General features: G+C 39.6%; 1 protein-coding gene across 1 annotated transcript; it reads right to left on the reverse strand.

The window, feature by feature from the left end:
- Positions 1-24,118: 24,118 nt before the first annotated feature.
- Positions 24,119-86,482, reverse strand: DNAI3 (dynein axonemal intermediate chain 3; the record flags this gene model as incomplete). The annotated part of the gene is made up of 22 exons (XM_080802107.1): positions 24,119-24,259; positions 27,044-27,166; positions 28,380-28,471; positions 29,984-30,188; positions 32,211-32,341; positions 38,165-38,228; positions 43,303-43,433; positions 51,437-51,524; positions 53,108-53,252; positions 58,814-58,887; positions 61,354-61,482; positions 62,357-62,443; positions 64,910-64,999; positions 67,100-67,224; positions 67,741-67,931; positions 73,300-73,416; positions 76,796-76,995; positions 78,071-78,220; positions 80,195-80,299; positions 80,858-81,039; positions 85,953-85,991; positions 86,401-86,482. 22 exons carry the CDS (start codon positions 86,480-86,482, stop codon positions 24,119-24,121), a joined length of 2,691 nt encoding a protein of 896 aa, XP_080658233.1.
- Positions 86,483-104,758: the final 18,276 nt, after the last annotated feature.

Below are 104,758 nucleotides of genomic sequence, written 5' to 3' on the forward strand. Positions count from 1 at the left end.
GAGATCATTCCCTGCATATTTTCAGACCACAATGCTCTGAAGCTCGAACTCAATCACAAGAGGAAATTTGGAAAGAACGCAAATACATGGAGACTAAACAGCATCCTTCTAAAAAATGAATGGGTCAACCAGGAAATTAAAGAAGAATTGAAAAAATTCATGGAAACAAATGATAATGAAAACACAACAGTTCAAAATCTGTGGGACACAACAAAGGCAGTCCTGAGAGGAAAATATATAGCAGTGCAAGCCTTTCTCAAGAAACAAGAAAGGTCTCAAATACACAACCTAACCCTACACCTAAAGGAGCTGGAGAGAGAACAACAAAGAAAGCCTAAACCCAGCAGGAGAAGAGAAATCATAAAGATCAGAGCAGAAATCAATGAAATCGAAACTAAAAAAACAATAGAACAAATCAACAAAACTAGGAGCTGGTTCTTTGAAAGAATTAATAAGATTGATAAGCCCCTGGCCAGACTTATCAAAAAGAAAAGAGAAAGGACGCAAATAAATAAAATCATGAATGAAAGAGGAGAGATCACAACCAACACCAAAGAAATACAAACAATTATAAGAACATACTACGAGCAACTCTATGGCAACAAATTTGACAACCTGGAAGAAATGGATACATTTCTAGAGATGTATAAACTACCACAACTGAACCAGGAAGAAATAGATAACCTGAACAGACCCATAACCAGTAAGGAGATTGAAACAGTCATCAAAAATCTCCAAACAAACAAAAGTCCAGGACCAGACGGCTTCCCAGGGGAATTCTACCAAACATTTAAAGAAGAATTAATTCCTATTCTCCTGAAACTGTTCCAAAAAATAGAAATGGAAGGAAAACTTCCAAACTCATTCTATGAGGCCAGCATCACCTTGATCCCAAAACCAGACAAGGATCCCACCAAAAAAGAGAATTACAGACCAATATCCTTGATGAACACAGATGCGAAAATTCTCACCAAAATACTGGCCAATAGGATCCAACAGTACATTAAAAGGATTATTCACCACGACCAAGTGGGATTTATTCCAGGGCTGCAAGGTTGGTTCAACATCCGCAAATCCATCAATGTGATACAATACATTAATAAAAGAAAGAGTAAGAACCATATGATACTCTCAATAGATGCTGAAAAAGCATTTGACAAAGTGCAGCATCCCTTCCTGATTAAAACTCTTCAAAGTGTAGGGATAGAAGGCACATACCTCAATATTATCAAAGCCATCTATGAAAAACCCACCGCAAATATCATTCTCAATGGAGAAAAACTGAAAGCTTTTCCGCTAAGGTCAGGAACACGGCAGGGATGTCCGTTATCACCACTGCTGTTCAACATAGTACTAGAAGTCCTAGCCTCAGCAATCAGACAACAAAAAGAAATTAAAGGCATCCAAATCGGCAAAGAAGAAGTCAAACTATCACTCTTTGCAGATGATATGATACTATATGTGGAAAACCCAAAAGGCTCCACTCCAAAACTGCTAGAACTTATACAGGAATTCAGTAAAGTGTCAGGATATAAAGTCAATGCACAGAAATCAGTCGCATTTCTTTACACTAACAACAAGACAGAAGAAAGAGAAATTGAGGAGTCAGTCCCATTTACAATCGTACCCAAAAGCATAAGATACCTAGGAATAAATCTAACCAAAGAGGCAAAGAATCTATACTCAGAAAACTATAAAGTACTCATGAAAGAAATTGAGGAAGACACAAAGAAATGGAAAAATATTCCATGCTCATGGATTGGAAGAACAAATATTGTGAAAATGTCTATTTTACCTAAAGCAATCTACACATTTAATGCAATCCCTATCAAAATCCCATCCATTTTTTTTAAAGAAATAGAACAAATAATCCTAAAATTTATATGGAACCAGAAAAGACCTCGAATAGCCAAAGGAATATTGAAAAAGAAAGCCAAAGTCGGTGGTATCACAATTCCAGACTTCAAGCTCTATTACAAAGCTGTCATCATCAAGACAGTATGGTACTGGCACAAAAACAGACATATAGACCAATGGAACAGAATAGAGAGCCCAGAAATAGACCCTCAACTCTATGGTCAACTAATCTTCGACAAAGCAGGAAAGAATATCCAATGGAAAAAAGACAGCCTCTTCAACAAATGGTGCTGGGAAAATTGGACAGCCACATGCAGAAAAATGAAATTGGACTATTTCCTTAAACCACACACGAAAATAGACTCAAAGTGGATGAAGGACCTCAATGTGCGAAAGGAATCTATCAAAATCCTTGAGGACAATGCAGGCAGCAACCTCTTTGACCTCCACCGCAGCAACTTCTTCCTAGGAACATCGCCAAAGGCAACAGAAGCAAGGGCAAAAATGAACTATTGGGATTTCATCAAGATCAAAAGCTTTTGCACAGCAAAGGAAACAGTTAACAAAACCAAAAGACAACTGACAGAATGGGAGAAGATATTTGCAAACGACATATCAGATAAAGGGCTCGTATCCAAAATCTATAAAGAGCTTATCAAACTCAATACCCAAAGAACAAATAATCCAGTCAAGAAATGGGCAGAGGACATGAACAGACATTTCTGCAAGGAAGACATCCAGATGGCCAACAGACACATGAAAAAATGCTCCACATCACTCGGCATCAGGGAAATACAAATCAAAACCACAATGAGATACCACCTCACACCAGTCAGAATGGCTAAAATTAACAAGTCAAGAAATGACAGATGCTGGCGAGGATGCGGAGAGAGGGGAACCCTCCTACACTGTTGGTGGGAATGCAAGCTGGTGCAACCACTCTGGAAAACAGTGTGGAGGTTCCTCAAAAAACTGAAAATAGAGCTACCCTACGACCCAGCAATTGCACTCCTGGGTATATATCCTAAAGATACAAACGTGGTGCTCCGAAGGGGCACGTGCACCCGAATGTTTATAGCAGCAATGTCCACAATAGCCAAACTGTGGAAAGCGCCTAGATGTCCATCAACAGATGAATGGATAAAGAAGATGTGGTATATATACACAATGGAATACTATGCAGCCATCAAAAGACATGAAATCTTGCCATTTGCGACGACGTGGATGGAACTAGAGGGTATCATGCTTAGCGAAATAAGTCAATCGGAGAAATATAACTATCATATGATCTCTTTGATATGAGGAAGTGGAGATGCAAGGTGGGGGGGTTTGGGGGGAGGTAGGAAAAGAAAAAATGAAAAGATGGGATTGGGAGGGAGACAAACCATAAAAGACTCAATCTCAAGAAACAGACTGAGGGTTGCGGGGGGGAAGGGGGACGGGAGAGGGTGGTGGGGAAATGGACATTGGGGAGGGTATGTGCTATGATGAGTGCTGTGAAATGTGTAAACCAGACGATTCACAGACCTGTACCCCTGGGGATAAAAATACATTATATGTTTATTAAAATAAAAAAATTAAAAAAAAAAAAAAAAAAGAAAATTGGGACACATAGATGATACCAGGCTGTTCTCCTTTTTTTTTTTTTTTTAAAGATTTTATTTATTTATTGGTCAGAGAGAGAGCACAGACAGACAGAGTGGCAGGCAGAGGCAGAGGGAGAAGCAGGCTCCCCGCCGAGCAGAGAGCCGGATGTGGGACTCGATCCCAGGACGCTGGAATCATGACCTGAGCCGAAGGCAGTCGCTTAACCAACTGAGGCACCCAGGCATCCCAGGCTGTTCTCTTTTTAAGGGACAAAAGGACCGTCTCCAAACTTGCCTGAATCTGCCTTGAGCTGACAATGAAGAAAGAAGGCAGACTGAGGAAGGGTCTGTCTGCAGCCAGAGATTGTGTCCTGAGAGGGGCGCATGCCTCACGAGCCCTGTGTTGCCAACCTGCCCTGAAGACTCCACACGGGCAGGAACAGGGGTGAAGCCCAATCTTTGCAGCCTGAGGTTTGGGGACCTCTCAGAGCAATGACTCTGACTCTATTTTCTTTTTCATTTTGTTTCCTCTTGCAGTTTTAACCCTCTCCTACCAACCTATCTTCCTCCAGGCTCTATCTATGTTAACATAGGTGTGGTAGGAGACTAAGAGCACACCTATCTTTCCCTCCTGAAATTAGAACCAAGACGTGGGAGCCAGACATATGGCCATCGAAATACCAGATTTGCTACTGATGAAGGTAAGCCGGAGAAAAGGGCTACGGTCTTTGGCCAAGTAGACTTCTTCCTACATTCCCTGTGATCTGATCATTCCCACCCAGTCACTGGCACATTTAGTTAAAAACAAGCCTCTCCTGGCAGGACTATAGCCTGTCAGCCCTACAAAAAAGAAAAAAAAAAATGCCTGTTACAGACACGCTGGCTCTGTAGGTGAGAACACAGAAGCCTCCCAGGCAAGCAAGCTCAATTCACCAGTCAGATGAGTCAGTCTTTGTGACTTGAAGAACAGTTAAGTGAGGGAGTCAGAGAGAAGCTGGAAATGACCTTCCCATACTCCTTCCTCCTGAGAAGTCAAGTTCCCTCACTTTTATGGAAACATGAGAAGTACAGGATGTTATCCCTTAACAATGACCTCCTTATTGCTTCCTCCTATAGTGACCAAGTGTCATAGGATGAACTTTGGGACCCTTTGTCAAATGGAGCAGGAAATGGAAGTGTGTATTGGCAGCCAGAATCAACATGCAAAGATTTCCCAGGTAATTGCTAGGCGATGGCTGCCATTGGGCATCCTGTTAACCAGCAAAGTGGCCAAAATTGGGCATATTCTTGCCTCTCTTGATAAAATATTTCCTCCTCTAGCCCCTGTAGCCATGTGCCAGTTCTGGTGCCTTGAGCCTTGGATACCCCAACAAATCTCGCCTTTCCCCACTGTGCCCAGCAGCAGAATCTGCCTCCAAGTCTGTCTGTAAGTAAACCTTACCTTCCATTCAGTTCTGTAGTCTTAACCCAGAAGCATGCAGTCTCATCATCTGAGGAAAACACTAGGGTGTTAATGATGGTAGGGTTTATTTATATTTTATTTTAAAATAGCAGTTTATTAAACCTCTCATAAAGAATATGTATAAGAAAATAACAGAGGAACTCCTCTGGTTTCTCTCTGTTCTTTCTGTTAACTCTCTGCTCCCTGGCTGGTGCTGCTACTGGTACATGTCACATTTGCTTCTGAAAGCCTGCCAGCTTTTGTATTAGCCATCTCAACTTCCCACATCTGCTTATATCTTTACACCCACAGGATCACTTAAGCCATTATCAGCTATATCCTCAGTACATTTACACAAGGCCTGAGTCACAATGGGATGGGACCTCTAGCAAGTCACATAGTGGAAATTTTAGGAAAGTCGGAATTGCATATGTAAATTGACATAAGTATACATACAAAGGCCAAAACAACCTTGAAAAAAAAAAAAAAGAATGACTATGGAGGCCCCAGACTGTCTGATTTTAAGATGATTTTTAAAGTGACAGTGATGACAGTATGGTATTAGTATCAGAATAGACAAATCTATGGAACATAATAGAATTCAGAAATAGGCCCTACATATATGGACAACTGACTTTATGTTTATATTTTATATTTATATAATTTAGTTTATATAAATATAATTTTATATATAATTTATATATATAATATTTTTATAAAATTTAAAAAATTTATTATTGAAGTATAATTGGAATGCCATGTTATATTAGTTGCAGGTGTACAACATATTGGTTCAACAATTCTTTTTCTTTTTTCTTTTTTTTTTTTTAAGATTTTATCTATTTGTCAGAGAGAGAGAACACAAGCAGGGGAAACAGGGGGAGTGACAGGCTGAGGAAGAAGCAGGCTCCTTGCCAAGCAAGCCTCCTGAATCAGGACTCAGTCCCAGGACTTGGGGATCATGACCTGAGCCAAAGTCAGCTGCTTAACCGACTGAGCCACCCAGGTTACCCAATTCAACAATTCTATACATTACTCAGTACTCACCACAGTAAGTCACCATCTGTCACCAGTGTTATTACAATATTATATACTATATTTCCTATGCTGTACTTTACATCTCCCTGATTTATTTATTTTATAACTGGAAGTTTGTACCTCTCAATCCCTGTCATCAATTGTGCCCATTCCCGGGCCCACCCACCTCACCTCTGGCAACCACCAATTTGTTCCCTGTTTGAATCATTTATTTCTTAGTTTGTGTTGATTTTTTAGATTCCACATATAAGTGAAATCATATGATATTTGTCTATCTTTGATGCACAACTGATTTTTGACAACAGCAATCCAGTGGAGAAAGGATAGTCTTTTCAATAAGTAGTGATGGAATAATTGGATATTTATATGCAAATCCCCTCCCCCTGAAACCAAAAGAATATTTTGATCCTTGGGGCGCTTGGGTGGCTCAGTTGGTTAAGCGACTGCCTTCGGCTCAGGTCATGAACCTGGAATCCTGGGATCAAGTCCCACGTCAGGCTCCCAGCTCCATGGGGAGTCTGCTTCTCCCTCTGACCTTCCCTCTCATGCTCTCTCACTCTGTCTCTCTCTGTGTCTCTCTCTCTCTCTCAAATAAATAAATAAATAAATAAAATCTTTTTTAAAAAAAAAGAATATTTTGACCCATACCTTCTATCATATGTAAAAATCAACTTGAAATGGACGATAGGTCTAAAGGTAAGGCCTAAAAGTATACATCTTCTAGAAGAAAACCATGGTTATGCAAAGACTTCTTAGATAAGTCAACAAAAACATCTATAAAAAAAACTGGTTAATTGAGCATCAACAAAATTAAAATTTTCTGCCCTTTGAAAGCCACTGTTAAGAGAATGAGAAGATAAACCACAGACTGAAAGTAAATATTTGCATGTATCTGGTAAAAGACTTGTATCCAGAATATATAAGGAACTCTAAAATCTCAATAATTAAAAAAAAAACCTCCAAGAATAATGAGCAAAATATATAAATAAACTCTTCATGAAAGAAGACTTGCGGAAATAAAGTAAATATGTGAAAACAAGCTTGGTGTCATTAGTCATCAGGAAAATGCTAATGAAAACTACAATGAGATACCACTACACGCTAATTAGAATGGCTAAATTTTGAAAGACTGATCATACTAGCAAGAATATGGAGGAACTAGAACTTTCATACACTGGGGGTGGGAATGTAAAATATCACAACTTCTTTGGAAACGGTTGGCACTGTCTTAAAAAGTTGAACATATACACACATATGAGTCAGACATTCTACTCCTAGGTATTTATTCCAAGAGAAATGAAAACATATTTCCATAAAACAACTTAGACAGAAATGATCACGGAAGAGTAATTTGTAATAATCCCAAGCTGGAAACCATTAACCCAAATGTTTATCAAACAAATCATCGTATATCCATGGGATGACAGATTACTTAGCAATAAAAAATAATGAAATATTAATACACACAAGAAAAATGGATCTCAAAAGTGAAAGAATAAGACAAAAACAAGTACATACCATATGATTCCATTTATATAAAATTCTATAAAAGGTAAATGAATCTATAGTAATAGAGAGTTCTTAGTGAACTAATGTATATTTGGGTGATGGTTACATAGTTACATGGGTATATTCATGATTAAAAATTAAGTTAGCTGCACACTTACAATTTGTACATGTCATTGTTTATAAATAATAGTACAGTAAAAAGGATAATAATAAAGAAATGCATGTTTCCTGTAGCAATTCCAACAATGCAGAAGAGTATGTAGTTGAAAGTCCATTCTTCTATGCTCCTCTTGTCTTTTCCTTATCTCCTACTTAAATACAATCCCACTCACAGGAGGTTTCCATTATTCAGAGTTTGATATTTACGAGAGATCTTTTTCAAATTTTAAGATACGTAGCGCTAATTTTCTTCTGTTTTGTGCTGTAATTATTTGAGTACATAGCTGATTGTCTTACTGGATTATATGTATTAGGAGCAGAAATTTATAGTATGTCTCTTTATAATTCTTAAACAAAGTAGGGATAGAAATAAATAAATATGCTATTTTGAGGCAATTACTGTAGTCATGAACACATTACAGATAACTCACATTCACTGTGTTTCAGATACTGCACCAGGAATCTTCTATGTTCTATTTCATTTAATCCTCATGAGAACCAAATAAGGTGGTTTTCCCAATTATCTACTACTACATAACAAACCATACCAAAACTTAATGGCTTAAAATAAGGACAGAATTTACTTTGCTCGCATGCTCACAAACCTGAGTTTAGGCAGGTCTCGGCAGGGAGAGCTCATCCTGGCTTCAATCAGCAACAGCTGGAGTAGCTCGAGAGTCAGGCCTGGACTTACCTGCAGGCTTGTTCCTTGCACACATATGGCATTGATGCCCATCACTGACTGAAATCTTACTTGGGCTTTCAACCAGAATAGCTCCATGTGCCCTCTCTGTGTAGCCTGGTCTTCCTCACAACATGGTGGCTGTGTTCCCAGGGTGAGTTCTCAGTGAGAGCGCCAGGTGGGACCCGTATCTGCATCACTCTTTCTGACATGGCTTCAGTGTCATTTCTGCTGCATTCTGTGCTTTGAGGCAACCCCAAAGTCACACTGCATTTCAAGGAGAGGGGAAATTGAGTCTACCTCTTGATGGGGGTGTGACAATGGTTTTTGAAGAGCATGTGGGATGGGAAATACTGCTGTGGCCGCTTCTGAAAATTTATTTAGCCACAGCAGAAACATGTCATGATTAAATTACGAAAACTTGTAAGTGACTGAGTATTCAGAATTGTCTGTGACTCCAGAGCTCTGATTACGATCCAGATAGTTATCTTACTTTGTGACTTTGGAAACTGTTAATATTACATTGTCAATTCCTGTTATAGTCTCTAAAAAAAAAAATTCTTTTTTTTTTTTTAAAGATTTTGCTTATTTATTTGAAAGAGAGAGAGAGAGCGAGCACGCACGAGCAGAGTGGGAGGGGTGGAGGGAGAAGCAGATTCCCCACTGAGCAGGGAGCCCAACTCGGGGTTTGACAGGGCAGTTGGGGGCTCAACATGGGTCTCCAGGTCAGGCTTTATTCCAGGCCCCTGAGATCATGACCTGAGCAGAAGGCAGATGCTTAACTGGTTGAGCCATCAGGCGCCCCTCTGAAACAAATTCTTGTGAGCACTCTTCATTTCCCAAAGGAGGACTACATAGGAATCGTTTCTTAAATGTATGTAGATACTGTGGTAGTGCATTAGATATTAATTCATTTTAGGGCATTTTAAGAATTCTTGGTAGCTTTTTACCTATGAAAAGGGAATAGCATTTTCCAGGAAGCAGAGGTGAGAGTACAAGATGTGTGGAGAACAGCATGGACTGCAGCGTCTGAAGGGGAAGCAGGGAAGCCAAAGCTGGAAAAAATGGGCTCAAAAAGCAAGCAGGGGGGCATCTGGGTGGCTCAGTGGGTTAAAGCCTCTGCCTTCGGCTCTGGTCATGATCCCAGGGTCCTGGGATCGAGCCCTGCATCGTGCTTTCTGCTCGGCAGGGAGCCTTCTTCCTCCTCTCTCTCTCTCTCTCTGCCTGCCTCTCTGCCTACTTGTGATCTCTGTCTGTCAAATAAAAAAAAAAAAAAAAAAAAAAAGCAAGTAGAACTGTGTCAGAAGCAGGTGAAGAACTTAGACCGTACCCTGAGGACAACAAGGACCACTGAGAGGTCTTAAGGAAGGAAGTGATATGGGGTTCAGATCTGATTTTTAAATGACCACTTTGGCTTCAGTGTTGAGCATTTAAAAGCACAGGATTTGGAGTGATATGTCAATCCCAATCTACCCACTTACTGAATAAACTAGGATTTGCTTAGAATATACTGTACTATTTTCACCCTGAAGATAGAGGTATTTTCTAATATAAGAAAGCTGTTTTTTCTTTTGATATCTGCAGCTATGGTTTTTTAAGCATTTCTAGTGTCTTATTGAATGTGCACAGATTTAAGTCCAATTCCTGATTTCCAACTAACAGATGTGCACATGTGTTTCAGTGAGACTGATTATTTTCTAATCCACCCGAATTCATCAGGATGGACAAGGCTATGCAGTGGTGACAAATAAACCCTGATGTATCCATGGTTTAACACAATAAAGGTTTATTTCCTGCCTGTCTGAAAGTCTGAAACAGGTTGAGAAACTTTATTTTATAAACATGTCATCTGAAACACATAGCAGTTGGAGGATATTACAAGGTGAGTTAAAGCCAGGTCCGGAAGTGGCTTCTTTCATTTCTACCCACATCCTCTTGGCCAGAATTCAGTTACAGGCTCTAATCTAGCTGCCAAGGAGGCTGGAAAATGTAGGGGTGCACATAGGTATTTGATAAGAATTGGTGGTTTCTGTCATCTCCCTCCCTGCCCAGATTTTCTGATATTCTCAATCAGTTGAAGTTAAGATCCTCATAATGAACTGAAGCAAAATCTTTTTTATTTCAAATTCTGCCTGTAGTGTATTATTTCTGAGGACTAGGTCTCTTGGACGAACAGCCCCATTACCAGGACGACCCCTACTTAGATTTTGTATATTTGGGAGTTCATTATGGTTTTTTTGTTAGATTTAGATCCATTCAGTCTGGAAACTTCATTGAAAGTGAAAAGTCATTTTCAATTTTAATTGTTAATTTAGCTTGTTTACTAAGGTCAAAATAAAGCAGAAACACTTGCCATATTTTAGATTTGATTTAGTGTTGTTTCCTTTTTTAAAGAAAAAATTTTAAAGAGGATTATTCTTCTTAAAAAATACAGATTCAGGTTAGAAGAACTATCTTTAATGACAAGGAAGAATGTGAAATCCAATATTTTACATCTTCTTTCCTTCTCCTCTTTAAGAAAAAAGAACAAAACCAGCCCAGAATATTACCTGTACAGGTGACTTAGAGAAATCTTATTTTCTGTCCTTTGAAGTTTGGAACACTGGCGTGACTGCAGGGAAACACAACCCAATTTATTTACCATACTCACTGCATCTATTTTACTGTTATATTTGTGAATAAGAGAACATTTGGAAGCAATTACACTTAACTCCTTTTTAACTATCATTTCCCCAATAAACTGTTGAGGTTGGATTTTTTGGTGTTTGGGATTCTACTCTAATAGTGTGTAGTTGTTTTTATATGGCCTGTGACCCTCAAATAGCTCATCAGCCACGGAAGGAGTGGACTCATCACACACGGTTGAATTTGCCCTTCACTGAGATATTTAATTTCCGCCCCGGGAGCCTTGCTCAGTTACATGGTATCTGACCTGGCGATGGCATCCTAGCAACTGGGTGGAAGATCTAACCCAAGCAATGCTTGGGGGTAGAGGGCACAGGGAAATGTTAATCATTGACAGTGGTGGATTAGTGAAGCTGTGGAAGTGTACCCAGGCCACCGACCACCATCTCCTGGAGTCCATTGCCTTTTCATCTAAAGTGCATCCAGATGATATGGTTATCCGAGGACCTGAAAATAGGCTCATTTAATTATGCAACATTTCTAGGTGGGTCAAAAAGCAACTTATAAAGTGGAATGATAATTAAATTTAACTTTAATAAATCAAGTATTATTAGAATGAGTAATTTTCTAGGTAGCCATAACATTTTAAGTTCTGCAAAAAATAAAGCTACTGTTTAAATTTTAAATACTAAGTCCAACATACCGGGTCTCACATTAAAATGATCAAGGCTAATATTAAAGTATGTGTGCAGAGCCACTGCTCAAGTCATATTTGAGAGAGAGAGACATTCGCATTATTGTTAATAATAACAAAAATGTTAAGATCAGATATTATTACATAGGGCAAAGAGGAAACACTATGTTTTCTCTGGGGCATGTGGAGGGGGCAGAGTATCTGAGGCTAAGCAAGAAGGCAACACTTACTAAACACCCACTAAGTGCCAGGTATTTTACATGCATTACCTTTGGGGGAGGTAGGTTTAATTATCATCCCCAATTTACAGATGGTGTAAATAAGACCTACGAGACAGCCCCCCTTGCCTGGGGGATGAAGCTGGGATTCAGAATCGGGTCTGCCTGGATCCCAAAGCCCTCTTTCTTTCTTTCTTTCTTTTTTTTTTTTTTAATTAAATTTTTTATTTATTTTCAGCGTAACAGTATTCATTGTTTTTTCACCACACCCAGTGCTCCATGCAATCTGTGCCCTCCCTAATACCCACCACCTGGTTCCCCCAACCTCCCGCCCCCCCTGCCCCTTCAAAACCCTCAGGTTGTTTTTCAGAGTCTATAGTCTCTCATGGTTCACCTCCCCTTCCAATTTCCCTCAACTCCCTTCTCCTCTCCATCTACCCTTGTCCTCTATATTATTTGTTATGCTCCACAAATAAGTGAAACCATATGATACTTGACTCTCTCTGTTTGACTTATTTCACTCAGCATAATCTCTTCCAGTCCTGTCCATGTTGCTACAAAAGATGGGTATAGGTCCTTTCTGATGGAGGCATAATACTCCATAGTGTATATGGACCACATCTTCCTTATCCGTTCATCTGTTGAAGGGCATCTTGGCTCTTTCCACAGTCTGCGACCGTGGCCATTGCTGCTATAAACATTGGGGTACAGATGGCCCTTCTTTTCACTACATCTGTATCTTTGGGGTAAATACCCAGTAGTGCAATTGCAGGGTCATAGGGAAGCTCTATTTTTAATTTCCTGAGGAATCTCCACACTGTTCTCCAAAGTGGCTGCACCAGTTTGCATTCCCACCAACAGTGTAAGAGGGTTCCCCTTTCTCCACATCCTCTTCAAAGCCCTCTTTCTTTCCACTACCGGCACGCCAGATCAAAAGACTGAAGGGCAGGAAAAGAAGCCTGAATTGACCCAACAGGGCAGTTGGGAAGGAATGGGCAGTGGCAGAAAGGGCTGAAACAATGGGAACCGAAGGAGGCACACCAGTTAACTACATTTTCATTCATGCCCAGTATTTCCCCCATCTTCCATTATAGGAAGTTAGCTTCTCAGCTGGGAGCCTCCCAGTGTGAGTTGAAGAGCCTCAGAGAGAACTCATCCCAGAGAAGGGGAAAGCAGTGTGGTGCATTTGCCTGAGCTCCAAAGCCTTGGAGTCCAAGAAAGGTGAGCATTCTGAGTGATCTGAATCATTCCACCCCAATCTTTTTCCTTCCCTCTCTCCTTCCACATGCAGCAGACTTGCACTGAGGTCTAAAGGCCCTCCCCGGCTTCTTCTGCTCCCTCTCCCAATAAATCTCTGGTACATCTGGTCTTGCTTTGGCGTTAGCTTCATGCAGAACCTAAGCTGACACAAAGGCATTGTCCCAGCACCTTCTGCCATGTTACAGGCCATTAGGTAGCTCTAGCATATTGAGAGAAGAGAGCCTTGAGGGCCTGATGGTTGTAGGCTTGCTTTTAAATATACGTGAGTCAATCTTCATCCCAGGAGCTATAAGACATACCTGGGGGTGCTATGCAGAAGGATGAGATACCAGATAAGCAGGTGGGGCAAGATCCCATGACACTTGGGCTGTGGCTATTTATGTAATCCCACTGGTGGCCATAGACTGGTGAGATGATGAGGAAAACTAAGATTATAAATACATGACACAAATATCACACTGAAATGACAGTAACTGCTATCATAAGCCAGATGAACCCCATGCTTAGTTTCTAAAGCAAGATTATTATAATTGTGTTTGTAGATTAGGTAACATGGAAGCAAAATTTACTGCTTGCCAAATGCCAGGCACTATACTAAGCTCTTTATTTGATAATCAAAATTCATTACTCTCTTCTTCTATGTTAATAGAACCCTGCTTTTGTTTGACACCACAATGTGCCAGCCCCAGGTAAGGGCTTCTGTCATGCAATCATGACATTGCAGTTCTTCATGGTCCCAGCTTCTTCTGCACTAAGAGGTGTCCACACAACACAGTTCTGTCCAGGAGACCTAAGCAGAAGTCTGTCGAGGTGGGAATGGAAGACTGAGCTAGAAAATGCTTCTCCTGGAAGACTGAATACAGGGCAAATCCCTCACCCTCTTCAGGTCTTTGCTTAAATGTTGCCTTCTCAGTAACACATACCCTGAACACCCTGTTTAAAATTAGAGCCAGGCACAGTATGTAGGCACTCAAAATATTTTTTTCCCCTTTGGGAGAATGCATGAAAAAAAATAGGGAAAATTACTGGACAGAGTGCAGAACAGAAAGCACAAATGTCCTGGGACAGGAATATGCCTGGTATGTTTGGTGAATTGGAGGAGGCCAGCAGGACTGTGGTGGCATGATGTAGGGGAGGAGAGAGGGATGAAACCAGGGTGACAACAACAGCCTGATCAGATGAGGGCTTGTATGTCCCAAGAGAGTCTTTGGTTCATACTCTAAGTGAGGTTGGAAGCCAAGGAGGAGCTCTGAGAAGGACAGCTTCTGCCTTCCATTTAAAAGCATTGTCAGGGGGAGCCTGGGTGGCTCAGTTGGTTGAGCATGGAACTTTGGGTTTTGGCTTAGGTCATGATCTTAGGGTTGTGAGATTGAGCCCTCTGTCAGGCTCTGTGCTAAGCATGGAGTCTGCTTGAGATTCTTCCTCTCCCTCTGCTCTCCCTCCCCAATATTTAAAAAAAAAAATTAAAGTACTATCTGGCTGCTGCTGAGAGAGAGACTGAAGGGGGCCAAGTGGAAGAGAGGGGAACAGTTAGGAGGCTACTGCAAAAATCCAAGCTGGTGATGGCAATAGCTTGGACCAAGGCGGTAGCAGTGAGGGAGGAGAGAAGACCAGGTTCTGGATGTATTTTGAAGCTGCGGTTAACATGATTTGCTCATAGAGAGGGTATAGATTGTGAAAGAAAGAGAAAAATGATGGATGACATCAAGGCTTTTGCTTGAGCAAAAAGCAAGGTGATTGGGAGGAATGCAGTGAGAATGGGTTTTGGAGGGAAATCTAAGCATTCAATTTTGGATATGTTTAAATTTGAGATGCCTACTATATAGCCATGTGGAGATATTAAGCAGTCAAATGGATGTACAGCTCTCGATTTTGTGGGAGGAGTTCATGCCAGGGATATATGTAGTATTTAAAACTATGAGACTGGATGTATTTGTATAAGACATAAATATAGGGAGAGAGAGGAAGGAAGGAAGGGAGGGTGGAAGGAAGGAAGGATGGAAAATTACTTCCAGTGCGAGGCTGAGTCCTGGGACAATTCAATAACAATGGTACTAATATGTGTGGGGTGCTGCTGCCTTATACACAGGTGCTCATTTACCCCTTGTAAAACTTTGCAAGGTAAATACTCTCACCTGACAGGATAGTAGGGGAATCTGTTTCACAGGAAAATTCATCTGTACAAAGCCACAGAGGCTACTATCTAAGTGCTAATATCTACCTGACTTGAGGTAAATAACTTTGAGTTTAATGTCCTCCAGCAACTTAACTTATAAACCTTGGTGTCATCCTGTGCCTTGCATTCCCCGTCCAACCAGCCTTTCATGTTCATTTTCACATTAAGCTTCAGTAGAGCATGTGTTAATCTCTTAACATGAACCACTAGTACTGCCTCCTAATAGGATTTCCTGTCTCCATCCCTTATCTTCCTAAAGTTAAAGCTGATTGTGTCACCTTCCTGCTTAGCCCTTCTATTAATTCCCCATTATCTGTAACCTCTAATCCAGCTTCTTTAGATGGGTTTCCCAGAGCCTTCACAATCTGGCTCCAAGCTACTTTTCAAGTCTCATCTCCTACTACTCTCCCCACAACCCCAACTCCCATGCCAGTCACTTTTCCTGTGACATTGAACCTCTGGTTGAGACACCCCAAGCTCTTGGGCAACTGCTTCACATGCTCTTTCCTTCCTGTGTCCATGTTGGTTAACCCCACAGTACAACATTGACTAGAAGACATGTTGGGGGTCACTGTGTTGTTCCACATCTCAGAAGAAACCTTTCAATTTTTCACCATTATGTACGATGTTATTATAGGATTGTTTCAAATACTCCATGTCACAGGAAGGAAGTCCCTTCTTTTTGTAATTGCTAAAAATTTATTGTTGTTTTATCATGAACAGATGTCAAGTTTCTTAAGTTATTTATTTATTTATTTAAATTAACATATAATGTACTATTTTCCCCAGGGCACGGGTCTGTGAATCGTCAGGCTTATACACTTCACAGCACTCACCATAGCACATACGCTCCCCAATGTCCATAACCCAACCACCCTCTCCATACTGCCCTCCCCCCAGCAACCCTCAGTTTGTTCTGTGAGATTAAGAGTCTCTTACAGTTTGTCTCCCTCCCATCCCATCTTGTTTAATTTTTTCCTTCCCTACCCTACAAACCCCACACTTTGCCTCTCAAATTTCTCAGATCAGGAGATCATATGATAATTGTCTTTCTCTGATTGACTTATTTCGCTCAGCATAATACCCTCTAGTTCCATCCATATTGTTGCAAATGGCAAGATTTCATTTCTTTTGATGGCTGCATAGTATTCCTTTGTATATATATACCACCTCTTCTTTATCCATTCATCTGTTGATGGGCATCTAGGTTCTTTCCATAGTTTGGCTATTGTGGACATTGCTGCTGTAAACATTTGGGTGCACGTGTCCCTTTGGATCACTACATTTGTATCTTCAGGGCAAATACCCAGGAGTGTGATTGCTGGGTCATAGGGTGGCTATATTTTCAACTTTTTGAGGAATCTCCATGCTGTTTTCCAGAGTGGCTGCCCAGCTTGCATTCCTACCAACAGTGTAGGAGGGTTATCCTTTCTCTGCATCCTTGCCAGATTCTGTCATTCCGTGACTTGTGAATTTTAGCCATTCTGACTGGTGTGAGGTGGTATCTCATTGTGTGTGTTTTTTTTTAAGACTTTATCTATTTATTTAACAGAGAGATAGATTACAAGTAGGCAGAGAGACATACAGAGAGAGAGGAGGAAGCAGGCTCCCCGCTGTGCAGAGAGCCCGATGTGGGGCTCGATCCCAGGACCCCGAGACCACAACCTGAGCCGAAGGCAGAGGCTTTAACCCACTGAGCCACCCAGGCTTTGTATTTCCCTGAAGCTGAGTGATGTGGAGCACTTTTTCATGTGTTTGTTGTCCATCTGGATGTCTTCTTTGCAGAAATGTCTGTTCCTGTCCTTTGCCCATTTCTTGATTGGATTATTTGTTCTTTGGGTGTTGAGTTTGGTAAGTTCTTTATAGATTTTGGATACTAGCCCTTTATCTGATATGTTGTTTGCAAATATCTTCTCCCATTCTGTCAGTTGTCTTTTGGTTTTGTGGACTGTTTCCTTTGCTGTGCAAAAGCTTTTGATCTTGATGAAGTCCCAGTAGTTCATTTTTGCCCTTGCTTCCCTTACCTTTGGTGATGTTTCTAGGAAGAAGTTGCTGCAGCTGAGGTTGAAGAGGTTGCTGCCTGTGTTCTCCTCAAGGATTTTGATGGATTCCTGTGTCACATTGAGGTCTTTCATCCATTTTGAGTCTATTTTTGTGTGTGGTGTAAGGAAATGGTCCAGTTTCATTTTTCTGCATGTGATTGTCCAATTTTCCCAACACCATTTGTTGAAGAGACTGTCTTCTTTCCATTGGACATTCTTTCCTGCTTTGTCAAAGATTAGTTGACCATAGAGTTGAAGATCTATTTCTGGGCTCTCTATTCTGTTCCATTGATCTATATGTCTGTTTTTGTGCCAGTACTATACTGTCTTGATGCTGGCAGCTTCGTAATAGAGCTTGAAGTCTGGAATTGTGATGCCACCAACTTTGGCTTTCTTTTTCAACATTCCTCTGGCTATTCGAAGTCTTTTCTGGTTCCATATAAATTTTAGGATTATTTGTTCCATTTCTTTGAAAAAAATTGATGGTATTTTGATAGGGATTGCATTAAATGTGTAGATTGCTTTAGGTAGCATAGACATTTTCACAATATTTGTTCTTCCAATACATAAGCATGGAACATTTTTTCATTTCTTTGTGTCTTCCTCAATTTCTTTCATGAGTACTTTATGGTTTTCTGAGTACAAATTCTTTGCCTCTTTGGTTAGGTTTATTCCTAGGTATCTTATGGTTTTGGGTGCAATTATAAATGGGATCAAGTCCTTAAGTTCTCTTTCTTCTGTCTTGTTGGTATATAGAAATGCAACTGATTTCTGTGCATTGATTTTTATATCCTGACATTTTACTGAATTCCTGTACAAGTTCTAGCAGATTTGGAGTGGAGTCTTTTGGGTTTTCCACATAAAGTATCATATCATCTGCAAAGAGTGATAGCTTGGCTTCTTCTTTGCCGATTTGGATTCCTTTAATTTCTTTTTGTTGTCTGATTGCTGAGGCTAGGACTTCTAGTACTATGTTGAATAGCAGTGATGATAATGACATCCCTGCTGTGTTCCTGACCTTAGCAGAAAAGCTCTAAGTTTTTCTCCACTGAGAATGATATTAGCTGTGGGTTTTTCATAGATGGCTTTGATGATATTGAGGTATGTATCCTCTATCCCTACACTTTGAAGAGTTTTGATAAGGGATGCTGTACTTTGTCAAATGGTTTTTCAGCATCTATTGAGAGTATCATATGGTTCTTGTTTTTTCTTTTATCAATGTATTGTATCACTTTGACTGATTTGTGGCTGTTGAACCAACCTTACAGCCCTGGAATAAATCCCACTTGGTCGTGGTGAATAATCCTTTTAATGTACTGTTGGATCCTACTGGCTAGTATTTTGGTGAGAATTTTCGCATCTGTGTTCATGAAGGTTATTGGTCTGTAATTCTCTTTTTTGATGGGGTCTTTGTCTGGTTTTGGGATCAAGGTAATGATGGCTTCGTAAAATGAGTTTGGAAGTTTTCCTTGCATTTCTATTTTTTTGGAACAGTTTCAGAAGAAAAGGTGTTAATTCTTCTTTGAATGTTTGGTAGAATTCCCCTAGGAAGCCGCCTGGCCCTGGGCTCTTGTTTGTTGGGAAACTTTTTTTTTTTTTTTTTAAGATTTTATTTATTCATTTGACAGTCAGAAATCACAAGTAGGCAGAGAAGCAGGCAGAGAGAGAGAGAGGAGGAAGCAGGCTCCCTGCTGAGCAGAGAGCCCAACATGGGGCTTGATCCCAAGACCCCGGGATCATGACCTGAGCCGAAGGCAGAGGCTTCAACCCGCTGAGCCACCCAGGCGCCTCTGTTGGGAAACTTTTGATGACTGCTTCAATCTCCTTACTGGTGATGGGTCTGTTCAGGTTTTCTATTTCTTCCTGGTTCAGTTTTGGTAGTTTATACATCTCTAGGAATGCATCCATTTCTTCCAGATTGACAAATTTGCTGGTGTATAGTTGCTCATAATATGTTCTTATAATTGTTTGTATTTCTTTGGTGTTGATTGTGATCTCTCCTCTCTCATTCATGTTTTTATTTATTTGGGTCCTTTCTCTTTTCTTTTTGATAAGTCTGGCCAGGGGTTTATCAATCTTATTAATTCTTTCAAAGAACTAGCTCCTAGCTCCTAGTTTTGTTGATTTGTTTTATTGTATTTTTTGGTTTCTATTTCATTGATTTCTGCTCTGATCTTTATTATTTCTCTTCTCCTGCTTGGTTTAGGCTTTCTTTGCTGTTCTTTCTCCAGCTCCTTTAGGTGTAGGGTTAGGTTGTGTACTTGAGATCTTTCTTGTTTCTTGAGAAAGGCTTGTATTGCTATATAACTTTCCTCTCAGGACTACCTTTGCTGTGTCCCACAGATTTTGAGCCGTTGTGTTTTCATTATCATTCATTTCCATGAATTTTTTCAATTCTTCTTTAATTTCCTTGTTGATCCATTCATTCTTTTTTTTTTTTTAAAGATTTTATTTATTTATTTGACAGACAGAGGTCACAAGTATTCAGAGAGGCAGGCAGAGAGAGGAGAGAGCAGGCTCTCCGCTCAGCAGAGAGCCCGACGTGGGGCTCGATCCCAGCACCCTGGGATCATGACCCCAGCTGAAGGCAGAGGCCCTAACCCACTGAGCCACCCAGGCACCCCCCATTCATTCTTTAGTAGAATGCTCTTTAGCCTCCACGTATTTGAGTTTTTTCCAACTTTCCTCTTGTGATTGAGAGCATTGTGGTCTGAATATATGCAGGGAATGATCCCAATCTTTCGGTACTGGTTGAGACCTGATTTGTGACCCAGGATGTGATCTATTCTGGAGAATGTTCCATGTGCACTTGAGAAGAATGTGTATTCTGTTGCTTTGGGATGAAATGTTCTGAATATATCTGTGATGTCCATCTGGTCCAGTGTGTCATTTAAGGCTTTTATGTCCTTGTTGATCTTTCGATTAGATGATCTGTCCATTTCAGTGAGGGGGGTGTTAAATCCCCTACTATTATTGTATTATTGTCAATATGCTTCTTTGATATTGTTATTAATTGGTTTATATAGTTGGATGCTCCCATGTTAGGGGCATAGATATTTAAAATTGTTAGATCTTCTTGTTGGACAGACCCTTTGAGTATGATATAATGTCCTTCCTCATCTCTTATTATAGTCTTTGGCTTAAAATCTAATTGATCTGATAGAAGAATTGCCACCCCAGCTTTCTTCTGATGTCCATTAGCATGGTAAATTGTTTTCCACCCCCTCACTTTAAATCTGGAGGTTGCTTTGGGCCTAAAATGAGTTTCTTGTAGATAGCATATTGATGGGTTTTGTTTTTTTATCCATTCTGATACCCTGTGTCTTTTGATTGGGGCATTTAGCCCATTTACATTCAGGGTAACTATTGAGAGATATGAATTTAGTGCCATTGTATTACCTGTATGGTGACTGTTACTGTATATTGTCTCTGTTCCTTTCTGGTCTACTATTTGTAGGCTCTCTCTTTGCTTAGTGGACCCCTTTCAATATTTCCTGTAGAGCTGGTTTGTGTTTACAAATTCTTTTAGTTTTTGTTTGTCCTGGAAGCTTTTTATCTCTCCTATTTTCAATGATAGCCTAGCTGGATATAGTATTCTTGGCTGCATGTTTTTCTTGTTTAGTGCTCTGAATATATCATGCCAGTTCTTTCTGGCCTGCCAGGTCTCTGTGGATAAGTCTGCTGCCAATCTAATATTTTACTGTTGTATGTTACAGACTTATTGTCCTGAGCAGCTTTCAGGATTTTCTCTTTGTCACTAAGACTTGTAAGTTTTACTATTAGATGACAGGGTATGGACCTATTTTTATTGATTTTGAGGGGTGTTCTCTGTGCCTCCTGGATTTTGATGCTTGTTTCCTTTGCCTATTAGGGAAATTCTCTACTATAGCTCCAATATACCTTATTCCCTCTCTCTTTCTTCTTCCTCTGGAATCCCAATTATTCTAATATTGTTTCATCTTATGGTATCACTTATCTCTTGAATTCTCCCCTCATGGTCCAGTAGTTGTTTGTCTCTCTTTACTCAGCTTCTTTATTCTCCATCATTTGGTCCTCTATATCACTCTATATCTCTTCTGCTTCATTTATCCTAGCAGTAAGAGACTTCATTTTTTATTATACCTCATTGGTAGCTTTTTTGATTTTAGCTTGGTTAGATTTTAGTTCTTTCATTTCTCCAGAAAGGGCTTTTATTTCTCCAAACAGCGTTTCTCTAACATCTTCCATGCCTTTTTTGAGCCCAACTAGCACCTTGAGAATCATCATTCTGAACTCTAGATCTGACGTATTACCAATGTCCATATTGAATAGGCCCCTAGCCTTCGGTACTGCCTCTTGTTCTTTTTTTTGTGGTGAGTTTTTCCACCTTGTCATTTTATCCAGATAAGAATATATGAATGAGAGAATAAAATACTAAAAGGGTGGTGAAGATCCCAGAAATTTGGGTGTATTTTGGTCTCTTAGAAGAAACTACGTCCCAAAATTTTAAAGAAAGAAAAACATATATTTTTACAAAAATCAGGGTAAACATGATGAAGGGACAGAATATGATTGTAAAGATGAAAATTTAAAAAAACAATCTAGAAAAAGAATTGATAAGATAAGTTGGTTGGAAAAAGAAAGAAAAAGAAAGTGGAGAGTATTTGCTCAGGCTGGATACTAGAACAAAGCCCTGTGCTAGATTTAGGGTATATTTTGATCTATTAGAAGAAATTGTATCCCAAAATTTTTTAGAAGAAAAAGCCATATATATATATATATATATATATATATATATATATACACACACAAAAAAAGTTAGATACAATGAAGGGTAAAATATGACTATAATAATGGTTTAAAAAGATTTGGTTTTTTAGAAATGTATTGTTAAGATAAACTAGTTAAAAAACGTTAAAAGAAGAAGAGGAAGAGTTAAAAAATTAGAATAAGAAAAAATATAATTAAAAAAATATAATTAACTTTGCAAGACTAAAGAATCATAGAGAAAAAGCCATTAATTCCATGCTTTGCTTTCCCCTCCTCTGTAATTCTCTGTTCTTCTTGATCAGTGAGCTTGGTCTTGGCTGGATATTCTTGCTGATCTTCTGGGGGAGGGGCCTGTTGTAGTGATTCTCAAATGTCTTTGCCCGTTGCGGAATTGTGCTGCCCTTGCCAGGGGCTGGGCAAAGTAATCACCTTGGGTTCGCTCTTGGGAGCTTTTGTTCCCTGAATGCTTTCCGTAGAGCTCTGGAGGACAGGAATGAAAATGGCAGCCTCCTAATCTCTGGCCCAGAGGAGCCGAGAGCTCCAGGCCCCACTCCTCAGTGAGCCCTTGGAGAAAAGCGGTCAATCATGCTTGTCTCCCTGGTCTCTGGCCACGCTCTGAGCTCACCCAGCCTGTGACCGAGCATTTCTTCTCTGGCACACAGCCCTGCTTGGAGTCTCCAAACCCAGCAAGTTCCTGCCACTCTGCTTTCCCAGCGGAGGAAGGTGGGTCTCCCCAGAGTTACCACTTGTGGGGTCCCTGCTCCAAAGGCAGTGGTCTAACTGTGCCTTGGATCATGGTTTAAGGTAACCCTGAGCTGAGAGCTCACTCCTTGGCTCTGTCTCTGTAGTTGGCTTCCCCACTCTAATACCTGTGAGCTCTGCTACATTCAGACACCCCCAATCTTTCAGTGACCCCACAGGACCTGAGGCCACACTCTCCTTGCGAGGGCCCCACCCCTGCTTAGCCTCTAGAGCTTAGCCTCTGGAGCAGGCTTCTAAAAGTTTGGATTTTGTGCTCCACTGCTCCAGCATTTGCCAGGAGCCGGCCCCTCCCACCGTGGTCTATCTTCCTGTTGCTTTGGATTCACTTCTTCACATGTCCTACCTTTCAGAAAGTGGTCAATTTTCTCTTTCTAGAATTGCTGCTCTTCTTCTCTTTGGACCCCTCTTGGGTTTGTAGGTGTTCAGAATGGTTTGATAACTGTCTAGTTGAACTCCTGTGACCTGATGTCATCTCAGTCTCCTACTCCTCCCCAGATGTCAAATTTATCCCTTTTTTTTTGGCATCCATTTGGTATCATAAATTCTCTCCTTTTTTTTTTTTTTTAAAGATTTTTTATTTATTTATTTGACAGAGAGAGATCACAAGTAGGCAGAGAGGCAGGCAGAGAGAGTGAGAGGGAAGTAGGCTCCCTGCTGAGCAGAGAGCCTGATGCGGGACTCGATCCCAGGACCCTGAGATCATGACCTGAGCCGAAGGCAGCAGCCTAACCCACTGAGCCACCCAGGCGCCCCATAAATTTTCTCCTTTAATCAGTCATTATTTTCTACAGTTACATTAACCTTGTATTCTCTGGGTAAATCCAAAATGATCTTTAGGTATTCTTTCTTTATACATATATTCTTGGATTCAATTTTCTACTACTGTATTTAGCACATAGCCCTACAATCTGTGCAGGGTCCTATGGAGAGGGGCGGGAAGCACTGTTTGGAGGGACAACCAAAAGCAACATGATAATTGGGAACAAAGTTTGATTTCCACTTCTTTCTGGGAATAGAGGCTCTAAATGCTCCAAATAGATGTCAAGAACTGGGGGTAAAGGGATTACTATAGGAAAATGAAATTTTATTATTAGTAAACTTCATATTCAGTAGAAAGTTCAGTACATATCCAATCCAAAAATCAAAACAGATCTTATTGTTATAAATCAAGTTTTAATAGCAGTGAAATAAATATTTATAAGTAAACTATTTAATGTTTAGTTTGCTAGTTCTTACATAAAAATCCTCACATAAAAAATAATGAATAAAAAGAAAAGAAAGTCCTAAAAAGACCCCAAAACACCCCTGCAGAAAGATTTTCTACAAGTCCAAGAATGACATTGTCTCTCTCACTTTGATGAAGCCAAGGTTGGTGAGGATGTTCTTTTCCAGTTCTAAGTAACTCTCATAGTCCATTTTCAATTCGGCCTCCAACTGTTCCTTTGACTTCTGATACGTTTTCTGGGGAGAAAAGCCAAATCATCCCAATAATGCATTGATAGTTAGAAATACCAAAGAAAAGAAGGGGCTGTTGTTGAGCAGTTGGCCTAGCCACTGCCCTCTGGGAGCATTTTGCAGGACGGCAGAGGGCAGGAGGGCATCTCTGGCTCTGGGAAGGAGAGGGGTGGCTGGCTCTGAAGGGGAGTGGCAGAGATAGAATGGAAAAGTGTGTGCAGATCTCTGTGGCTTGGGAAGCCTCCTGCCGGAGGAGAAGAGGCCAGATGTCCGTCCTGGCCAGCAACCCTTCTCTAGCAGGGGTCCCTTGAAGGTCTCCTCATGGAGTCTGGTTTTGCAGAATTGGGAGGAAAGAAAGGAAGGAAGAAAGAAAGAAGGAATCCCTTCTTATACCTCTTTTAGACATCCTTTTTCCCCCATGGTTCTTGTCTCCTTGTGTAGCCTGGAGTGTGGATAATTGACTAGAGTTTACAGAATTCCTTTGAATTCCTCCCTCTACTAAGTCCTATTTAGATGGGCTTACAGATCACACAGAAACTGCTACTTTTTCTAGCTTTGGGTTGCCAGCTGAAATTCTAGTTAGAAAAACTCCCATTTCGTGTGCTGTTAGAGCTGTAATCACTATTATTTTTCAGGAAGTGAACTGTATCCAGACTTGATATTTGCAAAGAGGTAAGTGTATAGTTTCCTTCTGATGTGGGGTTGACGCATACAGCCTCATCCCTGGCAATTCCAGGACACTTGTGAAGACCAGCCTTGCTGGATGGCTGTGTGATCTTCCCCTGCCTTCTGTAATCATAATAGTAGATGCTTCCTACCATTTTCTATGTGCCGCTTACTGACTAAGTGCTGGAAATGTTTTAACTCACTTAATCTCCGCTACAGTCCTCTGAGGTTGTTACAGTTTTTCCCATTTTCCCTTTTATCAGCAGTAGCTCATTGGAAGGTATTTCTCACTGATATTAGTTGTTTTTCCTTGGTGACGCTTTCCATGTTCTAAATGTGACAAAGGAGCCATTTTAAATCCATTCACTTATCCCCAATCTAGTTCCAGAGAAAATGTAAGAAGTGGTAGCTCTAGTGTAAAGAGGGTACCATGTCGGGGCACCGGGGTGGCTCAGTTGGTTAAGCATCTGCCGTTGGCCCAGTTCATGATCCTGGGGTTCTGGGATTGAGTCCCATGGTGGACTCCCTGCTCAGCAGGTTGTCTGCTTCTCCTTATGCCCCTTCCCCTGCCTGTGCTCTCTCTCACAAATAAAAAAATTAAAAATCTTAAAAAAAATAAAGAGGGTAATATGTCAAGTGAAATGAGGCTACAGGAAGAAGTTGGAGATGTTCTGGAAACTCAAGTACGTGATACAATTTCAAGATATGATTATTATATTATTCAGGTGTTTTAAAAGTATTTCATATGCAAATTATTTTTGGATATTCCACAAGTCTACTGGCTTCCAACTGATATGGATGATTAGGAAGTGTCGTTGTGGTATTTAAACAGTCACAGTAATCACGGGTAATTGCAGATATATAGAGGAAGTGTGTCAGGTTATCTCCCACCACAGAATTTCAACCAGTGTTTGTGAGTGTACAAAAGAACAGACCAAGGCCAGTTTTTTGTAGCAGGGAAAATGATGAAAAGTTAATTGATTGGTATTCTTTGTACCTTGTCACCATTAAACAATGCTTTTGAAGTGAGGCCTTCTGCTTTTATTACACTAATATGTGTCTATCAATAAGTGATAATGTTAACAGTAAGAATTCCATGTGCTCATGCTCTCACATGAATAACTGTGTTGGAGGAAGTTATATATTTGCCTATAAGGAATCTATAAGTGGGACCAGTGGTGAAATTGCTGGTGACTAAAGGCCTAGGTAGGGAATGCTCAAGAGAGAAGTAGAAACATGGACTGAGGGGACCTCTGCTGAGAGAGAGAGAACAACTGAATTCACAGAATAGCGAAAGGCCCCAATTCCAAAGGGCAAGGGAGGGCCCACAGGGTTCATATCAAGCAGAGGCTGGGAGACAAGAAGGTGAGGGCCTTCAGAACTTTAGGTTCCCTCTGGTAGAAAGGTGTGTCCTCTACCAAATTCTCTATCTCAAAAAAATTTTTTTATAGTTCCCTAATATTATACTATAGTAAAGTTCCTATCCATCTGTCTGCACACTGGTTCCCACCCATTTTAAAGACAAGAACTGAAGCTCAGCAGGGACATGAGCCCTGCTCCAGATCTCGTAGTTAGGAGTGGTTGGTGGAGTTGAACTTTGAGCCCATGTGTCCTGACTCTCTATTCCACTCTTTTTGCACTACCTGCTTTTCTTTAAAAACAATTTTTTTAAAAGCAATTTCTGCAACTACTGTGGAGTTCAAACTCACTTCTCCAAGATCAGGAGTCAGAATCTCTCTGGACTGAGCCATCCAAGTGCCCCTTGTACTACCTGTTTTAAGTTATTATTCACCAGATGCTAAAATTCTGTGCAGTGGAAGATTCCAAGTTTTGAATTGTTGTATCTATGAATGATATTCAGATGCCTTTGTATCTAAAGGACTTTGAAGTTATGGAAAACTTCAGAAAGTTAAGTTGGATAGAATCTACTACATGTCCAATTGATAAGTTGTCACTCATGGTAATCTAGGAAATGAGAGATATGCCCTCTTGGTTGTCATGAGAACAAGAGAAGAATGTGAAAAGCCATAATTTTCCCGTGCAAACTATGGAGTAAGCCAAATATACATATTTCCACTGGGGTTAGAAGAAGGCAACAGCTTTTGTTTCTGAAATTTCACTTACAACTTTTTTCTTCTCAAGTTCCAGCTCCATTTCCTTCTTTTCTTGCTCACGGATTTTCTTGCGTTGCTCTACATATTCCAGATGCTTAACTTCTCTTTCGAAGTAGTGGTTCATGCTTGATACCTGTTAAAATCCCAGGCCTGTGAGAGGGGTGCCCATGTAGAAGCCCCATATTCTTCACAAGGCTCTGGAAGAATTCCTGCTGTTTGTAATTCACTAGCTGGCTTATCTGCTTTGGGGTACCACTTGCAGGCCCACTACCAGGGGAGCTAGGCTCAACGTGGGGGCTACTGTACTAAGGTGCAGGCCCTGCAAACTGGAGGATTCCTTGAAGGGAGTGGGGTTGGAAGGAGAGAGCAGCAAAAAAAAAAAATTATAATTTTATAAAAGAAATACTCAGGGATGGCTTTTCCCGTTTTCCTGCTTCTCACTTTTTTTTTTAATTTCTTTTCAGTGTAACAGTATGCATTGTTTTTGCACCACACCCAGTGCTCCATGCAATACATGCCCTCCCCAATACCCACCACCTGGTTCCCCCAGCCTCCCACCCTTGCTGCTGACTTCTAAGCCTGAGGAAAGTATCATATCATCAACCAGACTTGGAAAACCCAGACGAGAAGATCAGTGTAAACCCTAGAGGGACAGGAAGGGGAGCTGAGCTCCCTGGAGGACTTTGTGTGTGCACAGAAGAACAGAAGCAGCGAAGTCAGCAGAGACCTTGGGCAAAGCGGTCAGGGGATGGAAACCTTTCTGCTTGCCATAAGTAGGCTAACATTGGGACTTGTGGTGGATTGAAATCTATATATTTAATGTCGGTTGTGTATATATTTACATATTTCTATTCACTGATTTTCTTTTTATCACCTTATTATTAACATTACCTGAAACCTGTAGGTGGTGCCCATGGAAAGGCAGAATATTGCCCACCCCCCGCCCCGGCCATCTGCCTACAGTCCACCAAGTTGGGGGAAGATGGGGTGGAGGTGGGCAATGGAGAGATGTATCAAAATGTCATCTGGGCTTCTGGGAAGGGCATCACTGAGTCACGGAGTCCCGTGCTTTGGTTACAATCTGAAAATAACATCTTATGAATCCCTAAATCCATTCTCTTCTGACTCTGGGCTTCATTTACTCGCTCGCTGTCTCTCTCAGCACATTTGTTTTTCTGTGGTTTCAAGTTACTTCACTCATAAAACAGAAATACATTCCTTATTTGGGATTGTAGGATTCTTTTGTTTTCTTACAGAGCAAAAATGCTGTCATTTCTGAACGCACTTTTAAAACACGCCTCAGCAATTTCTGGTCACATAAATTCTCAGAGCCAAAAGGTACTGACCTCATTGGTGGAAGGGTGACTTAATGTCCAAGGAATTTCCAATATATGCAGTGTTCCATAATAATCACCTATGGCTATAAATTGCTGCTTAGCTGAAAGATCCAAAAAATGGGGGGGGGGGTGGAAACAGAAAGTCACCCTGGAGGTTAAACATGAAATGTGGCTTTTCTTCTTCTCCCAAAAGACCTGCTGTGGTTATGATAATCTTGGCATCTTCATCAGACATTCATGACTGATGACAATATTAGCTAATATATAAAAATCATTTTTTTCCAGTTGCTGAAATGAAAGCTGAAACCCTGAGCCTTGTCAGCCACCCTGCCCAGCTCAAATCTTGTCTTCTTGGTGCACACATAAGGAGTGTGGCTCCTAGCTGAGGTTGACCATCTGTGTGGCTGGGCTGCTGGGTAGATTGGAGAAGAATGGGGGGATAGCACAGGGAAAGATTTTCAAAGAAAAATCATGAAGCCAGTTTTCACCAAAGACTCAATAAGGGCTGAAGGATACCGTCATCCAGATGAATTTCACAGACACATCCAGAACCAGGTTTCTTATTATAAAAACAGATCGTTTCTTTTGATCATTGAAAATGGATATAAAACACAAATGTGTTTAAGAATTTTCATTTTCTAGCTTATCATATGTTTTTTTTCTTTTTCTCATTTTCAGAAGGCTTAGTTTAAATTGTTAAATCTAAATTAAATTGTTAAACCTAGACTCATAATCCCTGTATACAAAAGCAATGTTTCATAGCAAAGATGGAAAAACTCACATTTGGTGACCCATAAGTTTAAGTGATAGCCAGACTGACACTCTAGAAATTCTGAAGACTGAATTTCTAAACATAATGTTTCTGAGACAAAAGGATAGAAAGACAATTTTATGCCTGCATGCCTTTGGAAACAACAGCAAACTTCTTTTAAAAGAGGCAAATATCCTGGGTTTACATAGGAAGTAGTACTTGGGTAAAACAGAAAAATTGGGATGAAGGATATAAATTACTTTTCCAAGGACTACATCCTTGAATTTCTGCTTGTTTTGTTTTATGTTGTTTTTTCCTCATAATTTGTTCAAAAGTTAAAAGTTTCAATTGATAAATGACTCCAGAGAGTAATTTGATCTCATGAAAAGAATTGCTTGACACTGTCCAGGGAAAAACCACAAAAATGATAAAATATTGAAAATTTGTGACATAATGAAAAATTAAAGATACAAGAATTACTCTATTTGGGAAAGAAGCAGCAAAAGGTACCAAAGATTTGGGGATCACCCTCTCTGACTTGGAGAAGATAAGAAGGGTGCTTTTCATTGTGTAGTTTGTTCAAAATCAGCCTCTTCTTGTCATACTAATTATGCCTCAGAAATAATTGTCGATAAAGAAAATGAGAGAAACTCAAGTTGTACCCAAAGTTTGCATGCAAGAAGGAAGGGAAGAGAAAGGATGGGATAGGATGGGCAAAACTTGAGGAAAAAAATATTGGAGACTTTTCTTCAAAATTTCTTAAAAAAAAAAAAAGACCAGATGAATGTCAAAATGTGCCTGAGTTACCCCCCCGCCCCGCCAAAATAAAATAACTTATGTCAGTTAATTAGAATTAACACACCAGAAAAGGTCCAGGGTTTGATGTAGGTGATCATAGTTATGCAGATGCTTTGTGACAGGGCTGGCTCATGAGTTTTCTCCAGAAGGTCCCAGATGTCGACGTATCCATCTTCTCGGCCAATGTAGAAAACTCCAGGCCTTGTCAGGGACCAGTGTCCTGCGGTGTACCTTTTTGGTGCACAGGATGACTGAAGGAGGGGTCCAATCTTTAAACAAATTGTTAAAAGGACACATGAAAACTTTTGTTATTACCTGAGGTGGATTCACAATGATTTCCTTCAAGTACAACTCAGATGGCTATGATCATGGACCAGCACAATATGCCCACTCTGAAGTCTTAATTCTTTTTCTTGTAGGATTTTATTTAATGCCAACTCTTTTCTTTCCTGTGTGTGTGTGTGTGTGTGTTTATAACCCTTTCCCCTTATTTTAGTTGCTGAAAAGATTAGACTTTCTAGTTGAGCTGGAGATTGGTAGATGTTAGATAAGCAAAGTTTAAAAGGAAATTCTACCCATACTTTCATTTTTTTGTCAGGTGTCTATTTCCCATGGAGATAACTCTAGCAGCCAAGAAAAAAGGAAATAAAAAGTCAGTTCCAGCTGTGAGCTGCATGCAATGGCTTGTAAATATTGTTTGGAAGAGAGTTTAGACCAGCAAAGCATTACAAGATCAGCTTCTCTTTTCTTTACCATGGGGGTAATTTGCCCTCTTTGGGAGGTGTTTTTTGTTTTCTTTTGTGTGTGTATGTGTGCCTGAATTTACTTTTTTAATTATTTTTTAAATTAACATATAATGTATTATTTGCACCAGGGGTACAGGTCTGTGAATCGTCAGGCTTACACACTTCACAAAATGTGCTCTCTTCTTACTGTCATGCCCTACCTGACAAGCAGGTGTACTCATTTATCTACTTACAGCTGCAGAGACTAAACTAAACCATGGAGCTATTTCCTGCCCTCTGAGACATGCATGAGAAACTTCCCTGTGGGGAATGAAGAATATCTCAGATTCATGGACTCCTTATCCTGTTCTTGCACACCTTGCCCAGCTCCTTCCATTTCTGTGGATAACCAGGTTCTTGGTCTCTGAGTAGTCTACGGACAATCTTGCCTAATTTTATTTTTCTTTAAGAACAAAACTGGTACCTATTCACTCTAAAAAAAAAATTGGACATACTGAAGTACATCGGTATAAAGTAGAAGTCCTTTTGTGGATGGACACTTTAAGTAGTTTCCAATTGTTTCAATGGCAAACTTGTACATAAATTCACACAAGTATTTATGTAAGTTAGAGTCCCAGAAGTGAAAGTGTTAAAGTGTATGTATATATACATTTTTCAGTGTATATATACAATGTATATATACATTATATATATAACATATACACAATATATATACAATGTATATATACAATTTTATCATTTTATTTAAAGAATTATACATTCTTTATTGAAGAATATATGTATATTTTTATTCATTTTATTCAAAGAATATATATTCATATAAATGTTATATATACAAATACACATATTACTTTTATAATATACACATTACTTTTTCAAAGAATGTATGACAGATATGAAATAGATATATATTTCAGATTTTGATAATCTTAAATTGCACACCAAAGGGACCTGTCATGCTGATTTTCCCCCACCCTTGCTTCACTGGATTTTATCAGTCTTTCCAGTTTTGGGCAGTTTAGCTTCTATTTGCCTGGAACCAGGTCTTCTCCTAATCCTGACTGCCAGAGTCCTGCCGCCGCCTAACTGTGGCCCATGTCTCTCTCTGGTCTCTTGGCAATGGACCCCGTAGCTTTCTTACTCCCACTTTCTGAAGCTGCAGACATATTCCTGGTGCAGAAGCAAAGGTGACAGACCCAGAGCTTCTCCTTGGGCTTCACAGTAAAACCTATCGTGTATTTTAAGGGAAGGAAAAAACATAAAGCAAATCAACTCCCACGAGACAGATTTTAAAGAAAAGACTGTTAGGTGTTAGAGAGCAAGAGACTTGTAAATACTGTTTCCTTCCCTCAGGGAAGAAAGGCAAATGGTTGTGTTTTCAAAAGGCATACAGTCTGCTGGCAAGCTGGAACCCAAGCCATCTGTTCTAATTTCTCTAAAAAGTGTCCCGAAGGCACTGTTATGTCAGAACAGGCTGTTGTTCCCATTGTCTTCCTCAGTAACAAAGGACCACACACCCACTCCTCCATTTTTCAGGCAACTCACCATAACACCTTCTTTCCAGATGGCCACGTTCCATCCCCCAATGGTGAGGATAATGTCCTTGTAAAAAGGTGACCTCTGAACGGTGTGGACGGCTCCATCATGGACAGTGTAGAGGCTCACTGGCTTCTTTGCTGTTGGGATGGAAAAGGCCATTTCATCTTTAATAATAGTGTTTATATTCCTACACGAAGAATGGGCAGAATTCCAGTGGATGGATGGGTCATGATTAATGGGATCCAAGCGTAGACAACAAGAGGTCAGTTGGGGTAAATGAATCTGTCAAGGGACAGCTCTTCCTCTTTTTATGGAAAGTCCAGGGACTTTCCGTCAAGGTCAAGGCTGTTTTTCTAGCTCAAAGGAATACTTCATGTTCTTATTCATTTACTCATTCATTAACTCACTTGGTCAAAAAATATTTGTGGACTGCCTATAAGTGTCTATAGGTACTATAGATGTCTGGGTAAACATTGGTTAATAAATGAACATGATGCTGCCCCCATGGAGCTTACAGTCTAATGGGAAAGAGAGATACCTGATAAACAATCCAATATCCAATAAACAAATCCCAAAGTACGTAATAAAACATGTTAAAAGTGTTATGGTGGGAAAAATTACAAGAAAGAGTAACAAGGGATGTCCATAATTTAGACCGAATGGTCAGAAAAGGCTTCTCTGAAGATGAGACATTTAGTTCTAAGTAGCACTTTGGTGTGGGAAGATTTTAATGTGGAGAAGTATTTCACACAGAGGGAACAATACAAATCAAAGTCCTGGGGAGAGAAGTGCTTAGTGCCTTTATAAATTTGAGGAAGGCAATAAGACCGAAGTCTGGTAATCCCAGCATGAGACATATGAAACAGATGGGGACCAGGAGGGCCCAGACCACACAGGGACTTATAGGAAAGGAGTTTAGATTATATTCTCCACATGAGATGTTTCAATGAGTCCTTTAGTCCAGAAGACAATCTGACTGATTTCTAAAGATTCTCTGGCTGCTGTGAAGAGAACAAATTAGAGAGAGGTAAAAGGAAAGAGGAGACACCCTAGGAGGTAGTTCTGGTAAGAGAGCATGGTAGCTGGGTTGAAGGTACAATGGACAAAAGTAGATGATCATGAAATATTTGCAAGCTGGAATTGACAAAACTTACAGATGGCTTGAATAGGAAGGTTGAGAATGATAGGTTTCTGGTAGGACCAGCTGACTCCATGGAGTTTCCATTTATTGCAACTGGAGTCAGGTTTGGATGTTAAGATCAAGAGTTCTCTTTAGTCTCTGCTCCAGCCTGTGGGTCCTCCTTTCCCTTAGGCTGTCTACTTCACCATTGTTTGGGTCTCCTCTACCCCAGACCTGGCTGCTCCCTATTCTTTGCTGCCCACGCCCACCTCAGGGATGGCCATAAAGAAAATATCTGGCTACCTATGTCCAAACCATGAACTTACTGTGAATCCCATCATTTTGATAGCTATGAAAAGCTGGATTTTTTTCCCTCTCAGCACCCCAATGAGATATTAAGCAGAAAAAATCCACTTATATGAGGTATCTACAGTAATCACATTCAGAGAGATAGAAAGTAAATAGTGGTTGCCAGATGCTGAGAGTAGAGGGGAATAGGGAGCTAGTGTTTAATGGGTACAGAGTTTCAGTTTTGCAAAATGGAAACAGTCTTGGAGATAGGTTTCATGACAATGTGAATGTACTTAAAAATGGTTAAGATGGTACATTTCACATTTATGTATATTTTATCACAATTTAAAAATTTTATATAAAGTAAAAATAAACCAAAAATTTAAATGTAGCTTTCCTGGATTAAAAAAGAAAAAAAAGACTAATTTTCCTCCAACCGAAGTCATATCCTGAAGATAGCATAGGAGACTTATGTCTAAGGCCATCTTGAAACAATCTGGAAGATTCCTGGGAAGTCAGGAAAGCCCTGGAAGCCAGCAGCTTTCTTCTTGTTACCACTGTTGTTTCTCAGAGCCTGGTTTTCCCTTTCTATAGTGGAACTTCCCTAGACACTACCTCACTCTGGTGAGCAGGGCCATCCATGAGTCTGGAAGCGCTCTGCAGAATGGAATGATTACCAGTGATAGCAAGATCAACAACCACCAAGATTTATCCTTTAACATATTAGATGTTCTCAGCCCATATCTTTTCCTTCCTTATGTCCTTTTAAGGACCTTTAGTTCCATCTAGCAATGGATAGAGCTGTCCTTAAGTTATTAAATGGAGTAGCAGAGGCCCCAGGCCAAGTTGCTATGAGAAAGTTACAATAAACAAGTAGTTTCCAGAATCATTATCTAATGGAGGATTCAGTATACTGGTGTGATTAAGAGTGCAGATGGCCTAGGTTCAAACCCTGGTGATGCTGGTAGCTACCCCTTAGGGTTGCTGCGAGGATTAAATGAGCTAATCCATGGAAAGTACTTGGAAGAGTGCATGCTGCATGGCATCTGCTGATCTGTGAGCAGAATACATGAAATAATTATGTCAGTTGTTATCATTCAACTCTCATTTCTTGGCTTGTCACGTAGATCATCTGGAAATTTTGATTGATTTAGCCTTCTTTATCACATGGATCTCATTCAGGGTACTGTCTTTCCCAAGCTTTTTCCTAGAAGGAGGAAATTCTCCTTCCTGCCTTATTGTCAATAAGCACATGGGGTCTCTAGGAAATCAAGAAGGATTGTGTCCCAGTAATTGCCTCATCTTGACTCAGGTACACTCCATGGTGTTGATGAAAAACATCAGACCAGTAGCTCTCAAGGAAAACATTGCCAGTTCACGGATGTAATTAGGATAAGCAGTGCACAGTTTAGAGGGTCTAAACATCGACTTTCTCTGAGCTTCAGGCATTATCCAATGGGAATAACAGTATTGTTTGGCTTTCCATGTTGCAAAATGCTTGACTGATGATTTTTTTTTTTGACTGATGATTTTAAAGTATTTTAAATTGTTATGAAGATTTCAAAGTATCCTTTTAGTAAGTCGTTATAGGTATTTCCTTTTTTTTTTTTTTTTTTTGCAATGAACCAAATGCCAAGAAAATAAAAGCAACACTTCTTCTTTTCCAACCTACACCCCATTTGTCACAGAATCCTGGCAGGTTGACTGCTAAGTCTCTCTCTTATTTCCTCTGCTATACATCCCTGTCACCATGCCTACACTGAGTCCTCTCCATCCCTCATCTAGATTCTTGCAAATGGTCATCCTACTTCCATTGTAAGTCCCACCAATAAATTAATCCAGCCCCTGCTCTCGTGCCAGAGTGATATTCTGATTATACTGGTGGCACTAAGAAAAGGTTCAAAGCTTAGCAAGCACTCGAGACTCTTAGCCATTTGGACCCAATTGTCTTCCAGGCACCCTGGCACCTTCCTGCTGCCCTCTCTATTGCTATACTTTAGCTAGAAGAGCTCCCTGTTTCTTAATCGTCCACTGCTCTTTTGGGTTTCCATGTTTTTGCATTTATTATTCCTTCTATCTGGCATGTCTTTCTCCAACTGGATATTGCAATCTGCCCTTCAACACCAAGATCAACTGTATCTCTCTTCAGTAGGGCCTTTTCTTAATAACTCGAGAGAGTTGGTCCCTTCCTGGTTTCCTATGTCACTTTGTGTATACGTCTAGCCATAGCACTGACAGTGTAATGTCCTCATTTGTTCATGTGTTAGACTTTTCTAATAGATCACAGAAATCCTTTGGGGGAGGATAATATCTTGTTCATCTTTATATCCCTAGTGCCTGGCACAGAATAGATTCTTAATAATGATTTGATGAATGAATGAAAGTAAGAAAGAATAAGGGTCGTCTTGGTGGCTCAGTCAGTTAAGCATCCAACTCTTGATTTCGGCTCAGGTCATGATCTCGGCCCGTGAGCTACGCGTGGGGCCTGCTTAAGATTCTCTCCCTTTCCTTCTGTCTCTCTCCACCCCCTGCTCAATCTCTCTTGCTCTCTCTCTCTCTCTCTCTCTCTCTCTCAAAAAAATAAATAAATAAATAAATAAAATAGAAAGAAAGAAAGAACAAACATTAGTGAATTTCAATCATAAAGCTCTTGATTTTTAAGTTTATTATCATTGGTCATTCTACAAATGGAATAAATTTTAAAATAAATAACTAAACCTGTTTGTCAGGGTCTGCTTCAAAAGCAGTTTAAGAAGCTGGCACCATGGTAAGGCCCCAAGAACATCTCTGAGACAAGGAAGAACTAGTGTAAGCAAGAAGAGGCATCAGGGTCTCAACTTGTGTCCCAGCAGTACAGTGGAGACAGCTGCCAGGTGCATGCAGTCCATGCACAATTATTACTCATGAATTATCGAATAAACAGACACATGAATAAACATAAAAGTAGCTGAATGTAATTCATTATATCCAATATATAATTTGAGTTCCAGTTTAAATCCTGGAATTTAAAATGAGTGGAAAGTAGAAAATCAGTCTCAGTTCTGCAAGCACTTGACCTTACTTTGAGTCACATCTAATTCTCTCTCGATGCCCTCCTCTTAGCAATAACACACATTTGGGTTTCTGGTCAGAGGCTCTATGTCAAAAAACTAGGAGTGCTTTCATTTCCGGATTAATATGGCTACCCTGGAGGCAATGCCCAGAAAGCAAACCTTCCCGGGCCTAAGGCAGACTCCAGTCTGCAGAGCCAGACTCAGTAGATAGAAGTGGAGGGGGTGAGGTTTGAGGCAGATACCTGAGACCCAGCAGCAGTCTCCTGCAGGCTGTATCTCTGACCTCTGACCCCGATCAGTCAATCCCATGCCCGCTTGTCCTAAGATCAGCTCCCCTTCTGCCGACCTAGCCTGGCCGCTCCACCTCACTGCTCCACGGAGTGCTAGCTGTCCTGGCAGTGGCCTCTTCCTGTGCTTACCATCGTTCCGCATTGTAAAATGTGGCTCAAATACATTTTCATGCCATGATCAAATCCAAAGCTTGAGAGTAAGCAGCTGTAATCATAGTGAACCTCAGGGCTCCAAGCTTTGACAGGGAGCTTAGCTTGTTAGGAAGCCTGAACTCTTGATTCCTGCTCCCAGCCAGGTGTTGTCCCCACACCTCTGCTCAGCTGCCCAGAGTCTGGACACCAGTGCCAGCCCGAGAGGAGGGTCCTGTAGTTACTTCTCCATACTGTTCTGACGTCATCAAGGTCATTGTAAATTTACTTTATAATTCGTATTAATATTTTTCATTTAGCTGAATTACCAAATTGTGGAATTATGAAACACATTTTTTAAAATTTAATTGTCCAACTATCTTAGTCTTTTAAGCATCAGTAGATCAGTACTCCTCAAATCGGGGGTGGAGGTAGAAAACAAATCACCAGGTGAATCTTACTGAAAATCCGTATTCCCATATTCAGCAGGTCCAAGGTTCTGCATTTCTTTCTTTTTTTTTTTTTAAGATTTTATTTATTTATTTGACAGACAGAGATCACAAGTAGGCAGAGAGGCAGGCAGAGAGAGAGGGGGAAACAGGCTCTCCGCTAAGCAGAGACCCCAGGACCCTGGGATCATGACCTGAACCGAAGGCAGAGGCTTAACCCACTGAACCACCCAGGCGCTCCAGGTTCTGCATTTCTAACGGACTCCCAAGTGCTATTGTTTGAGGCCCTCACTTTGAGTAAGTGCAGAGACAGGACTTTGGTGCCTTCCCTCCATCAGCAAGGCCGGGGTTACTCAGCACTTAGTAAAAAGGATTAACTAAGGTACACCTGGGTAGCTCAGTTGTTTAAGTGTCTGTGGCTCAGTTCATGCTCTCAGAGTCCTGGGATCAAGTCCCATGTCAGGCTCCCTCAGGACTCCTCCCTGCTCGGTGGGGGAGTCTGCTTCTGTCTCTCCTCTGCTCCCGCCCCACTTCTCATTCTCCTCTTTCTCTCTCAAGTAGGTAAAATCTTTAAAAAAAAAAAAAAAAGGAATAACTTACTCATAACAGAGCAATCATCAAAACTTACTCATCAATCGGCCAGTTTCAGGGTCTCTTTCCATTTTCCAATCTGTGTATATCACTCCACCTTCCTAAAAATATTACAGGTTTCTGATGAGTACAATGACAGCTTAAGGGACTAAAGACCTCATATGTGTGTACTAAGACTGACTATAACCCAAACAAGCACAAAGCAACAGGTTAACTCTGTCAAATGAGTTGATAGAGTGGTGGGGAGGGAGGAGGCAGGGAAGGCTCAAAATGATTACTTGATTTTATATTGAACAAGAAAATGAATTTGTTGAATTTTTATGTACACATAGTAATGTGGAAAATACAGGCATTTATGGAGATAATCTATGTACACAAGTTCCAACTGCTGGGTTCCTAAATTTTTTGTTAATAGGAAATTGTCCCAATGGACTAAAAGCTCCAGGAAAGGAACCCATCCTACTTCTTCAGTGATTTGTTCTCAGCATGATACGAAGTCAGTACTTAAAAATATTTGTGGAGTGAGAGAGAAAAGGGGAATGTAAATTGATAATATGGTAGCATTTCTTTTAAAGTTGAGAACAGGAAACCAAGTTCCATTTAAGTAACATAACTAGTAATATATATTCCCCCTCTTCTTATGGCCATTGTAAGGAGAGGGGAAGGCAGCGGGACCTGCTGTGAACAGACAATCATATTAAAAAATGGGCAGAAGATATGAACAGACACTTCTCCAATGAAGACATACAAATGGCTACCAGACACATGAAAAAATGTTCATCATCACTAGCCATCAGGGAGATTCAAATTAAAACCACATTGAGATACCACCTTATACCAGTTAGAATGGCCAAAATTAGCAAGACAGGAAACGTGTGTTGGAGAGGATGTGGAGAAAGGGGAACCCTCTTACACTGTTGGTGGGAATGCAAGTTGGTGCAGCCACTTTGGAGAACAGTGTGGAGATTCCTCAAGAAATTAAAAATAGAGCTTCCCTATGACCCTGCAATTGCACTACTGGGTATTTTCCCCAAAGATACAGATGTAGTGAAAAGAAGGGCCATCTGTATCCCAATGTTTATAGCAATGGCCACGGTCGCCAAACTGTGGAAAGAACCAAGATGCCCTTCAACGGATGAATGGATAAGGAAGATGTGGTCCATATACACTATGGAGTATTATGCCTCCATCAAAAAGGACAAATACCCAACTTTTGTAGCAACATGGACAGGACTGGAAGAGATTATGCTGAGTGAAATAAGTCAAGCAGAGAGAGTCAAGTATCATATGGTTTCACTTATTTGTGGAGCATAACAAATAACATGGAGGACAAGGGTAGATGGAGAGGAGAAGGGAGTTGAGGGAAATTGGAAGGGGAGGTGAACCATGAGAGACTATGGACTCTGAAAAACAACCTGAGGGTTTTGAAGGGGCGGGGGGGGGGTGGGAGGTCGGAGGAACCAGGTGGTGGGTATTAGGGAGGGCACGGATTGCATGGAGCACTGGGTGTGGTGAAAAAACAATGAATACTGTTACGTTGAAAAGAAATAAAAAATTAAAAAAAAAAAAGGCAGAAGCAGCCACACAGAGGGAAAAGACTCAGAACCCGTGAACAGCAGAGGTAGGAGAGGTTTAGAGAAAACCTTTGGACCCACGACCCATCTAATAGAGGGAACACAGAGACTCGGAGAGGCTAAATGAGTTCTTCAGAGTCACCCAGATGCTGACTCCTAATTCCAGTGTTTTTCTCTCTGGGTAATAAAAGGAAAACACAGAGGAGGGTGTATAAAAAGAGGAGTTGGGAGGCCTGGGAGGATGGCTTAGGATGTGTAGGCAAGGGAGAGGCCAAGGGAACACATCTGGCCGGCGCCCACTCATTCACTCATCTGTGCTTTTATTCATGAACACACGGAGCAAATGAGGACTGTGTTTGGTGTTGGAAATTCAGAGTCGGAGGTCAAGCCCTCCCTCCACTCTCCACTCATGTGCCCAGAGTCTCGGAGGGAGCAGACAGACCGGCCCGCATTCAGTGCTCACACCTTGCCTTTGGCCGTGGCACCTCACCCGCCCTTATCACTTAGTGAGCACACTGTGTTTGCCTCCGTGTTAGGAACTATCTGCATGTGACCCAGACTCCACCAGAGTCCCGTGAGAGTCACTAATATCTCCTGGGTCCCACAACAGATACGTGCAACACCAAACAGAACCAAGTCAAAGAGAAGCAGCTTGAACCAGGTTCATAAAGACTGTTGAGTGCCCATCCTATCAGCAGCCGCCTAGCTGGGAACCTTCCCGACCGTCTCCATCCGGTTACCCCATCCTCAGAATTCTCTTCTTCCTCCCCTGTGCTGACATTCTTGGCCCCACTGCTCATGCCCTCTTCATCTCTGGGTTGGCCCACTTGAAACCACTGCCTGCCTGGCCTGTCCGCCTTCCTGGCTCCACTCCCTCCCGCTTCAGCCCTGCACTAGCCAGTCTAGAACCCAGAGAGGTCTCCCTTATTCTCTCTAACCAAAGGAGATGGATCAACCATGTCAGGTGTTGGTAGAAGAGCATTCCACTGGAATGTCAGCCCATGGTGGGGGGATTTTGTCTATGTTCCCTGGGCCAAACAGTACCTGGCATACAGTACATGCTCAGTAAATACCTGTTGAATGATGGATGAAATTAACTCTAAGGAGGGTAAGGGCTCAAACAGCAGGAAAGAGTTTGGGGTAGAAAAAGAAAGACAAAAATCAGAGTAGCTAGAAGGAGAGAGGGAGATTGGGGCAGATAGGGATGGAGAGATAAGAAAGAGCCAAATTATGCAGAATCTTTTAGGCCACAATATGGAGTCTGGATTTTATTCATGTATGACTGAGTTGTCACTGAAGAGTTTAAGCACAAGGTGTCATACTTTAATTTCTCTTTTAAGATCTTGTGATCATTCATCTTTCTAAATCGGTCACATCCTGGCTTTAAAAACTCTGGTGTGACAGAAACAAATAATATATGATTCTACTTACATGAGGTACCTAGAATAGTCAAATTTACAGAGACAGAAGGTAGAATGATGGTTGCCATGGGCTGAGGGAAGGAGGGAATGGTGAGTTATTGTTTTAATGGGTACAGAACTTCAGTTTGGTATGATGAAAACGTTCTGGAGATAAGATGGCTGGGAATGTTGCTCAACCACATGGCTGTATCTAATAGCATTGGATTATACACTTCAAATTTGTTAAGAACATAACTTGTTATTTATATTTTTCCAGAATTAAAAAAATATATTAGAAGCCTTAGTTGTAAAAAATTAAAAGCCCGTTATAAAACAAGTATCTGTTTGGTCAGTGCCTCATTGCTTACCAAATGTATTTCACATTCCCTAACATGGCAGAAAAGGCCCTTTGGTTGGATCCCAATCCGGCATTGAAGGTACAGCGTTCCCTCTTGCACAAATGATTCCACTATCTCCAGGCAAATCCCAGGCTTCCATAATTCCAAAGTATTGTTCAGGCTGTTACTTCTGCTGGGAATTGTGCTCTGATCTTTCAGATGCCTCCTTGACCTCCAACGTCCAACCTGCTAACAGTCTGTATTCCCCAGCCTCCCTGTCTTGTCCCTGTGGCTTCTGGATGGGCATTGGCTGGCTAATACTCTTAATGTCTCTGCTCCTTAACTAGGCAGTAAATGCCCTGGGGACAGGGGCTGTGCTGTTGATTCTTGTCTGATCTGGGGCCTGGTGCTGTGCCTGGTGGCCAGTATGCTCTTGAGAACTGGTGTAATCAGCTAATCCCTTCATAATGAAAGTGTGAATGCAGAGTGCATTCCAGTGAGACCAAGCTATGGCATCTTCGTATGGTTGCATGGCTTGGGGGGGAAAGCCCTTTATTTTTAGGGAAAAAGAGTTATGAGTGAAAGGGCATCTCTGTCTCTGTATGTCTGTAGATAAAGTTCTGAGCCTCATCTGTAAAGTGAAGATTAATCCCTACAAGATTATTAGGAATTTTTAAAAGATTTTATTCATTTATTTGACAGAGAGAAACACAGCAAGAGAGGGAACACAAGCAGGGGGAGTGGGAGAGGGAGAAGCAGGCTTCCAGCTGAGCAGGGAGCCCGATTCGGGACTAGATCCCAGGACCTTGGGATCATGACCTGAGCTGAAAGCAGATGCCCAATAACTGAGCCACCCAGGTGCCCCAGACTATTAGGATTAAGTGAGATATAATTTGGAACAAACATCTGGCACAGACTTTGCTATATAGAAAATGTCCTATAAGTGTAAGCTCCCTTTGGTTATTTCATTAGGTGCCCCAAAATGGCAGCCATTATCATTATTATAACCAGTTGTTACTTAACTTTTGAATTGAGTGAGTTTTGCTACTACCTTTTGCTAACTAACAAAGCAATATATTTTCTTAGTAGATCTCTAATATTTAGCATGGTTTCTTCTATATGGTGTGGGTGTTCAATAAATATATGCAGGTTGATCAATAAATCATTAGTAAAGAGGGTCATACTGAATTTTATAGATTTTTTTCACATTCATTAGGGATCATCAAGGAAAAAATCCAATGTAAATGAGTATATTCAAATGTGGGAAGGGGTATAAATATTATAAATCTTCATAAAGCAAATATACAGTAGAGGTTGTAATGAAAGAGAATAGAAAAGTGGTTGCCGGGGTGGGGGTGGGGGTGGGAGAGATAGGAAGAGGCTGGTAAAAAGGCACAGACATTCAGTTGTAAGATTAGTGAGTTCTGAGGACAGAATAGAAAACATGGTGACTACAGTATAACACTATATAACTGAAATTTGCTAAGAGAGTATAACTTAAATGTTATCACGCACACGTGCACAAAGATAAATATGTGAGGTGATGGATGTGTTAATTAACTAGATGGGGGAAGTCTTTCACAATGCACACATGCATGAAATCACCATGATGTACACTTTAAATATCTTACAATTTTATATGTCAAATATGTCTCAATAAAGCTGAAATTAAGAACATATATATCATGAAGACTCTCTCTCTATATGTGTATATATGTTTGTTGGTTTTTATGTTTGTTTGTTTGTTTTCCCATGGGTGATACAACCTAGATATTATATGTATATATACACATATGTATACACACATATATATGAAGACAGTATATATAATGTATATATAAAACAGCAATAATTCTAACTCACCTCTGTTCCTGCAAAGAACTTTGTACAGAAGTCCTCTATTGGCTTGAGATGATTGGCCAACCCAGCTTCCAGATTGTGGTATGGGTTCATCTCTCCTGAATTCACTGCTTTGCTCTGGGTTAATATTTTGTCTTTCAGAGGGGTATGAATAGAAGAAACACGTATTTACAATGAAAGACCTTTTAAAATATGGTTAGTTTATTTTTTCTGTCCCTTGTTACATACACACATCTGCTCCATTCCCTCCCCAGTGTGGTAGGCATAAGTATAAACATCTTTAGACTTCTAATTTAGCAGTAGAACACTGGTTTTCAAGCCAAAGCATATGCAGTAACATTTATATGTAAAATTGATCAAAACCTGCCTTGCTATGATTAAAGCGTTCCCTGGTGGGAAGGGGGAGACCCCTTTACCTACCTTCAGGGGCTCCAAAAAGGTCCATGGAACACAGTTTAAAAACCAGTTCTACATTATTTATATCATTTCAGAATTATTGACAGTAAAAATTGGACATGAAATATATCCTCTGGATTACATTACTCTTGATAGTCTCAGTAAGATTCTCAAATTAGAAACTTGTGTCATTTTTATTCAATTGGCATCATATGCAAATTTTTCAAATAATTCAAGATTAGCCTTGTGTCAAAAATGATCTAACTTTAAAAAAATAAATCCATCTAAAATGTATTACTTGTTTTTCATAAGCATGGCACATGTATGGAATATAATTTGACGTTTTCTGATTAGCTCGGGTTTATTCCTTAAGAACACCAGTGATTGTACGATATACTGTAGCCGTAACTATCCATGCAGACAGAGCATAGTTCATCTGGGAACTACAATTCAAACACCATCTGGAAATTCTTTTGTTTTTAAAAGTATCTGATGTCATCTTGTTTTAAAACAAAAGTCTTTTTATGAGCTAAAATTAATCAATGTTATTTACTGAAGCTTTGGAAAATAGTGAAAAGCATGAGGAAAATAACAAAAATCATTCTTTATCATATTTCTCAGAGGTAACTACTATTAAAATATTTCCCTATAATTACATTTCTGGGTGTGTATATGTGTGTGTGTGTGTATTCTGTGACTATATAAAGATTTTCTTTTAATTGACTCTTATAGCTTTGCATCCTACTTTTCTGTTCTCTTAAAAAGATATTATCTTGGGCATATTCCCAGGTCACTTATTAGTTTTAAAAAAATGTGATATTGGGGCACCTGGGTGGCTCAGTGGGTTAAGCCACTGCCTTCAGCTCAGGTCAGGATCCCGGGGTCCTGGGATCGAGCCCCACATCGGGCTTTCTGCTCAGCAGGAAGTCTGCTTTCCTTCCTCTCTCTGCCTGCCTCTCTGCCTACTTGTGATCTCTGTCTGTCAAATAAATAAATAAAATCTTTAAAAAAAAAAAAAAAAAAAAAATGTGATATTAAATTTCTGGGAACCCTACTCACCACGTTTCAATATTTCATCATCTAGGTTATATCACCCATGGGAAAACAAACAAATGTAAAAACCAACAAACAAATATATAAATGAAAACTAAAATAGAAAAAAAACCTCAGGTCTACTAAAAATATACATTCCATTTTTTAAAAATATAGCATAATTATGGACAAAAGTAAAAAAACAATTATGAGTTGCACCTGGGTGTTTCAGTCAGTTAAGCTTCTGCTTTCGGTTCATGTCATGATCCCAGGGTCTTGGGGTTGAGCCCCTCATTGGGCTCCCTGCTCAGCAGGGAGCCTGCTTCTCCCTCTCTCTCTGCCTGCCACTAGCCCTGCTTGAGCTCTCGCTCTCTCTCTCTCTCAGATAGATAGATAAACTCTTAAAAAATAACAACCAATTATGACTTTATTGGTACAATCAACCGGCACTTCCTTTATTAGAGATCTACATGCTTTGGGCCTGTAGATCCTTTCCCAATAAATAAGATATCAAAAACAAGTATTGAAATAAGTCAAACATGAAACCAGACATTTAAATGGCTGTATTATAAAGTGTCAATCAACATTTCAAAAAACAACTAGGTACATTTAATCATGTTGTTCTTTTTTTTTTTTTTTTTAAGATTTTATTTATTCATTTAAGAGAGAGAGCGAGAGAGACAGAGTACAAGCAGGGGGGAAGAGGGAGACTCCCAGGACCTGCAGATCATGACCTGAGCTGAAGGCAGAGCCTTAACCATCTGAGCTACCCAGGCATTCCAATATTGTTCTTACAAAATGATATTATTTATGTCAAATTCTTCACGCTCATTTCAATGTGTTTTTCTCTTTTTAAATGATATACATTAATATATTAGTATCAGTAGACTATATCATAGTAGAACATGCATATAATTTGTAAATAAATACATGCTCATTGGGAATATGTGTTAAAAAAATTTCTGTTTCCTGAGGGGTGCAAGATGGAAGAGTTTGGAGCCCTCTGGTCTAACAACAGGAACCAAGAGCCTGATCCAGGGGTCAGTACAGGTGATGCAAAAAAAGAGGCAAATGTGAGATGTGCTGTAAAGGAAGACCTAGTTATCCTAAGAGAGAGATTGTATGTAGGGACCTGAGGAGAGAGACAGGGATGACTCGAGTTCTGTTCTGGACACACTGACATTGAGGGACTAGACTGGGTTCAAACCCAGGAGATAGCAAGAGGCGAAGTGGAGGATTCTCAACAGAGTAAGAGGGGACTGAGTTACCAAAAGAGGTGAACAATGTGGAAAGCACACTGCTGAAGTTAAGGGTCTGAGGGACATTCATGATGAGAAGGCAGCAGGGAAAGAAGACTGAGGAGAGAAACTAAGTATCAGGAAAACCAAAAAAGCCAAGGCACGGGCTCTGAGAAAAGGGGCTTAGTTGATAGTGTTTATTGCGGTGGGTTAAAGAGAATGAGGCCAGAGAAATATGGGATCATCTGTGAGTAAACTGTGTTTACTCAGACTTGACAGGAATATCCTACATCATCCTCATAGCATCCATCCATGGATTTCCATCGCCAGGGCCTGGGATACTAACAGCAGCTAATATTCACTAAATGCTTACTATGTGACCACATGCCATGTACTCAACTGTGTCCTGGCCATGTGCCGGTTCACTCAGTCCTCGCAGTAACTCCTGAGGGAGTTAAGCACTAATTCTCCTTCAAGGATGACAAAGAGCTCTTCTTAGAGCTGTCTATGTATTAACTCATTTTATCTTTACAACACTCCACGAGGTACTACCTTCACTACTTCCCTTATCTTCACATCTCTCTTCTCAAACAGCTTTATTAAAAAAGGAAGGTTTATCTTAAAAAGGAAGGCACAGAGAGGTATAGTAATTTGACCTGGTCAAATAATAAATGGTGGCTTTGGAATTTAAACCCAAACTCCAGAATCCACATTTAACTACTATGCCACAGTGTTCAGAAGAATATGACGGAGGATCTGAAAGCAATTCCAAAATAGGAATTCCAAAAACATTTAGAGAAAAGTCTTCTGTAACAGAATAAACAAAAAGAACATGTGAAAGTGAGCGCTCAGAAGGGCACGGACTGCTGCCGATCTAACATGGCAGGTGAGAGCCATGTGGCCGGCAGCCACTAGGTGGCAACACAGCGCCGGACGGTGAGCCGGACAGCGGTCGTGATGGTGGGATAGCGTGAATTGGGGATTCTTGGTGGAAGGCTGAAGGAGAACCAATGTAGGGTCAATAAACAAAATGTGCTCAACAAACATACGAGTGTATTCTAGTCAACAGGTTCAAGTCTGGTCAGAGTAGGTGCATAACTGGCAATGTGTCCTAAGGGGATTCAAAATACCATAATGAGATTTCAAATAAAGTTCTGAGAGCAGCCATTTACAGGAGGCAGGTCATGACCGCAGTAACTGCCTTTAGTGATCAGAGGCATGTGTTAGCAAGATGCACTGAGATTACCAAGTGAAATTTAATTTTCTCCAGGACTTGTGGGATTGCCTGCAGCGTGGACTTCGAACACACATAAAGGGACATAGCCAACCACAGCCTCAGCTGAGAGTCTAAAAAATTATCTGTCCAGTCCCTTTATGAACCGATTTAGCCAGTATACTTTTCTCTGAGAAATATCCACAAAATGACTTCGTCTGGAAAGAGAACATTCGTTTGATGGGGAGTATTCCTGTTTGATGACATTTGGGTCATGCTTCAAGATTCATTTTAGATAGGTCCTTCCTTAAGTGAATATAAGATATGTATCTATCACACCAGACGGTAAGCTCCATGGAAGCAGGGAATTATCTTTTCACTGCTATGTTCTTAGAGCCTAGCACTTTGCAAGAGTTAATACATGTCTTGAATAAATGCAGATATAAGCATAGAGGTAACAGTGTAAAAATTGTTCTTTAAAAAATTCAGAGATAACAATTCCTAAATCACAACCAAGTGGAGTTTCTCCCAGGAATCCAGGACTAGTTTAACATTCAGATATTAATCAAAGTAATTCTCCATATTAATAAGTTTAAAAAGAAAAAAAGCATGTGATCATCTCCCAAAATGCAGAAAAATCTTTTGACAAAATCCAACATTAATTGGTATTATAGAAGGGAAATTTTTCAACGTGATAAAGGACTCTACAAAAACCCTACAGCTAACATCATACTTAACGGGGGAAGACTAAATGCTTTCTGCCTAAGATCTGGCATAAAACAAGAATGCTCTCTAAACACTTTGCCTCCTGAGGTTTCTAGCCAGTGTAATCAGTTAAGAAAAAACTCATACAGATCAGAAGAGAAGTAAAGCTGTCCTTATTTACAGATGACATTGTCATCTACATAGAGAGCCCAAATAAATCTACAAATAAGCTACTATAACTAATGTGATTTTAGGAAGATTGTAGGATACAAAATCAATACTCAAAAATCAATTGTGTTTTTTTTACACTGGTAATAAACAATCAGAAATTAAAAATTTGAAAGTACCATTTACTAGAGCACCGAAAAAATGTGAAAGACTTAGAGACAAAACTGTCAAAAGAAGTGAAAGACCTCTACACTCAAAACTATAAAACATCAGCGAGAAACTAATGACCTAAGTAGATGGGGAACTATACTGTACTAATGACTTGAAAGACTCTATTGTGCAGACACCAAATTCTTATAATGTTGATCTTGTAACACTGATTTGCCAATCAAAATCAAAGCTGGTTTATGCAAGACAAAAGATACAAAATTCCCATGGGAAAGCAAGAAACCTGGGTTGGTCAAAAACTACTTTGAAAAAGAAAAAAGTTGAAGGACTAGCACTAATTTCAAGACTAACTATAAATCTACAGTAACCAAGACAGTGTGCTATTGGTGTAAAGATAAACAGAGATCAACAGAACAAAACAGAGTTCAGAAATGGACTCTCACATATTTGGACAAGTGATTTTTGACAAAGGTACAAAAGCAATCCAGTGGAAAAAGGATGTGTTTTCAATCACTGGCGCTGGAACACCACACACAAATCAACTCTGATCCATAATTTGTGCATAGAAAAAAATCATCTCAATGAAGATCATAGTTATAAAACTATAAAACTCCTAGGAAAAAAAACCCCAACCTTCAATTATATTCAAAACCAGAATCATGACCCTCAAAAGAACAAACCAATGAACTGGACTTCCTCAAAATTAAAAACTTCTGCTTCTCAAAAGACAGTGTTAGGAGAAGGACACTTAATATATTTTTTAAAGATTTTATTTACTTAGTTGACAGAGAGATGGAGAGGGAGCACAAGTAGGCAGAGGGAGAGGGAGAAGCAGGCTCCCCACTGAGCAGGGAGCCCAATGAGGGGCTTGACCCCAGGACCCTGGGATCATGACCTGAGCTGAAGGCAGATGTTTAACCCACTGAGCTACCCAGGCACCCGACATTTAATATTTTAATAGAGTGTAAGTCACGGACTGGGAGAAAATATTTGCAAATCATATATCTGATAAAGGACTAGTATGCCATATGTTAAGAGCTCTGAAAACTCAACAGTACGAAAACAAACAGCACAACTAAAAAATGGGTAAAAGATATGGATACTTCACCAAAAAAGATATATATATGAGTGGCAAAAAAAATACATGCAAATATGCTCAACATCTTTAGTCATTAGGTAAATGTAAATGAGTTATCATTACACCCGTTTTTAGAATAGTTTGGTTAAAAAGACTAGCCATACCAGCTATGGAACTCTCCTGCACTGCTTGTTGGAATGTAAAATGGTTTAACTGCTTTGTAAAACACTTTGGCAGTTTCTTAAAAAGTTAAACATACACCTGCCATATGATTTAATCATCCCATTCCTAGGTATTTACCCAGGCAAATAAGAGCACATGTCCATACAAAGACATGTATATGTATATGTACCTGTACATGTATATGTATATGCATATGTATATGTAATAGCCTTGTGTTGAAAACATTACGTTTTATTGAATGTCAATTATACCTCAATAAACATGTTGAAAGTGAATAAGGAAAAAAAAAACACTTTTAAAAGATATAGTGATATCCTTACTATCAACCAGATCAAAGCAGTAAGATCCTTGTGATCATCTTTTTTCATTAATTTGAAAAGTAAGAGTAGAGCATCTCATGAGTTACTCTTTTTTTTTTAAGACTTGATTTATTTGAGAGAGAGAGAGAGAGAGCAGGAGGGGTGGGGGAGGGAGGAGGGGAGGGGAGACACAGGTTCCCGGGTGAGCAGGGAGCCCAACACACGGGCTCAGTCCCAGGACTCTGAGCCAAAGGTCGCAGCTCAACCAACTGAACCACCCAGGAGCCCCTAATGAGTTACTCTTTACAAGTTACAATAACCTCACAGTCTTGGTTTCCTTAATCGTAAAATGGTAATGAAAATTCCCAGTTTGCAGGATTGTCATGATCATTAGAATCTGTTTTACACACCATTGCACCCCCAGGGTCTAGCATAAGATCAGCACTTTATAAATACCTGGTAAATGGATGAAAGCAGGTGCTGTATTAGCTAGCACAGAACCTAACTCATGGCTGGAATTCAATAATTTGTAGCTGATAATTGCATACAAAGAAGTGGAGGACAGAACTCACCTTCCATTCTTTCTGGAATGAAACAGGCCCAAATACATAAAAAACATGCAATGTTTTAAAATTGCTTAGAAAAGGTCTATAAACATTTAGTGATTTTTTTTTATTATTATTTTTTTTTAGCATGAGGTCTTGGGTTGTAGCTTCAAAGTGAGTTTTGCCCAAGCAGGGCATTGTATACATATTATGTTTTTTCCAAGATATTCTGTCATTTAACTGAACATTCAACAATTTATAAATGGAAATCCATTTGACAAGGCAAATATTTGGAAAATACTTCAGTTTCTAGTGATTCTTCTACAGTTTCACTGTGCATTGCTCTCAGGGTGGGATATTCATGCACACCTTTATTTTAATAGTTTCGACATTTGTATGTGTACCCTTCAATTACTTCAACAAAGGTGTAAGGGTTGAGTTAATATAGATTTAAAAGTCAATTGTTATTTCTCTACTCTATTTTATCATGGTGCTGTACAAATATTAATTTTTCTATTATAGTCTGACTGGGAATGGTTATTTATTTCTTATACTTCATAACTCACTTTGTTAGACTCAAGATATGTTCTGTTCTATAGAATTATTCTTTGAGCACATATGTACTTATAAACACAGCTTTGTCAAATTTTTTAATGTAATAAATTCTCAAAAATATACTTGATAAATATTTATGAGACTCAACGAAACTGAATTCTATCGTCAAATCTTTGTGTGTGTGTATAGGCAGTTTTAATGTGTTGGCTATAGTTTTGTGTGAGTGTGTGTTTGTTTTTTGAAGGGAGTGATGGGGAAGGGGAGAGAGAGAATCTTAAGCAGACTCCAGCATCCAGTGCAGAGCCTGAGGCAGGGTTCCATGTCACAACTCTGAGATCATAACCTGAGCCTAAATCAAGAGATGGACACTTAACCCAACCGAGGCACCCAGGTACCCCTAGAGTTATTATAGCCATTATAAAGTTCCATATTGGAGGGTTTGGGTTTCTGTAATCTTTTTACACATCAGACTATCTTAGCAAGTAACTCACCCTGGACATAAAGAATCACTACTTCTCAAACTATTACATGCCATTTCAATAAGCAAATGCAGTTACCTTGTGTGTTGTAAAGGAGATCGTCTTCACTCAGGCTGATCTTGGTTGGGCAGTGGTCTAAACTTGTTTCACCTTTAGACAGCCTTAACTTTTGGGCGAACACAGAAGAAAAATTATTTCCATGAATCCTGTGGGTGATTTATTCTCGCTTTTTCTTTCCACCCCCAGATGGCTATGTCCCACCTCCCTCCCCTTTTCCCTTTTTCATTCTCCCTCAGATTCCTAGTTGCTTTTCTCCACAGACAGTGCCTAAACCACAATTTCTAAAACCCTGCAACTCAGGCTGTCTGGGTGGCTCAGTCAGTTGGTGTCTGCCTTTGACTGGGATTATGATACCAGGGTCCTGGGATTGACTCCTGAGTCAAACTCCCTGTTCCAGAGGGAGCCTGCTTCTCCCTCTTCCTCTGCCCTTCCTCCTGCTTATGCACTCATGTGCTCTCTCTCTGTCAAATACATAAATAAGATTTTTATAAATAAATAAATAAATAAATAAATAAATAAACAAATAACCCTACGACTAAAGGGAGCTTGCCCAGGGGCTCATTTCCAAATTTCAATCTCATGTGTTGAATTTCTGAAAATATTGTGTATTCTAATTCATAATACATCCATTTTGGTTTTAATATAAAATAATGGTTTGGTCTCCTGGCTTCTTTCACTTAAATGAAGCTCTAGAAAGTTGTGTGGGGTCTTTTCATCTGCCAGGCACTGTTGAGTCCCCTTGGGGACACATGTACCCCTGAGTTCCAGAAATGGCTTGGATCTGCACCAGAATGAGAAGCTGCCACACTTCATATTTTTCCCTCACAGTTTTTGCCCCACATTTCTCCATCAGGATATTTGTCCACATGCTGACAATGATTCCCTGGTAAGTTTCTGTTTGTTCATTTCTTTTTAAATAATTTATAGCTTGATAAATCCTAACCCAGAAAATTCCTAATCTTCTTTTTCTAATTTCTAATTTCTAATCCCAGCACCTTCTGGAATATTCTTACCCCTCTGTGTTCTCTCTTACATTTGGAGCAAATACATATTACATATTAATGTAATTCTAGTGATAGTTATAGGATAGGGAATAAATATTAAGTTTGGAATTGAAACTAGACATTCTGAAAAAAAGAGAGGCATCAAATTCCTGAAGCCCATTCATACTTTCCACAATCCACAGCCATATTTTTCTACAATTAAAATTGTTTTTCTTCAAAGCTCTGCCTTTCAAGAAAAGTACAAATAATTTCTCTTTCAATTACTTTCAGTTTTGTTTGGTCATAGATATTAAAATACTCTTAAAAAATATATAAAATATTCTTTTCTACTACATGCAAAACATATAGAATTTTGCCGATATTAGGGATTAAAATTAGCTTTCCAGAGCTTACTGATTCACAAGCAACTGTTTATGCAAATGAATAACTATTATATAAACCATCAGTAAGTTGGGGCATCCTTATACATGAACAAATATCAATCTTGAGGTCACCAAAATTGTGATTTCTGGCTTGACTTAGGCAAGCATCACAATAATTCTCAATGAAAGGATTTATTGGTTAAATGAATGAAGTCCTTTGTTAACTTGAGCTTTCTAGAGTGTGAGTATACATGTATGTATATGCATATATATTACAGAGTATACGCAAGCAAATAGAATGAACTAGATTGCATGTTGCTTACCTTAGTGAGAGGTTTCCAGGAGAGATCGAGATGCAAAAAAGTAGATGGTACATCCAAAGGAATTTCAATATGTTCTTCTTTCTTTTTCTCTATTGGTTGTGGAGTTAAAGATTTCTGTGGTCTGATATCCCAGAAACATATTGTGCTTTAAAAAAATTCACATCTTATTTAGTACAAGTAAAAGATGTAGCCTTAGAGCTACCATACTTTGCTGCTTCCACACATTAGCAATGTGATCACTGTATATTAGTATCTCTGAAACTAAGATTTTTATGACATAGGACTGTTTTGCATTTTATATTTTAGAGAATTAAACAGTTTACAGGGTTATTTGCTGACTTTGCTGGTATTGACATTGATATTATCATATATGAGATCTGAGTTTGGAGATTAACACCAACTTTTTTTTTAGTATCTTTTTTCACATTTTTTAAGCATTTTTTAAAGCATTGTCTTTTTAACAACTTTATTAAGATATAACTCAATAGCACAAAATTCACCACTGAAAGTACACAGTTCAATGGTTTTTTATATAGTCACAGAGCTGTGCAACCATCACCACAGTTAATTTTAGATTTTTATCACCCCAAAATGAAACCTTGTACAGATTGGCAGTCACTCCTCACTGCCCCCCAGCCCTAGACAATACTAATCTACTTCCTGTCTGTAAAGATTTGTCTATTCATATAAATGGAGTCAGACAATATGTGACTTTTGGTTACTGGCTTCTTTCAGTTAGCATATTTTCAGAGCTCATCTATGTGGTAGTATATGTCAGTATATCATTTCTTTGTATTGCCACATAATATTTCATTGTCTATCCATTTGTCAGTTGATGGACTATTAGGAAAATGCTGTTATGAACACTTGTGCATAAGTTTTGTTTGGATGCCTGGTTTCATTTCTCTTGGGTATACGTTGAGGAATGTAATTGCTGGGTTATATGGTAATTTCTGTGTTTGATCTTTTGAGGAACTGATAGATTCTTTTCCAAAGCAGCTATGTCATTTTTACATTCCCATTAGCAATGCGTGAGGACTCCAATTTCTCCACATCCTCGCTAATGCTTGCTACTTTTTGTCTTTTTTATCATAGCCATCCTAGTGGGCTAAGTGGTGTCTCATCAAAATTGATTTAGATTTGCATTTGCTTGTGCTTCGGATATAATATGTAGGAAATCACTATGTAATCCAAGATCATGAACATTTATGCTTTTATTTGTTTATGTTTTGTCTAAAAGTTGCATAGTTTTATGTTTTTGCATAGTTTTAGATCTTACATTTAGGTCTTTATGCCATTTTCAGTTAATTTCTGTATACAGGGTGAGGTAAAGATCCAACTTCATTCTTTCGCTTGCAGATATCCAGATCTCCCAGCACCATTTGTTGAGAAGGCTAGTCTTTCTTCATTAAATTGTCTTCATACCCTTGTTGAAAATCAGTCATCCATAGACATATGGGTTTATTTCTGAACTCTATGATTTCAGTGTCAGTACCTCTGTCTCTAGCTGTAACTTTGTAAAAAGTTTAGAGATCAGGAAGTGGGAGTCCTCCAACTTCGTTGCTCTTTGTCAAGATCGTTGATTTGGCTATTTTAGGTCTTATTGTGGTTTTCTTTTGTTTTTGTTTTTGTTTTTAAGATTTTATTTATTTATTTGACAGACAGAGATCACATGTAGGCAGAGAGAGAGGAGGAAGCAGGCTCCCTGCTGAGCAGAGAGCCCGATGCGGGGCTCGATCCCAAGACCCTGAGATCATGACCTGAGCTGAAGGCAGAGGCTTTAACCCACTGAGCCACCCAGACGCCTCTCATTGTGGTTTTGATTTGCATTTCCCTCATAGCTGATGTTGAACATCTTTCCATGTGCTTTTTGGCCATTTGTGTATTTTGGGGGGGGGGATGTCTATTGATAATCTCTGCTCCTTTTGTACATTGGGTTATTTGTCTTTTTAATTGTTGAGTTGTAAAAGTTTTATATATTCTGGATAGAAATTTTTTTCTTAAGATTTTATTTATTTATTGACAGAAAGAGACACAGCGAGAGAGGGAACACAAGCAGGGGGAGTGGGGAAGGGAGACACGTGCTTCCTGCTGAGCAGGGATCCCGATGCGGGGCTCAATCCCAGGACCCTGGGATCCTGACCTGAGCCGAAAGCAGACACTTAATGACTACACCCAGGCACCCCTGGATAGAAATTTTAAATCAGATATATGATTTGCAAATATTTTCTTCCATACCCTAGGCTGTCTTTTTCATTTTTTGTTAGTGCCTTTTGAAGCACAAAAATATTGATGAATTTGAACTTTTTTCTTTTATTGTTTGTGTTTTTGGTGTCATATTTAAGAGACATGGTATATAACTACATATAACATATATTATAAATATATAAATATATAATGCAAATATAATATATAATATAAATATATGATATGCATAACATAAATACATGTATATTCACTGGGAAAATAATACATACACAGACAATGTTGGATTTAATGTGCTTTGCCCATAGTAAGCATCCAATAAAGGTAATTTCTCTTCTTACTTCTCCTTCCTTACAGGTTGATTATAAAAGTCAAATGAGATAATATATATGAAAATTCTTTATAAGGCTTCACACATCTATAGAGTTTAATTTTAAGTGTAATAAACTTGGTAACACATTTATAATGATACTTGTATAGTACTTTAGTATAAGTGGCTTTGTATTAATTATGTGAAAACATACAATGAGGATGGCAAAGAATATGCCATATTAGTGCCATTATTTCTATCACTGAGGTTATGAGTAACCTGATTAATAAACTTAAGATGTCATTAAAGAATTTAGATCTGTAAGTTAAAGTATGTAGATAAACAGATAGTAGCTCAAGTAAGACTAACAAAACTTTTCATTTATGTGACTTAATAAATATAAGTCATATATTCATCTTAATAATGAATTGTTGGAAGTATTAATCATTTTTATGTTGTCAAAATATAAATCCTTGGGGAAAACATCACAAATGACACAAAAAGAGCTGTTTTAAACTCTAATTATAGTTGATTTAAAACTATTTTTCCAAATTAGAAAGATCTTCTTGAATCTCATTTATAGCATTAATTTGCATTATTCATGAAATGATTTTGCTAGGGGCCCCTGGGTAGCTCAGTTGGTTGAGCCATCTGCCTTTGGCTCAGGTCATGATCCTGAGGTTGTAGGATAGAGCCCCACATCAGGATCCCTGCTCAGCGGATAGTCTGCTTCTCCCTCTCCCTCTGCTGCTCCCCCTGCTTGTGTTCTCTCTCTCTCTCAAATAAATAAAATCTTCTAAAATTTTTTGGAAAAAAAAATTTTGCTAAATACACATAACTTCAGTTGAACTTTCTGCATAAATTAATCATTTATTAACTAAAAAATTAATATGAATTAATAAATTTTATTAATAAGAATTAATACTTTTATTAATAAATTAATAAAAAGGAATGTGACATCTTCTTTTGGGGAGTTTTAAAAATTGATTGGTTAATTCCAGTATAATTAGCATGTAGTGTTATATTAGTTTCAGGTATTCAAATGGTGATTCACAATTCTATACATTCTCAGTGCTTATCATGATAAGTGTACTCTTAATCCTCTTTACCTAATTCATTCATCTCCCTCATCCACCTCCCTTCTGGTAACCACCAGTTTGTTCTCTATACTTGAGTTTTTTGTTTGTCTCTTTCTTGTTTGTTTGGTTGGTTGGTTGGTTTCTTAAATTCCACATATGAATGAAATTGTATGGCATTTACCTTTCTCTGACTGACTTATTTCACTTAGCATCATACCTTCTAGATCCATCCATGTTGACGTAAATGGCAAGATTTCATTCTTTTTTTTTTTTAATGGCTGAGTAATATTCATTGTTCAGTCACATATTCTTTATTAATGGATACTTATTTTAACTTATTCTGTATTATAAGAACCTTGGCATGGCTGAGGTATAAAGATTAGAACTGGTAAGTTTTCCAAATAACTAAAAGTTAGCTTTTCTAAATGCATAAGCTTTTTTTTTTTTTTTTTTACTATAACAACTTTTGAAGGAATTATTATTTCCAGAATGTTCTAGAATATTTCTAAATTCAAGGGCCATCATTATAACCCAAAGTCAAGGACCTATGTCTCAAATTAAACACATACAAAATTTTACGTCTGTTCAGTGTTTCTAAATGTTTTCCAAGGCTATTGAAGAAGAGTAGAGCTTTGCATTCTGTTGTTTATAATCAACCTCATACTATAAATATTGCTCCATGAATCATTACAATTTTAATTGTTGTATAATATTCCATATGGACCTATTGGTGGCCCTTTTGTTGCTTGTCACCCTTACCCTCGTGCTCTTTCATTTTTTAGCTAGAGGACTCTAATAGTTTTGTTTTTTTGGGTACTGTCCCCTATTCCACGCAGTCAGGTTGGAACTGTCACTCAAGGTGTCTTGCCATTCCCTCCTTGGCCAAAGAGGGTGATTTTGTGATTTAACGGAAGTCAGGTTGGAATTGATTCATTCAGATGGAAGGGGCTGGCCATTCGTTCCTGCTACCCAGATCCCGGGGGCTGTTTCTAAGGCCTTAGCTCTTTCTTTGATTCAGCAACTTTATTACTTATTACCTATAGTATAGGATATAGTTGTGTATGGGTGGGTGTGTACACGCATATGTATTCTTTTTACAACATATTTGCATCTATAAAAATATTTTTTCAACCAGCAACAGTCTATAATATTCTGCCCTATTGTTAATACCAGGTTTAATTGTTACAATAAAGATTTAAGGAACAGAAGACAATGATTTTAGAAGCATCTAAGAAAAAAGAATATATTGTATGAAAACACTTAGGTAGTGTTTAAAATACGACTGTGATGTTGTGAATTACAAGTTATATAAATTTGTTCTTCCTCTGGGATTCTAGAAGAGAGCTTCTAAAACCTTTGTAATTTCCTAGATGTAGAGAGCAGTAAAGATGCCTTTTGTTATGTTAATGAGGCAACTTTTGGAAAGCACCTAAAGATGGGGGTGGGTTGCCAATTGAGCCAACCCTGCAATTAGAGAGTTGGAATTTTCAGTTCCAACCCCTGACCTCCAGCAGGGGGAGAGGTGCTGGAGATTGGGTTCAGTCACCAATGACCAAAGATTTAATCAATTGTACCTGTGAAATAAAGTCCCCTAAAACCCCAGAAGGACAAGGTTCAGAGAGCTTCCTGATGGTGAACAAGTGGAGATTCTTGGAGGCTCCTCACCCTTTCCCCACACCTTGCCCTCTGCATCTCTGCCATCTGGCTGTTTCTGAGTTACATCCTTTTATAATAAGCCAGTAGTCTAGTAAGTAAAATGTTTCTCTGAGTTCTGTGAGCCACTCTAGCAAGTTAATCCAACCTGAGGAGGAATCTTGGGAACCTCCAATCTACAGCCAGTCAGTCAGAAGTACAGCTAACGACCTGGGTTTGTGACTGGCCTCTGAGGTGGCTGGCAGGGGACTGGGTAAGGGTAGGGGGGAGGAGTTCCAGAGAGCAGTCCTGTAGGACTGAACCTTAACCTGTGAATCCTGGTGGATAGTGTCAGAATTAAGTGGAGTTGTGAGACACCCAGCTGGTGTCCAGAGTATTGCTTGGTAGAAGGGTGGGGTAACCTTCCTCCCCACCCACTCCGACTTTGAAATTGACCCAAGAACACTAACAAAGACATACCAATCAGCTGAACACGTGACAAGTTGACAGCATATTCCATTTCGATTCTCAAAGACAGCGCCCAATCTGTTAATCTGTGTTTTTTTTAAAGACACAAGAAGTAAGTTCTTTGTACCTAGGACATAATGACTTTTCTCATAGTGTTTTAATCTTTTAATATTTTTTCTTTATTTTAATTTTTATTAAAAGAATATAACAATAACACAGAAATTTGAAGAAAAAGTTTTAACATAAAATGGAATTCTACAAGGTATTTTTCCAATCTTTTTTCACAGAAATATTTTTACGTAGTTTAAACTAGCATGCATAAAAATTTCTATCCTTAGATTTTTCAGTTGATGTTATTTGAACACTTAAACCTGTGTACTCATAAGTCATTTTAACAGTTTTATAATTATCGATGGTGTATCACAATTTCGTTATCCATTATAATTAGAAACGCAGACTCTTTTGTTTTTTACTATTAATGGTGGAATAGAACATAGGAGTTTTTATGAGATTATTAAGCAGATAAGGTTAGTAGAGAAGACATTTAGTGTTACTTTAGATACCAAGAGTCACCTAGCACAGGCAAGAGTCCAAGGAGAGTAAATGGTTCGCTCCTCAGGGTCCTAGAAGGTTCCAAGTTCCAACTAGCTCGCTTTGAAACAAGGTGAAAGGTTTTGTGGCAATCTATGAAGATGCCACTCTTGAATCAGTAGGGAAACATGACTTTTCCTAATTCTCTACTTTCCTGGTAGGACGGATGAGCAAGATAGTAATCAAAGGTAGGGGTTCCAGCAGCAAATAAGCAGTGAAAGTAGTGGGTGGGAGGAAGGATAAAGGTGCTGCACTGCTAAGGCCAGTAGGTGTCCCAGGAACTAAGACCCTGGGGATCTGGTGGAGGACACAGGAGCCCAAATGCTCTCTGGTTCCCAAATGCTGCCAACTTCTACTCATCTGATAAGCAATCCAGAGTCCATGTTGCCTCTCCCTCTACTGAGTCTTCTCTGCTGTAGGAAGTGCGAGACCCCAGAAGTGTGCTTGCTCTGGACTTTCACGTTTTAACGATTTAAACAACAACAACAACAACGTAATATTATAGAAATCTGAAAAATAGGTTTAATATCAAATATAATTCTACCTGTATTCTTTTCCAGTATTTTTTCATGAATCATTTTGATATAATTTATTAAGATGTGCATGTAATGTTGTTTATTGAGGCACAAATTGATTATTTCTTACTATGAATTCCCAAAATTTGAATTACTGTTCAAAAAGTCGAAAATTTGGATGATTTAAGAACCACCCTAATTGTATTCCAGAAGTTTTATGTTGGAACCAGCAGTGTTAGAGTTTACTGGTTTCACCACTGCATCCTTTCTAACACAGGGCATTATTATTTATTAAATTTTTATTTAAAAATTAAATGGTCCAAAATAGTATATTACTGTTGCTTTATTATTAATTTATTTGATATTAGAAAGCATGAATGATTTTCATGTTTATCTACTCATTGTTTTCTAGTATATGTTTTATTTACTGGAAATTTTGTATTTACCATATTTTAGACCAATATTTTTCTCCATTTTGTTGTTTGCTCTTTGTTAGCTTAGAAATTTACATGTGTATGTTTTGAATTTCTTTCAATATTAATTAGCTTAGAAACTATCTCCAACCCAGAAATATAGCATTCTATGGTATTCTATTTTGATCTTTATTATATTTTTCCTGTATTTGTTATTTTTATTTAAATTTATAATCATCTGAATTAATTTGTGTGTACTGTGTGAGCTGAGATGAAGTTGGAACAGAGAGTTCCTTCCATTACCCCATGTTAAACTCTTAGAGGTAATAGAAACTGTCTGGGCTATTTGTTTTTGTTCATTATAACTTTTCAAAGTATTGTTGCTTTGGGATAATCCATTTGAGTATGTTGAAGGGCTAATTACCCTTTATAACTCTACTTTGTCATAATATTCTTTAATATTCTCAAAGTACACAGTGGACCCTTAGTGTGCTTGTAGGAAACATTTGGGGAGCTTACCAGTTTCCAAGTTCACTAACACCAGACTTAGTGAGTCAGGTACAGAACTACGAAGCCAAACTACATTGCAGATGCTGGGCACTCAGCTGGACTCATTCACTGCATGATTATTTTTCACCTACCAGCCTCACGGTGCAGTTAGTTCAAAATTGCGTTGGCAAAATAACACATTACTGTATGTCAGAGATCTTCAGAGTTGCCTGCTCCAATTGCTGAAATCATAAATTTTAAATCCACAAACACTGATGGTGTAAAATATTTGTACTCTATTTTTACATATCAAAGTCTTATCTTCTCCACTATTGTATTTTATCATTGTATTTTATCATTGTTGACACCACCTACATTTTTTAGTGGTTTATCAGCCATTCAAGTTGAAACACTGGCCTTATTCTCAGGAAACATTTTATGATTTAAATGTAAATGAACTGTTGACTTAAAACATGCTCTTTGAATAAAATCTTCTGAAATGTACAATCCAGCAGGAGAAAATTATGAGAACATCAAGACTCACCTCAAATGTGTCAGACAGCCAATGTATATCTGTAATTACTTTCTTATGACCACTTTCTATTGAGGAGACCGCACAATGTCTGATATACATTGCTTCTTTATTACTGTCTGGTTCAAGGAGAAACATAGGCTGGAAAAATGTGAAAAGAAAGTTGTGTGCTCAATTCAGACAGCTAACGAGTGAATTCACACTTTACTCATTATTCCAGTTAGAATTAATAACTTGTAGAAATACTAGGTCAAAGAAAAACATTGAAACTAGTGTTTCAATGCAAAATGTAGTTAGGTAATAAGATTGGTATTTTCCCTTCAATTTAGTCTAAGGTTTCATCTCTAAACTTAACAAGAATGATTGACCTACTCCCTAAAGTATCAATGAGGTCCCATTTTTAAAGGAGTGTTTCATGCATGCATAGAGGGCCTTGCCCACAACGTCTTGGTGAAGGCCAGTCGGTGTTCAGGTTGAAGAAGTGGGGCCAGAGGTGTGCAATATGGTGGATGAGTACTGTGTCAGGAGCTGAGGAGTCTTTCCTCAATCCTCTTGGCAGCATCCACAGCTTCACAAAATCATAGTATGTGATTATCAGAAAGGATTGTAACCCCTTCATTCTACACAGGAGAAAACTGATGCCTGCTGAGGTGAGAAGACGTGTCCCAACTCACAGGACTGCAGTCTAGAGCCTACGCACATTGTCCTTCTGTCCCATGGTCTTTCCATGACATCACTTCAGGCAAGTCACTTGGGCCCTTTATTTTATTTAGGAACAACAAAAAATAACTTAACATCCTCAGGTAGGTCAAGCGACTTGTTTTATTGATTTTTTAATCCCAGGCCTACATAAAAGAAATTCAGAACAAATCCACAAACAGATGTGAAGGTGTGGGAAATAATACTTTTTTCCCCCTATATCGACTCTTTGTGTAGCTTGGCAGTTCTGTTATGTACTTTTTGATAAACCCCTGAATTGAAGAAACTTGCAAGTGAAAAGTCATAAAAAGCTAACCTTGAGCGTGACTTTTTTACTTCTACTACCGCCTGTCTTGATGTTTTCTATGCGATCTGCATGCGCAGAAATGTCCCACATGACAATCTAAAACAGAAATAAATATTATTAGAACACATCTTCAGGAAATAGCTCACTGGGTCTTAAGGATTTTTTAAAACCCATTGGTATTGGCATGCACTCTGATGAATCAGTCACCTTGAAGGATAAATCAAATTTAGCCTACATCTTTAGTAAGTCAGCAACTTTTTTCTTTTTTAAAGATTTTATTTATTTGACAGAGAAGAGAGAGACAGCGAGAGAGGGAACACAAGCAGGAGGAGTGAGAGAGGAAGAACAGGCTTCCCGCTGAGCAGGGAGCCCAATGTGGGGCTCAATCCCAGGACCCTGGGATCGAGACCTGGGCCAAAGGCAGAGGCTTAACAACTGAGCCACCCAGGCAACTGAGTCAGCAACTTTTTTTTTTTCATTAAGTTTTTTTTTTTTTTAATTTTACTTATTTGACAGAGAGAAGTAGGCAGAGAGGCTAGCAGAGAGAGAGGAGGAAGCAGGCTCCCTGCCAAGCAGAGAGCCCGATGGGGGACTCAATCCCAGGACCCTGGGATCATGACCTGAGCCGAAGGCAGAGGCTTAACCCACTGAGCCACCCAGGTGCCCCCTGAGTCAGCAACTTTTAAAGCTAACACGACAAAGAATGTTTTCTTCTCTATAAAAATATTTTTAGCACGTTGATTTTTGTGCTTGTGCTTATGTTAATAAAGGCTAGTATTTTTTTTTAACTCCACGATAAACAGTATGCAATTTCCTCTGCTTTGGGAAATTTCTATGCCATCTGCGTGTGCAGAAATATCCCACATGACAGTCTCTTCCTCTGTCTTTGAGAATATGCTGTGACTGTGGGAAGAGCTGCTTTGCTTGTTCTCCAGAAGTAGTACAAACACTCAGTTGTCCAAAAAGGCTGGAAAATGATGATTTCTACTTAATTGAATATTCTAGCCAACTCCAAGTTTGCATATACATGGATGGCAATTTTTGGAAAAATGAGAATAAACTAGAATATGCAACATTAAATTAGATTAATTTTCAATGATTAAAAGTCATTTCAATACTCTTAACAAGATGTCAGGATTACAGAATTGTGAGTGATCTTATTTTCATCATTTGCTTTTCTAAAATATTCTTTTTTAAAAAGTATTTATTTATTTATTTATGCATACATGCATATATGTATGTAATCTCTACAACCTAACATGGGGCTTGAACTCACAACCCCGAGATCAAGAGTCACATGCTCTTTGACTGAGCCAGCCAGGCACCCCTTTTCTAAAATATTCTTAGAGTTGTATCACCTTCATAATGAGTAACAAAAAGCATTTCAGGATTTGCAGGGCTTGGAGGATGGGCTCTGGGTCATCATTATGACTACCAGTTACTGTTGAATAAAACTGAGGGGGAAAATTTATTTTCTTGGTTGTTTTGGTTCCAGACAAATAGTCATAGATGATGTAGACATTTATTTTTTTTAAAAGATGTATTAATTTGAGAGAGAGAGAGAGAGAGAACGAGAGTGTGGGGCAGGGGCAAGGGGGAGGGGGAAAGGATCTCAAGCAGACTCCTAGCTGAGTGTGGAGCCCAATGTGGGGCTCAATCTCACGGCCCTGAGATCATGACCTGAGCTGAAACCAAGAGTCAGACACTCAACCGACCAAGTCAACCTGGCATCCCCACTATAGACACTTAAATTTTTAATCACAAGGAAGTTTTCATAGCCAAACATAGAAAGACCATATACTGTTAATGGTCAAACTCACTGGTCACAGTAAATTTAAATTCTGATCATGAAACAGCTTTAAGATTTTTGTTTTGCTTTATTGGAGAAACAGGCTATTGGAGGATAGGATCTAAATTTCATATAAATTAGATAACTTAATGTGCTTCTGGATGGCTCAGATGGGTAAGCATCTGCCTTTGGCTAGATCATGTTTCCAGGGTCCTGAGATTGAGTCCCACATTGGGCTCCCTGCTCCTTAGGGAGTTTGCTTCTGCCTCTGCCTCTCTCTCTCTCTCTCTCTCTCCATCTCTCATGAATAAATAAAGTCTAAAAAAATTAGATAACTTAAAAAGAAGAAAACAAATATGGTATCAAATTGTATACACAGGAATTCAGTAATATAAATACCTTTTCCCAGTGACTTTCTGTTCAAATTCTGGATCATTGCCAACTCCTACCTCTAGAGAAAATTCAGAAGAGGACTCTTGACCAAGAATGCTTGTGTTTTTTGTTATTCCACAGAATCTTGTGTAATACACGACTCTGTTCCATGAATACAAACAGATTTGACTCAATTTTGTTCCAGTTATAACTAGATTACCCTGTGGACACCTTGAGCCCTGATACCATGTCTAACACACCATATACCCCAGTTCTTGGCACACAATTGGCATACTTCCTTCTGCCAAATTGAATCCTTAAGTTTAAGAAAAACTACCAATCAAAACATATGACAGGATGTTATCCAAATCAATAAATAGTTGGGAAAAATCCATACTTACCTGCCCATTTATGCAGCCTCCAGCAATGATATTAGGGTCACTTGGACAGAACTTGAAGCAAAAGATGTCATCTGGACTCTCCAGCATTAACTAAAGTAAACCCCCCAAATTCAAGACAAAATGAGAAAATCGATTAAGATCTTAGTGAGAAAGTAATATTAAGACAGTCACAAGTTGAATTTCATAGCCATCTATATGAAAAGTGGACATAGAGTCCATTCCCAGAATTGCACCTGTGGATGAGAAATTGCTTCTGCTGAATTTTGTGAACTTTGTCTATGTGTATGAGAGAGGTCTGTTCTCCAGGGGCCCAGGTCTCTCCTTCCTCCACCCTCCATGGGTCACTGCTGAGAGATGTTACAATTTTTTATAAACAAAAAGACTAAGCTTAGTGTTTCTGAGAAGGGTAAATGTTAGCTTCGTGAGGACAAGCTACTTGCCTGTTTTGTTCCCTGCTCTCTAGCTAACCTGGCACAGAGTGAGTGCTCAAAAAGAAAATATGTTGGATGAGAAAAGATAAGAGATATTGCCAGTGATAATATCTCAAAATTTAAAATAATGTAGGACCCAGAAAGTGGACAAACTCAAGTACTGGGGGGTAAGAAGGAAGCCCTGCAAGGAATATTCCAGAGTGAAGGAATAGGTACAGTAATCGCAGGGGCACCTGTGCTAATGTGTTGGCACCAGGCACAATACAAGCATGGCTACTGCTCTTCCTTAAACAAGACCATCAAAAATATGGGCTTCAGAGGCCATTGGTGAGCCACCACTGAGCTAGTTTCAGACTGGGATTGGAGTGAATTGTCTTTATCTGGTACTCTGTGGCTTCTAGAGAGACTTCTACTTTTAAAATAAATTTTTAAAATATTTTCTTGGGGCGCCTGGGTGGCTCAGTGGGTTAAGCCTCTGCCTTCGGCTCAGGTCATGATCTCAGGGTCCTGGGATGGAGCCCTGCGTCGGGAATCTCTGCTCAGCAGGGAGCCTGCTTCTTCCTCTTTCTCTCCCTGCCTGCCTCTCTGCCTACTTGTGATCTCTCTGTCTGTCAAATAAATAAATAAAATCTTTAAAAAAAATTTTTTTTATAGTTTTGATTGAACTAAGGTAAAAGAAATCATTTGCCTGTCTTTTTAAAGCTATTCTTCAAAATAGAAGAAAGGTTCTTTTTTTCCTCTTCCTAATTTGCCTGAAAGTTCAGCCACACTTCCATGATGTGGACTGGAGAATGATCCTAGTCCATTAGAAAATGTTAGAAAACCTCTACTTGCCATTTTTGTGGTAATTGGGCTGATAAGAAAGAACTAGAGATCTGTCATTTTTGATCTCTAGGTCTATAATAATTCAAGTGCTAGAATCTATTATAGTAAAACTGCCTGAATTCAGATGAATTAGGGAAGAAGGTAGAAGGAAAGGCTAGGCTTTATTAGGGAAATCCTTAGTTATACAATACTTTATAGAAACAAAATATATTTAAGCACATTAAAAAAAAAAAAAACCCTAATCTAATACTATAAAGCATCTTCCCCCTAAGCAAAACTCTTTTTGAGCAGCTGATAGAAATAGAACTCTGTGGGGCAAACCCAGCCCTCAGCCCTGTTTTATTTGAATTGTGTCTTTGGTTTGGTTTTAGTTGAACTATTTAAAAATTGGGAAATTTCACTCAAAAATTCTGATCTGGATACTTGAAACCAAGTAAGACCACCTGGCAACAAGCAAGCTGAAGAGTAACATCCCCACAGATGTACTGTCCACTCTCCAGGGCCATAGTCCCTACTCCTCTGCCTTGTTTCCCACGCAGGCATCTGTACTCATTACTGTCACCTACTGGTGATTCTCAGAACTGACGGAATTCATGTGAAATTAAAATCTATTTGCATTTGAACAAATAGTATTTAAATAAACCCCCTGAAAGAGTTTGCTTTTTAAAATTGGTTAAACAGTCCTCTTAAAATCGTTTTTGAAAAAATAACATGTTGATTTGTTCAATAAACTAAGGGTAAACTTAAGTTTTACTCAAATTGATGACAAATTCTGAATTGAAGAAGCCTAACTTAATAAACACTTACCATATTAAGTGGTTACAAAGTACTTTGCAATTAAAACTGCTGGAGATAAATGTGAACATAGTTTTGAAATGTTTAGACTATGTGGACAACTCTCCTTAATTATCTGAGGATGTTAAAAAAAAATTACCTGAGGATGTATGGGATCAGAGAAACTCCAGAAAAGAATCAGTGATGGTTGCAGCAATAATTTACCAGAAAAGTGGACTCTCTCTTCAAAGGAGAGTCGTACAGCCACAGACACAGCTATTAGGCCTGATTGAAACACAATTAGAAGTTAAAATCTGCAGCAACTGTACATAGAGAAATATTTTTAGTTTTGCTGCTCAACATAGTCACTATTCATTTCCATTGTGATGAAATTTGAATAAATATATTCAATAAGACACCAAGAGTTCTAGAGTTCTACTGTGTAATACTGTTCTCTCTTGTCCAGTAATCAGAGAGGAAGAGAATGGGGGAGGGGCAACGGAGCCAGCCTTGGGAGTCCCAACAGGTTGAGGCAAATCCAGATTCAGCACTGCACCGACTGGGTGACCTGAGCCCATCACTTCCCTGGCTTGAGCTCTGGTTCTGTCCTTGTAGAAACCACAGTGAGGTGCTGGGAGAACACAGGACCAGAGCGGTGCCGAAAGCTCTTGGCAGGTGCACTTCGTGGCTGTAAGCCATCTTATTGCAACTGAGAAACCGAGCTAGCTTGTCATTTTACTAGAAAAGTAACAGACTATTTCTGCGCATCACCAAAGAGAACCGCAGTCATGTTCATCTCACCATAGACGGTCGGATGCCAGGAGACGGAGGTGACCATCTTCTCCGTTAGGTTATGGAGGTCGGTAAAGGACTGGTACTCTTTCAAGTGGGTATCAGTTTTGTCTCCAAAGGTGCTTTCTTCTTCTGCCAGGCACTTCCAGTCATCGATAAATGTGTTCATGATTTCATTTTGCTGCAGGGCTATTTCAACACTATTTCGTTTAAAAAAAAAAAAAAGCACAAGATGTTGGATTTTACTATTCAATGATATATCTTTCGTCAGGTCCTCTTTCATTTATATGGAAAGAAAAAAATGTTCTCAGATATATCTGGTAACTGATGATTACCCCCATGTGAAATAAATGACTTCGGAGAAAAAAATACTGGCTGTGGGCTACTCAGAACTTCTAGTGCCAGGAGGGTGTTAGCTGACAGCCTGGAGCATCTTCATGATCTCTCTGGCTTCCAGGCCCAGGCTGTGCTCTCCCAGGCCCCTGACCAGGCCGGCAGCTGCAGGGACCCTACTCTGCCTCCAGCAGGAGTCCTCCCACAAGCTGTCTTGCCCTTGGAGCTCCCTGATGGGCTTGCCCTAGCCCTTGCCGAAGCTCTCCTTGCCCAGTCCTGCTTCTTTTAAAAATAATTTTCATACAGCAGCACCCTCTAAGCCTCTACTTTAAACTTGGTCTTGTTCGCTTCCTGGAAACCCCAAACTGACAGAAAAAGCAATTTTCTTAGCCATATTCGGTACTGAATGTTCATATATACTAATTATTATACAAAGATATCATTAGGGATACACACACACACACTTATGTATTTAGGGTTATATATTAACCAGGAGTAGAATATATATTTATATATTGTATATATAAAATTTAAAATAGAAGATTCTCAAGAGGCGATATATGGAGGTTAGAGGTGTGATGTGTGTGTGTGCGCATGTGTGCACGTGTGTGTGATAGTGGTGGTGGTGGTTTTAGTTATCATAGTGCCTGGGAGGGTTAATGTGTTTAATTCTATTACTAAACCTGCAATGCATGATGCAGTCCCTAAAATTAAGACTTATCCTGCTAACAAGGCTAATATTGCCCTTCCAAGAACAATCTGAGTGCTAGGCTCATCTCTTGGTAGCCTAGGGCCCTGACTAAACAAGTTCCTGTCCTAAAAGTTACTATAGGAGCTCCCAACTCGGTGAGTACTCGACAGTGCCAGGGGGCTAGCGTGTCCCCCCAACCTCCCACCCCCAATCACTTGTCCTGTGCATCTCTTCCATTTGGTTCCTCCTGAGTCGTATCCTTTACAACGAACTGGTAATAGTAAGGAGAGCCCTTTCCTGAGTTAAATGAGTCATTCTGGAGAATTATCAAACTGATTTATAGCTGGTCAGTCAGAAGCATAGCCCCCCTGGGACTTGAGACTGGCGTCTGAAGTTGGGGCTGGCTTGTGAGACTAAGCCCCTTAACTTGTGGAGTCTGTACTAACTCCAGATAGCATGTGAGAGTTAGAGAATTGGTGTTGGAGAAGGTACATACTCGGTGTTGGGGGAAAAAAAAACCCTTCATTTGGTGCCAGAGGTCTTATCAGGAAGAACCTGAGAGTCCCATTTTCCTGCTTCTTCACATGTTTAGTGACTTTACATATTTAATGAAACTGATTGTTATAAATGATACGTTGTGCAGACCTGCGTTCTCTTTTGTTCCTTGAAAATGAGAAATTTGTTCTAGACTCGAACTCCAAATGTTATCTTCTCTGTGTAGAACAACAGCTGAAATCTCTGCCAGTTTTTCAGCTTCTAGATGCTGGTTGTTCTGGACTGCCCTAGAGTTCTACAGCCTAGGGTCTGATTAGATTTTTTAATGTAGATCTGGGGTCTTGGCTTATCTGGGATTCCCTTTCTTCCATGACTTTCTCCTATTTGGTTATTCTGCCCCTTCACAGACCTGTAAGGCTACAGGTTTCTGTCACCTGAGCCTCCTATGGATTAGGCAATAATTATAGAAAAAACCCTGCAGACTTGCAAATCTCATCTTTCTCCCCTCCAGTTTCTGCTTATTTTTGGTTACTCTCCTGAGCCTTCAAGTAATTATGTGTATGTTTGCGTATAAATATTGTTTTCTAGATCTTATAACTGTTTTCTGTGAGTTTGACCAACTTATTCCACCATTACTCAGTTACTTATTTATAATATGAAAATGAGGTACGTTCTTGAAAGAAGCAGTACCATAAACAGACAAAAAACAAAACCAAAAAATAGTTACTATAATTTTCTGTCATGTTGATTGCCCCTGCATATGGGTAGATGTGAAAGCTCAGGTCACTCACATGGCCTTTGGAACTTTCCCACCATTAAAGTGCCACTCAGCCTTCTACCCTACTGATTGGGAGTCCAAATAGCTTGGTTTTTTAATAGGTATAGTAAGCTCAAAGAGGGGGGTCTTGATTATGAATTTCCTTAAATAAGGAAAAAACCTCCTTTACTTAGACAATTAAATATAAGCTCGAAATATTATAATTGATACTCCTAAGAATGTAATTAAACAGGGTGGCCTTTAATACCCCTGTTGTTAAGAATGAACACTACCGTTCACTGCTTAATTGGTTACTCTTTGTTAAATTCTTCTTGTACGTTACCTTCCACACTAGCACCTTCCTACTTAAAGTGTGGTCCATGGACCCCCAGCACCACCATAACTTGGAGTTTGCTAAAAATGCAGTCGCAGACTCCACCTGAACCAGCTGACTCAGAGTCTTTATGTTGATGAGATCCCCAGGTGGTGCATATGCACGTTTAAACACCCAGGAGGGGTAGCTTTCCAGTCTGAGCTTCAAGCAGAAGCATTTGTTAGCATTCTCAAAATCTTGTTTTTTTCTGTTTCAGCCTAAATGAGAAAGAAATTCCCAAGAGACAAACTAAAAGCCAAGGCCTCTGATCTGATTTCCTAATTCTTCCCTCTTGGACTGAACTAGGAACTGACTAATAAGGGAAAAGAGAAGACAGCACCTTCTCTCTGGTTTCCGGTTTCTTGATTTCCCTGCACTCCACTTTCTGAGGGCAATGAAGCAGAGGCTGGCAAAACTGTTGTCTGAGTTAGAGCCTGTGAGTACTTTTTTTTTTTTAAAGATTTTATTTATCTATAATTTTAGAGAGAGAGAGATATCAAGTGAGGGTGGGGGGTGGGGGGCGGGCAGAGGAAGAGGGAGAAAGTCTCAAGTGACTCCGAGCTGAGCGCGGAGCCTGACTTGGGGCTCGATCCCAGGACCCTGAGATCGTGACCTGAGGTAAAATCAAGAGTCAGATGCTTAACCAGCTGAGCCACCCAGGCACCCCAGTATTTTTTTTTTTAAGTTTTTTTTCTTTCTTAACCCAGAAACGAATGTTTCTTAGTTGCTTTGGCAGTGATATATTTGTAGGTTTATTTATTCTTGACTGGTGCTATTATAATTCCTGTGCCAATTTTCCTCTTTTTTCTTATAGTTCTGGCTTCTCCTTCCCACATCTCAGAGAGGGAATTATGAAGCTGTTTACTATTCCTCTCTCTGTAAGCATGGCAACTGAAAGGGAAGAATGAAAACCCGGTTCTAATGATAATACACCCTGTGGATAATTAAGAATTGGCTATAGGCCATCTATGGCTTTGAAATGGATTGTACATAGACTTCTCATTTTTACTATTCTTAACAGGAAAAATTTTAAGGACTAAATTTTGATATGGGGAAACAGAAACCTTGGGCTCTCTTGTTTTTTTCTCATTGCCCCATAGGAAAAACTGTAGCATGCTTCCTATAAATGAGTGGCAAAGAGTTAATGCTCTCTTTTTGTTTTTGTTGTTTAGTTTTGTAGCCAAGCAGAAATGCATTTAATTTTGTCACCAAACAGACAAGACAATGAGGCTTGTTTCAAAGTATGAAGTAAACTCACCTGATTTTCATTTCCCCTAATCAAGCTGCAGAGTCCACAAAACAGCAACCCCCTTCTTAAAGCACTGAACCTCTGGCAATTTCTGGAGGTTTCATGGAATTCTGCCTTGTAGTGTGTCTCCTACCCTTGCTATGAGATAGATATACAGTTTTTCTGCTGTTTAATATCTTCTCCTGAGACTAACTAGTTCAGAAATCCTGGGAAGAGAGACTGTGTTCCTGCCTCTGGGTTTCCGGCTCTTTGTTAAAAGCCATTGTGTTCTCTCTGCCCTCCATGGCTTTGATTCCATAGTCATTCTGGTGGCCGGCCCCAGGCAATCTAGCTACAGTGAATGATGAGTCAGCAAGGAACAGCCTGTTGAACAGCTGTCAGTCATCAGGCACTGATGAAACAACTATATTTCTTTGTTGCATTTTGTTTTTGTTTTTGTTTTTTTTTAAGATTTTATTTATTTTGAGAGAAAGAGCACATGCGTGCACATGAGCAGAAGGGAGGGGCAGAGCGAGAGGGAGAAGCAGGTTCCCCAATGAGCAGGGAGCCTGATGCGGGACTGATCCCAGGATCCCAGGATCACTACCTGAGCTGAAGGCAGACGCCTCACCGACTGAGTCACCTAGGCGCCCTGTTCCACTTTTTAATAAGCTTCATAAGAAGTCTTGACCTGGGGCGCCTGGGTGGCTCAGTGGGTTAAAGCCTCTGCCTTCGGCTCAGGTCATGATCCCAGGGTTCTGGGATTGAGCCCCGCATCGGGCTCTCTGCTCACTGGAGAGCCTGCTTCCTCCTCTCTCTCTGCCTGCCTCTCTGCCTACTTGTAATCTCTGTCTGTCAAATAAATAAATAAAATCTTAAAAAAAAAAAAAAAAAAGAAGTCTTGACCCAGAGTAACATAACTATACATATGTAAAGGATTTTATCTAGTCCACTGTACTCTCTTTGCATCACTGGTGAATTTTTAAACCAGATTCCCCCCAGACATAGGTAATAGCTTTTGAGAGTTGGAATTTTCAGGATATTTAAAAGTCTCAAAGAATTAATGTTATTTTCTTAAAAATGAAAAAACTTCATATGGGCTACATATCAACTCGACCAACAAATTTTTAGTTTTGGAAAGAAAAGGAAACCAACCTACAGGGTACAACTGGCAGACCTGTGCACCACTGGCTCGCCTTCTCTGAATTCTGATGTCGACTTGAAGGACCTTGTCAAGCTCTTCTTTGGTTTAGACACCCCAGGGTCCTAGTAACAGTGTGCGTGGGGTGGGGGGGTGTGTTCTGAAAACACCTCTCTCTCAGATTCAGTAAGAGTGGTAGCAAGAGAGGAATTAGGGGGAAGGAATAAGAGGTACAAAGGTACATCTGAATCCAATTCAGGTTATCATTTACAAAGATCATAATTGTAATGAGGAAAACATCCTCACACACTCAAGTGTATACATCTCCCAGGTGAACACTGGTGTGGCCCTAGCTTAGGAGGTCTAGGAGTGTTGCCTGGCAACAGAAAGGAAAGACAGAATGTGTCACATGCTCACGCATATCTGATAAGTCTTCATACTCTCTAACTAGACACCATGGGCTGAGTTGCTTTTTTAAAGACCTATCACTATAGGTACACATACACATTTTATGTTTTATTTTTTAAAAAAATTAATATACAATTCTTACTTTATAGACGTATTGTTCAGAAAGTCGCTCAAAGGCTTTGATTGTTCAAATGTCTCTTTTTCCTCCTCTGATAATTCTCTTGGATAATATTGCACAGTGGCATTTTTGGGATATGTCCTAATACATTAAAAGAAAATGGAATACCAAAAATTAGATCAAAGGAAAGTAAATATAGGTTGTGGCAGGACAAAGGTTTCTTTCTGTGACAGTAATATTATTTTTTATTTAAATTCTATATATTCAATTTTTTTCTTTATCCCAGATAATTGATATTGACTGCCTTTTTAAAATACTTTGACTACTTATGTATTTGTTTCCAACATAATCAAGAAGTTCTTATTTTTTAAATTTTTTATTTAAAAAAAATTTTTTTAGATTTTATTTATTTATTAGAGAGATGGAGAGAGAACACAAGTAGGCAGAGCAGCCGGAAGAGGGAGAGGGAGAAGCAGGCTTCCCGCTGAGCAGGGAGCCAGATTTGGGACTTGATCCCAGGACCCTGGGATCACAGCCCGAGCTGAAGGCAGACACTTAACCAACTGAGCCACCCAGGCGCCCCTTTAAATATTTTTAACTGATAGAAAAGTTAAGAAGGATCTAAGGAACTCTCATACACTCTTCACCCAGATTCATCCGTTATTAACATTTTGCGACATTTGTTCATCACTCTCTCTCTCTTCATTTCATTAATCAGTGTTTCCTAACCAGTGCAATCCTACCCTGCCCCCACACCCTGAGAACTTGTGGCGACATCCAGAAATATTTTTGGTTGTCACAAATGGAATATGCTACTGGTATGTAGTGAGTGGAATCCAGGGATGCTGTTTAATACCTTCCAATGCACAGGATAGACTCCCACAAAAAAGAATTATCCAGCCCAAAATGTCAGTAGAGTTGATACTGAGAAACTCTGCTCTCTATGTACAAAAATAAAAACAATTTACACTTCAGCAATGATGGCAGCATGATCTCTGGGAGAAAGCTTATTCCATCTAGTCTGCCCTCAGTGCTCACCGCCACCCTTGCACATCTCTTGTTGTGTTTAGGCAGTGAGAGTCTCACCCACTAGACCAGCTGAGCTCCTTGACCTCAGGGTATGGGGCTCTAGAAAGGTCATACGGCACAGTCATTAAGAGTGTGCACTCTGGTGACACCCTGCCTGGTTTTGAAGCCCCATTTTATCACTAACAAGCTTTGTGACCCCCCCCAAGCTAATTAGTTAACCTCTCTGTGTCTGTTTATTCATCTCTAAATGAAATTCTCAAAGCACCTGGCTCATAGAGTCATTGTAAATTGAATACATTAATACAAGCAAAGCTTCTAAAACAGTGCCTAGCATATTGTAACTGCTCAAAAAATATTGGGTTGTATTTATTCTGTGTTGAACAAATGTTAGTAAAATGTCTCTGTGAGAGGCAAATAATATATATGTGTATATATATATTTATATATATACTTAAAAAAGAGTAAAAAACAAGGAGTAAAGAGAGTTTTATGTTTAATAAACAATTCATTCTTTTCCCCCCTAGCTAGCCCAGTATCGATAACACAAAGCAGAGCGCTGGAAAAAAAGAATGTTGGTATTGGAATCAGAGAGACTGAGTTCAAATCATAGCTTCATCTCTTAATTTTTAGCACACATTAGTGTGGGGTTTAGTTAGGATTAAGTAAGAAATTACATGACACCTATGGGTTTCATCCAAGAGGCAACATGACTAAGAGTTACTCCTATTTTTTCAATTTGAGCTGTTTTGTTATTTCTCAGCAGATCTGTTTGCGACTGCTTCAATTTAAATTATGTTCTGAACATTGAGCTTTCATTTTTAACCTGGCTTTACCTCAGTTTCTTTATTTGTAAAATGGGGATAGTGCCTACCTCAGAGGGCAGTTGTGAGAATTGCTTGCTGTGTGCCAAGGGCTTAGAAGAATGCCTAGTGTGTGGTAAGATCACTCTGAACATTTGCTTTCACTGTCAGTCCTCTTTGGACTTCATCTTTGATTTTATTTATTTATTTTTTTTACTTCTGTCAAAATTGTATCTCTTAGCTTCTCTACCCCAGACTAGCTACCCTTCCTGATTTCCTGATCTTGTTAAGGAGTACCAGCATCCTCCCAGTCACCTAGATTTGAACCTTTTGATTCATATATTTTGTTTTCATCTTAAGCGCCACGACCTTCACTTACTTCTCTGTTCACTCCATCTATGTAGATACAACCGTCCTTAGTATGAGTCAGCATTCATTGAGAGGCTACTAAATCTAGAGTCCTCTGGTTTGGGTTCCTGTTGTTGGAAGTTCCCTGTCCCTTTTCTGTCTATCTCCCAAGTCGACCCTGGCTGACTCATTCTCTTCACTTTTCTGCACCCTGTCAGGAACACAGAAGTCATCTCTGGCTGACTTGGCTTAGAAATTTGTCTCAAAGTCTAAGTTTCTTTGGTACTAACATCACTCTCAGGAGGTGAGAGAAGAATGACAATGACAAACACATATTAAGTAACATGAAGAGAAATAAAGAGTAAGGGGATAGACAGTAATGGGAGTTGTTGCTTTTATAGATGGCCCCCAACTTATGATGCTTCCATTTGTGATTTTTTAATTTCAGGATGGAGTGAAAGCAATATGCATTCAGTAGAAAATGTACTTGGAATTTTGGATTTGGAATTTTCTGGGCTAGTGATCTGCTATACTATCCTCTCTCGTGATTCTGGGCGGTGGCAGTGAGCCAGAGCTCCCAGACAGCCACATGATCATGAGGGTGAACAAGCCATATACCAATAACCATTCTGTACACAATCATCCTGTTTTTCACTTTCAATATTTCATATATTATCTGAGATATTCACCACTTTAGTATAATATAAGTTTGTGTTATATGATGTGGCCTAACTGCAGACTAATGTAAGAGGAGCAGCATGGGCAGGAAGATGTGGAAAAGAAGACATTCTGCAAGCTGGAAGCAGCCCATGGGACTGGAGCACAAGAGCTTGTTCCAGAACAGGGTGCCAAGGCTGGAGGGGCAGGCCATGCCTTGTCATGGAAGAAGGAGGATCTAATGCCATCCTAAGGGCCCTGGATGTAGTGTGGAGCCAGAAAAGAGATTTGGGCAGTGACCTAACATAATCTGCTTTGATATGGGAGAATGAGCACTTCGGTGGGGGAATAGAATGGTTAGGAGCCAAAGGTGAGAGACAACAGGAGCCTGCTCTGAGGGCAGGAGTGTGCTTATTAACAGCATCAGTTACTGTCCCACTTCAGTGTTTACATTCTTATGGACTTGTCTATCCTGTTCCTATTGGGGTTTTTTAACTTAATTTTTTCCTATTGAGATTTTAAAAGGCATTGTTGAGTATAAGTAGATCTTCCTGAATTGCTCTGTGAAGATCTATGTCTTCATTGTCAACACATTTCTATTATAAAGATCTTTCAAAATAAGCATGGATGTTGCTAGATTTTACTGTAATTGCCTTCGAATATATACACCCCCATCACATACTTACCATCTTGTTTGAGTACTTATGTCCTTCACTTTGGGGACTACTTGCATGCCAATATCTTTCTCAAGTTGTTTAAGGGTAAAATGTTTATCTGGGTAGGCTGGACATTCAATATAGGCATCTTTTACACTGGTAGCATTTTGGTCACTGAACTTGATTGGCGCTCCAAACTCACTTCGTTTTCGAGAAATCATATATGTAATCTGCAACACATGTGAGCAGTGAAAGTAACAATCAAGTTCAGTAGACAGTACAGGTAGACAGTACAGGTGCTCTGCTTGGATCCTCTCAAATCTCTTTCTATACTGTTTGCCCCTCCAGTTCTGTGTGCTTTCCATTTTCAGGGTCACCCCCTGCTTCTCTTCTACAGAGCACTGTTCTAACTACTGGGACCACTTTGGTACAAGACAAAAAGAATAGGAAGTGACTGGCACTCGCCGGTGTTGGACTGGTGGGAGACACGTGGAAGTCCATCTCCTTTGCTTCTGTTTGGGACAACGCAGGTGTCATTTCTACTCCAGAGTTCCCCTAGGGGTTCAAGCTAAAGGTTTCCTCTACTGGCCTTTTGCCTGAGATTGCATCCTTGTAGGACTTCTGCTATGTCCCTGTCCTGCTTCTTTCCCTATTCTTCTGTGGAGCACTTTCATAATAAATCACTCACATACAAATCTTCTTCTCAGAGGCTGCCCTGGGAATGCCACTGCGTCAGTTTCCTCTGGCTGATGTAACCAAGGGGCACAGCCTGGGTGGCTTAAACCAATAGGACTTTATTTCAACTATTGTCATTCATAGTTGTGGAGGCTGGAAGTCCGAGATTAAGGTTCTGAAGGGTTTGATCCTTTTAAAGGTTCTGAGGGAGAATCTGTTCTTTGCCTCTCTCCTAGCTTCCAGTAATGGCCAGCAATCCTGGCTCTTCCCTGGCTTGTGGATACATCACTCCCATTTCTGTTTCCTTCTTCACATGGTGTTCTCCCTGTGTCTCTGTGTCTTTGCATGGCCATCTTTTTATAAGGACACCAGTCATATTGGATTAGCAACCCTATTTCCTAATAAAATCACCTTCTAAGGTACTGAGTGTTAGGACTTCAACATAAATCTTTTGGGAAATACAATTCTACCCTTAATACCCAAATACCCCAAACAATGACCATTCTTCTATCAAAGGAAAAACCACATCCCCATTGGCAAACATAGCAAACCTCACAGATCCCTCAGGAATCAGTGTTGTTCAGCATTACAGAGAGGTAACAGGCTGAAGATCATACCCAAGTCTCTGACCTGCTTTGTAGATTCCTTAACCGATTCTTCCTCAATTTCTTTCTCACTGCCCAAAGAAACCCATGGTTTAGAGACAGGTGGCTTATAAACATATACATCTTCTGGAATATACTCTTTATATTCTTCCTGTTCTTCTGGTACTTCTGGGGCCTAGAGTAAAATAACCAGCACTCTAAAATATATGACCAAAAGTAGTGATAGCTGCATGTGAATATTTCACAATAAAATTTATGTTTGTATAAATTAAACACTTCCTTATTTTCTTTATTCTTAGTTCAGTTTTTGAATTAGGAGAAGGAAACTAAGCAAAAGGAAAAAAAAACATTTAATTTTCACAGCAGCTCTGGAAACAGATACTATTGGTGCTAACACTTTGCAGACAAGTGGTTCAGTAACTTACCTAAAGTCATGGAGATGGCAAGAGGAGAGCCAGGAATATGAGACAAAGAGTGGCCAGGAGCAATGCTCCTCCAGATTTATTGTTTCTGCTCTCATTGAGTCAGTAAAGGACAAATAAGTAGAGTATCTGTTACTCTGAGGTGTTTGATTTAGGTCATCCCGCATTTACTGCTTACCTACTCTAAGCCCCAGGGCCCGGTCTAGGTCTCAGGGAAAGAGAGCTGAACAAGAATAATCAAAACCATGTGTAGTTCTATTTTTTTTTTTTTATTTATTTTCAGCGTAACAGTATTCATTGTTTTTTCACCACACCCAGTGCTCCATGCAATCTGTGCCCTCCCTAATACCCACCACCTGGTTCCCCCACCCTCCCACCCCGCCCCTTCAAAACCCTCAGGTTGTTTTTCAGAGTCCATAGTCTCTCATGGTTCACCTCCCCTTCCAATTTCCCTCAACTCCCTTCTCCTCTCCATCTACCCTTGTCCTCTATATTATTTGTCATGCTCCACCAATAAGTGAAACCATATGATACTTGACTTTCTCTGCTTGACTTATTTCACTCAACATAATCTCTTCCAGTCCTGTCCATGTTGCTACAAAAGTTGGGTATTCGTCCTTTCTGATGGAGGCATAATACTCCATAGTGTATATGGACCACATCTTCCTTATCCATTCATCCGTTGAAGGGCATCTTGGTTCTTTCCACAGTTTGGCGACCGTGGCCATTGCTGCTATAAACATTGGGGTACAGATGGCCCTTCTTTTCACTACATCTGTATCTTTGGGGTAAATACCCAGCAGTGCAATTGCAGGGTCATAGGGAAGATCTATTGTTAATTTCCTGAGGAATCTCCACACTGTTCTCCAAAGTGGCTGCACCAGTTTGCATTCCCACCAACAGTGTAAGAGGGTTCCCCTTTCTCCACATCCTCTCCAACACACGTTGTTTCCTGTCTTGCTAATTTTGGCCATTCTAACTGGTGTAAGGTGGTATCTCAATGTGGTTTTGATTTGAATCTCCCTGATGGCTAGTGATGATGAAAAAAAAAAATAGAGCTACCCTATGACCCTGCAATTGCGCTACTGGGTAGTTCCCCCAAAGATACAGATGTAGTGAAAAGAAGGGCCATCTGTACCCCAATGTTCATAGCAGCAATGGCCACAATTGCCAAACTGTGGAAAGAGCCAAGATGCCCTTCAACAGATGAATGGTAAAGAAGATATGATGCATATATACAATGGAATATTACTCAGCCATCAGAAAGGATGAATACCCAACTTTTGTATCAACATGGACGGGACTGGAGGAGATTATGCTGAGTGAAATAAGTCAAGGAGAGAAAGTCAATTATCATATGGTTTTACTTACATGTGGAGCATAAGGAATAACATGGAGGGCATTAGGAGTTGGAGAGGAGAAGTGAGTTGAGGGAAATTGGAGGGGGAGATGAACCATGAGAGACTGTGGACTCTGAGAAACAAACTGATGGTTTTGGAGGGGAGTGGGGTGAAGAGTGGGTGAGCCTGGTGGTAGGTATTAAGGAGGGCACATATTGCATGGAGCACTGCACTGGGTGTGGTGCATAAACAATGTATCTTGGAACACTGAAAAATAAAATAAAATTTTTTAAAAAAGAAAAAAAAAAAAACCATGTGTAGTTGTCCCCCAAAGCTATTCTTTCCTTCCGACAATCAACAGAATGCAAGGACTTGGCATATGCTTACATTTAAATAGTTTTCTTTGCCCTCTTCAGTTCCAATAAGATAAAAGTTAAGTCCATATTTGAAGTCTTTGTCATAAACAACCAGAAGCTCGTCTCCAGGATATTCCTGTAGGCATAGAATCAAAAGAGAAGGTCAGCGTTCATTCAGTTTATTCAGACACAAAATTGGTATTTTTCTAATCAGTCATAAAAGATAGCCATAGTGCTAATCTATGGCTCATAATCCCAGATTATAAAATTATTCTATTAACAAAGCACTTAAAACTCAGTAGGTCTGGGGAATTTACCATTTCTAACAGGAAAAAAAAGCAGCATTCCTTTTACTTGGTGTTGGTGTTCAGTAGCATGTTTGGAGACAAATCAGACCAAAATTATGAAGTAAAAAATTGAAGCGGTATAGGAAAATAAGAGTAGATTCCTATTCTAGTTGAAACTGGGCAAAGATAAGTTTTCCTGGGTGTGAAGCAAGGATTAGTCACTGACAGGTGTTTGCTTTTCACAGAGGATTATCAAGCAGGATTCCATAGGAAAGGTGGGCAAATTCCTTTGTTGGGGGAGGGGCATTCCACAGATTTAAACTCAACAATCTCTCTATCTTTTGTTATCATGTACCAGAAACCTCTTGAGACAGGACTGAATAAATAAAGAGGGATGTTTTACTTACCTGGATAACTTTTTTGACTGGGTAGAAGTCAGATACCGCAGCTCTGTTCCGAAAGTCTGCAAAAATATCTTCTTTTTTGATAAGTTTATAAGGTTGTTCATCTGTGATATCTTCGTCTATTCGGCATTTGAATATTTCCTGGGTCTGGGTAGTTAATACTAAAGGGTAAATTTCCGGATGACCTGGGGAAGGCAAAGTAGAATTTGGACACTAAATATAACCACTTAAAGTATTAAGAGGAAACATGCAGTTGTTTGCTTTAAATAATTATCTTGGTTAAAATTTTAAGACTTTAAAAATCATTGTTCTTATTTTTAAAGTAAGTCTGTCCATTACAGAAAATGTCAAAAAAGATAAAAAGAAGAAAATAACAATTATCTGTAATACTACCTCTCAAGAGAGAGCCTCTATTCATAGTATGCTCTATTTCCTCTATCTCAAGCCATCTTCTCATCTTCCCCTTCTTATCACCATCAGCTTCCACAGTCCCAGTCTCAGCTGTGGATCTAACCCTAAAACTTCCTCCCCCAACTCTCCCTCCCAGGGTCCCAGAGCCCACTCCCATCTTCTCCAGATTCTATAAACCTAGACGTCCTGACATCTTTTTTCCCAGTGGAGAAGAACATGTGGCTTCTCAAAGTGGAATTTGGGATTTATTTTTCTATAGAAATATTTACTCCCCACCCTAGTGGCTCTATGACACAATTATTGGGGAGGATCATATGCATATGCTATATGCATAACGCTGATTATTTGTGGAAATATATTCCAAATCACAATCAGTTGGCATAATAAATGTTTGAAATACAAGTTGTTCATGAATTAGGGACCAGCTGCCATTTTTCTCTCCTTGGGAGTTGGAAATGTGGGAGCTGGGATCCAAACTAAGGTCCCTGCCCTCTTACTGCCATGCTATACCTTCTCTCTAATGTGTGGACACAGCAGAGCATGGGAGAGGGTCCTGCTCCTCCCTCACATGTGGCCAGGGAGGTAACAGACCACACTTCATAGGAGGCGGTCAATGGCAGTTACTGACCTAGTAGCTCATAGAGCAGGAGCCACAGACAGACTCAAGCCCCACAGAACTCACCCCTCAGAATCTTACAGTGTGTACAAGGAAGAGTCCTGTGCCCTACAGACCAGAGTCCTCAATATACATCAACTGCTCTGCATTTTTAAAAATAATTTTTTAAAAATTTATTTCTGTAACAGAGAGAGAGTGAGAGAGCGCAAGCACTAGCAAGGGAAGTGGCAGGCAGAGGAAGAGGAAGAAGCAGGCTCTCCGCTGAGTAGGGAGCCTGATATGGGGCTTGATCCCAGGACCCTGGGATCATGACCTGAACTGAAAGCAGATGCTTAACCCACTGAGCCACCAGGGGCCCCAACTGCCCCTGCATTTTGAAACAAACTAATTTAAATAACTTCCATGTGTTTCATCTGTACTTTTTTTTTTTCCACAATTTGGTTGCTATTTCCTTTTTAAAAGCAGTTTTATTGAGATATAATTGGCTAACAATAAACTGTATATATTTAAAGCATACACTTTGATAAATATATCAAATGATATATGATATACTTGATGATTTGATAAATCATCAAATGATGAAGCCATCACCACACCAACGTAAAGAACACAGCCATAATCACCCAAACAAAGGTCCCTCCTGTCCCTTCCTCCCTGCCTGCACCCCTAGGTAACCACTGATCTGCTTTCTATTACTATAGCTTAGTTCACTTTTTATGGAATATTTATAAATGCAGTTACACAGTATGTATTCTTTCTGTTTGTTTATCTTTTTTTACTTAGCATAATTATTTTGAGATTCATGATTCATTCATGTTGTTGCATGTAAAACCTGGTTCATTCCTTTACATTTCTGACTAGTATTCCATGACTTTGGGTGTCATATCTAGGAAATCTTTGCCTAACCCAAGGTCACAAAGAATTTTTCCTATGTTTCATTCTAGAAGTTTTATAATATTTGGTTTTATAATGAGGTCTATGATCCATTTTGAGTTAATTTTTGTATATGTCATGAAGTATGGGTTGAAGGTTTTTGGTTTTTGTTTTGTTTTGTTTTGTTTTTGCATATAGATATACAATTGTCCCAGTATCGTTTGTTTTAAAGACTGTCCTTTCTCCACTGAACTGCCTTTGCACTTTTTTGGAAATCTATTGACCATGTATATGTGAGCTTTGTGTTTCTGCATTCTCACTCATTGGTCTATGTCTTTATAGTATCTTTTAAAAATAGTAACAACAGTTAGTGTGAACTGTCTTTGTGACAGCTCCATGTAAGGAAGTGGGCATGTATTGTCTAATTTAACCTACAATAATCTCATGAGATAGTCATGCCACCTTGTTTTTTTTTTTTTTTTAAAGATTTAATTTATTTATTTGACAGACAGAGATCACAAGTAGGCAGAGAGTCAGGCAGAGAGAGAGGAAGGGAAGCAGGTTCCCTGCCAAGCAGAGAGCCCGATGCAGGGCTCGATGTGGGGCTCGATGTGGGGCTCGATCCCAGGACCCTGAGATCACTACCTGAGCCGAAGACAGAGGCTTTAACCCCTGAGCCACCCAGGCGTCCCTACGCTACCTTGTTTTTCAGACGAGAAGCAGATGTTCAGGGAGGTGAATTCATTTGTGACCACACCGTCATTAAGTGGCAGAATTATGAACTGAGCCAAGTCTAATTCCCAAACCTATGCTACTAATCACTTGTGGTAAACAGAATAGAGCCCCCCTGAAAGTGTCCATGTCCTAATCCCTGAAACCTGTGAATAAGTTACCTTATATGACAAGAGAGACTTGCAGATGTGATGAAATTAACTTCAGATGGGGAGATCATTGGGCTCCTGAGCAGGGCCCAAGGTAACCACTATGATCCTTATAAGAGGAAAGCAGGAGGGTCAAAGTCAAGGAAGAAGATGTGACAAAGAGGCAGAGGTCAAAGACAGAAAGATTAGAAAATGCTATACTGCTGGCCTTGGAAAGAGAGGAAAGCACCAAAAGTCCATGAATGCAGAGAGCCTTCAGCTGAAAAAGGTAAGGAAGTGGATCCTCCTCTCAAAGCCTACAGAAGGAACCAGTCCTATCAATACCTTGACTTTGACCCAAAGAAAGTAATGTCAGACTCCTAGTTTCCAAAACTGCAAGATAATAAGCCATTTAATTTTTAAGCCATTTAACTTTTAATTTTTTGGTACTTTTTCTTTTGGTGATTTTGCCAGTTAAAATGGCCCCCAAGCATAGTGCTGAAGTGCTGAAGTGCCATCTAGTGTTCCTAATGCAAGAAGGCTGTGTAGACTTGTGGGGAAAATTTGTGTCTTAAATAAGCATCATTTAGACATGAGTTATAGTGCATTTGGCTATGAGTTCAATGTTAATGAATCGATAATATATATTAAATAAGGTGTCTTCAAACAAATGCACATAAAACAAGTTTATGTATTGATTGGCTAGTGAAAATGTGACTAGAGGCTCATAGGAACCTACCTCTATATTTACCCTAGGAGCAATAGCTCAGTACTTGCTAATCCAGTGTTAGCAGCAACTGTATAGAACTTCCAAGAAAAACAAGAATTGACTGTACTTTAATTTCAGAATTAGGATAAGTGCTATGAAGGCAATAAAATGGTGCCAGGTGAAGGAGAGGTCAAGTAAGTCCTCTTGCAGAGGTGGGATTGGATCATATCTAGATCTGAATGGTGAAAAGGAGATAGATGCATAAATATCTGGGGGACGATCAATCCAGGTATCAGGAGTAGCAAGAACAAAGGCCCTGAGGCAGGAATAACTTTGAGGTACCGTCTGCTAAGCAAGGCTGGTGGGATCTAGATTGGGATGGGAACATGGGGGGAGAGGAGAGAGACAGAGACAGACAAAGAGAGGGAAGCAGAGACAGGACTGCTATAATGGCAAAGTAAAGAGAGTTACTCATAAGAGAGTTTAAACAGGAAAGACACATGACCAGGTTGTGTGAGAATGAATGGAAGGAGAGTAAGTAGAAGCAGTGATACCAGTTGAGGGCCAAGGAACCAATCTGGATAGGAGATGTGGAGGTCTGGACTAAGGCTGCAGATGTGGACATAACATGAAGTGGATGGGATATATTTTAGAAGTGGGATGGTTTAATGGGGATGGGGAGGTGTTGAGGGGGAGAAAGGAGTCAAAGACAACTTCCAAGTTTTGAGGTGGTACATTCATTAATTCAGTAAATTATTTACTGTGCCTTCTTCCAGTGCCATCTACTGTCAGTTGACATCCTCCTGCCATCTCCACTACCCCTCTACCACCCTGGCCCAAGCTACCACCTTCTCTTTCATAGGTTCCTGCAGTAGCTTTTGGACTGGTTTCTGCTTCCGTCCCTGAAATTCCCAGCTAGGTAGCCAGGGTGACACTTTACAAACAAGTCAGACCCCATCACTCCTCTGTTTAAATACCACTTGAGTAGCCTCCATCCTACATGGCTCAAAGTCAGAGCCTTTATAACAACCAACAAGGCTTTTGGATCTTCTTCTTCCCCAACCCTCACTGTTTCCTCCCTGTCTCTAAACACGAAGGGCATCACCTAAGTCCAATCTAAGAGGAAAGTTTCAACAACAGCCAAAACAAAAGGTCCTAATGGAATAAGATTATTTAGCCTCTGCAAGTAGGAACGACATTAATTTGGTTGTCTAAGTTCTAGTTTATTTGTTCAAAAATTAGCCTCTTCAACTTGAAATACTTGAATCTTACCTCGAGGTACAGGCCAGAGTCTTAAAAATATTATTCTAATGAAAGTAATAACTAACAGACTTACATACTTTCTACTCTCTTCCGTAACCATACCATGTTAGATTTGTAAGAGACTGATCTGTTCAAGTCTACTTCTCAATTTGAAATTCTCTCTTCCACTTTTACTTTTTATTCTTTCCTTAAAATTTTTAATTACTTTAAAATTTTAATACTTTTTCACTTTATATTCTAAATGACATAATATAATTTTAGCCCATGTACATCATCAATCACCTCAATTTGTACTTTTGTTTGCTTATTGCATATTAAAATATTCTAAAACTGGGGTCATAAATTGTAAATTATATTTCCACTTACCCATGCTCTCCATATTTATAGGCTCTCTTTCTTCACTATCTAGAATATAATAAAATGATGTCACATTTGCATTTTTGAATCACATAAATATAGTAGTTTATTACAGTCTTTTACCAAGCATCAAAGCACAAAGCACAAACATAAATACACAATGAAGATTTAAACTATTTTATGAATGATTAAATAGAATTTGAAAAAATTATCTTTCTTCACAGAATTCTTGTGATATATTTGCTATGGTATTCATTATATGACATTTAACAGGTATTCTAATGAAATGAATCAAGCATAGGAATAAATCTCCATATTTTAAATTCCATTTGTGGTTGACTTCATGACAGCAAAACTATGTCATTATTTGATACATTAAACCCCAGTCATTTTGGCAGCAAATATATATACAAACGCTAGATCCATAAAAATCCCATTAATGAAAAAACAATCCTACCAGGTAACATTTGTTTGGTTTTGGTCCGTTTTGATTTTCTTTGGCCACCAGAGCTCTTTTGTTTTCTAGATTTTGGAGCCATGGTTCTGACTTGGGCTGCATAAAGAGATAATATCATTAGTAAATTCTGTGTTACAGTTTCAAATAATAAGCATTATCATCCAGTAAAATGTAAGAATATGTTTTCTAAGCTTTGCCTTTGGTGAAAGCAACATGTGTCTTCACAGGCTGGGTGTTCTGTGACCGAAGGTTTATTGTGACCACAGTCCTATTAACAAGATCTTGCCATGCTGGTGGAGGCTTTCAGCTGAAGCACACGGAAGCCACCTGTCAACCTTCTGAGGTCTCAGCCATAGGCCACACCATGGAAGCAGGACAGAGAATAGGGGTTCCCCCGCCTCCTGCTGATGTTCCCATCCCAAGGAGCTGCTGTCTGCTGCCCATGCCCAGCTCCCCAGCAGCTGCCCCAGCAACAAAACAGGCTGGAAGTCCACAGGCAGGCACAGGCCCATAACATGCATATAGGTACAGAATTTTTAAAAGTAACATAATTTAAATAGTACTTGTGTCCTAGTGTGTGCACATGTAGCACTGTCTCCTTGTTTGTGCTATGAGAGAGTGCTTCCAAAAGTGTTCTGTGGAATTCTTCATCAGCTTTGGCTGAGGTCATTACCTAGCACATCGAGTCCTCGACATCTCCATGGTCACCCCTGTCTCATCTTGTTAGGTTGTTAGGAGCGTGATTTCAGAGCCTGAGCAGCAAGGTTGAAAAATAGACTCTGCCTTTTAGCAGCTGAGTGATCCTTGGCAAATTATATACCTTCTGGGTCTCAGCTTATTCATGTTTAAGGGGAATGATAATAATAAAACCTACCTCACAAGATGGTCATGATGATTTAATGAAATAAAGTTTGTGATGCCTGGATGGCTCAGTCGGTTAAGCATCTGCCTTCGGCTCAGGTCATGATCCCAGGGGCTTGGGATCGAGTCCCGCATTGGGCTCCTTGCTCAGCAGGAAGCCTGTTTCTCCCTCTGCCTGCAGCTTGTGATAGCTTGTTCTCTCTCTCTCTGACAAATAAATAAAATCTTTTTAAAATTTTTAAAAATAAGTTGTATTGTCCTCAACTCAGTCATGTCAGTCAGACTGGTTGTCTCATTTTTTTTTTTTTAAGATTTATTTTTTGAGAGAGAGAGCACGAAGCTAGGGACAGTGGGAGAGGGAGAGAGAATCTCAAGCAGATTGTGCACTGAGTGCTGAGCCCAACATGGGGCTCAATCTCACCACCCAGAGATCACGACCTGAGCTGAAACCAAGAGTCAGATGCTCAACCAACTGTGCGCGCAGGTGCCCCTCGTTGCCTCATTTTAATAAACCAATATAGACTGAAAATTATTTCATAGTCCACTGTCAGAATATCCTATTTTCATTTTATGCCTCATTCCTTGATTACTAAATCTAGACCAAAGCGTCTGTGTGTAGGGGGGTGTTTGTGATTTACATTTTTTACTTCAGATTTTTCACATGTATTTTTTCAAAAGGTAATACTGATAGCTCACGTTTGTTGAGTGTTTGCTATGTGCCAGGCACAGTCTTAAGTACTTCACATGTATTTTTTATTTAATTTGAGCCACCCTTTTAGATAAGCACTTTATGAATACTTTTATCTTCATCCCCATTTTATAAGGTGCAAACAGAGGCCAGGGGGATACACAAAGTGTGAGCTGTAAAGTCAGGGTGTGAGCCTACCCAGTCTGGCCCCAATGCTCACACTTTTAATCTTTGTACCAGACTGTCCCTTGGCTTTCAGTGGTAACTGTTCATTGTGTTTCATTACAAATGAAATTATTTAAAATCAGTGGCTTTACCTAAAAGGTATGATTTTATGATTTAATTAGCATTTAATTATTCTGACAACTTCGGAATTTCTACTTTTTAAATATCTAGCAGTGAATGGCTCTGACCCAACTTTCCCACCTGTCAAGTATCCAGCCTTCTTCTCAGCCTCAGTATAATTTCAAATCTTGGACCTAGTCCTTTTTTCAGAAAATTCTTTATCAGTGTACCCCTCTCCATATTCTATTCCACCTACATTTGACTTAAAATACTCAAAACACTCTGGATACCAGCTGGACTCACCCTTCCCACATATACACACCTACCTTCACCACCACCATCAGCACTATCCATCCCACAAATATTTATTGAGCAACATTGATGCACCAATGTTGTTGGTGTTAGCTGTTAGGAATATGGTAGTGAACAAAATAGACAAAACCCTTCCCCCGATAGAGTTTACATTCATGAGGGAAGACAGGCAATTCTGGGGCAGGGATAGGCTTGGCATATTTAAGAAGACAGCAGGAAGGTTGTGATGGCTGGAGCAGAGTGAATAAGGGGAGACTAGGAGATGAAGCTGATCGGGGAAGTGACACACCCTAATACACCAGGGTGTATAGTAGTCAACTCTTCGAGGGTGATAAGTGCCCCACAAATCTCAGTGACCTACAATGACAAGTGTTTGTTTCTCCCTATGTTCTCTATTGTGACTGTGAGGGAGCTGCTGCTTCAAGTCTTACTGACTTCAACAGGTTTTACCTGAGGACTTGAAAGCATGGGTCGATATTTATTGAGACGGGGATCCCAGGGAAAGAGCAGACTTGAAAGGGAATGTCAAAAATTCAATTGAAGGCATGTGAAGTTAGACTGTAGAGTAGGCAGTAAACTCTAGGACTGGCAGAGTATATGTGCTTAAGAAAAATGAATTAATGGCTCCTTGGTGTCCCCTTTCCTTCTGCCGCTCTTAGCTTATGCATTTCCAGTCTGAACAAAAGGCTTTTGCTTAAGATCTGTGGAATCACCTGTATGCATGCTGTTTTCATTTTCTACTGCTGCTCTAACAAAGTAGCAGAAGTTCAGCGTCTTAACTCAAATTCATTATCTAATGGTTCTTTAGTTCAGAAGTCTGACATGGCTCTCACTGGGCTAAAAATCAAGCTATCAGCAAGGGTCAACAAAGCTGTGTTCCATTCTTTCTACAGTTCTAAGGGAGAATTGTTCTTTGCCTTTTCGTACTCGAAGCCACCAGTATTTCTTGGCTTGTGGGCCCTCTTCTTCCATCTTCAAACAACCCAACAACAGTGGGTTTGACCTTTCTCACAGAATATACTCTGACCTTCTCTTCTTATTCCCACTTCCACTTTTTAAGGACCCTTGAGATTACACTGGGCCCACAGAGATAATATAGGATATACTCCCTATTTTATGGTCAGCTGATTAGTAATTTTAATTTCATCTGCAACCTTAATTCCCATTTGCTATATATGTTAACATATTCACAGTTTCCAAGGATTAAGAGGTGCAGCATTGGTGTTCCATTTGAATATATAGGTATCGATCTAACACAGTCACCCCAAGAAATAGTCAAAGTAATCACGTGTGCCCAGATCTTTTTGAAGGCTTATAAAATGATTTGTGGGTACCATTTCCAATATTTCTGGTACCGTTTCAATATTCAGGGGAAAACAAAGTCCATTTTCCAGCAGTACAGTAGAAAACAGAATAAACATTAAATGTGTGCTTCCTTACAAGAATAGCTCATTTACTATTTTTTAAAAGATTTTATTTATTTATTTGACAGAGAGAGACACAGGGAGAGCAGGAACACAAGCAGGAGGAGAGGGAGAGGGAGAAGCAGGCTTCCCGCTGAGCAGGGAGCCTGATGTGGGGCTTGGTCCCAGGACCCCGGGATCATGACCTGAGCCAAAGGCAGACACTTAACGACTGAGCCACCCAGGCACCCCCTCATTTACTATTTTCACAAATATTAGCCCCTATGTCTAAAATGGTGACTAGTGACCAAGGAAAAAGGAAGACCAGGCTGTTCTATTGGCTTTTAGAGGTCCCAATTATTCTTAATTAAAAGCACAGTATTTAAGTTGCTAGGCATCGTAGATGTAAAAACTCATTAGCTGAGGTCAGCCTGGTGAATATAGTCTAAACTGAAAAGAAAATGATTATTTTGGGATAACTATGTTACATTGTATTTGTGTTACAGGCAAAATTTCATAGTTTATTTTAGTAATTTCAAGTAATAGAAAACCTACCAATATTGTGTCTAGAAAACAAATCAGTTTTAATTGAAGATATCAAGATAAAATGAATAATGTACTCTATACAATTTTCAATAAATCTACTTTTTATTCACTGCTTATTTTTTATGCAGAATTTCTTTTAAAAAGCAAATCCCAAATAAAAGATGTTGCTTTAAAATTATGGCAGGTCTAACTAAGACTTTTTATATAAAATCAATTCCATATCTCATGCAGTGAATGTGCTATATTTTCCAAATCTTTTCCCTACTAAAAGGTCATAAGAATTTTCCAATACAGACATCACTTTATTTGTTTGATTATTTGCTTATTTATTTATTTATAAAGATTTATTTATTGAAGAGAGAGAGCACATGGGGTAGGGAGAGTAGAACAGAGGGAGAGAGAATGCCAAGCAAGCTCCATGCCCATTGTGGAGTCCGACTCGGGGCTCGGTCCCACCACCCTGAGATCATGACCTGAACAGAAATCAAAAGTCAGACACTTAGGGGTGCCAAGTTGGCTCAGTGGGTTAAGCCTCTGCCTTCAGCTCAGGTCATGGTCTCAGGGTCCTGGGATCGAGCCCTGCATCAGGCTCTCTGCTCAGCGGGGAGCCTGCTTCGTCCTCTCTCTCTCTGCCTGCCTCTCTGCCTACTTGTGATCTCTGTCAAATAAATAAATAAAATCTTTTTAAAAAAATGCTTAACTGACTGAGCCATCCAGGTGCCCCCAGACATCACTTTATTAAGATGTCTCTGAAATGCTCACCACATTATTCCTGTTCTCAACTCTTATTATTAAGAACAGACGACATGCTTCATCTCTCCCTAAAAGGTTAGACTACTCTAGTAGCTCTTATTACATTTGGTTTTCAATGCCACTATAGCTGATTGAATTTCAAACAGAATGTGTGAACTATAATACTGATAAATATTTAAGCCTTTCATTTACATATTTTTAACGTTAAAGCCATTTATATTCTTTGTAAATCAATCCACCCATCCCAGAATACCTTTTTTACTACCAGAGTAACAAAGGACACATTTTTTTACCTTCCACGTTAGGAGCAAAGGCATTAGGGAGTAACAAGAGAAGTATGGACTGAGTAAGCCCTCCATTAACAGTTCAAAACCTGTGACTGCAGGCCACTGATTCTGAGAACGCAGCGTTCAGAGTGGTCTCTGACCTGGTTCCAAACTAACTTTGGAGACTTGTTCATGACTGTATCTTTTTATGACGCTTCTGTTTTATTCAGGAAGGTAACTACCGCAGGGGAAAGGTTGAGTGACAAATGATAATTGACATAATGCAGTGATTTAAACAGTTATTAAGCTTCCTCTCTTCACTCTATTTTGCTGAAACATGCACCACCCATTTACACGTTCTCATTTGTTACCTGGATGGATGTGTGGCTTAGGCCCAGCCACGAGATTTTTAATTCTGAGAAGGCCTGTGGAACTGGCACCTTCTCTTCACCGAGGGTCTTCCTTAGAAAGTGTTACTTCTCCAGTGTACTTCAATAAGCTGACCTTGTCTGGGTGGTCAGGATCTTCTTTTTCTCTTCCCAAAGTATTTGTAAGCTCACGATGCTTGTGTCCCATCTTTTTAAAAAGAAATTTGGGATAAGATCCAGGACTCACATCTTGGGAGTCTGGTAGATGTGTCTCTAAGAACTGCTGCTTCCTGGCTGATCTCCACCAAGATTCTGACTAAGCTTTAAGATTCTGCTAGGCTCTTTAGCCATTTTCTGACAAGTTCACAGTCCCCACCCTCCAGAGATGAACTGTTCCTACAGTGTTTCCCATTAGTCTACTACTCTAGTTTCTCCCCTTCCAAATGACTTTTACCTCTTCCCAAGATTGGATATTTACTTACTAAAGTCGATGCTCTCCCTCACTTCTGCCTTTGAAATTTCTCCTGAATTCCATGCCCTCCTCTCCACAGCCTCCTCTGGTTCAGGCCTTCACCATGTCCTCCCATACCAGTAGCTCCTAACTACTTTGTGCCATGAACCCCTCTGGCAGCTTGGTGAACCCATGCATCAAATAAAAACATGAGCTTACAAGGGAGACAGTTATCAAGCTCTTTTTTAAATTATGATATAACAATTCATGTGCTTATTTATTAACACATTAAATAACAAGGCCTAGCAGTGGTTCTAATTACTACCTTGATTTTGAAGAAGTAATGAGCATAAATAATACATCTATAATATCCATAAGGTATATGAAAAGAACTGTAACTTCTTTTGGTGATAGTCACACATCCTTCTAATACTTCTACAGTTTGTTACCAAATGCATACATTTCAATTAGGGATTAGGGAAAAGAAACAGGTAGTTTTGTTTTTATCCACAGATTCTCCTCCTCCTACCCCCTGTGTAGGTTAGAACGTTTAACTTGCCTCCCTGCCTCTGTTCCAAGCGGAACAGTCACCCACGGGGCAGGCCTTCAGAGCTCTCTTTCTAAAATGCAGATCTTAACAAGTCACTTCTGTGTATACTGTGCAATATAATGCGGGTCCCAATCAGTGGCATTCTCGTCCAGAATTGTACAAATGGAGCTCATTTGAAAAGCAAAGTTTCTAGACCTATTGTGATTCTGCACGCTGGGGTGAGCCTGGGAAGCTGCATTTAAAAAATCATTAGGAGGCACTTTTGCACTAGTGGTAGACAGATGAGACTTTGGTAAACAGGATAGAGTGCAAACGTGAAGCATTGCCTTGAACACCCTTCACGGTCTGCCTCATCACATTCTCCCTTCCAGTTCTAGTCCAGCCTCACAGGATTGCTATCATTCTGCAAACAGTCCCCATACCTTCCCATCTCCCTCTCTGGGGAGTCCTGTTCCTCTCCATCACTTCTGCTCCCCGCCTCGCACACATTTCTCTGCTTGCTTAAATCCTACTTATTCCTCAAGGCTCAACTCCAATGTGACCTCCTCTCTGAAGCCTTCCCAGCTTTCTCACTCTGGCCGAAACAACCTTAGTTCTCCCTGACACTCTCTAATCACGTTCTATGTAATTATGCCAGGCCTCTGCAAAAGCAGAAGGCCTCAAACTCAAGAGCTTCCTGAACAATTGCTGTGAATGCGTTCAGCATGCAGCGTACACCGTGGAGAGGGGGAGAGAAATTATTGAGCAGCAATTAGGCACTGGCGGTCAACAGGAATCCGACGAGGCCCTTACTTTCAAAGATGTAATGTTCTCCCATTCATCTTCATTCTACATCTACTCCAGCCCTTTTGTAACAGTCCCGAAGTCACCTAACGACCTCAGCCCACGCTAATCTCTTCTTCTTTGATCCTCTGTGCCAGAATCATGCTGTTTTCCTTCTCATACCTCCATCCGCTCCTCCCTCCATCCGTCATTTACTGAGCTCCTACCATTGCGCGGCAATGCGCTGGACAACGCGCTGGACGACCTGTGAACGAGTCACAGCACCCGCCCTCACAATTCTTAAGACAATCGTTAACGGCTCTCTCCCTGCTATTTGTGTCCCCTGGCAAGGCTGGATGTTCTTTGAAATTAGAGAAAGTTTTGTAGCTTTTTGCAGTCTTCACTGCGTCAAGCACATCGCTGGCCCCGCGAGTGTTCTAAATGCCATGAAAAGGAGTAAAATACTTGTTTTCCAAGCCTCCTTTCCCATTCAGACCTCCCCTTACCTGAGACTGCTAACAGACGGGAAAAGAAGCCTCTTTGCAGTACCCTGGAGAAAGCTCCTCTGGGAGGTGGGGACGGAAGTTTGACTCTCCTCGAAGAAAAACAGGTCCCAAGAGCTCCAACGGCAGCCCCACTGGCAAGCTGTTGGTTGCTATGACACATCCGTTGCTAAGACGAAAGAGGAGGCTCCTTTGCTGAGATTGACAGACCACCACCACCAATACAGTGTCCACTCTCCAACCGTCTCTTCAAGAGCGCACTTATGACTGGCTGCTACGATGATGACGTCACACAACCTGAGCCGCGGTGAGGTCCTCAGTTTTCACTGGCAAGGAAGGAGTTGTGCAATTTAGGTTCGAGTATAAGAGGGCGGTGGCTTGGCTCGACCCCAGGACCCACAGCCATGCTTCGCACCCAAAGATGCGACAGAGCAACTGTACCCAAAGATGAATCCTTCTAGAGCGTGGTCTCTAGCTGCAGGGAGTGAAGAATGATAAGAGGATTGCTGGTTTAAAAACCCCTTGGGACAGCACTGCTTACCCATTGGCAGTGGGGTCTGGAGACAATGCCAAAAACCTGTCCTAGATTCCAGTGTGAAGGAGATAAAATCTGGCTGGATTAGATGTCGTGAGTGTCCCGGAATTCTGATGTGTTACATTTTCCTCTTGCCAAAGTAATTTCTGTATAGTTTCACTCATACCAGAAGTCTCAGGGGAGGAGGATTAAATCCCTTAGTAACTCTGTTGTTCATTCTATCCGTGGTTATGGGTCCTATGGGATTCATATAGTGAAGCTCATCTCCCTGAACGTTGTTTATCGTTTCCTTTAAAAAATAATTAAAACTGCCTAATTTGTAAGCTGGCAGAATTTAATAAAGTATGCAATTGACTGCTGCAATTAGTCCAAATTAATTTTTTACAACCCATTTTAAATGAAAATATTTAATTGAGAAGAGGCTTACCGATTCACGGCATATTTAATATACGGTCCTAGATAGCATGACTTGACATGATGTGTAGAAAGATCACGTTTATTCTCTAAAATTTCTGAAGAATTTGTGTTTGCAAAATGCAAATAAATTAATAAATCATTAAAAAGGGGGGGGGGACCTGGAAGGAGGACTTACCAGTCTGACATTGTGACAACCTTTTCCCAGGCTCTTCTACTCCCTGACACCAAAAGATTAGTTTTCCCTGGGCTCAGTGCTGAGTCTTCTTTTCTTATTCTGCACCTTGCTGGTGGCATAGTCAGTCCCCTTAGCTTTAGCCATCGTGCAAAGCTCATCAGTGACTTCCATTTCTATATTTTCAGCCTCATACATCTCTCAGATTTCATTCAGACCTGCATTTCCACCAGCTACTGGATACTTCCAAATGCATGTCTCATTTAGTTCATGGTGTTTAATAGTTGCCACATGAAGATATTGAATGAATAATTCCTGTACTGCAGGCATCACAACTCAGCAGAGGCAAAAGTCAGTTCATTGTCTTTCAGATATCATTCAGATATTTTTTGGGAAAATTTATTCCTCTTTTATTTTCTACGTTAGGTAAAAATATTCACTGTCCATTGGTCTGCAAAGTTAGAAATCTGAGAGTCATCCCTATTCCTACTGCTCACAGTAAACAGGTCACTGAGTCCTGTCATTTTCCTTTTCTAAATTATCTCTCAAATAGCTAATCTCTTCTTAGCTATCCTCACTGCCTCTGCCTTATCTCAGGAAGGCCTCATTTCTCACCTAGATGGTGGTAATAATCTCTTGATTCATTCTATTTCCTCCTCTCTCATTTATTTGCCAAGTTGCCACAGCGTTCTACAACAGAGATGCAATCTAGACATCAGCTTGCTTAAATGTTTTCAATCTGGCATATGAAACCCAGTACATATAGGGTTCTGAAAGATGCCTTAAAGATTCCTCAAGTGAAACCCCTAAGAGTTGAGGGGCATAAAATCACAGGGATTGGTGATAACAGGCTGACAGAGAGTTACAGCTTGAAACAGACTTCTGAAACTCAGGCATATTTGTTTCATATGAAGAACTCATGGAAGTTTTTGTATTCTTCTTCCCAGATGTGTTCATGTTTGTTTTCATTTCTAAGATATCTAAAATCCCTATTCAATGTTGTATGTCAATCATATTCCAATCGAACTGGGGAAAATGTCTAAAATCATTATTCACTAAAATTGACATAAAGTTGAATAAATGCAAAGAAGCCCCAGGCAGCTGGGATATGCTTGTCCCGTGGTTTTCCATAGCCCCTGGCATAGGGCTGCATAGGCCCAGGACTTGTCCCAGGATGAGAGGCAGAGCTCTGGTTACACAGAGCTCTCTACTGCTCCCTTGATCTGCCATGGCCTTTAATAGCTGCATCTGTTCATCCCACACCTCTACTTCTATCTCTACCTCTATCTTTATCTTTGTTCAACACCCAGCTCAAATATCACCTTCTCTGCAAAGCCATTCAGGTACCCAAAAGAATGAGTCACTCTTTTCTCTGTTTTTCCACTATAGCAAGTAGGACACTGTGTTGCAATGACTTGTTTATACGGATGGCTCCCCCAGTGGACTTCAGGACTCCCCCATTGGAGTCAGTATGTCTTTCCTTCTGATCTCCATTGTTTAGCACAGTATCTGACATGGGTATTTAGTAAAATATATGTGGAATTATTTAATTGAATGACTGTTCTTGAGAACCCATCTAGAAAAAGCTACCTAACAGAAGTGTCTTTGCCTTCTTCCAAAGAATTTCCTTTTCTTAAAATCATAATATGTGGCAGTCAGATTTAAGCAAATAAAGATTATAACCTTGTGATTTGGATGAGACATCAAGACATTCTGTCACATTTTCTTTAGAGACACTGTAAGGAAATGAGCATTGTGGGAATGATTCATAAGCCATGACACTGAGAAAGTTAGAAATTAAATGGAAAATGTTTAGTAATTTCTTCATGTTGCAAATTTAAGTTACAAATGATTGACTGAACATCTGTTCTTTCATGGGAGTGCTCAGGACATGAAACATCCCCCATGGTGGCTGGTGAACACTTATGTGCTTTCCAGGGGATGCTGATTTAAATTTGCTTAAAATTTGAAGATATTTAAAAATTAGTTTCAGTTTTACTAGTTGAATGAAAATGTAATGAGTCAAGAATTTGTAGTAAAAAATACTTCCCTGATTATTTAAGGACCTCTTGATAAGTTTCAGATTGGTTTTATAGAAGGGTAATCTGATAAATTAGATATGAGGTGGCTCTTTACTAATTATTATTTTGGTGAATTACTCCCCCACCCCTTCTAAGAATTTTTTTTTTTTTAAGAGATAAGTTAGTTCAGAAACTAGGGGTTGAGGACTCTGAATAGGAGTCATTATGCCTTTTTTTTTTTTTTTTTGCCTGCATCTGTATGCCTGGGAGGGAGAGAGGGTTGCAGGGAAGGAAGGGTCCGGGTTTGAATCCTAAACCACTGGGATTCAACATGTTCGAAACGTGCTTGAGAAAACTATCACAACCTGTTGCATGAGGAACTGAGGAGCGTCCTAGTAGAATACTCAGCTTCCAAAATGAAGAAACACAACAGTCTGACCCGGGCACAAAGCTTTTGCTTTTGGAGGAGAGGACCAGTTGTGGCAATTTTAGAAAAAAATGAGCTAAAACTTCAAAAAGAAATTGGAATATGTGTCACACTAAACTGAGGAGATAGGCGTTTCTGATGACGTCTACACAAAATAGCTTGAGTCTAACGGGGACTAGAGAGGATTACCCCCCTCCCTCCCATCCCCATCAGAATGGCTGGTAGGCTGTGGGCAGCAGATGTCCCTGGAGGAACTAAGGCAGGAACTGAGGAGAAAAATGTGAGGCCATGTGGTAACAGACTGGTCTTATTTGTGGGTATAGATGAGACTCCATTCTCTACACCCAGAAAGAGTTGGTGGTGGAAGAGTCTTTGGTGGTAATAGTCCTACAGTATCAATGGGCATGTAGAGCCAGTGAAATATCAGTTCTAGATGTGTAATGAGTATTACTGTTAGGGCACTATAAATATCTTTTAAAGTGGAATCATTCACATAATGCCATCTTTAAAGTTAGAAAATTATGTTGGAGGCTTAATTTGACACTTTCTGGATAAGTGACATCAGACAAACTATTAAACTGTCTATAGCTCACTTGTCCTTCTGGAAACTCAGGAATGACAAATCTTTCCTCAGAACCAAACCAGATAAAGGTTGAGAGCAACCACATTGCTGACATAAGGGGGCATTTCCCAGAAGAGATAACACTTCACAGTAGTGAATTAGAAATAGATTGTCAGTCTAGCTTTCCACAAGGGACTTCTTCCATACCCAGAGAGAGAGAAAACTGATTCTTCTCTCCACCAAGAAGACAGCTTTCGATTTGAAAGAAAATCTGTGTTGAATATTTTTGTCACTGGGTGCGAATCACAAGATTTAACCAAAAGGTAAGGTTCCCATCTCTGGGTTCACCCAGCTTGAGTGTTTAGATTTTGAACAGTTTAAGATGCTCTCTAGAAGTTATTTAGTTTGGAAAATTGTGTTTAATAAGTTATTTCAAGTGTGAAGAAAAAATATACATGTTAACAGAAATCAGTTTTTGCCTTATTCCATTAGATATACGGTGAATAAAGTTTTAAAGAATATTGTTAGTATGAAGGGATGCCTGTCCAGACTGCCCACAGATCTTAATCTGTCCCTTCCCTTTGGCACTGCCACAAAAAAGGCTACATAGTGACTCAAATGTGGTACATCCTCAATGAATAGTTGTTGAATCAGAATTAATCTTAAATTCAGTTCAATTTATAGACATTAGCTACCTCTACCCTTTGGTGATGATTTTTTTTTTTTTTTTACTATTCCTTTAGTTTTGTTTTTTTTTTTTTCTTTTCAGCGTAACAGCATTCATTGTTTTTGCACCACACCCAGTGCTCCATGCAATCCGTGCCCTCCCTAATACCCACCACCTGGTTCCCCCAACCTCCCACCCCCCACCCCTTCAAAACCCTCAGGTTGTTTTTCAGAGTCCATAGTCTCTCATGGTTCACCTCCCCTTCCAATTTCCCTCAACTCCCTTCTCCTCTCCATCTCCCCTTGTCCTCCATGTTATTTGTTATGCTCCACAAATAAGTGAAACCATATGATAATTGACTCTCTCTGCTTGACTTATTTCACTCAGCATAATCTCTTCCAGTCCTTTCCATGTCACTACAAAAGTTGGGTATTCATCCTTTCTGATGAGGCAACCCACGGAATGGGAGAAGATATTTGCAAATGACAGCACAGACAAAAGGTTGATATCCAGGATCTATAAAGAACTCCTCAAACTCAACACACACAAAACAGATAATCATATCAAAAAATGGGCAGAAGATATGAACAGACATGTCTCCAATGAAGACATACAAATGGCTATCAGACACATGAAAAAATGTTCATCATCACTAGCCATCAGGGAGATTCAAATTAAAACCACATTGAGATACCACCTTATACCAGTTAGAATGGCCAAAATTAGCAAGACAGGAAACAATGTGTGTTGGAGAGGATGTGGAGAAAGGGGAACCCTCTTACACTGTTGGTGGGAATGCAAGTTGGTGCAGCCACTTTGGAGAACAGTGTGGAGATTCCTCAAGAAATTAAAAATAGAGCTTCCCTATGACCCTGCAATTGCACTACTGGGTATTTACCCCAAAGATACAGATGTAGTGAAAAGAAGGGCCATCTGTATCCCAATGTTTATAGTAGCAATGGCCATGGTCGCCAAACTGTGGAAAGAACCTTTGGTGATGATTAAAGGTAGATTTGGATATTCAATGATCTACTAGACAGTTCTACTTGAATGTCTTAATACAGGTTATCTAAAGTATGGCCTCTCAGATCACAGCCAGCCAGGAAATATTTGTTATTAGTCCACTAGTCCATGAAAAATTTCCACCCATCTGCAACAAAAGTACAGAAATAAAAAGTACTTGAAAACTTTAGAGTAATTTGACAGAGTAACTACTTATATTGCATACAAACAAAATTGAAGTTTATATTTTAAATGTCTTTATTTCATTTTCTAGCAAATTATTTGTGCTGTATACTATGGAAGTATTGGTTTTTGAGAGAAATGGAAACGAAACCAAATTAAGTAGCCTCCAGCATTCTGAAAAGCACCGAGTAGACCTCTCAGACACTTTCACTTTCCTGATTCTCCCCCTCCGAGGTGTTGGTCCTACAGTCTGCTTCCCCTCCACTGATGGCAATTCCATCTTTATGGCTGCTCAGGCCAACATCTGTGAGTCATCCTTGACTCCCTTGCTTTCATCTTTCACCCTTTTGGGACATATTTTTTCACTGCAGCCAGAGGGGGATACACTTTTAAAACATAAGACAAATCGTGCCTGTCCTCTCCTTAAAACCGTCCATTGGCTCCCATTTCACGCTACATGGAAGCCCAAGTCCACACAATGGCCGCCCGTTGTGGTCCAGCATAACCTGGCCCCTGTTGCTAGCCTCATTTCCTACCAGTCATCCCTGTGGCTCCCACTGCTGTGTACACACTGGCCTCCTTGGGGTTGCTCAAACAGACCAGGCACACATCTGCTTTACACTGGCTATTCCCTCTGCTGGAATACTGAAAGCAGATAGCTTTCAAGTTTTTGCTAAAATATTAACTTCTCAGTGAGGTCTGTCTCCGCCCAATTGATAATGGCATTTTCTCAACAGTCTTCCTTCCCCTTTCTCTGAATTGTTTTTATTTTTTTTTTAAGATTTTATTTATTTATTTGAGAGAGAGAGTATGTGTGTCTGCAAGTAAGGGGAGGGGTAGAGGGAGTGGGAGAGATTCTCAAGCAGACTTACTGCACTGAGTATGGAGCCCACAATGGGGGGTAGGAGGGATATCTCATGACCCTGAGATCAAAACCTGAGCTGAAACCAAGAGTCAGGGGCTTAACGGACTAAGCCACCCAGGTACTCCTCTCTGAGTTATTTCCCCCCCCACAACATTAATTGCCTCCTAACATAGTCTATAATTAATTTATTATGGTCATTGACTATTTTTGTCCACTGAAATATGAACTCTGCAAGGGCAGAAATTTTTGTCTTTTTTTTTTTTTTAACTGCTGCATCCCCAATGTCTGAATCTATGCCTGGAGTATAGATGATACACCATATAATATTCAACAAATGATTTGGAACAACCACTTTGGGGAGTAATTTGGAAGCACCTATTAAAACTGAAAATGTACATATCCTATACTCTAGCAATTCTACTCCTGGATATTTACCTTAGAGGAACTCTTACATATGTGTGTGAGGGAATGCTTCATAGATGTTTACTGCAGAATTTCTTTGTAATGGCAAAAGATAGAAATAACCTAAATGTCCCTCAGTAGGATAATGGAAGGTGTTTTGCTTTAGTCCACAAATTACGATAAAGCTGCAAAATAAACAAACTTGCATGGATACAGCTCAGAACCAAAACAGTGAGGTAAATGTTGAAGATTATGTACAGAGCAATGTCATCATTGTGAACAAAAACATGATGCACAAATTATTTCATATCACAAATTAACTATTGCGATGATTTCCACCAATTCGTGATGGAAGGTTACTTTTGGGGATGGAGGTTAACTTTATAATGTTTTGTTTCTTGTAAAACAAAAAGACTGGAAGTAAATCAAATGGCATGTAAGTGTGTTGAATTTGGGGGCTGTGAGGGGCAGAGGGAGGGGGCAGAGGGACAAGGAGAGAGAATCCCAAGTGGACTCAGTGCTGAGCACAGAGCTCAACATGGGGCTTGATCTCACAACCCTGAGATCAGTAACCTGAGCTGAAACCAAGAGTCAGATGCTCAACTGACTATGCCACCCAGGTGCCCAATCAGTAAACATTTTAATTTTAAAAACAGAGAAGGAATTAAGGGGGAAAGAAGATGAGTGATACAGATATAAAGAGACAGGTGAAAAATATCTGGGGTTGACATATGTGTGACTTAACACTCATGCTCCCTGAGACTTTCAGCTAGGCTCTGTTACACTGAAACAGGATTTTTAATACAGTGAGAAGAAAAAGGTGTGAAAGAGCTCTCTCTTACCCATCAGATGCAAAGAACGCTGTAGAGATTCATTGGTTATTGTGGTAATGTTTCCCAATTCCCAACAAATATTAACCTTTGGGATTCAGGATCAAGAACAAAAAAGAAATTCCTGAAATCATGTTATTTTGTATTTTTCATAACACTTTATTTATATGTATTTGAAATATAATGAGTAACCATTATAATGAACAATGAATCATTTTCCTGCATAGGGTTATATTTAAAGTTCCAGAGCTTTCTTTCTGTTTAAAAAAAGATAATAATAAAAGCATAGTTCATTATTATTATGAACCAATATATTGGACAAGATTATGTATTTCAGTTACATGCAACAACGATCACTATCTATTATAGACATTTCATAAAAGAAGTCATTAAAAGAAGGAACCATTAAGGCAAAATAAATTCTAAATAAAAATCATTTTTTAAAATAAAAAAATTAATACTTAAAGAGTTATTCTTCAAGTGATAATTTAAAACACATAAGACATTAATTGTTTTATCCAATGGATTTGATCTTTTTTTTGTGACAAATATTCCAGATAAGGAAAAATTCCTATCATTCTGTGTTTGATACTGGTTTAGCTGTTAGAAGCACTTCCAAAACATTACTGGATCAGGCATTAGGGCATATACAAGTTCATTTACTTTATTAGCAATGAAAATATTTTGTCTGTTCTATAAAGAACTATATCTTTTAGTAAATAGTCAAACACTGGAAATTGCAGCAAGCATGATTAGATAATAGTCAAATAATGTAACATTTGGCTCTCCTAGCAAGATCAGCAGTCTTAAATAGAAATATATTGACACTACCAAGTTAGGGAGTTATTTTTCTTGTAAAACTTGTTATTTCTTGAAATACCATGCCATGTATTCTATGTATATAAGCATAGTCATGTTAATTTTATTTGCAAGAAGTACTCACCAGCAAGGCCATGAGCACACCCTTATAATATGATAACAATAACAAGCAAGATTAATTAGCTCCTAACTGGTGCTTTCTAATGTGCTCCTGCCATGCTTTCCATAAATGTTGACCTTAATCTTTGACTCTGCCTGTCAGCATTTCCTGTCTTCTTTTTGACTTGATGTCAGTATATTCTTTTGAACCAATATTATTATGTTGAAGGTTAAGGTTTAATTTTCCCCTCTACATTTGTTTGACATCTTTGTCAAAAATCAATTGACTGTACACAGAGATAAAAAATAAAAAATACAGCATTGGGAAAATAGTCAATAATTTTATAATAACATTGTATGCTGACAGATGGTGACTACACTTAACATGGTGAATACTAAGTAAGGTATAGAAGTGTGGAATCATTATGTTGTACACCTGAAACTAACATAACATTGTGTGTCAACTGCATCTCAATAATAAAAAAGGGAGACGTAACCAAATACCAAAGAAGGGAAAAATTAATTTCATATTAAAAAAGCAAAAGAGAAGAAAGAAAATAAATAAATTGACCATATATATGTGTGGATCTATTTCTGGATTCTCTAGTCTGTTCCATTGTTTATATATATTTTATGTCTCTTTTCATGAATACCAAACTATCTTCCTTATATATGTTTTATAATAAATCTTGAAATCAGGTAAGATAAATTCTCCAATTTTGTCTTTATTTTTAAAAATTACTTTGGGGTACTGGGGTGGTTTAGTTGGTTAAGTGCCTGCCTTAGGCTCTGGTCATGATCTCAGGGTCCTGGGATCCAGCCCCCGCCTCACATTGGGCTCCTTGTCAGTGGGAAACCTGCCTCTCCCTCTCCCTCTGCCATCCTTCCCCCACTTGTACTTTCTAGCTCTCTGTCAAATAAATAAATAAAATCTTTAAAAAATTGCTTTGTTTATTCTTGGCTCTTTGCATTTACATATTAATTTTATTTATTTTTTTCTTTTCTTTTCTTTTTTTCTTTTTGAGAGAGCATGAGTGTGTGTGGAGGAGTAGGTGCAAAGGAAGAAGCAGGCTCCCCGCTGAGCAGGGAGCTTGATGTGGGGTTGGATCTCAATCCCCCTAGACCCTGGGATCATGACCTGAGACCAAGGCAGCCCCTTAACTGACTGAGCCACACAGGTGCCCATACATACTAATTTTAGAAACATCTTGTTAATTTTTGCAAAAGAGTTTTCTGGAATTTTGATTGAGCTGGGGTTGAACATATAAATGATTTTGATGAGAATTGATATATTACTAGTATTAAGCTTTGCAATCTATGAAGATGGTTGATCTTCTCATTAATTTAGATCTTCCAAAAATAAAAAAGATCAATATATACAAGCACATAAAATATGCCAGGCACAATAGTGGGTGCTTTACATGTATGTTATTAATTAAAATTTGTCATTCCTTTCATTAGATTTAACACAGAAGGAAATATGGAGGGGAGAGGCTCAGTAATTCTGCACAGTCAGTAAGTGGAATTAAAGAGAATGTGGGCCCCATTTGTCAGATTCAATTTTTTGTTCAGTTTACTTAACTCGGCTCCAGCAAGCGTTGACTGTGGG

This window comes from Martes martes (genome assembly GCF_963455335.1).
Source record: "Martes martes genome assembly, chromosome: 4".
In the NCBI taxonomy this organism is placed as follows: domain Eukaryota; kingdom Metazoa; phylum Chordata; class Mammalia; order Carnivora; family Mustelidae; genus Martes; species Martes martes.